Source organism: Eretmochelys imbricata, chromosome 14, assembly GCF_965152235.1.
Source record: "Eretmochelys imbricata isolate rEreImb1 chromosome 14, rEreImb1.hap1, whole genome shotgun sequence".
Taxonomy (NCBI): domain Eukaryota; kingdom Metazoa; phylum Chordata; order Testudines; family Cheloniidae; genus Eretmochelys; species Eretmochelys imbricata.
Window position 1 is genome coordinate 17,029,035 of NC_135585.1, and position 140,529 is coordinate 17,169,563.

The 140,529-nt window shown below is 45.5% G+C and overlaps 4 protein-coding genes across 10 annotated transcripts; 2 read left to right on the plus strand and 2 right to left on the minus strand.

Moving 5' to 3' along the window:
* Window positions 1-7,873: 7,873 nt before the first annotated feature.
* JMJD6 (jumonji domain containing 6, arginine demethylase and lysine hydroxylase) lies at window positions 7,874-27,415 on the minus strand. Of its 2 annotated transcripts, XR_013347860.1 has the most exons (8): window positions 27,026-27,415; window positions 24,535-24,923; window positions 22,348-22,634; window positions 20,942-21,077; window positions 19,448-19,586; window positions 12,193-12,320; window positions 9,411-10,397; window positions 7,874-8,662 (listed from the first exon to the last, which is right to left on the minus strand). XR_013347860.1 is itself a non-coding variant. In XM_077833090.1 (7 exons), exons 1-7 carry the CDS (start codon window positions 27,152-27,154, stop codon window positions 10,361-10,363), a joined length of 1,245 nt encoding a protein of 414 aa, XP_077689216.1. In that variant the 5' UTR covers window positions 27,155-27,415; the 3' UTR covers window positions 7,874-10,360. The 2 variants fall into 2 exon arrangements, 1 of the variants encoding a protein (XP_077689216.1); XM_077833090.1 differs by having other exon boundaries at window positions 7,874-10,397.
* Window positions 27,416-29,247: 1,832 nt separating this feature from the next.
* On the plus strand, window positions 29,248-35,012 carry METTL23 (methyltransferase 23, arginine). 2 transcript variants are annotated; one of them, XM_077832678.1, is made up of 5 exons: window positions 29,248-29,452; window positions 31,248-31,352; window positions 32,174-32,411; window positions 33,787-33,871; window positions 34,486-35,012. In XM_077832678.1, exons 1-5 carry the CDS (start codon window positions 29,342-29,344, stop codon window positions 34,652-34,654), a joined length of 708 nt encoding a protein of 235 aa, XP_077688804.1. In that variant the 5' UTR covers window positions 29,248-29,341; the 3' UTR covers window positions 34,655-35,012. The 2 variants fall into 2 exon arrangements, with proteins under 2 accessions (XP_077688804.1, XP_077688805.1); XM_077832679.1 differs by lacking the exon at window positions 29,248-29,452 and having other exon boundaries at window positions 31,252-31,335.
* Window positions 35,013-35,988: 976 nt separating this feature from the next.
* Window positions 35,989-39,551, minus strand: SRSF2 (serine and arginine rich splicing factor 2). 4 transcript variants are annotated; one of them, XR_013347830.1, is made up of 5 exons: window positions 38,869-39,551; window positions 38,147-38,457; window positions 37,737-37,840; window positions 36,945-37,056; window positions 35,989-36,423 (listed from the first exon to the last, which is right to left on the minus strand). XR_013347830.1 is itself a non-coding variant. In XM_077832680.1 (3 exons), exons 1-2 carry the CDS (start codon window positions 39,228-39,230, stop codon window positions 38,154-38,156), a joined length of 666 nt encoding a protein of 221 aa, XP_077688806.1. In that variant the 5' UTR covers window positions 39,231-39,549; the 3' UTR covers window positions 35,989-37,056; window positions 38,147-38,153. The 4 variants fall into 4 exon arrangements, 1 of the variants encoding a protein (XP_077688806.1); XR_013347828.1 differs by having other exon boundaries at window positions 35,989-37,056; XR_013347829.1 differs by lacking the exon at window positions 37,737-37,840 and having other exon boundaries at window positions 38,869-39,549.
* Window positions 39,552-46,778: 7,227 nt separating this feature from the next.
* MFSD11 (major facilitator superfamily domain containing 11) lies at window positions 46,779-77,041 on the plus strand. 2 transcript variants are annotated; one of them, XM_077832995.1, is made up of 14 exons: window positions 46,779-46,835; window positions 47,190-47,360; window positions 49,421-49,476; window positions 50,363-50,470; window positions 50,943-51,022; window positions 51,133-51,229; window positions 51,684-51,742; window positions 56,053-56,197; window positions 57,596-57,636; window positions 58,795-58,860; window positions 64,567-64,692; window positions 66,341-66,515; window positions 67,958-68,093; window positions 69,546-77,041. In XM_077832995.1, the coding sequence occupies exons 1-14, from the start codon at window positions 46,809-46,811 to the stop codon at window positions 69,708-69,710; spliced, it is 1,452 nt and encodes a 483-aa protein (XP_077689121.1). In that variant the 5' UTR covers window positions 46,779-46,808; the 3' UTR covers window positions 69,711-77,041. The 2 variants fall into 2 exon arrangements, with proteins under 2 accessions (XP_077689121.1, XP_077689123.1); XM_077832997.1 differs by lacking the exon at window positions 67,958-68,093.
* Window positions 77,042-140,529: the final 63,488 nt, after the last annotated feature.

Genomic DNA, 140,529 nt, shown 5'->3' on the forward strand with positions numbered 1-140,529 from the left:
CCCTTTGTTCAGTAATGGAAGGGCTGCTCTTGGGAAAGGTGGATCTGGAGGTAAGAGGAAGCCAGAGTTCCAGAGTGCCTCTTCTTCCTCCCCCCCTCCATGCTGGAATTGACAGGAAGCCCTTGCTTGTGGACTGGCCAGGCCGCCCTTTGCATGGATAAAAAGGACTAGCAAGGAAAATTAGATGTCTGTATTACTCCCATCTATCAGATGGGGTTAGTTATACTTAGGCTGTGGAATGGGTCTCCCAAAGGGAGTGATGGGACATTGCGTGGCAGATTTAAAAACTAGACTGGGCCAAATGCTTCATGAGGATCAATCCTGCATTGGACACAGCTTGGACTGGGTGATTTGTCAGGTCTTGAAGTCTCTGCCATCCAGCATTCCCTGCCTGTGGGAGGCTCAGTAAAGGTTTGCAAAGCACTTTGAAAATAGAAGGTGTTCTATGAGTGCTAATTACTGTTGCCACAGTGGAGCATCAGGGGAGCAGACACAGGAATCTGGCTCCCAATTCTGCCCCAGCAAACCTTCCGTGGTTGCATAGGTGAGTGGGCAGTTTATTGATTGACTAAAAAATAGCCCCCTCTCCTCAATCCAAATTAAATCCCAAGGAAGGGGGAAATGGACTGGAGCTGATTCTTGCTGCTCTGGGTAATCCTATCAAGCAGGAGCTCATTAGCCTATGGATAACTGTATTCTTAGTAACAAACAACCACAGCACTTAATCTTCTTCTCTGTGCAGCTTTAGGTTTCATGGGAGATCATCATAGCCCCACTACAGCTCAACCCAAACAATAATGAATGATTTACAGCTACTCGGTCAAACACATTTTTTGTTAACTCTCCCCTCCACTCTTGAGACTGGTAATGTTATGGGCATCAGAAATTTTGACTCATTAAATAGAGGTAATGGAAAAAGAATGTGGTATGCCATAGAAAGAATCCTCCGTCATCTCGGTTGTCCTTGTGTGCTATAGCTGGTGAAGGCTACCTCTTTCTCAAACTGTCTCCTGTTATAATGGCTCATTATTCCCCAGGTGGGCCTTGTCAGGCTGATAGCCTGGCTTCTCTCAGCTCCCTTTTTGGCACTGAATGGAATATTGATTATTAGGGCATGGCAAATTCCCCACTCTTCGGCTCTGGCTGATATTCCTAGGCACAGGTCATGCCTCAGTTAGCACCTTGCATCCCAGGATCTCACATCACTACAAATGAGCTGAGCTTCACAACCCCCAGGTGACCCAGGGACATTGTTCCTATTTTACAGAAGGGGAAACTGAGGCACAGAGCAGTTAAGCCCAAATTGTTCCATAGCAGCCTCTGATGTGAGAGCCTCAGTTTTCAGGTGCCTGACTGTAGACACCTGGAACCTGATTTTCAGAGATGTTGTGCACCCTTAACTCCAGCTAATGTCCGTGGGATCTGCAGGGACTCAACACCTCTGAAAAACCAGCCAGAGGTCTTGGAAGTTTGGCATCCAATGCTGGGATGTCTTTGAAAATGTCACCCAGTGAGTCAGCGGAAGAGCAGCAACAGAGCTCAGATCTCCTGAGTCCAGCCTCTGGCTCTAATCACTAGACCTTGCTCTCCCTCCACTCTTCAGATGCCCTTTGGTCTCCTGAATATAATTTTCCTCCACCTCCGAATAACAGTCTCCCACAATGGGCCCTGAATACACCATACACATTTACCCATTTGCTGAGGATAGCTGGTGGCCCTCCCCTCTTTTCTATTGTTCTCGAGGGGCAGGTGGATGCTGGCTCATTGTGCATCTTTTTTTGCACCTGCCAGGTAGACCTGCTCCCAGTCCAGCATGTATTGGGGAAGTCTGGGGGAGAGGGGAGCAGAGAGGCAGGCTGGGCAGTCTACCAAGCTCCATCATCTCCACCTCACATAAATTCTGCCCCTTAAACTCAAGGTGCTCTAGATCCCTGAAAAGCCAAGCTTATGTAAGCCAGCTGCTTCCTCCGCTGGCCTCCCTGAAGGTCTGGGCTCATAGGGACCTCCTTTCCTGGATCTCAAAGGAGGACAGCCATTGGGGGAGACCTTCCCGTGCCTTTGGAGACCAAGAAGAGGGGGGATTCCAAGCCAGCAGCAGGATTAATGCCCCTGGCTCTTGTCTGACTGCAGCAGACTAAGGGACAGGAGGCCACGAATTCACATAGCAGGAACACAGGCTGGAAACACTCAGCTTGCTGAACATGGCTGATCTTCACATTATCTGCCAAATTAGCTATTCAGGTTCCCTTCCCTGTTGATTGTTGCTCTGCTCTAGCTCTGCTCCTGCCCACGATGTAAAAAGACTCAGTAGGGCCCTTGCCAGGCTTGGCAGCATGGATTGCCAAGGGTGCAATACAGTTGGTCAATCAACCCTGTCTTACCCTCCACCGTGTGTGTGTCCATTCAATTTTTGGCCTCTCTGCTGCCATTGCCAGCGCCAAGGGGATCAGGTAGTGCTAACTGTGATGGTGTTTAATGCTCTGGGGACATACATCACCCAGCACTCCACTCACTAAGATTAAAAAGGGGGGTAAAATACTGTTTGTTAATGGGTACAGCCCTTTTTCAATCGGTAGGGCTAGCTTTTGAGAAAGCTGGTGTATTTGTGAGTCATCTTTGAAGAGCATGTTGCCCTCTACTGGGAAAAGGTTGGCTCTACATCAGACAGTCAACTGTCAACAGGGGTATGAAATAATCCATGGAAAAGGGCTAGCCTACACAGAAAGGCAGACAGTGGCTTTGTAAAAGCATAGTGATCATCAGACTAAGAGGAGCCGTCTCTGCCAACTATCTGTAGATGGATCCAATCAGAGGGGCTGAAAAAAGCTGGAGATTTTAACTAACAAAAAAGGAAGAGAAAAGCCAAAAGGAGATGATTTAACAAAGGGCATTTCCCCAGGGACAGAAAATCCAGTTGAGATACTTAAGAATGTGACCTGCTGCTAGTTTCCCAACTCTATATATTCAGTTAGTGGGCAGAGGAATTAGATCTACTTGTCCGCTCAGGAGCCTCTGGCACAGAAGGGACACACCCATTCACAGTAGAGCTAAAGCAACCTGGGAGAGTTTCATCTCACTCTAGCGAGACAAGATCCTGCTCTATTCAGGTATAATCCTGGCTCAATACATCAGCTGCGTTACTGCCCACATGGGATGAAAACTGTGCTAGCAACAACCCTACTAAGGGCTCTATATTCTCAAAACTGCCAGATTGGGGTGTTTTGGGTCATGCTTGAAAATCTTTCCTGCATGGATGGGAGCGCTATCCTGCTAGCCAAGGAAACTGCTAGCAAACGCCATGCTTCAACACCATTATTGTTAACAAGGCTGCCTGCAATAGTAGCATGCACAGGTCTGACAAGAGGTAAATTTATCTCATCAGTCCAACAGGGCTATGTTAGTTTCCTACCTTACAGATAACAGCGCATGAGGATTGATGTGGCCTCCTGGAAGCAGATGGACAGCTTCAGAGGAGGCCTTTGTAGTAATGACCTAGGTGTCAACCACAGCCCCTCCCCACCAGCAACCGCTCCTTTCCTCAGACAGAGGTTGAAAATAGTCTGGGTCCGGGATGATGTATGCAATGGCAGTGGACAGTTGTCCCCACCCCCAACTCTGAGTGAATATGCATGGCTGATGCGGAGAGGGTTCTAGCACTTGTTTTCTAATGAGGACAGATGGCAGCTCCAGTCACACACAGTTATAACAACATGATCTTCCAACATAGTAGTTTTGCTAGCACAGGGTCCTGAACTACAGTTATTTGCTGCACAATTTTAAATAAATTAATAGATTGATCCTGTCCCCAAAGGGAAGGCCAAACTGACTTATAATTGAGGGGCCCATCATGCTTTCTGTAACAAGCACTGAGAAGAATCTAGCCCCATCTATTGCCAAAGAAAAGGCCCTAGGTTGGGTCCACCCAGAGGTGCTTTTGAAATTCCCCTACTCTGTTCTTGCGCCAGAGCATCTCCATTGGCAATGGTGGGAGCACTAGTGCGGCTGCTGTTTTAACCACCCTATCATCTGTCTCTGCTCACAGCAGATTCTGTGCTGACTTCACCAACTCACTGTATAAACTTAGGCAAGACACTCAAGCCACCACTTCAAATGTCCACCAACTCTGGGTGCCTTCATTTTTGAGTAGTCAACCTGCACCCGATTCTCAGAGCTACTAAGCACCCATGGCTGCTATTGACATCAGCTGGAGTTATGAGAGTCCAGCTTCACTGAAAATCAGGCCCCAGGAGTCTCATGTTGGGTACCCCAAACTCACAAGGTCCATGGAAAACACTGGCCAGACGTGACTCAGTTTGCCCTTATCCAAAATCTACAAACCAGGTGCAGCTGTGCGATATGGTTGGTGCCTTGTAAAGCACTATGAGATCCCTGCATGGAAGGGCCTGTTGTGCACTATTTTTTTTTAACAACAGGGATTTGCCCAACCCAACCATGGCAGCCACATTGTATTTAGTGCTGGTTAGGTGGCCCTTGCTAAGCAGCTGTGTGGGAACACGCCATTCTAGCATACTGTTGTGAGGGTACTGCACATGCTGCATTCGAGATTCACTGTGAAACATCATTGTTTCTAACCCTCTTTCTGAGGTCCATGACATTCACTTTACATAAGACCCCCTAAGGAGGGGGCCATTTTTACTTTATTTGGCAAGTGTGCCTCTAATTGAGGCTAAGAGGGGAAAGATGGCAGAGCTAGGCAGGCCTTCAATGCTGTCACATAATTACAGCTTTACATTCTAACTGATGTAACCTCCTCCAGCAGCTCATTAGCAGCAATTAAACAGAGGATCAATGTGCCCATCCTCTATGCTAGAGGGAGGAGCCATGGTGCAATTGCAGTAAAAGAATCAAAGAAATCTGAGGAAGAATAGAGCAAGGCCGTAGCAGTCCCTCTAGGCTACAACAGCAGACAGCCTAAATTTGGGGAAATATGAAAGCATATATCATGGGAATTCTAGGGATGAAAAGCAGGAGGACAGCCATTGCAAAAATACTTCTGCAGCTCAGCATTAATCCATACTGCAGCCCTTAACAATGTTAGCATTTCGATGGCTCCATCTCCATCAAGATGTTAACTCTCCCAAAGGACATGTGTTGGGGGCTGGATTAGTTTAACAATGTGGCTGCTGTTGGTTCACTGTTTAGTTCCAGACAGTTTTCCAGCAGGCAAGGGAAGAGAGAGCAATTGTGCATCTCTTGCATTGCAAGAGCTCCACGGAGGGAAAAGTAATAGAAAGTTTGTTTTTCAAATCAATTCTCGGCAGGGAGAGGCGCAAACTTGAAAGGAATGAACCTAGGCTGAGGCATAAGTCAGTAACATTCTTGTCCGGCGTTGCCACAAATTCATTTCCCCTTCAGATCTTTTTCTTTCCACAATTTCTGGAATATTTTTAAAATAAGTTTCTTAGATTCCGCAGGGCTTTCTCTCCCTCCCTGCTGACACATGCTTCGTGTTAACTTGTCGACCCTAGGAATCTGGTTTCCTAAAAGGCCCGTAATAAAACTTACAACAAACCCTGTGATAAGTTCCAAATGTTCCAATACGTGCACACATGTATATAGGCAGGCTTAACGTATAGATGAGTCCCATCTAGTCTCTGCCAGTGACAACTAGAATAGTCCAGTGTCCTCCAGGAAGGCTAACTCATAAATTCACCAGAAGAAAAACCAAAGCACTTAACAAGAAGTGGAGAGGGGCAAATCACTGCACTGCACTTTGAATTTAACCCTTTCCTGGTGATCCTCTACACTGCATGTGTCAGCTCTATTGGCTTCAACGCAACCCCATCTACTCACAAGATCAAGTCCACTGCTGGCTTGTGACAAGAGAGCCATGCAGCAGGAAGCAAATTTCCAGCAATTCACTTATTTGTCCCCCTCCCTCCCACCGACTGCAGTCTGACAATGAATATTAGATATGGGGGTCCCTCTCCCGGCCACCATCATGTCCCTAGTAGCTTTCCATGGTGGCACAAGCTTCCAAAGTGTGTACTGGCCTCATCTGATACAAACATGCAGCACAGGGCTATGACTGAGACCATAGGTAGTAGCAGGGATACTGTGAGATAAACAATGAGACTGACACTTCCCCCCATGCTACAATGATGGAGGCTCCTCTTAACTACTACTGTAACTAATCTGTCTGCTGCTATAGCACGGCAGATGACAAAGGCACCTGCTACACATATGTAGTTTTTCCAGATCAGTAGATGAAAAATAGTAACTGACAAATAGAGTAATGCAAAATAATCATTTTATTTAAAATAAAAAGCAACACAATCATCATCCAGACAAAACAATTCAGAGCATCGCAGCTCTGCCCAGGAGGACGGATAAGAGAAGTTAGTGGCAATGATAGGGCTTGTAACTGTGGAATGAATCAGCAGGCTCCATTGCCCCCCTCCCAAGAAGAACACACAGCACTGTCTCTGGGAGTCCAGCTTGCACAGAGGTTTCACAGTGCCACCCAAAAGGAAAAGGGCCTCTAGATTAATCTTACCAGAGGCGGACATCTCTCTAGTAAGCAGCTGGGAGAAGAAGTTGGCATTAATCTGACCAGTCAGAGAAAGGAGGAAGGGAAGCCACTACTAGCTTCTATGAAGCCACAGGCTCCCCCTACCCTATGTGTATGGAGCAGGTATCTTCAAAGAAACATGCATCCTATGAACTGTAGTTATATTTCTGACAAGATTTCACCAGTCAGTCCCTTTAACCTGTAACAAGGGAAGAGGTGAACTTGGGATACAACTGATTCAGACCAGCTCCTAAAGAGGGCTAGAAAAGCAGTGCCCTATCTCAGAAGAGAGGACAGCAAAGCTGACATGCAGTAGCAAACCTGGGATCTTAATTCAGCAAGTTTAGGCACCAATACATTTTCGTCTCAGAGCTCAATGAAACCTACCCCTACATTTGGCACAGTTCACGTAGGGTGAATTGGTTTTGAATTGGGTACTTTTGAAGTTATCGCTGAGCAGGTGCCCAGAAGCATTGAACCTTTGTGACTGTAGCACTTGTTAGTGGGAGGACCTAGTGACAGTTTAGAAAGAAGTGTCTAGCCTGCTTAATAGGGGCTTAACCAGAGTCAGTCATTTGTAACATCTTTTGCAGAAGAATCAAAGTGTTTTACAACCATTAATTCAAAGTAGCCTCACAACGCCCCTGCAAGGTACGTATTATTGCCATTTTATAGCTAGGACACCAAACACATAAAGAGGTTAAGCTATTTGGCCAAAGTCACACAGCATGAAAGTGGTGGACCTAAGAACACAACCCAGCAGTCCTGAGTAAGGTTGGCTGGAAAACAAGAATTCTGTTTCACAAAAAATGCTGAGGTTCACATTCCAGCAGGCTAGTCAGTCCCTTTCGCTCTGCTGCTGAAGCTATTCCACTTTGTATAAATCATAAAATATTCAGCAGATTAGTGCCTGGTGCTATAGGCATGTGATTAGGGCACTTACCTGAGATGTAGCAGACCCAGGTTTAAGTCCCTATTATCAGGCATAGCAGGGATTTAAATCTGGGTCTCCTGCATCTCAGGTGAGTGCCTTGGCTATTCTGGGTCTGTCTCTCTGGTTTTGAGTAAAAATTCCACCCTAGACTTGAGGAAACTTCCCAACGAAGTTTTCATGAAACCCAGTATACCTCTATGCAAAGTCAACCTGTTCCAATGAAGAACATTCGAGCAGCTCTAGTTCAGAATCCCAGCCCTTGTACCAGACTGCCTGAACAGAGCCATTGCTTCTCAGGTGAGGCAAGGGATGGCTTTGTGGAAGTCATCTTACAGTTGCTGACACTACCTTTCCTATTGCTAGTTTCAAATGTTACCTTATAGACCATTCAATACGAGGAGACTGTGTCCATTTTAAATGACAGCTTTATTGTCACACCACTGATACGTTCATAGGCATGGAGAAGTGCTCTGCCCTCTGGAGCATCAGACTGCTATTGCTAGAAAAGGAGCAGCTTTCTTGGCAGTGGGAGGCAGGTTGGTTTCCCCACAACAGATTTCAAGTGCTCAGGCCCAGACTTCTTTCATACAGTAAAATAATAAGATGAGGCACAGCTGTAACCATGCTGATGAAGGCAACGGCTAGCCACCTCAGAGCCAGGCAATGGCCGAAACCACAGCCCTGAGAGCTTTATAATCCAGGTTAACCCTTGCCATTAGGAGGGGGATACTCTAATCCTGTAGCCACCGCAGCCCCCTATCTTGTTCTAGGTGATAGCAGCTGCAGCCTGCTCCATTTTATGAAGATAATGTGCAGCATGCAGGCTCTGGGCAAGCTGCCAATGTACCCCCTGAGCTAGGCAGACTACAGGCATCCTTGGCCAGGGAATCTGGATATTTTCACACAAAACCGTCTTTAGATCTAAGCAGCCTTAAGGAAGGGTCCCCCTGCAGGAAAGACTGCAGCAGTTTTGAAGAGAAGTCTGCGTATTTGTGTTCCATTGCCACAAATGCACCCCTTGGATTCCCTGCTTAGGGATGCACTGATGAACCACCTGCCTCACATCTCCAAACTCCCTCCCACTTCTCTGCTACATAAAAAAGTGACTGGCACAAAGGAGACTTGGAAACAAAGGTCTGTACTGCTGATGAACCAAAATAAGTAGGGCTCGCTTTTACAACAGACTGAGTCATATCCTGAGACGAGAGAGGGAACACAAATAGTAAAGGACAAGTTAAAAACCAACATTCAGGGGATCTACTTAATACACTGTATACAGAAAATTCACAGTTAAGGTTGCCAATCTGCATTTTAATTCAGCCACTAGTGCAGTGATTCCCAAACTTTTTACCTCATGCCCCCTTCAGCCACGGCTGGGCGGGCAGCCAGGACCCCGGATGTGGGGCCAGCAGCTGTGTCTGGGAGCGTATCCCCGGGCACAGGGCTGGCAGCCAGGAGATCCCCAGGCACAGACCAGGAGCAGAGCTGGGCAGCACTCCCTCCACACCCCCTGTGAGGGTTGGTCTGGGCCCCCACTGCACCCCCCCCAGAGGGCGTGCCCCATTACTGAAGACCTCTGCACTAATGCCTAGGCATTGCAGCTTATATGAGAGAGAGTGCACTGCCCCTCTGTTTTCAGTTCCCCCTCCCAAACAGCAAAACTGAAATGAGGGTGCAAAGAGAAACAGCCCAAGTAGCTGGCTCTTGGGTGCGGTGTTCTTTGTATCAGCGAAAGATGCTATTCCCCGCTCCCCCACAAGCACAGCCTCCCTCTGGCTGGGAGCAGGCTATAGGAAAGCTTTAACGCATGGGCCCTGGTAAATTAATATCAACCATCCTAGTAGATTGCTTGGGGATGAGAGTTTATCTTGGCACAATACCACTGCAGCTGTGTGAACCCAAGCATCACGTGTTATTTTAAAATGTTTAAGACAAAATACTCACCCCTCCTGTACTCTTTTACAGATTCCAGAGCAAGTGCTGCTCAGCTCCTAAACACATGATCTCAAAGAGACAGCTGCTTTCTGGGGCTGAATGAAGTCTGTAATTCAGTTATGTAGTTTTCCCCCTACACCTAAGGTTCATGGGTAACTGCTGATAGATGGTGACTTTCAGTGGCTTCTACTATCCAAGAAGCCACTCATCTCTTGTTCCCTCAAGTCCCAATACTACACCCAAGTGCCAGTTCATCTTTTTTATACTTAATATGGCAGGTACCAAGCAGAAGTACGTGTATGATCATTGCTGGTTAAGGTGTCACATCTTAGACTATTTGGATTTAGTCAGAGCGTACACAGATTAATATGACCACAAAAGATGCTTCTCACAGATAGCCATTTCTAGTCATTTGAAGTCACCTCGGTGTTCAGAGTACATAACAGAGTTAGTCTCCCTTCCAGCACTCTGGTACAATATACACTGGATGTTTGTGTAGAGCAAAGGTGCTGAGATCCTCTCCTAGTTTCAACATGTGCAGTACATGTAAATGTATGACAGCGTCAAAGCACGGTAGGTTTCTGGATGTAGCTGCTGGTTTTAAAACAGTTCTTTAAAAACAGGTATCAGACTGCTTTCCTTGCCAACTTCATGACCTGTAAGACACATGGCATGTCTTTGCCCAGAGCTGGGTTATTTTCTGATCATATAGTGCACTTTTTTGGGGGTACAGAAGGGCACTAAGCATTGCACAGTCATTTAGACTTGGGAATTCTCCCCAATAGTTAGCAAGGAGTCATCTTTAGTCAGCACATGATGGAAGATAGGAGTTTGGATCAAAGTAGCAGTGAAGACTTGAGAAGGATCATAAGAGTAGATAGGAGCTGAGGGGGTAGAACAAAGCTGGCTGCTAACGGAGCTTCGAGTGGCAGCTGCCTCTAGACGGTTCTTGTTATCTCTCAGGGGTGAGTGCGGCTTCCGCAAGATTCCCTAATCCTGTCAAAAAAAGTACAACTGCCTGTCATGACGATAATCTTTCCTCCAGTATCACAATGCAAGACAGCAGGATGCTGCCAAAGAAAAGGACAACATTTTTTTTTTTTTTAAATAAAGCTGCTGAGGTGCTTGACAAGGCTTAGAAACAATTCTGCTTATATTGATGGTATTCCTCAACACAACTGCAGCAGAAACCCCAGCCAGCACTACAATGTCATCTAAGGAGTTGGCAGAGGTAACAAGCAAATCATGAGCTGCAACACAGAAAGGCCTGGAAGAGACATCTGGGAAACAGAGAGGGGCTCTTGGACAAGGTGCTAACTTATTAGTCTTTTGTAATATATACCAAATATTAAAATGAATGTTTTCACTGCAGGAGGCTGAAAAAATGCAGAAAGGATGGAGCTCTGCAATATAGCTTGCATTTCTAAGAGATTAGGAAACCAGGATCTGTGTTCATTAGCTTCTGCTGCTCATTCTCAGCCTGAAGTCAGAACTGGCTGCTAGAACTGAAATGGACAGTATCATAAGAGGGGATTAGAACCTCAGATGGGAAATAAGATGCTTGTTCAGTTAACTCTAAACGTTTAAGGATAGTTTGGTGTTTTGACTCTATTCAAAGACTAGAGAAGTTGAGTGCTGTATCCCTTAAAGTTAGATAGCCATATATACACTAAATGAGCAGACAGGGGCCTACACGGGCACATTACACTTGCGTCTCGGAAGCGAGGCTCCTCCAGCTGGGTCAGTACTATGTGCATCTTTCTGCTAATTCATCACAGAGATTACAACCAAAAGACAGATTCAGAGCAACCCAAGGTCTGTGATGAATTAGAGGATGCATAAATGAACGTGAGGGGGTTGGCATAAGCAGCACTTTAGTGTGGTTAGCTTGTACCTTCTACCCAAGGGAATCAGCGACAACTGCTCAGAAGCAGGATGGTTTCTAAATCCAGCATTTTGCCACAGCTTCTTAGTAGTAAATATCTCCCAAATGCCTAACACTTTCCGATCCTCCTTACGTTAGAGTCCATGGATGGGAGAAAGGACCATGTCCCAATAAATTCACACCAAGTGAATTCTGTTGTCATTTATTTAAAGTGTCCCCCTCCACAAATCAGCTAAGATCTCAGTCTTGGGCACAGCTCCTTTTTTTTTCCCCCTTCTTTCTTTTTTTTAAAAGTGTTAAAGCAACAAGGCCTTAGAATGAAATTTATAATCTGTTAATCCTTACAAAAACAGAATAGTAGGCAGAACTGAAGTAGTCCAGGCAACAGTGAAGTAGGAAAAACTAAGTATGTAGTTGCTTGAAGCTTTTCAGTTTGGACAATCAGGTGATCAAGACTTGTTCTACGCTGGTTATTCCTCCCTTTATCAATTTACCACACAATTATGCTCCTCAGTGGCACAGAATCGGACATTCCACTTTCCCCACAAAATGCCCCGCTACTCCCAAGGCCACCCCCAGCAATTGGAGCATTCCTTCTATATTAAAAAAATGATTAGAAAAAAGTTATAAAAAACTGTTTATTAAATAATGTAAAATTTCTCCTTGGTACTTTCTTTTTTAAAGAGAAGATCTTAGGTTCCTGTTTGGAGCAGGCCAATGTAATTAGAATTGGGGAAGGAGGGAGAGGAGAGAGGATATCACCAGTGGCAAGCTGTTTCACAATCTAGATAGTCCCCTCATCCTCCCCCCATCCCATGCATGATGGAACAGCCTAACCTAACCCTACCATCTCTGCATTAAAATGTCTTTTGTTTGGAAAAAGAAAGAGCTGTCACATCTGGTCACCTGGAGGAGCTGCGCTCTTTGCTCACACAGTCATCTTGAGAGGTAGTGTCACCATTACCCATCATGCTGCAAGTCCTCCTCTTTTTCCGCCGATGCATCATCCCTTCGGTCTCAGAGCCAGAATCACACTAAATACAGAGAAAGACAAAATGACAGAACTAATCGATATAGGGAAATACAAACCTTCAGTTATTACTCAGAAGATCTGACAGCGAACCACACCTGTGCTAGTACAGTCACCAGAGAAGTTATCGTGCATATTCTTCCCTGAAACATCAAAATTCCTGTCCAAGAGAGCATGTTTAGAGTAAGGGACTAAGAACTAGGACTTCCAGATCTGTTCCTTGCCCTGCAACTCACTGCAATACACTTCAGGTAAGATTTTCAGGTATTCCAATCAGGCACCCAAAAGCCCCTGATTTTCAGACTGAGTGCTCAGAACTTTCTGAGACGTCAAGTCACTTAAGGTGTCTCAAGTTGGGCAACCAAAATCACTAGTCACGTTTGAAAAAAAAAATCTTGGCCCTAAATCTGTGGCCTTGTTCCCCATTTATAAAATAAGGATAGTTTTACTTGTTTGTTTAAGGCTAGATACATGTTTGTAAAGTCAATAAAGAACCTCAGGTGAAAGGTGCTGTGCAAGTACTAAACTAGTCAAATTTTCTCAAAGGCTGTAAAGGTTGGTGGGAACTCAAACTCACCCTCCCTCCCAGTAAGGATTTTTGGACGAGAATCTCTCATTCAGTTTCCTCTGAACACCTCACCTGAGAGAATTAGTTATGACATTTAATAAGAGTAAGTTAATAGATATAGCTACTGAGTGGCAAAAGAAGAAAGTTTGAAGGATGGGAGAGAAAATGAAAAGAATGTTTCCAGGTGTCAGAACGTGACACTGTCTGGCCAGAGAGAGGTGGCAGGGCCTACATGAGTCCCTATTCATGGGAGTGACAAGGTCTCAAAGAAGTTAGGAGTACATCTGTGCAACTTAAAAGCAAGGGAAGATGATCTGCAAGGAGCTGGATGCCAAAACAAATGGGAAGCCAGTGAAGCCACTGGAAGATGGTGAAAGCAGCAGCACAAAGTACATTAAGCATAAAAGCATAAAGAGTCTGTGGTCCCGAGAATCAGGAACATCTCATAGCCAAGTTTGTTTTGGCAAGAGGAGTGGACCACCCCTCACAGAAGACTAAAGCTTTCACCAAGATCCCCACTGGTCCAGTTCTTTGCTTTATACTTGCACACTATTAGCTTCCTCTGCAATTTCGGATTTAACTTTGGAGTCTAACATTTATTCAACAGTTATCTTCAAACCCACTTGAGAGTTGTGAGTCAGGGAGATGGTATGTACTTTTAGAAAAGAAACAGACATGACTCCTTCGACAACTGGTGTGATGCAGCAGGGAGGAGGGAGTGTTGACCTGGGAACGTGGCAGGGGATATCCACTGGGGATAGGAGACCTGAGATCCTGTAACCTGAGCCAGGAGGGGGAGGTAACACCTCTGCCCGGGAAACTGGACAAAGGCTGCAGGAGAGAGCCTGCTGGAGAGGGTTTGGTTTGGTTTGAGTTTGGTGGAACGCAGGGAACCCCAGAGCTGGGGTATATAAGCTCCCTGCCCCTCCAGAAGGACTTGACTGAGGAGTCCTGGTTGTACCCATGAGCTTTGTTTTAGCCTGTGTTCCTATTGTCAAACAAACCTTCCGCTTTACCCGCTGGCTGAGAGTCACGGTGAATCCCAGGAACAGGGGTGCAGGGCCCGGACTCCCCCACACTCCGTGACAACTGGTGGCAGAAGTGGGATGTACTGCACCCCGTGAATGGTGCTTCCTGCAGTAAGTGCCTGGGGAAGAGTAAAACGAAGGGGGATTGACGGGGACCAGGCGGGCTGAAGATTCAGAGAGGGACAGTTTCAGGGGGTGGTTAACCCCTGGGAGTGTGTGACCAGAGAGAAGGACTTTTGCAGTAACAGGGTCCCCTGGTGGATTGCAGCGAGCGGTCCCAGGGGTGGAGGAGTCTGCAGCTTGACCCTGGCAAAGAGGTGGTGACCTCAAGAAGGACTGGCACCCTACGAGTTCTTCCTGGAACCCGTGGAAAGCTGCACAGGCCTGCGAGTGGCCAGCAGGGAGATGTATGCTAAACGCCTTAAGAGTGACCTGGTGGAGCTGTGCAGGCAGAGAGGGCTGCACATTGGGAGGTCCACCAAGGAACAGCTGATTGCCCAGTTGGAGGAGAAGGATCACTTGGATGACTCGATCCTTGTCCCTGAGGGAAGCCGCCCGGTGGACGCAGCGTGGGCCCTGGGGCCTGACCCGGCTGGGAGGGGTCAGACTGCTGCCGAGGACCTCCCGAGACCCTTCCTACCTATGCCTAGGGGAGGGGTTATGGGAAGCTCAGTGAATACCGAGGGCACCCTGACCCCAGCAGCCAGCAGGGGATCCTCCCTGCGGAGCTCCTCATCCCTGGAGCAGAGGCGACTGGAATGGGAGAGGGAGATGAAAATGAGGGAGCTGGAGGATCATGAAAATCAGCGTCAGCAGGAGCGGGAGGAGAAGGAGAAACAGAGGCAGCATGAAGAGAAGCAGAGACAGCATGAGCTGGAGCTGGCCAGACTGAGGAGTAGTGGGGCCCCGGCTGAGGTGAATGAGGGGGGACCCAAGACTGCAAGGAGCTTTAATAAGTGCTTCCTGGCCCAGCGTAAGGAGGGGGAGGACATAGATAGCTTCCTGACGGCCTTTGAGAATGCCTGCTAGATGCACAGGGTTGACCCTGCAGACAGACTCCAGTTTTTCACCCCCTTACTGGACCCCAAATCCGTGGAGGTGTACAGCCAAATGAAAGGGGCAGATGCAGGGGACTACGAACTGTTCAAAAAGGCCCTGCTCCGTGAGTTTGGGCTGACCCCTGAGATTTACTGGAAAAGGTTCCGGAGTCAGTGTAAAATGCCTGAGGTCACATACCTACAACTGGTCAACCGAATGCAGGGATATGTCCCCAAGTGGACAGCTGGGGCCCAAGCTAAAGGGGACCTGCTTGACCTAACTGTACATATGAACAGTGCCCTTCCGACCTGAGGCTATGGGTTGGTGGACAAAAAGCTAGAGAACCCACAGCATGCAGGGCAGCTGGCCGACGAGTTTGTGAACAGTCGGTTGGGGGTAGCAGGGAGGAGTCCCAAAAGAACAGGCCCCCCACAATGTAGAGAGAGTCACCATGGGACCTCCCAGTGGGGAAATATGGAGAACCCCCTCCCAAGGGGAATGCATGGCGTCAGGACCATCCGACCTGCTCGAGGGGACCAACGTGACATGAGCTGCTATCACTGTGGCCAGAGAGGCCACATATGGACCCAGTGCTCCAGGCTCAGGGACAGACTGAGCAGACCCAACCTACACAGGATTAACTGGGTAGGGACCCAGCTGGACGAGGGGCAGATGGCCCAGGCAAGGCCAGCTTCCACCTGCTCAGGAGGGAAGAGTACCCCAGGCCAGCTCCTCCAGAGTGCTGGATGCTCTGGACTCAGGGTTCCCAGTTTACAGGGTGGGCGAGGGGCTGTCCCTCTGGAGAGAGGGCCTTGTTCCCCTGGAGGTGGATGGGAGGAAGGTCAATGGATACTGGCGATGGCCCGGCCTGAGGTGGTGGACCCAGATCGGGTGGTGCCCAATACCTACCTGACCCTGACAGGGGTGGGCGGGACCCCATTCAAGGTGCCCATGGCAAGGGTACACCTGAAATGCGGGGCCAAGGAGGGCCCCAAGGACGTGGCGGTGCACCACCATTTGCCCACTGAGGTTTTGATGGGGGGGGGGGGACCTAGAGGACTGGCCAAGCAACCCCCAGAATGCCCTGGTTGTGATCTGTAGTGAGAGCTGACCTTGGGGAGGGTACCACACCGGAGGCGCAGGACCCTACACTAGTGGGGAGGAAGCACAGAGGGGCATGGCTCAGAGAGGCTGTAGCCTCAGACCTGGCCAGCGAGAGGGAACCAGTCCCCATCCCTTCCCCAGCTGCCGAGTTCCAGGCCGAGGTGCAGAAAGATCCCTCCTTGCGGAAGCTCAGGGACCTGGCCGACCTCATTGTGGTATGGACCATGAGGAGAGGTTGCCAGGAGAGGTTCCTGTGGGAGAAGGGGTTCCTGTACTGAGAATGGGCTCCCCCAGGGGAAGTGGAGTCCTGTGGGATCAGAAGGCAGCTGGCGGTCCCCCAGAAGTATCGCCGCAAGCTACTGTACCTGGCCCATGACATCCCCCTCTCAGGGCACCAGGGAATCCGGTGCACCCGGCAGAGGTCGCTACAGAACTTTTACTGGCCTGGGGTCTTTACCACTGTCCGGCAGTATTGCCGATCCTGCGACCCGTCAGAGGGTGGGGAAGGCCTGGGACAAGGGGAAAGCGCCTTTGAGACCTTTGCCCATCATAGAGGAGCTTTTGGTGGCCATGGACACAGTGGAACCTCTCAGCAAGACGACCCGGTCGGGGAAGAAATACATTCTGGTGGTGGTAGATTTTGCCACTCGCTACCCCGAGGCAGTGCCCTTAGCTTCCATTGAAGCAGACACCGTGGCAGATGCGCTCCTGACCATTTTCAGCCGAGTGGGGTTCCCCAAGGAAGTCTTGACAGACCAAGGATCCAACTTCATGTCGGCCGTGCTCCGGTGCTTGTGGGAGAAATGTGGGGTCTGGCACAACTGGGCCTCAGCTTATCACTCCCAGTCCAATGGGCTGGTGGAGAGGTTCAATGGGACGCTAAAGATGCTGCTGAAAACCTTTATGAACCAGCACCCGCAGGATTGAGACAAGTACTTACCTCACCTGCTGTTCGCGTACAGGGAGGTACCCCAGGAGTCTACCGGATTTTTGCCTTTCAAACTGTTATATGGAAGGAGGGTAAGGGGCCCCCTGGACCTGATGAGAGACGAATGGGAGGAGAAGGCCACTCCCAATGGAGAGTCAGTGGTAGAGTATGTCCTGATCTTCCGAGAGAGACTTGCTGAACTCATGGGCCTGGCCAGAGAGAATCTGGCCAGAGCCCAGAAGCAGCAGCAGGTCTGGAATGACTGCATGGCGTGGGCCCGTGCCTACGCCACCGGGGATCAGGTGATGGTTCTCATCCCTGTGAGAAAGAATAAACTACAGGCCACCTGGGAAGGCCCTTTCAAGGTTATCAAGCAGCTAAATGAGGTAAACTATGTGGTGGAGCTGTCTAACCGGGTACACATATTATCCCAGGGGGAATGTGGTTTTGGCCATGTGTGGACATTGGGAGGAGCAGGGAGATGACCCGTTAGTAGATCTATTTCCTGGGACCAGAGCTGGTTCACCGCTGGAAACAATTCCTCTCTCGGATCAACTAACTCCTGCCCAGCAAGCTGAGATCAGGGGGGTTCTGCATCCGTACCGACAGCTGTTTTCCAACCAGCCTGGACACACTAATCTGACGGTCCACCAGGTGCAGACAGGATCGCACCCGCCGATAAGATGCTCCCCCTTCCGAGTCACAGGGAAAACTGCTCAGGACCTGGAAAGAGAGGTCAGGGACATGCTGGCTTTGGGGGTGATCCAGCCATCTGCCAGCCCTTGGGCCTCGCCAGTGGTGCTGGTCCCCAAAAAGGACAGGTTGATCTGGTTCTGTGTGGACTATCGGAAGCTCAATGCCATCACTGTATCTGATGCCTACCCCATGTCCAGGCCTGACGAGCTCCTAGACAAATTGGGAGGAGCTCGATACCTTACCACCATGGACCTTACAAAGGGATACTGGCAAGTGCCGCTGGATGCAGATGCCCGGCTGAAATCAGCCTTTATCACCCCTCTGGGGCTCTATGAGTTCCTGACCCTGCCTTTCGGCCTCAAGGGAGCGCCGGCCACCTCCCAGTGCCTGGTGGATCAGCTACTGAAGGGGATGGAAAGTTTTGCCGTGGCGTATATTGATGACATCTGTGTCTTTAGCCAGACCTGGGAGCACCATGTGTCCCAGGTTAGACAAGTGCTGGACAAACTCCAGGAGGCTGGGCTGATCATAAAAGATGAGAAGTGCAAGGTGGGGATGGCTGAAGTATCTTACCTGGGCCATCGGGTGGGTAGCGGCCACCTAATGCTGGAACCAGCTAAGGTGGAGGTGATCAGAGACTGGCCCGCTCCCCACACCAAAAAGCAGGTCCCAAGCCTTTATTGGGTTGGCAGGATACTATCGAAGGTTTGTGCCTTGCTTTAGTGCCATAGCCACCCCCATCACCGAGCTGTGCAAGAAGGGGAAGCCAGACAAGGTGGTGTGGACCGAGCAGTGCCAGGAGGCTTTCCGGGCGCTGAAGGAGGCTCTAGTCAGTGGCCCAGTTCTGGCAAACCCAGACTTTGACAAGCCCTTTATGGCGTTCACTGACACCTCAGACACGGGACTGGGGGCGGTGTTAATGCAGGAGGATGAAAAGGGGGAAGAGACACCCCATCGTGTACCTGAGCAAGAAGTTGCTACCCTGGGAGCAACACTACGCGGCCATTGAGAAGGAATGCCTGGACATGGTGTGGGCCTCAAGAAACTAGAGCCATATCTCTTTGGGCAACACTTCACCATGTACATCGACCACGCTCCCCTGACCTGGCTGCACCAGATGAAAGGATCCAACGCCAAACTCCTGAGGTGGAGCCTGCTCCTGCAGGATTATGACATGGACATGGTCCATGTGAAGGGAAGTGCCAACATGATAGCGGATGCGTTGTCATGGGGAGGGGGCCCTGAACTTCCCCAGGTCACTGGTCAGAGTGACCCCGCGCAGTTCAGTCTCGAAGAGGGGAGAGATGTGACGTAGCAGGAAGGATGGAGTGTTGACCTGGGAATGTGGCAGGAGAGTTTCACTGGGGATGGGAGACCTGAGAGCCTATAACCTGAGCCAGGAGGGGGAAGCAACACCTCTTCTCGGGAAACTGGACAAAGGCTGCAGGAGAGAGCGTGCGGGGGGGGGGGGGGGGGTTTGGTTTCAGTTTGGTGCTGGGTGGTGGAACGCAGGGAACCCCAGGGCTGGGGTCTAAGCTCCCTGCCCCCCAGAAGGACTTGACTGAGGGGTCCTGGTTGTACCCACGAGCTGTGTTTTAGACTGTGTTCCTATTGTCCAATAAACCTTCCACTTTACTGGCTGGCTGAGAGTCACGGTGAATCCCAGGAACAGGGGTGCAGGGCCCAGACTCCCCCACACTCCGTGGCAACTGGTTGAAAAGGGTAGCGTAGTCATAGGATAAGGGTCATTTGCAGTGGCAAATCCTTACCTCTGAATCAGAGTCTGAGGAGCTGGAGCTAGAGGAACTGGAGGAATCACTGGAACTATCAGAAGCAATACCTGTTGATTCTTGTAGATCAACTGAATCAGCCAACACTGCCAGCTCAGGATGCTCTTGTTTTAGGATCCTAAACACAACCATCATGATTTGCATTTAGAACACATAATGAGAAACAAAAGAATGTTTTAATTTACACTAGCATACTCCACAAAATCTGTCCATTGCCACATTAGTAAAAAAGCAACAGACAATGATTCGCTAGTAAGGTGCATCACCTAACATTGTGCAACTTCCTGCACTCTAGCTTTGATGGCTTTTTATATAGTTTCCATAGTTATTTTACCTCAATTTAATATTCTAACACAGAATATCAGAGTAGAGGACATTAACAAGGTTTTGATATCAATAAGGTCCTCCTGAAGGGAGGATAGAATTAGCAGTGGTAACGGAGTTGCTTTTTTAAAATTATTCTTAAAGTAGTTAGAAGTAAACTGTGCTTATATTCAGAGGTTACTGGGTGAGAAAAATACCTTGAATTTAAAGGTTTCCATAAGATGCTAGCTCGGGCCACTAGACAGCTCTAGAGATCAGTAAGACATATGAAGCCTTTCACTTCTAGATTAAATGGATAAACATGAGTCACCTCAACAGTGATCTAAAGTTGTTGCTACCTGATGGCTAGTTAGTAGAATCTCAGCTCCTCCCACTAGAGCAGCGTCCATGTCACAAGAACCACATCACAATTAGCCTCATTGGTGGTGGTCTCTGCAGAGCCAGAGAGTGAATGGAAAGGGAGAAGAAGATACTCTCACCATAGTAGTAATCTCTTCAGATCAGGGGAAAAGATGCATCCCTTCCAGGGGATAGCAGACTTCAATCTTCAAGGCAAACCACAGAACTCCCATCTCTACGCCCGCTAACGTAAATCCTTTCACCAGTACTACATTCCCCTTAAATGCTTAGGGCAGCAACTCCCAGTACATTGGATAACGTACCACCTTCTTAAAAAAACCGTGAAGTAACTGATGGAACATCAAACACATGCAGCACCCGTGGAACACGAACCACACTTTGGGAATCCCTGACTTAGGGCATTAGTTTACTAACCTACTGCCTCTACATTTTATCATGCTTGGCAAAGAATTTTCAGATTGCATCGTCTGAGTTTCATGCATATCACTTGAACGCATCAAGTCAGCTCCGTGAGAGGTGAAATCCAGATCAGATCCTTCCCCAAACAGCAAGGCTAAGCTACCAACTCATAGGGGAGGGAGCCAAGAAAAGTTGCTCTAAAAAGCAGGCCATAGTTTAGAAAACATGTCTTTAAAATGACACAATGTGTTTTTCCCCCAAGAAAGTCACATGTGAGTATGTACTGTTAGTGTTATTCCAGCTGCATGTCTCGCTTTGAAAGAAGTGTTTGGACTATCCCTTCAACTACCTGGAAATCAGAAATAGGAACAGAATTTACTGCACCGTTACCTGTACCACTTCCTTGATAATTTCGGCCTCCCTCTTACTGTCTTGTGCCATACCACAGGGAAGTTGGTACAGCTGGCAAAGTTCTGTGTGATGGCAATGGTTGTATCGAGATTGAGAACTACATGCCACCAGCCACCTACAAAATGCAATGCAAGAGCAACTTTTAAATACACTTTTTATATCGTTTACCTAAAGTACTGTAGATACATCTATCTAAGATACTTAATATGGCCCCTATCGCCACAGTATCTGAGCACCTCGCAGTCTTTAATACATTTTCCCTCAACACCCCAGTGCTGTTATTTTACAGATGGAAAACTGATGCACCAAGAGACTAAGTGGCTTACACATGATGTCTGTGGCAAAGCAGGGAACTGAACTTGATTCTCCCAAGTCCCAGGCAAGGGCCCTAACCACTGAAATATCCTTCCTCTGCAGCTAGAATCAACAATAGCTAATGGAGCCCATATTAAGAGGTGGGGTTGTATGTATATTAAGACCTTTCTGTGGTTATGAATTTGTGTGTATATTATAAAGTCATAACCACAGTTGTACACATCTCATGACAATCAAGTTCAGAACACTATAAGCCTCCATAAAAGGCTGTACTGACATACTTTTATAGTACAATAATACAGTATACAATCAGTTGGTTCAACCGCTCATTTTAGGGATTTAAACCTTCGGTTCTTCTTTTGAGTTTCTGAACCCTGATTGTCAAACCTTCATACTAGGGGGTCCCTTCACTCACACTCCAACATCTTCCCCATATGACGACCAAATACAGAAGACTGCCTGCAGGCTTTTTTCCTAGCTCTCTTATTCCAGAATTTCCCCCTCTACATAAGCCCCTATTGGAAAGCTGTAATCCTTTGACTCAGTGCAGTATTAATAGAAATGCTATGCCCTTTTAATAGAGACACTTTTAGAAGCTACGGCATAATCTTTCATTTGAAATTAAAGTTGTGGAAAAACTAAGATGGATGGGATCTGTCTGCATCTTTCCACAACTCTTTCCTCACACCTCACAAACCCTGTCATTTGTTACACTGTCAGTAACCCCAAGAAAACAGAGAATAAGGGAAAGTTATTTGTCTTCAAAGGCCTCTATTCTTTCATGCTTTGATTACTTCCTCACTGTATAGTTTAGTTCAGGATCACTTTCCCAAACACACTGCATGCTGTGTGTCTCATGTCCTGCTTGTTATGCCATCAGTCCCCTGTAACAGGGGAACATATTTCGCATTTATGTTTTGGATATTCAAAGAGCAACACAAAAATGGTTTGAAACAATGTACAGTTTTGGAAAATGGGGGACAAGTGTGTATACTTTTTCAACAAGGATACATATAAATATGTGTTCTCCCATACTACTACAAATTTCCATTGGAGACAGCCACACATACCTGGCACAAAGACGGTCTCGCCTGGTTTTTGCACAATTTCCAGAGGTTTGAATTCAGCGGGCCAGGTGGGGAGCTGCGTCCTAGGGTATATGATACTGAACCAAGTGATCGCCTCATCCTGCTGGTTCCCTCCTTCTTCCCGCGTCACTTTGATCAACTCTCTGGGAGTGCTGGTAGGGAAGAGGCACCAACGCTTATGTCCGTGGACTAAGGCATTCCAAGCACTGGTTCCCAGAGGGTCAATATGAATTCCTGTTCCTGACCGAGGTGGGCCCATTACAAACCATCTGCACATGGGGAAAAAAAACATCCAGGTGCATTACAAGAGATAATTACTTTCTTCTATGAACTTTCCTTTCCATTAAGCAAGCATGTTTCCCTTCCATTTCTACCACAGCCTGAAATTAACATGGCTCTCTATATATTTCTTTGTGCACCCGAAGCAGAGTTTGCAGCAAAGCATTGACTATAGGGATTGTTAGTTTAATACTGCAGCAAAAGGCGCATAACATTTTTTGCCTAGGACCTATACAAATAATGGCAATTGTTTTCTTAGTTTCTTGGAGGAAGGGTTTGTTTATATTACAATAAAAATAGTTTAGAAACCAGAAACTGTTTCTCAGTAGATTAGGATTATATCTATTTTAAGGGCATAAACCACCTGGTGTATAAAATGGTAATTGTGTTTTTCTAAGCTTTTTCTTGGTTGTGAGTAGCATCTATAGATGTATTGTTCTACAATTCTTGTTCCAATGAGGAATAAACAAAAACCATCTTCAGGTAAGGGATAAGAAGATGAAGTTAAAACAGCTCCCATCACCCACATACTGTTCACTTTTGACTTTCTATTCACTACTGCATCATTTACCTGGTCATTGTTAATTCCCCAATAGCCTCATTGGGAAGATATGCAAGTGTGCAAGTCATTTTTCTCTACTGCTTCGAAGGTTTAAAGTTACACCCATCCTTAGTGATCTCAATTGGTCTGGGACAGTATATGAAAATGTACATAAGAATGTTATCATACTAGATACTGATATCTTAAGTGTGGTTAATCATTACTAGATGTCCACAAGAGAAGGAAATAAATGCAGGTTTCTACTTCCTGTGTGGGCAGAAGAGAGATTATGAATTCAGCACTCAAACAAGGGAATTGTGAGGACTATTTCAATAAGATGCTTTGAGATCATCAATTATGACAAGCAAAAAGAAAAGGAGTACTTGCGGCACCTTAGAGACTAACAAATTTATTTGAGCATAAGCTTTCATGAGCTACAGCTCACCAGGTGACAGTGCTGGAAATGGCAAAAAGCCCCACACAAGAATTGTTCACATCTCTGAGCTACATAGTTGGATCGATGTTAACTTTGTACTGCAGGCCAGTCCAAATGTGTGTGGAGCATCTAAATCAGCTTTCAGAAAGACTTTGCTACTTTGAGACAATTACAGTTAATTGCTAGACAGTTAAGGTAAAAACTCTAGTGTAGAAGCCCATTGACTTTTCAGAGGCAGAGCTTATATGAAATATGGAGCTAACATGAACTAGCTAAGTCTAACTTAAACCTGACACCTTCCTAGGACTGGTCTACATTGGAAACTTACATCCCCAACCCTGAGACACAGTTATGCTGACCGAACCCCCTGGTGTAGACAGCATTAGATTGATGGAAGAATTCTTCCATCAACCTACCTACTGCCTCTCAGGGGAGGGTGGATTACCTCTGCAGACAGATACTGTCTACATTGAAGAGCTACAACAGCACTGCTGCTGTAGAGTTTTAGCCCTAGTCTAGACATGACCTAAAATACTGCTTGCTTTAGCAGGTCTGGGCTTAAGCACAACCAAAGTCTCATTGAAGACTAATAGTAAACTTGACCCCAGTAACATAATTTGAAAATTCAAAGGCACTTTATAGCCACACAACATGGCTCTGGGGTAGGTATTATTTTCATTTTACAGATGAGGAAACTGAGGCACACAGCAACTTGTCTAAAGTCACAAAGCAAGTCTGTACCAAGAGCTCTTAACAGAACTCAGGAGTCCTTATTCTGAGTTTTCTCCTCTCTGTTCTGTATTTGCATGATAATCTTGAGATATTTATAATCAAAGTAAATTTAGTTTGCTCATGAGCAACTGACAGAAGAAACTGGAATCCCCATCTCATCGCCACCCCATGGATACTGTACCTATAAGGTGGTCTGCGCTTCTCTCCTGCATATTGGAATAGATCATCAGTGAAGAACGTGGGCACTTTGTAGTCTTCCAGAAGTTTCCTACGCTTAGGGTGCTCTCCATAGCTGCTGTCGAAGATGTAAAGGGGGCTGTCATCACGTGTGTTCTCCATATACTCTATGTAATATTTCATCTTCATCTTCACAGAGTACCCATCATTGTCCTCACCACACTTGAACTTCTGGTTCCTGTACTTGCGTTTCAGGCGTTCTAGAGTCCACTTCTCTTGGGCAGACCAGCCCATCTGAGCATTCAACAGGACTACAGGCTTATAAGGCTTTTCATACCGCTCAACAAATTCTTCCACCGATAAGTGGAGTGCATCTGCCCTTTCCACATTATCCTGTAAAATCAGAGAACAGTTGGGAAAAAAGAACTGCAATGCACCACAAACTGTCTTCATCACCACAGGCCAAGTTTCTAAAGGTCGGTGCCTAAAATTATGTCTACACTATAGCTGTAGTACCATAGTGTAAACACTTCCTACAGTGACAGAACAGGTTTTTTCCATTGCTGTAGGTAGTCCAACACCCCAAGCAGCAGTAGCTAGGTTGATGGAAGCATTCTTCCATTGACCTAGTTGCATCTTCACAGAGGTTAAGTTGGCATAGCTACAGCACTCAGATGTGAATTCGTCACACCCCTGAGTGCTGTAACTATGTCAATCTAACTTGTAAATTTACCAGATGCAGCTTAGGTCTGGCCTACACTTACATGGGCAAATCTAGAGGATATGGAGACATTACACAGACTGCATGCCATTTTAGGCTTCGCCTGCACAATACTGCACTGTCAGCTCCCAACTATAATAAACATCTGTCCCTGCTCCTACACACATCACTATCACGAGATATATGAGCATATTTAAATTTTGCTTAATGCTCTTCACTGTAGAGGTGACGCAAGACGCGCTAGAGGTAAGGAAATCCACAGCCTGCAGCCTGGCAAACAGTTCCCCTTGCACAGCATTTTACTCCGCTATTTGTGATGTGAGAATTTATTTTTTCCTCCCCCTGATACCATGGGGAAGGGATTTAGAAGCTACCTTTGAATTCAGTAGGCATGCCTGCGTTAAGTAAAAATACACACCACCATAGAAAACAGGTTTTCCCAAGTCTCTTGTCAACAATCCTGTTTTTATTATTTTGTTTTTTATTATTCATCCTCTGATTTCCCCATCCTGTCTTCCTCAGACGTTTCTATGCATCTCCCAGACTCTCCTTTCAAGTCACCTAGTTAAATATTGTAGGAGCAACAATCATGCAGCACTAGGGCAGTTAACCAAATGACAATAGCGTTTTTCCATTTCCAAGCATTTTCCTTTCCTTTAAGCCCACATATTGCCCATTATCTACAGTTCCTGCCCCCTCCCCCCACTCATACTCCAGCATCAAAAACGTGCTTGACGAGCTTCTGGGAAGGGGAGAGCTCCACCCCTGAATTCTAGGAGTCACACTCACTGAAGAGCAGCAGGAGGCGCTCTCTCCCTCTCTCAAGTAAGGAGGCAGCTACTTCTTGTAAGAAGGCAACGCGATGCATACCAACCCTCTGCCATGATCTGGCCAGTCCACTGCTCTCCCACAGTTTGAACGATGCCCAATTTAGACTAAAGCTCTTTGGGCCAGGCACTGGCAATTTCTTAGCTGCCTGCAAAGTACCAGCTGTACCTCTAGCTGTGAATAATTTGCTGGCTTCACGGTACTAGACCACCAGTCCGACAGCACTGCACTGCTCTCCCAGTACAACCTCCTGCCTCCAGGTCAGTGGCTCTCAAACTTTTTTTTACCGGTGACCCCTTTCACATAGCAAGCCGCTGAGTGAGACCCCCCCCCCACCTTATATATTAAAAACACTTTTTTATATATTTAACACCATTATAAATGCTGGAGGCAAAGCGGGATTTGGGGTAGAGGCTGACAGCTCATGACCCTCCATGTAATAACCTCACAACCCCCTGAGGGGTCCCAACTCCCAGTTTGAGAACCCCTGCTCTAGGGAACCACAGAGCCACCTGTCCCCTCCCCCACTCCTCTTCATATGTGGGGCAGTTAAAGGGGACCGGGGGTGGGGGGGGAGGTCTCCCATCTTCCCCTTTGCGAGCTCCCACACACACCAAGCCCCTTGCTAGGTGCTTCTTCCTGGGGCATCTTGGGGGGGGGGGCGCTCCACCGTTCCTTTACCAGAGACCTAGGCTCTTAACCCCAAGATCCGAGTTTAGCCTGGAGATCCCATTGCCAAGGAATCAACATCCCCAGGCCAGGCTGCACCGTAAAGCCCCCCCCCCCCTTTTGGAGGAGCTCAGCTCTGGGACTGGGCGTCCGCCCCACCCCTTTGGAGCTCAGCTCTGGGACTGGGCGCCCCCTCCCGGCCGGCCCCCACGTCCACCTCCCCAGGCTCGGGTCTGGCAGGAGCCGACCCCCGGGCTCCCCCCAGCCCGGTCCGCACCGTGCAGGCCGCCGGGCTCAGCGGGAAGGTCTCGCAGTAGTTGTGCCGGGTCCAGTCCAGCGAGTCCTTCAGCTCGGGCCGGGCGCTGCGCTTCGCCTCCCGGATCCGCTTCTTGCTCTTGTGGTTCATGCTCGGCGACCCGGGGCCGGGGCCCGCCGCCTCCTCCGCTCCCGGACGGGCCCCGACAGCCGCCTCCTCCGCTCCAGGCCCCAGGACCCGCTGCTGCTGCCGCCGGCACCGCTAGGGAATCCCGGCCCCGTCGCCGGCTCCGTTCCTGGCCAGGGCCCAGGGCCGCCCGGGACTCCGCCAAACCTGCGGCCTGGAGGCTTCGAGAAATTTCACCCCTGCCGCTACCTCGACCTCAGCCAGACCGGAGCCCCGCCCACGAGCGCCGCGGCGCGATCCTATTGGTCATTGCCGTGTCTTCCGCCACGCGCCCCTGCCCATCCCCAGCAATGATTGGCCGTGCTGGACCCAGAGAGGTGGGGTCTTTGCCGCCATCTTGGGAAGGAAACGTCAGAGGTAGGGGAGGGGACAAGAAGGGAGGCAGCTAGGGCTGAGCAGGGTAGCTCCCTCCTTCACCCATCCTCCTTTCTTGTGCTTCTCTTCTCCGGGTTCCCCCACGCTCCACTTTCTCTGTGCTCTCCCTGATGTCCTTCCCTTCTTCTCTCCATCCTCCTCCACTTCCACTCACTCCCAGCCCCTTGACTTTTCAGACACTTAAATGTACAGAGCAGCACTCTCAATCCCTTCCCTCCGACTCCTAGGGGAGCTCAGGTGACTCAGCTTATCATGGGGCTCTGCAGGGTTAAAATGTGAGGGGGGGGTCTGTAGCCAGTGGAATCACCACAGTGACAGATTAGCTTTTACCTTTTGTAACAACTGTTCCTCTGAGTTTGTCTCTATTGTATTGTTTTCATTGGTTCAATGACACAACACAGTCAGAAACATTGTAAAGAAACCCAAACTTTTTCAACAAGCCATCATCCCCATAAGAACAATATTGATTTGTGCAAAGCTCCCAAACACTGGGTTTTTGGAAATTGAGACTTCTAAAAAAGATGGAATGATGGAAACCAGGGTTGATCTTGAGATCATGGGTTGCAGGAGGGAATTCCAGACAGAGTTCCCTTTAACATAAATTTCAAGAGATAGTTTTAAGTCCTACTAGATGGAAATTTAGGGCAAAATTGTACAGTGTTAAAACACTGCATTGGCAAAACTCCCACTGAAATCAGCATGAGTTTTAATGACAGCAAGAAAAGGCTTTCTGTCTTCCATATGATTCCACTAAGATCAGCAGTTTTCAATCTTTCCTATTTTGTGATCCCATGTTACAAGAGAAAAAATTTCCAGGTTCTCTCTCTCACCTACTCATGAAGAAAGGGAGGGTGGCCATGACCTTCAGCTTGAGCGACCATTTCTTAAACCTAATTTAAGGCTTGATCCTGCAGATTTGCTTATTGGAGTAAAAGACTTCTCACATGATTGTCACAGGATCAAACTCCTTAATTATTGTAACTTCCCACAAACTGAGACAGTAAACTCTTCAGGGCAGGTATTTGGCTAGAGAAGAGATCATCATACACTAATAGCTCATTCTACCGCTCTAGGGTGCCTAGAAAAAATCAGGACCACAATTATGCAATAATCTATGGGTCAAATCCTGCATTCCGTATGCCTGCAAATCTTCTATTGACTTCAAAGGGAGCAGGATCAAAACTCAGAAGGTTTAGTCTGGAGTGGGAGTACAGGATTTGGACTTCAAATGCCCACTGCCATTTAAATCTTTGCTGTTTTCCTAAGGGAACGCGGGGGTGGTGTGGGCCTGGATAATAGCCCAGAAATTTACTGTGCTTTATTCTCCTGCAAGGCACAGGGTGATCAGACCTCCGGATGTTATCGGGATCATCACCCAATATTAAGGGCTTTGTCTTATATGAGCAACTACACCCCCCTCCCCAAAAAAATCCCAATTCGTCATACTTGCTGTTGGTCACCCTAACTTCAGAGTCACGCTGCAGCAGCCGACTCAGAGCACGTGCGCCGCTGCTGGGGAGGAGCTAGGAGACTGTGGGAAGGGATTAAAAGAAGGAAGGGGCCGGCCCTTTGTGCCATTTTATCTTCCCGGGTCTCAGACCCCCCCCCTCAGCCAGCTAATGGTGGTTGGATCTTGACAAGACGCTGCCTTAAACGTTCCTGCCTGTGATTGGTCTGTTATGGTGTCAGTCAGAGGATGGGTGAAGTCAGCACAGGGGAAGAAAGAAGTGCGTGCGTTATTGTGGCAGCAGCCGCCTGGCGGGAGAAGTGGTTGCAATGTGCGAGGAGGGCCCGCGGTTCGATATCAAGGAGTACAGGTTTGCGGAAGAGCAGGACAAGCGAGAAAGAGAAGAGTCGAGGCCAGAGTTGGTGGTGCTGATTCCTGAGGTGCTGATACATTTACACCTGTAGCCCTTCAGTTCGTTGTGAAGCCTGATTTCCTGCCTCCCCTGATCGGGGGCACAGAGGCCAGGAGGAACGCTGAACCATGTGGGAATGGAAAAGAGGGGCAGGATTTTTTTTTTTTAGAACAACGGAAAGGCATAGATTTTGTATTCTTTCCCTGGATTTCTTTGTATCCCTTTGTGCTTATCCAGTCCAATAAATTCAGACTCACAATATGCTCCTGTATAGCAGAATGACGGGTTTCAGAGTAACAGCCGTGTTAGTCTGTAGTCTGTATTCGCAAAAAGAGAAGGAGTACTTGTGGCACCTTAGAGACTAACCAATTTATTTGAGCATAAGCTTTCGTGAGTATCCGATGAAGTGAGCTGTAGCTCACAAAAGCTTATGCTCAAATAAATTGGTTAGTCTCTAAGGTGCCACAAGTCCTCCTTTTCTTTTTGTATAGCAGAAATCACTGTATGCCCTTAGCATAAGGAGGCTCCAGCCTAGACTGGGGCCTCTGGGCATTACTAGAAAAAATAAAGTGGGGGATGGGGATGGGACATTCTAGGAAAGTTGAAAGTAAATTTTACAAATTGTTTGGCTCATAAGTGCAGGTGTAGTTCTAGCACAGAATTTACTATACTATTGTGCTGGATGCTTAAAGATGAAGTAGTAACTATGGAATCTATGGAATGTAATGATCAAATAGTGGTTTTATTTTTGAATTTCTACATTCATTAAATTTGTACAAATAGTTCACATCTGAGGTTTCTAACTATTGCACAATTTGAATTGGTTGAAAATACTTTTTAAAAAAATGTTATTTGTGAGAATGCATTAAGAAAACAAAAAACCTATTTAGTGCTCACTTTTTTAGAAGCCCTGCAAGTGACCTGCCTTTCTGACAATAAGTGCCTTAGGCCCTATCTCTACAACTCAGTCAAATTTAGCTGTTGCTGAAATGCACCATATAACCTGTTTGTTCTCACCTGTATAGACTCCTCAGGGCCATGTAATAATTAGGCTAAAACCATTATTCAATCCCAATCATTTGTAAATTCATTTCTTTCGACTGTGTAGACACAGAGGGCCTTCATTTTCTTTAAATTGTGAAGAACTGATATAGACATAATTGGGTCTAAAATGCACTGAATCACCAGATCTAGGCACAAATTGACTTTAAGAGGAGTTTTGCCTGAATAAAGACTACAGGAGAGATCTTTCACCACAGAAAAATGGGATGAAATCAAGAAAAAGTAATTCTAGGCTAAATTTCAGGAAAAAAAATGTAACAGATTCCCTTTGATCCTGAATTCCTTACTAATGTGTGCCTGCCTATGCTCTTTTGCTGCAACAGGACTACTTAACTGAGTGAAGATTCCAGAACCAGACCATTAGATTGTGGAATAATATCCCAAAGCAAGATGACAGAAGTGTCATTGCTTGATGTATTTCAAATTTGTACTGATAAAGCACAAGACTGCATACTTAAATCTTTACTGATCTAGAAAAGTTAACCAGCAGGAGTGTGAGGCAAGAGCCTTAGCTAATCAAGTGGGAAAGCTCTAGCCATATGCAAAATAGCTTACTTAGTTGTAGAGATGTGCAATTTGTTTGCAATTATATATGAGCAGAAAATAACAGGTCAATTGAAGTAGGGATAGCTCAGGATGAGGCTCAAAATGAGTCACTAAAGCAGGACTAGAGTAAAAATGCACGTATGTAATATTTTTCTGCCTCTTTCAAAGTGTTTTGTGGTGCTGCCAAAGATCATAGAAGGGTCTTATTGTTTCAGGTCCTGGATTCCCAATATGGCATGTATGTTTGGCCCTGTGCTGTGGTTCTTGCTCAGTACCTATGGTTTCACAGAAGAATGCTACCTGGCAAGAGAATTTTGGAGGTAAAAGTAGTCTTGAAAGATTTTTGATCATACAAACTTACCTTTAAAAAAATTAGTAGGCTCAGGGTTACTGTGTCTTAACTCTCAGTTTTAGTTTTGATTTCCTTTTTTATTTAGGTCAGCGGCAGGATGCTTTTTTCCTATTTCTGCTTCAGTATTATCATAATTCTAGATGATCCTCCTTAGTGATCTGCTTTTTGGTTTTTCTTATTTTCTGTTCTGCCCATATGTCTTAAAATGGTGTAATCTCTGATCCAATTTATGTAAAAATAATTACTGTGGTAACTTTTTTTGTGGCTGGAGATTCATGAAGCAGTTTGCAAGTTCTTTTGGTCAAACATTAGAAAAATTCCAAAATACTCAAAGGAGTGATAAAGTAAAACCAAAATTAAAGCAGAGATTTTTGCAGGCTGATTTATGGAAGCAGCAGTTATGAGCCATTGAAAGGGCTTCCTGTTAAATATAAGTTTTACTCATCTATGAACTTCAGGATTTAGCTTTGTGAATAACATGTTTCAGCAGGTAGGATTTCATCCAGTTCACTATATTTACAAGAACAGAAAGAGGTAAGATACATGACATTCTTAAATTTGTATCTGTGGTGTACCACTGCTGCTACAGATCAATTACAAATGTCTTATTCTTCTGAGGAGGGCAGTTCAGAGGTGAACATGTAGTTTTAAAGTTACCATGAATTCAACTAAAGAATGGCATAATTAAACAGCTTGAGACAAGATACAGAATATACTCCCCCATCCTTCAGTTATCCTTTGCATTAAATATAATTTATGAATGAGATTAAAGTCTTTTATTTTATTTAGATTGGAGCAGGCATGAGCCTACCTGGTATAGTAGCTGCTAAATGTGGGGCTGAAGTTATACTGTCAGATACTGAAGAGCTGCCTCAGTGCTTGAAGAACTGTGAGCGAAGCTGTCGGATAAATAACCTTCTAGGGGTACACATTCTAGGACTCACATGGGGCCAAATATCTCCCAATCTGCTCTCTCTGCCTGAAGTAGACATTATTCTAGCCTCTGATGTATTTTTTGAACCAGAAGGTTAGTGACTATTCATAAACAAATAAAAGGGTCTTAAATGTATAACAATAAGCTCTAGAAAGTTAAGTGACAGTAGTATTTAATTTAGTCATGGCAGTGTCACCAACTCCACATAGCAGGAAGTCACCAGCCAAACCCTGAAGTTGCTAGATGTAGCTGTTTTAAGTACTCAAAAATGTCACTAAACAAAATTTTGAGAGTAACAATTTATATATGTATGTATGTATGTGAGTATAGTCACAATAATTCACAAGTGGCTCAATAGTGTTAATAAAATCCATTCCATGCTCTTATTACACTCTGCACACCTGGAGCAACTGCCAACAGTATTCTGTCATCAGCAGGTATGTGCCCTCTGCTCTTTGGGAAGGGCACTCTGTACACTGCAGACCGGGCTGGCTAGGGTTAGTTAATTTCAGCTGAGCCTCCCTTTATTGACAGCTTGGATTTGAGCCACAGGTTAGTCCTCTTGGTATCCAGGTGAGCAGCCAGAACCAGGGGGAAGAGGGCATTCACCTGACCTTGGTGCTACCGTGAGCCAAGAAAATAGATTTAAAAACTAATCCACTAGCCAAACGCCTTTCCCCCATTTCTGGAAACAGCTGGGCAACTAACCCCAAGCCAGGGAAAGGAGTAAAGGGCAACTAAAAACAAGACAGCTCCACCTGTGATCCTGTAGTAAGGGCTTCATTCCTGGAGGCACAAGGCCCTGTCTCATCCCACCCCACCTTCCAAGCCCTGGAATAGGATTTCTTCTAAGGATATGCTCAACTGGACCATGACAGTGACTTGGTGTGCAACAGAATGTAGTAGGAAGAGTCTGAAAGGGATTTTAACACCACTGTTGAGCTACTTGTGAATGACTGACTATAGATGTTGGTGACTTTCTCTGAATGTCACTGTAATTCAGAGTGAAAGTTGCTAGATTTGACACTTATTTTCTTGCTAGGGAAACTAAAATGTCACTCAATCTAGCGACAAAGTTACTAAGTTGGTAACACTGGAGTTCTGAGGAAGCAAAAAATTGTGACAGCACCAAGAAAACACACCTTAATCAACTGCAAATTAATGCATGCTTGAAGTCACGTCTGGGTGCTTAATTGACTTTAATAGTTCTCGGGGAACAAAACTCCATGGTAAAAAAAAATCAAAATATTAAAGGGGATGAAAATTAAGTTAATAGCGAACTGAAAATTATCATTCCTAACTTTAAACTAACAAACAGTTGTTCTAAGGCTTACTCTAGAACTGTTCTCCAAACATAGCTCTCCTTAGACAATTGTAGCTTCCTGAAGGTATTCTAATTAGTGCAGTTAATCTGCCAACACATTTCAGCATGCACATAACCAGAAAATTGTTTAAAATCTATATGCAGATTTTGAAGATATTATAACTACAGTGTACTTCTTGATGAAGAGGAACCCAGATGCTCAGTTCTGGACTACGTATCAGGTCCGAAGGTAATCTCAGGAGAAATTGACTTGTTTGCATTTTGTTTTAAGGCTCTAAAGTCAACAAAATTAGTAATCCAAACTTGACACTCCTTTAAAAGTTACAGTAATACTAGATACTCCAGTCAGGTTCAGGGCTCTCCTGTTAGATTGTGTTCAGACAGGTTTCCCCCTAACTTTCACAAGTTTACAAAGCAACATTGAGGTACAGCCTGTTACATTAGTAGTTTGCAGTTATATAAACTACCTCAAAAAGAAAAGGAGTACTTGTGGCACCTCAATTCCCTTGCCTTCATACTGAACATTGACCTCCTCTAGGCATATCAACAGAAGTGATATTAGAGGCATTATCAATTCATAGATGGCAAGATTTGTTTTGCCAGTGATGCCGAAGTGCAATGTAACAGTAGTTATGTAGGAAAGGGCAGAGTTTTGACCCAAAAAAGGCCTTAAGCCATTTAACTGAATAAGAGAAACACATGGGTAGAAGGTTTTTGTATTTTAAGTTTGTCACTTCTGTAGTTACTGTACTTGTTCATGCACTATAGGTGAATGATAGAAAAAGCACTGAACTAGGATTGTACTTATATCAAAACAGTACATCTGCCATTTCTTCCCTTCAGTTCTAACTGGTCTATTGAAGCTTTGCTGTACAAATGGAAGCTGAAGAATGTTCGTGTTCCCTTATGGTCTTTTAATGCTGACAAGGAACAGTTGGCTAGCTCGCCTCTCCCAGGAAGACATACCATTGAAATGATGATCATCTCACTAGCAGGAGCAAGCTATACTTAAGTTTATTCCAGTTGCTGATTTAAGAAAGTATCTCAAAACTGACTGCACTCCACTTCAAGCAAGTTTTGGACAAACAGTATTTCTATCTGTTGAGTCAATAAATTTGGGGAAATTAACGCCACTTGATCAAGAAGCCAGAATACATTTCCTCCACAGACCCATGCTATTAAGTCATTTATCATACCCCTAATGGCTTTAGTGTAATTTTTGGGAAAGCAGGTATACTGATTACTACAGTAATTTTAACAATTATTTCATCTTATCTTACATTGTATGAATGATACATTGAAAGTGTTTGGTTGTGACTTTCTTCTAAAAAGTTGTTTGTACCTAGAGAATAAAATTAAGAGGATTTTTACATCTACTTTAATTGCATCACAGGAATATGAGAAAGACAAACTTATGAAATTCTAGCAAAACAGTCACATCTACATACTCTAGCTTACCATGCTGAATTTATAAATGGCCAAGTTGTGGTTTTCTTCAAAGTTTTAGTTAGGGACTTGACTATTACATGTTCAGCCTGAAAGTTATTTCTTACCTGTTTTCCAGTTTAAGATCTAAACATAGTGAAACAATTTAAGTTTAAGGATCTGAACAATGTTCATTTTATGCCATTGTCCTTTCTGTATTTAAGATGTAATTATATGAACAGTAAGATTTTCCTGGAACAAAGTTCTAGTTTAAGGGCTCACAATTTACTTTAGACATCTTAGTATTAGACACTAATTTTTAGTGCACATCTACACAAAATTAACTCCATTGTTGATGTTTATACTGGAAAAAGTGCGCCTTGTTTCTGTTTAAAGTGAATGCAATCTTGAAAGTGCTTAAAGTATAGACAAGCCCTCTGATATTCATATCTCTTAAGTCTGAAGATTAGGTAATCAAGATCTCTAAAGTGCATTAAACCAGTATTTTGATACAGATTTTTTTAATGTAGTGTTTGCAGGTTGAAATTACAACTCCAGTGGTGTCTAGCTCAAAAATATTATTACTTCTCACAATATTATCTACCTTCACTTTTAAGCTGGCACAAAGGCAAATCCAACAAGTACTGTTGTTCATTGCTTGTTCTTTTAACAAACAGGATGTCAAGCAACCAGCTCTGCCACTTGGCACCTTGCCTAAGCAATCAATATTTAAGGTTTGTATTGTTCAAAAAGAAATGTTTGTTACTAAGATGATATACTAAAATTAGTGTTGAAACAGCCACTCCCTATTGATACAAGTTAAAAGCAGTACACAGGAATAAGTTACTGAAGAGACCTTAAACATTCACAATATAATTGAGATTGTTACAGGCTAAAATAAATGCTGACTCAGACATTAGATTGAGAAAAGTTAACACCAAGAAAAATGTTTAATAGTAACTACAGGGACAGTGGTTATAGTACATAATGTCATAAGCAAAAGATACACCAATCAGTACTTACAAAGGAATGAAACATTTGCTCTTAACATTACATTTCTTATATGCAAGTTCATAAATGTAGTTGGTAAGATTTTACCATTCTGGAAAAAATAAGGTGTGTATATCATCAGCTAGATGTGCTCACTGTATGCTCCATTATTTTTATGCAAGGCCCGGGTGACTGGAAGTGCAGTTGTCAGGCATTTTAATTAACTGGACAGCCATTTGTTTCTGCACGACAAGGCATCGTTACACAGGAGCAATCAGGAGAAAACAGGAAACAGCCAAGCACTCTGCACTGCAACACGCCACCTTAACAGCTAACCAGCATTACTCAACTGCTACACAACTGCGCCTAGTGCACAAAAATACATAAGAGAAGAGATTAGAATTTAGTCTGATAAAACAATCCTTTCAAAATCAATTGTCACCTGAAAAGTTTTATACAAATTTGGAATAGACAATACTATTTAAATTCAAAGTAAATAGCATTTACAAGAAGTTTACATTTGCAGTTTTGAAGAATTTTATTTAAGGAATGAAGGCAAATTGAGACCACTTCCTTGACAGTCAGCTACTCAGCATGTAATGGCTGCATGTTTCCTCAACATGAAACTTGAGGCAACAAATTAAGTTACCATCAGTTTTGTTTTGTTTTTTTTTTTTAAAAAGTCAAACAAAAGTCAGTACTATATAAACAAAAATGAAAATTTACCTCAAATATCCAAGCCAATAATGAAATCGGTAGTCGTTCACTTCACTAAATTACAAGAAATTTGAATAACAGCAACAAAATGGCACATAAAATGTAAAGTCTGCCATTTGAGGCTCAACTTAAACAAGTAAAAAGTTAAAACAAAAATGTTACAAAATAACCTTTTCAACAGCTGGTTGCTTGCGCCTGGGGTCTCTCCAGTGGACTGAAGATGCATAGGATCTTTTCCCCCAGAGGTGTCCTTTATGTAGACTTCTCATTTATCTGATGCATCTAGGTTTGAAGAAAGTACAGTTCAGCCACATTTCCACTATACACCTTCCCAATTACGTGGAGGACTTCAAGTATGCTTCTGGTTGTGATTCAACTGGCCTTGCCTAATTTAATTAAGTTTTATTAAGGATTATGTATAGTGCTTCACATGCCCCCCTCACCCCCCATTTGTCACCACATTACCTCTAAGTCAAAGGCCAAATTTGAAATTCGAAGGTGATAGTGAAGAAGCGTTTAATAGTCACATTAGTTTAAACTTTGAGTTAGTGAAGAGCAAGCATCAGGCTGCAAATCATACACTTAACCTGAATTCAGCCCATATAAGAAACTAACATTTTTGTAATTCTTTATAAAGACTTAATTTTATTTTTCAACTGGCATTCAATACAGTATCACTAATTTTAACATACAATTATTTAACCTTACAGCTATCTTAGGCCCATTTCCATTTTAAAAACAGGACCAAACAGTTTGAGGGGTTAAAGACACACTATCCTTTCCCCACCCAGTATATCCTTAGTCTCTAAAGTTCATTTGAGGAAAAACTAGTTTCCATTTTTATTGGATTGCATTTGCCACTTCTATAAGAACTGTTTTTTTTACCTCCAGTCAGTACAATGACCACTGAACTGATTTTCCATTATAAAAGGATAGTGTATCTTTAACTTTTAAAGACAAACCTGCTCCAAAACACGCCCACAGAAACTGGTCCCTGGAGGATCAGCCAAATCAGTTAAAATCTGCAATACTGGCCAATATTCTTTTAGCAAACAGGAGACCGCAGCTTTAAAGGGGAAAATGCAGATGTTGGATAAAAAAACAGCAAGAAATAGTCATTTTCATTAATAGGATGCGTCTCATACAATATTTCATTAAAACCAAACCATTAATCTCTAAACATGAAAATATGTCCTTTGCAGAAATTTATTTCCCTAGCCAAATAACTGAAAAGTCTGCTCAAAAAGCTAACAGTGTGTCCCAATAGGATTCACTTGATTCAGGTTAATATGGTAAGAACTACCCCTATACACCCCACTTAAGTGTTATCAGGAAGTAACATGCAAATTGCATAGAGTTCCAACTACATTACCATTTTCCTAAGAGGATACAGCTCCTTCCTCTTCAGGAGATTTGGGGGGACTCTTAGACCTGGATCTGGATTTAGATTCCCTCTTTGAGACTGGTGGGGGGCTTCTAGATCTGGATCTAGACCTCGACCTGGATCGGGATCTGGAGACAGATGACGACTTGGATTTGGATCTCCTGGCAGACCTAGACTTAGAGGTGGAGCGAGATCGGGAGCGTGTGCGGGATCTGGACTTGGACCGACTGTAGCGGGATCGACTGCGGGACCTGGAACGGCTCCTGCTCCTGGATCGGCTACGGCGGCGTCTTCTGGGGCTAGAACGTTAAAAATCACTCGGTTAGACGCGAGAAAGGCGTGATGCGCTGGGCCGGGCAGGGTGGAAGTGGAACAGGTGTCCCCCCCACCCCCGCGGCGGTTACAAGACGCCATTATTCCGAGGAAGCGGGCTGGGGCTGAGCCTGCCATCCGCCCCCGGACGCTCCCCGCCGCCATGGACACCACGTGCTTCTGTAAGCCTGCGTTTTCGCGCCGATCCTGCCTCCCCAACCAGGAAACACCCTTCCCCCAGCGTGTCACGTAGGGGCCACTGGTTCCCCCAGGCTGCACCTCCGCTGCCCCCTGAACCCATAGCTCCCACCCTCAGCCCTGCACCTCCCAAGTCCTCTATGGCCCCGGGAGAGCAGCCCCTCCCCCCACCTAAGACTCCTGCCTTGCCGGTCTCTCACCTGCGGCTGCGACGTCCGTAGCCGCCACCTCCATATCGGCGCGGCGGCGGCCCCCGTCGGCTGTGATGTGAGTCAGGGGGCCTCCCGTACCGGGCCATCTGGACGCGGAGCTCCCGACCGTCCAGCACTGCGCCGTCCATGGCGTCCATCGCATCCTCGGCATCGCGCTTGTCGTGGAAGCGGACGAAGGCAAAGCCGCGGCTCTCCTTGGTGTAGCGGTCCCGGGGGATGTAGACGTCCCCCACCCGCCCGTACTTCTCGAAGACCCGCCTTAGCGTGTCTGGAGACGTGCGGTAGGTCAGGTTATCCACCTTGAGGGAAGTCATGCCCTCCACATCAGGCGGGGGGCGCCCGTAGCTCATGGCGGGCAGAGGCCCCCGAGGGGCGGCGGGACCGAGGAGAGAAACCTGGCGAAGAGATCAGCAGAGTCGGGACGCTCACGCTAGGGAACGGACACCGAAGCGGGCCCCGAACTTTAGGCCAGAAAGGTGGAAAGCTACAGGCCGTGTGATGAGTCCGTAGAGGCGACAAACGGGCACCCAGCCCACGAAGGCGGCCCGGTAGAGATACGGTCGAAAAGGGCGAAGGGCAAATGCAGTGCAACGGCCACCCGCCTCTTACCGCCGCTACTAGCAAATGAGCGAGGTGGAGCCCGCGCCCTCCTACTTAACGCCACAAAATGGCCGCTTCTGACCCGGAAGCGAAGGTGGTCCGAGCGCGCCACCGCCGGGCCCTCTCCGTAACCGACATTTTCAGTTCATTATTTTTCATCCCTTTGCGCGTTTTACAGAAGCGGCCGCGAAACATCCGCGGCGGGTACGCCTCTAAATAGATATTTCGGCTATCCGAGAAAGTGGCCGTTGGGGCGGCCGGGCCGTGACCCCGGAAGGGATTGACTGAGGCGGGGAAATTTTGAACGAAATGTGTCCCGAAAATCGAGACAAAGATCGAGGGTGAATGTTCGCCCATTTGAGACAGGAGAAAAAAAACCCCTAAACGTGAAATTTCTGGGAGGAGCCTGCCGTGGCGAAGCAGGGCGGAGCAGTTGAGGAAGGAAACGAGTCAAAATGGCGGACGATCAGCAGAAAGGGCTGGTGGGTGTGAGGGGGGAGGGAAGGTGTGAGCTAGGCTGTGTCATGTGTGAGTGACAGGGCCAGAAACACGGGCACTGGCGGGAGGGAGCTGTAACAACGTTAGATACAAGCTGGGCACATGACATTCACCAGTATCCTGGACTGATCAGTTACGAACCTCTCACTTCAGAGATACTGGGGAGGGCACTTTCCCCTCCCCCCCATGCACCGTGTAGGCCCCTGCTCACCCCCTCATGCAGGATGGGAACCATGTCGTATGCCCCTCACAGGCACACACACATGCTGCTGTTGTGCTGGTCAGTCCCCATTAAAGTCCCATTTCTCCCCCACCCCTACATCGCCACAATATGGGATCCATGCATGAAGCCCCCCCCACTCGCCCTGCCATGGTTCAGCAGATGCCCGTGAAGGTCCCTACATATACATAGACACTTCCTTTTCACCCTGCATTCACGCCCACCTAGATGCAAAAGGTGGCATTTTAACACCTCCCCCCCAAATCCATAGTGTGGGGGATACAACCTGAAGCCCTCAGCACATCCATGAACACCTCTGTTGTTGTAAGGCCAGCATGAAGCCCTATGTCAAGCTGCCATGTGCTGCAAGTGTAGTGTTAGGGCATTGTGTGAAACTCCTTCCTTTTCTCTCTCCCGCCAAACACACACTCCCTGCAATTATGCTGGGGTGTCCCAGGCAAGTGGCACCCCCTCCTCCTGCCAAAGTGTGGAGGCAGTTTGTGAAAGCAGTGCTCCCTCCCAAATACATCCTGTCACTTTGTTTGGGGTGCCACATGAAAGCGCCTCACATTTACACACATTTTTCATCCTGTGGTTGGGAATGCTGCACACAAGCTCCTCACACATATAAACATTGCCACGCTACTGGGGACATAGTGTCTAAAAGTGCCGCAAACATTCATGCACTTCCATAGTGCTGGGAGTGCCATGTGAACTCTCCAGGCATGTATATACCCTCTCCGGCCATGTGAAAGCTCCCCAAGGATACCTCATCATATTGCTTGGATTGCTGTGGAAAAGCCCTTATAAGTGATCTGTGACAGTATTGCTGCTGTTGTGTGAAAGCTTACATGCACATTGCCAAGATTTTGGGGTGCCATATGAAAGCTGCACAAGCACACGTATGCTGCCACGTTGCTGCTGGCGTCGTATAAAAACCTCCCTGACCCCAAGGCATGGGTATCACCTCTCAGTAGGTTCCACATCTCCACTCCAAGATGCTAGGACATCACATATACACTTCAGTGGCACAAAAGACTGCTAGCATTTTTTTTTCAGATTTCCCACTGCTGCACTGCCACAGTGTAGCTCCACTAGTGGGATTGTAGCAATAGTGGGAGTACTAGGGTAGACTGGGATTTGGAATTGTTACTTTTCTGTTGTCTACACCTGCTCAAATTGGTGCAGAGGAGATACAATCGGCAGGGACGGCTCTAGAGTTTTTGCTGTCCCAAGCAGTGAAAAAAACCGCCGCCGCAGATGGCAAAAGGGAGAAGCTGCCGCCGAATTGCCGCCGTGGCCAGCGGGACAGAGGGGCCGCCGCCGAATTGCCGCCGCTGTGGAAACACTGCCGCCCCAAGCACCTGCTTGGAACGCTGGTGCCTGGAGCCAGCCCTGACAATCGGCCTATCCATACTAGCACTGTGACCATACTCCACTAACGAGTGGTGCACCACTCCTTAATTTAAATTAATATTAATATTAATTTAAATTTCCTTAATTTAGATTACTCATGCAAGGTATTTCCTGCATGAGTAATCTAAATTAAGGAAATAATGTCTCACTTCTTGTTTTTATGTCTGTTTTATTGCTTCTTGTTATTTATTCGTTTCACATAGAACAGTGAGATTTAAAATTTCTCTTTGAATCACACCACAAAAATCCTTCATATCAGGAAAGATTTAAAAATCTGCTTTACAGTGAATCCCTCAAAATGGTAGAGGGAGTCTCCCTCCTATGTCTCTTAGCTCTGGTCTACACTACGAGTTTAGGTCGAATTTAGCAGCATTAGGTTAATTTAACCCTGCACCCGTCCACACAATGAAGCCTGTTTTGTTGACTTAAAGGGCTCTTAAAATTGATTTCTGTACTCCTCCCTGGCGAGGGGTTTAGTGCTAAAATCGACCTTGCTGGGTCGAATTTGGTGTAGTGTGGGTGCAATTTGACAGTACTGGCCTCCGGGAGCTATCCCAGAGTGCTCCATTGTGACTGCTCTGGACAGCACTTTCAACTCAGATGCACTGGCCAGGTAGACAGGAAAAGCCCCGGGAACTTTTGAATTTCATTTCCAGTTTGGCCAGCATAATGAGCTGATCAGCATAGGTGACCATGCAGAGCTCATCAGCACAGGTGACCATGGAGTCCCAGAATCACAAAAGAGCTCCAGAATGGGCTGAACAGGAGTACTGGATCTGATCACTGTATGGGGAGAAGAATCCGTCCAGGCAGAACTCCGTTCTAAAAGACAAAATGCCAGTATATTTGCCAAAATCTCCAAGGGCACGATGGACAGATGCTACAACAGGGACACAGCAGTGCCGCCTGAAAGCTATGGAGCTGAGGCAAGCCTACCAAAAAACAAAGGATGGAAATGGTCGCTCCGGGTCAAAGCCCCATACATGCACTTCTATGATGAGCTACATGCAATTCTAGGAGGGGCCCCTACCACTACCCCACCACTGTCCGTGGACACCTGCAAGGGGGGAGTCTCACGCAACAGGGATGAGGATTTTGTGGACAAGGAGGTTGAGGATAGCGCACAGCAAGCAAGCGGAGAATCCCTTCTCCCCGGCAGCCGGGAACTGTTCATCACCCTTGAGCCAATACCCTCCCAGCCCTGCCAAGGCGGGCTCCCGAACCATGAAGCCGGAGAAGGCACCTCTGGTGAGTGTACCTTTGTAAATATAATACAGGGTTTAAAAGCAAGCATGTTTAATGATTAATTTGCCCTAAAGACTTGGGAAGCATTTGCGGCCAGCATAGCTACTGGAAAAGTCTGTTAACGTGTCTGGGGATAGAGCGGAAATCCTCCAGGGACATCTCCATGAAGCTCTCCTGGAGGTACTCTAAAAGCCTTTGCCATGCGGTGGCAGGAGGCCCGTTCATGTTGAGCTGTTTGCGTTTGGCTAAGAGGGATCTTCCCTGATAGTAGCCACGCGGGGGCGGGACATGCGGGGGTGGTGGTGAAGCACATGTGCTATGTATTGTGAATCGCTTGATTCAGTGTAAAATAGTCTTCCCTTTGTTCTCTAAAATGTATCTTTTAAAATACTACTCTCCCTTTCTTTCCTCCCGCCGCTGCAAATGTTTCTACGCTCCCCCTATCATCTCCATCCCAGAGGCTAGCACAGATTAGAAGGCAAAAAAAAAAAATGCACTCGCGATGACATGTTCTCAGAGCTCATGCAGTCGTCCCGCACTGAAAGAGCTCAGCAGAATGCATGGAGGCAAACAATGGCGGAGTCCAGGAAAGCGTTAAATGAAAGCAATGAGAGGAGGGAGGAGCACGCTGAGAGGAGGCAGGATGCAATGCTGAGCCTAATGGGGGAGCAAACTGACATGCTCAGGCATCTGGTGGAGCTGCAGGAAAGATAGCAGGAGCACAAACGGCCGCTGCAGCCACTGTATAACCGCCTGCCCTCCTCCCCAAGTTCCATATCCTCCTCACCCAGACGCCCAAGAACGCGGGTGGGGAGGCTACAGGCACCCAGCCACTCCACCCCAGAGGACTGCCCAAGCAACAGAAGGCTGGTATTCAATAAGTTTTGAACTGTAGTGTGGCCTTGTCCTTCCCTCCTCCCCTCATCCCCACCCCACCCAGTGCTTCCCTCCTCACTCACTCCTCCCGGGCTACCTTGTGAGTTTTCCCCCTATTTGTGTGATGAATTAATAAAGAATGCATGATTTTGAAACAATAATGACTTTATTGCCTCTGAAAGCGGTGATCAGAGTGGGGAGGTCAGTTGGCTTACAGGGAAGTAGAGTCAACCAAGGGGGCGGGTTTTCATCAAGGAGAAACAAACAGAACTGTCATACCGTAGCCTGGCCAGTCAAGAAACTGGTTTCCAAAGCTTCTCTGTTGCGCAGGGCGCCCAGCTGTGCTCTTCTAATCACCCTGGTGTCTGGCTGTGCATAATCAGCCACCAGGTGATTTGCCTCAGCCTCCCACCTCGCCATAAACGTCTCCCCCTTACTCTCACAGATATTGTGGAGCACACAGCAAGCAGCAATAACAATGGGAATATTGGTTTTGCTGAGGTCTAACCTAGTCAGTAAACTGCGCCAGCGAGCTTTTAAGTGTCCAAATGCACATTCTACCACCATTCTGCACTTGCTCAGCCAATAGTTGAACTGCTCTTTACCACTGTCCAGGGTGCCTGTGTATGAAATGTCCCTTGTGAACCACCAGTGCTTGCAGCACCATTGAAAAGTACCCCTTGCGGTTTATGTACTGGCTGTCAAGGTGGTCTGGTCCCAAGATAGGGATATGCCTTCCGTCTGTCGCTCCACCACAGTTAGGGAACCCCATTGCAGCAAAGCCATCCACTATGACCTGCACTTTTCCCAGAGTCACTGCCCTTGATAGCAGCAGCTCAGTGATTGCATTGGCTACGTGGATCACAGCAGCCCGCACAGTAGATTTACCCCTTCCAAATTGATTCCCAACTGACCAGTAGCTGTCTGGCGTTGCAAGCTTCCAGAAGGCTATCTCCACTTGCTTCTCAACTGTGAGGGCTGCTCTCATCTTGGTATTCTTGCACTTCAGGGCAGGGGAAAGCAAGTCACAAAGTTCCATAAAAGTGCCCTCACGCATGCAAAAGTTTCGCAGCCACTGGGAATCGTCGCAGACCTGCAACACTATGAGGTCCCACCAGTCTGTGCTTGTTTCCCGAGCCCAGAATCGGCGTTCCATAGCAGGAACCTGCCCCATTACCACCATGATGTCCAAATTGTCAGGGCCCATGCTTTGAGAGAAGTCTGTGTCCATGTCCTCATCACTATCGTGATCGCGCTGTCGTCGCCTCCTCAACTGCTTTTGCAGGTTCTGCACATGCTGCAGGATAATGCACGAGGTGTTTACAATGCTCACAACAGCAGTGGTGAGCTGCGTGGGCTCCATGCTTGCCATGGTATGTCGTCTGCAGGGGAGCATGAGAGCGGAGTTGCAGCGGAAGCGGTGGATGATGACGGATGCCACAAGAATAGATATTTATACAGAATGACGAGAGGACCTGCGAGGTGGATTCATGGCACCAGGAGAGCAGGAGAACAGAGTTGCAGCAGAAGCGGTGGATGATGACGGCAGTTAGCAGTCCTACTGCACCGTCTGCTGACAGGAGTATGGTGTCTGCACGAAAAAGAAGCACGAAACGATTGTCTGTCGTTGCTTTCACAGAGGGAGGGGCAACTGACAACATCCAAAACCATCCACGACAATGTTTTTGCCCCATCAGGCATTGGGAGCTCCACCCCGAATTCCAATGGGCAGCGGAGACTGCGAGAACTGTGGGTTAGCTACCCACAGTGCAGCGCTTTGAAAGTTGACACTAGCGACAGTACTGTGGATGCACTCCGCCGACTTAATGCTCTTAGTGGGGACACACACAATCGACTGTATAAAATCGCTTCTTAAAAATCGACTTCTTTAAGTTCGACCTAATTTCGTAGTGTAGACATACCCTTAGAAATCTCCTGTTGTAAGTGTTCATAATGTAGAAATGGGGGGAAAGAGCTACTGTTCCCAAGTACATAACCAAGGCTTTGCTCCTGCAATGTGATCCATTCATGCATCCCCTTTGAGCCCTGGCTCTTACTCCAAGTCAATACTCATAAGAGTAGTGTTATTGACTAGCATAAGTAACAAGAAAGCTCTAGTTTCAAATAAATTGCTGTACAATTTTGCAAAATAATTGCAGAGAAATCTTTAAAATACTTAATAAGTAATACAGTGGTTTTGACTGTTGTTGGAATGGTAGGTTGTGGATAAGCCTTTCAGGACAGGAAGAAATGCTGGGTGAAGCCATTGGACTTCAATGAAGTCCATGGGAGTTTTGTCACTGACTTCAACTTGGCCAGTTTTACCCTATGTCTTTGTATGTGTTTGTGCAGCAGTTAGCACAATCCTGATTGGCACCTCTAGGTACTCTTGTAATACAAGTGCTAAATAATAATAGCAGGAAGTGGGGGTAGAGTTAACATGAGATGTCTGACTTTCTTTTTCTGCTTTACTCACTTTTTAAAATAGGAATCTTCTGATCTTGAGGATTACTTACTTTAATTTTTTTTTACAAAACTCAATACATAAATATATTAGCAATTAAACAGGTTTTTTGTTGGAAGGATTTCAGGGAAAAATATTGAATGATGGTAGAGGCAGCTATTTCATTTCCTTTTCAGAGTGAATGAGTGACACACAGAAACAGCGAGAGAGACTGTGCGTGTGTGTCAGTGACAATGAAATGTTTCCTTTCCTTTCTTTTCTGCTGTATTGTTGAAAGGACGTCCTGAGCTTTTCAGTCTTCATTTATGAATGCTCTTTGCGTGACTGAAAGCAGTAGGTGACAGTTTTCTTAAAAGACTTTCTGAAAGATTTGGTTTCTTGCCCAAAGTATTGTTGTCTAAAGGTTACAGAATATTATTTACAGTAACCACAAACATACTATTGTTATTTTAAGTAATATTTTAGATTTACTCTTTTTTTAAGTCGGAGAAATGCTGAAACTGCATTTCCCAGAGTGCATGAGGGTGTTCTAGCCTGATTAGTCAGCTGACCTGGATTGTGAAATATTCCTTATTTCCTGTTCAGCATTAATGGACATGGCTCGTGTGTATGAGTGTCCTTTCTTTCTTTTGTCAGGTGATTTAATGTCTTTTGACTAAAATCTTATTCAGAGCAATGGTGGCAAGGAAGTGAGCTGATTTACTAATTCAGCAGGTTGGAAACTACTTCTAGGGGGAAGGGATGTCATGAAGAAATAATATACTGCACTCTGCATATCTTCATATGAAAGGATCTAAATAATCTTCACAACGCCTATTAAACCGTTGACTTGGGTTTTTTTCAGTGTTATTGTTTTTTTAATTTTCTTTTCTTTACAGTGGAGACTAGACCTCTTGACTTGCCAGTGAATACAGTACTTCTTAACAATTAGTTTTAAATAACCTGTTTGTGAGGGGTTTTTTCCTTGTGGTTTTTTTTTTTTTTTTACAGAACTTAAAAGGGAGCTTTAAAAGGAAAATAGAACTTCTTCAGACTGAAGAGGACAACTTCCTAAGAAAAAACAAAATGTCTCCTAAATCGAAAAAGCTTTTTAACATAATTATTTTAGGAATTGCTTTTATGTTTATCTTTACTGCCTTTCAAACGTGTGGAAATGTTGCGGTAAGTGCAAATATCAAAACACTCCACATCCTCACCTTTCTTTCTGACACCCCAATTTTAAGGGTTATTTTGTTTAGGGATCTAAGATGCATGATAGCATTACATTTTATCTTTTTGTGTTTCTCTTGATTTAGTATTTGCACAGGTACTTAAGTAATCTGTTTCTTTAAGAGAGTATAGCAATGAAGTAATAATGGTATGGGTTAATACATGGTTGCTTAGAAAAAAATTAAGTTAATTAAACACATTCATCTTAATAATATCTGCTCTGGCAATTATCTGTCTAGCAATTGAATTAAACTGGATCTTGTCATGTTTCTGAGCTTTTTTATAATTTCGCTGTAAAACACATGACCACGATGCTATTTTTTGTAACTTTGTCACCTAATTTCTCCTGGTTAATTAATCTTCCTTAATCTCACATTTTCTCTGTGTAATGACAAACAGGAGATTGAAGGGGTATGAATACAGTATCTGGCAAGTGGTCATACTGTCACAATTGACAGAACTGCCAAGTCACTTTACATCTCACTAAATAATTTACTGCCAGTCTCTCTCTCCTTTACTGCAGGCAAATTGGACATAAAAATAATTCAATTTATCTTTAGAAGCAGACTGCCCTTTTATTACTTTTATTATTATAAACCTGTGTTTGCCATATTTAGAGACTCTCTTTTCTTATTTTCAGGAGGAATTCCCTGTTTGTAGGTGTATAAAGGTTGCTTTACCATGTTGTATGATTAATTTATGGTGGAGGAGACTGATCTTGTGGTTAAAGCACAGAACAGAGAGTTTGCAAATAGAGGTTCAATTTGTGATTGCTACAGACCATGTCCATGTCTCAGTTTCCATTTCTGTAAAAATGGGGCTCATACTGTTTTACATTAAAGAGGTGTTGGGAGGCCTAATTTGTTAATGTCTGTTAAATACTTTGAGATCTAAAGGCACTATAGAATCACAAAATACTAGTTATTGTTTCAAATGGACAGCTTCACCCCAAGCATCTTTGTGGGGTGAACTTTTATAAATAAAAGCTGTATACAGTTTTGTTGTAGCCATATTAGTCCCAGGATATTACATTAAAAGATGCACAGCATAGCCGCTCTTTGTTGGCAGGAGAGGGCTCTCCCACCGACAAAAAACTTCCACCCCCAACGAGCAGCGGCAGCTTTGTCAACAGGAGAGCTCTTCTGCCGATAAAGCACTGTTCACACCGGCCCTTTTTAGTCGGTAAACGTTTTGTCGTTCGGGGTGGTATTGTTTTTTTCACACCCCTGAACAACAAAAATTTTACCAACGAAAGTCCAGTGTAGACAAAGCCTTAGAGAGAGAGACAAGGTAAGTGAGGTAATATCTTTTATTGGACCAACTTCTGTTGATGAGAGAGAGCTTGTCCAATAAAAGATACTACCTCACCCATCTTGTCTCTCATAAATAAAAGTGTCTGCAAGAAATATCCATTGTCTGGCAGTGAATGAATCAGGACTTAGGTTCCATTGTTCAAATTGCAGTTGCCCCGGGACCAAACCAGCATACCAGAAAACCAGTTGACAGAGGGAGAGTGTAGGAAGGAAGGCCTAGATCCACAAAGGGGCTTAGTCTCAGATCCCTCTAAGGTATTTAGGTGCCCTAACTTCTCTTGAAATCAACAGAAGTTGGGAGCCTAAAACCTCTGAGGTTCAGGGCCTTAGGCTGTAATTAATAAATGTGGTTTTCAAAGGCTTGCGTACTGCTCATTTGAAAAGAGAAGGGAGTGTAGAGTAATTAGAAAAGGGGGATGGAAGTCAAAATTTTGATGTCCAGTCCTTGACTCTGCCACTAAATCTGAACAAGTTGCAGTTCAGTTTCCCTAACTGTACAATGGGTGTAATAGTTACTTCCTCACATAGGTTTTACAAGGTTTAACGGCCATTTCTAAACTACTTTTAGTTCCTTGGGTGTTGTTATTAACAATCAGTTCTAACTTTGCTCTCTTATGCTAATCTGTCTGTAGTTTTCAGATTTAAAAAAAACTATAAAATGTACTTTCTGTATTATTATTTATAATTTTCTCTACACAGCAAACTGTTATCACGAATTTAAACAACACAAATTTTCATGGCAGTGGCTATACCAGGTAAGTTACAGTGATATTTTTGTCCTTTTGTTACTTTAAGAGGCATAGCTAGTCCTAATGAAATCTTATAGGGACATGCTCTTACGTGATTGTATTGTTCTGCTGAACTCACACGTTAAAAACAAAATTATGTTATCATACTTAAACACAGCTTAATTTTGCATGTATATCTTTCTATTTAAATGAACCACTTTAATGTTTTGCACTTTTTCTGTGTAGGGAGAAACAATGCCATACTTTGCTTTTTATCTTGGGTCATGCAGTCTGTGGTGAAATTATTGAAAAGTAAAGCAGCTAACTAAGGCGTTGATCCTACAAACTTATCTGCATGTGTGGACCTTTGTACAGGGTCTGCCTGTGCAGATCAGCTTGCAGGAGAGATTTCAACAGTCACATGGAAGGGAACACTCTGAAAGATAGGAGGAAAATCAGGGTATCAGAGCTGTGGAAACCAGTAAGTGAGCTGTAGCTCACGAAAGCTTATGCTCAAATAAATTTTGTTAGTCTCTAAGGTGCCACAAGTACTCCTTTTCTTTTTGCAGTTTTTTAATGTTTATTATTTTGCCATAGCAACCAAAGTCCCTAATCATGATCAGGGGCCTGTTGTGCTGGGACTCTGCAATCATTTAGGAAGACTTGGTTGCTGCCCTGAAGAGTTTACAATCTAATTTAAGATAAGGTGCAACAAACAAGGGTAAATAACAATAGAAGGGAAAGAGAGGCTAAAATAATAAGATCATGCAGTTACATAGGCTAGCGATATGTTTGATGTAATAGTTTTGAATCATTTGAAAAATGTCCTTAAATAAATAAAATTTGCTACACTATCCAATACTCTTGAATTTCATTTGAAATGCTTATTTGTCTTTATTATTTATTTGTGTAGCATGGCCATTATTTATGGGGTGTTCTCTGCATCAAATCTTATTTCACCTTCAGTGGTTGCTGTAGTGGGACCTCAGTTATCCATGTTTGTTAGCGGTCTATTTTACAGGTAAGTAATTCATTTAAATCTGTAGTTTCTGTTTCTTATGTATTTCCTCCCTTTACTTCAAAAGGTACCATGTCATGCATGAAATTGTACTGGTTGGGAAGGCAGGGTTTGGCTTCTTGCAGTGATACTAGTGTTGCTCTTGAGTCACTTGGAATGTCACTTCAGAGCACTCCCTCCCCCAGAGACAGTGACCGTGTTATTTCCACAGCTTTGGCAGGCCTGGCTGACCTTGTAGTAAAGACCCAAGATCAGGCCTCAGTCTAATGACTGTATTAGAAAAATAGCATTAAATGTTTAGGGTAATAAAAAACTGTTTTGTTTCAAATCTTATTGACTTGGAGTCTTTTCAAAATGAGTTTAGGAATAAGTACTTGATTTGGAGGAAGCTAAGATACAAATCTGATTGTTAAAAAGCATAATCACATAACATTGCGCACATTCAGTTTGAATATAATACATTGTTATATTTTAGCATATACATTGCGGTTTTTATCCAGCCTTTCACATGGTCCTTCTACACTGCTTCTGTTTTCATTGGGATAGCAGCTGCTGGTAAGTATTGCACTTAGTGTGTATCTGCTTGTACTTCTTCACTACATTTGTCTCTCTCTCTCGAAACTATTTTTCCTCCTTTCTCAGCAACTTTTTTGCTTGAATTTCAGTACTTTGGACTGCACAGGGAAATTGCCTGACAATAAATTCAGATGAAAACACTATTGGGAGAAACAGTGGAATTTTCTGGGCACTTTTACAGTCCAGGTAACTTTCCTTTATTAAGTCTTTCCCTGTGGTTACATGCACCCTGTACTTGCTGTTGTTGTTCAATGAGAGAGCAAGGGAGACTTTTGTCTCCAATACTTCAGAGTGATGCTCCGCAGACTATGAAATGAAAGGAAAAGCTGGAGGTGACAATTGTTGCTGATACTGAGCAATGCTTAATGGTAAATAGGAGTTATATACTGCAGGTCTTTCCTCCTGATGAACTAAAGTTAATGTCATTTCTGATATCTTGGATCCCTTTGAAATGTAGAGCTGGCCTTATGAAGGTGAATCCTCAATTTTGTTTTACATTTCTATGGGGCTAGCAGTTTGACTTGGACAGTGTGAGGACAGGCACCCTCTCTCTCTTTAACATTTACACCATATTCTTTTATATATAATTTGTTACCATAATAAATACTATATTCCTGTGTTATCCCTTTTTTGTTTGCAGCTTGTTTTTTGGAAATCTTTATATATACTTTGCTTGGCGTGGGAAAATTCATATATCAGGTTTGTATTACTTGCTTTGTGTGTAGAATACTTTGATGTATCATAATGTATGAAAAAATGGATAAAACAATGAAGTAGGAAGCAGCCATAGCCTATGTCTACATTACGGCTGCTTCTACACTGTGCTGCTGTAAGGTCTCCTGTGTAGTCCCTCTATGCTGGCGGGAGAGAGCTCCCCCACTACCATAATTAAGCCACCCCCAACCCAAGTGGCGATAGCTGTGTTGGCGGGAGATGCACACTGGTGTTTTTGTCTGTGAAACTTTTGTCGGGGTGTTTTTTGCACATCCCGACTGACAAAAGTGCTAGTGTAGACATAGCCATAGTTGTGACAGCTAGAAACATAGGGAACAGCAGGTAAAATTTGTGTTTGTTTTCTGGGGAGTATTTTAGTTTTAGGCTTTGTCTACACTAGCAATTGAAAGACAAAACGTTTGTTGTTCAGAGGTGTTAAAAACACCCTCCCCCCCCCCGAAAGAAAAAAGTTTTGTCGACGACACATGCTGGTGTGAACAGCGCTTTGTAGTCAGGAGTGCTCTCCTGCCAACAACACTAATGCCGCTCATTGGGGCTGGAAGTTATTTGTTGGTGGGAGAGCGCTCTCCTGCCGACAAACAGTGGCTACACTGTGCACCTTTTAGCAGCACGACTGTTGCGCCATAGCCGTGTCGCAAAAAGCTGCGTAGTATAGACATAACCTTAGTATGTAAAGCCATGTAATACAAGAGCTGTGAATATCTCCAGTGTTCCTGGCTGCTGTTCCCTTTGCCTTCTTTCAGGACTTGTGTACAGAGGGAAATTGATCAGAATAGTTGTCACAGAGTCCCCGGGCAATGCTCTGGAACTGCTCCCTACGAAGCCAGTCAGGACTCTGGGGAAGTCTCCTTTCTGTGAGCAGACTGTCTGCAGGACACACAGCTCACACAGCTTCCATCTTCCTGGGTCTGACCTTGGAGCATTCAGCATCCTCTCTGCCCCTCCTTGCGCTTCCCACAGCGAGTCCGCCCAGGCAGGGTCCTGGGGAAGCCAGAGGGTCCTGCACCCCAACTCCGCAGTGAGACATAACTCTCAGCGAGCCAGTAAAACAGAGGTTTATTAGAAAACAGGAACATGGTCTAACACAGAGCTTGTAGGTGCAGAGAACAGGACCCCTCAGCTGGCTCCATTTTGGGGGGCAGTGAGCCAGACAACCACGTCTGCACTTCACTCCATGTCCCCAACCAGCCCCAACTGACTCTCTCCAGCCCCTCCTCCTCTGGGCTTTGTCCCTTTCCCAGGCCAGGAGGCCACCGGATTCCTTTGTTCTCCAACCCTTTAGCTCTCACCTTGCAGGGGGGAAGGGCCAGGCCATCTGTTGCCAGGAAACAGGGTGTTGGCCATTCTCTATGTCCAGACCCCTGCACACACCTGCCCTCTAGGGCTCTGCAACGATCATACACCCTTATCCCACCACCTAGATACTTAAGAACTGCATAGGGGAAACTGAGGCACCCGCACACTATTCAGAGGAAACATTAAGAACAGTCGCACTTCATCACAATAGTTTATTGCAGAATTCCATAATAGCTTCCCATGTGAAGACTCTTATTCTGAAATAAGAATGTCTACATGGGGAGCTGTTCTGGAATAGCTATTACACTTTAAATTCACATCCTGCCTTTTCCAAAATAATATCCTGGTGCAGACAAACCCTCAGTGTCCCTGTCTTGATACAGATAATCAAGGTTAATTTCCTGTTTGAATTATAATTAATATTGTGGCTGGAGCCTTCCAAATCTATCAGAGTAGAACTTGGAGCAAAGTGCACTCATATTCAGTGGAGAAAGTGACAGGTGGTCAAAGCTGTAGGGCTCCATACAGAACATCTGGGACCTGAGTTGCTCTGAAAAGGTGGAGGCAGGGATTGATATATATCGGTAGTGGTTGTCAACTCAGGGCTTGGCTACACTTGTGAGTTACAGCGCAATAAAGGAGCCCCAGGCGCACTAGGTCACTACCCGTCCACACTGGCAAGGCATGTAGAGCGCTCTGACTCCGCGGCTACAGCGCTGCTGGTACTCCACCTTGGGGAGTGGAATAACGTTTGCTGCGCCCCCGGTGGAGCGCTGCGGCACCAGTGTGAACGAGCTGTTGCATTACTGCGCTCTGTTGACCTCTGGAAACGTCCCATAATCCCCTTAATTCAAGTGGCCACTCTTGTCATTGTTTTGAACTCGCTGTAGGAATGCGGATATGCCCTTTCAAAGCTTGGTTTCTGACAGCTGGTTGCTTATCTGCTCCGGGACAAAGGAACCATTACTGAGGAATGCTGCTTGTTTTGAGTGAGTTAGAGAGAGGCGGGGCGGGGTGGGGGGGGAGGGAGGTCTGCTGCTGTCTGAATTTACAAGACAGCATGCTGACACGCTCTCAGCCCCCCAAAAATCCACTCTCTCTCCCTCCACATACACACAAAACACTCCCTGTCACACTCCATCCACTCCCTGCATTTGAAAAGCATGTTGCAGCCACTTGCACGCTGGGGTAACTATCACAATGCACTGCTCTTTGTGGCATAGCAAAAGCTGCTAATGTGGCCACGCCAGTGCGCTTCCAGCTGAGAGTGTAAACACTCGACAGCGTTTTCCCTGCTGCGGTCTCCAAAGGCTGGTTTAACTCCCAGCGCTCTTCAACTGCAAATGTAGCCATGCCCTAAGAAGCCAACTGATTTATATGGAAACTGTGACAAAGCTTGTGTTTTAATATAATCAGTCAGAAAACCCAGAAAAAAAACAGAATTGTAATATGAAATGGAGTTGATGATCCTGCTGTAAGGTGTATGTGAGGAGAAGGGTTTCCTATATTATGTACTAAAAAAGAACTCAGATATCTGATAGACCATTCGACTATTCACATCTTTAAAACATGAAACCTTTTCCCTGTAGGACATCCTTCCAAATAAATGGAGTTTTCAACCTCATTTGATAAACATTTTAGGAGGATGTTTCTGCTAAAGACAATTTGAAATGTTGACTTTTAAATGATCATTTCAAACTTCGCAGTTAGCACCCTCTTGTGCTGAAAAGGGCAGTTCTCAGCTCTGTTACTGTACTATTGATTCAGGCTCTTTGCAGACTGAGTAGCACAGCCTACATATAAAAATAAAAAATTCAAACATCCAAGAATTAAAGTGAAAGCTTAAATTCTGCCAAAAACATAAATCTGTGGAATCTGAAATTCTATGATTCCTGATTTATATTGCTCCTGCTAATCACCTCGGATTACAGCATTTAGCAGAACTCACACTGAAGTTTTCCTTTAACTTTAAGTGAATTAAAGTCCCTTGAAGCATGTTGAAATAATTTAGGAGTCTCCTTCCATTTCATTAGAAGGTGAATGTTCCTACATTTGAACATCAGTCCCTCCTTGCCACACTTTATTTCAGGTTCCCACAAGAGCTGTTTACACATGCACATAAAATACTATTTTTAAAACTACACACACACAGACACATTGTTATTGATTTGGAATCTTACACAGGTTTTTTTTAAAAATGTATTTTAAAAAAATTCTGTTCACCTTTAAGCCATTGGAGAAATAAGTATAAGTGCGTAGGCAGTATCTTTAGGGTTGAGAAGTGGGAGCCCAAAGGTTAGTTTGTCTCAGCACAACTCATGATTAGCTGCTTCTCAGCAATTTTTCTGCCTGATGAATAGGGGAAGCCTCTGCACAAAAGAGTTTACTGTGCCAAGCAAGTTGGTTAGTGTAGAGGGACTGGTGCATGGAACATCAGGTACCTTTCCTCCAGATGCTCACTGTTATCTTCTGTCAAATTGTGAGGTTTCATGAGCCTATAGCTTTTGAAATGTATAGCTCTACCAGTTTATAGTATCACATGATGTAACATTAGTTCCTGGGGCTGGAGAGGAAGGCAGTTTTTTCTAATCAGTGTAGGGAAGATGATGTAGCCTCTGCCCTGCAAGCAATAATGGATACTGTTATTGAACAGCCTCTGCACTTTCTCTTCCCTTTTATTTTCCCCCACTTAGCCACAGCCGAAAGTGGTGGTGATATTCTTTGATCAGCCAGTATTCCATTGGCATATCAGCAATGACAAAGGAACTTGCCAAACATGCGGGACACTTTGCCACACGGGTAGTAATTCAGACAACACCACTGAAATTAATATGTATTATATACACCTCTTTATAAACTGTACCTTGCTTTAGCATGGGAACTTCTTAGCTATCTGCACCATTATTTGTGGAGATAGTTTACTAGACTTGAATTGTTTTATGCAGACCTGTGTGTGACACCTTTTTGATTTTCCACAGAGAGCGATCGCAGGACTGTCTTCATTGCTCTAACTGTCTTCAGTCTCGTGGGCACATTTCTGTTCTTTCTGATTAGGAAATCAGAGGAGTCAAACACACTGGAGGAGGAAGTCTCCTCCACTGATGAAAGCACTGTAGACAACTCGTAAGTGCTTATGGCAATAACACATTACCATCCAGCCAGGCACGTGTGTACCTAGTGCATAATGGAAAACTCCTTATTTGCTTCTCCCTCTGAACCAAAAGCATCTAGAATTTGAATAAAGTATAGGAGAGTCCCTGGAGCTATTACCTAGTTGATGCAATCCTTACTTGTTCTCCTCATAGGCGGTACACTTGAGCATGGGATAGGGCATAACAAATAGTGTTTTTTCATTGGTGAGTAAGGGTCTTTGGGGAGACTTCATTTATCTCCCTCCTCTCACTATTAAGCGTATGTATGTTCTTTCATATTTTTCCTTGCCCTTATCTCCAAACAGTAACTATTGGTCTCCAACCATGGAAGTGATTTGGGGATAGAAGCAGAACAGAGGGGGGTTTATGAAGGTAAAAAAAGACCTGGGGTCAGATTGGGATGAGACTGTTTACTTCCCTTCTAAAAGCACATTCTCAATTTGTGTCTCTGCAATAATTCTGCAAGAGAGGGCTGACTTCCTTATTGAGCAGCACAGAAAGAACCTTCAGAGCCTCTTCGAGAATTATAGGAAGCTTGATTCACTCTTATCAGAATTTGTATCTGGTAGTCAAGTGCCTTTGTAGTTCTAAGAGCTTTGTAGGTTTCTAAACCCTTTTATCCACACCCCTTACCTTAAACAATTCTTCCATTGTCCTTTATTAGTTATTTGAAGCTAAGTGGTTTGTAATTTTGGTTTGCTGGTGGAGATAGGGCTTAGAATTCTTACTACTTTGTCTTTTTGGCAGGTGCTTTGTGTATGGGTCTGGATTTTCAAAAGCATCTGCTCAACAAGGCCTGTCGTATCAGTAGCAATGGAGGCTGATTATCTGGCCAACAGTTTTAAAGAAATATCATGCCACAGTGGTAGGCAAGGGTTGTTTGGAAAGATTTAATAACCTGTGGAGAGCTGTTCAGCTATCAGTTATTATTTAGCTGCAGATCACACATAAATGACCTAGGTATCATGCTGATGTGCACATTAGAAATGCATAGCTATAAGCACTAAAGTCTCTCTGAAACAGTATTTGCAGATACAGTTATTTTATTAGCCAGCTGTAGGATGATTAGAAAGACGAGAGCACATGTAGTGGAGAGAACAAGTCTGATACAGACAAAGCCCAGAGACATAGTGCTATAAAAGAGGATACTTTGTGAATGACATACACCCCCACTAAAGGTAGATATCTTTTTCAACTAGAGGATTATTTCACAAAAATGTTTTATTAAACATAGTGTGTTGAAATTGCTAATTATGGGCAGGAAAATGTACAGAAAACTAAAATATGAATTTGTCTATTTTCCATCATAATGGTAAAAGCATGGTTATCTCTGGTTCATCTTTCTGATCTTAAGAAAATATTTACACAGGTCTATCCAAAGCAAAGCGACGAGGGCAGTGGATGCATTTAGTAAGTATTATTGCACTTTAGAACCATTTCTCAAAAATATTACAACAGATCTATGAACTGTCAAATGATCCTATTTGTACACAACCATATATAAATAATTTTAAACAGAAATTTGGCTTTAATAATGCAGGGCAATAGACCTGCAGTCTCCCCTTCCTTAATCCTGAGACACTTAATCTTCTTTGTTTATCACTCAGCTAAACAACCCTCACAGTTCCCTCCTCTGTTCTTCATTCAGCCAATGTATCATGTAGCCCAGATCCTTCATATCCCAGATCAGTCCAGGATCTTTAGAGTCTTCAGTGGTGGTGCCTGCTTTAAAGTGATATGACACTGAGGCAAAGAGTAGGCTGCATTTGTGTTTTGAAGGCTCTAGGCACCTCCTGGTTCAAGGCTCAGTGGAAAGAGCAAAGATCTCATTCTGTGGAGATTAAAGAGGACTGATGAACAATTGTGCGAGTTGCTGAGTTGAGAGAGAAGCAAAGGATATTTGACAGTCTCAGGACAGAAGTGAAACAAGTCTAGGGAGGTGAAAAAGAGGGTTAACACTAGAAAGGGAGGACAGGATGTGAGAGGGAGAGATCATGGGGATGAGGGGAGGAAAAAAGGAAAAGCCACTCTATGAAAGTAAAAATGTTTCCCATTAAAGAAAGAGCAAGATGAAGTATAAGTTACCTTTTGTATGAATTTACATCAACATTTACAATAAAGTTCAACAATTTAAAAAAATAAAAATTCTTCATTCGGATACATGTGTGCAGCTCCCACTGGAGCTTGTAAGTAGTGGCACTTAACTGTTGATATCTGAAGGCAGAATTTGGCCCAAAAACATTTAGAAAAACTCAATTACTGTAAAATAAAAATATTCTGAATTGAGATTACAAGAGTACAGTACATAAAACCACTCAGCCTTTAGTCACTGGAAAATGTATTTGGTTGATTTCCCTCTCTACCCTGCCCCCCCACAATAAAACCCATTCAGATTGGTCTTTTAAGTTAAAGGCCCCCTTTGTAGCAGCCTTATTTAATCAAAGAGAGAAAAAATCAGTACATGATTTGCATCGCTTTAACATATTTGTGCCTTTGGTAAACAGCAAAAGAAAATAAATGCACCCTTAATGTCAGTGAATTTTATTCATTTATATTTTTTCTTTGCAGAGAGATCTATTAAACTGTACTTCACCAAAGAGATTTTGCTCCTTAGTGTTACAACAGCTTATACAGGTAATGAAACAGGCAAAAGGACACAATCATTTGCTAGTGCCAGGGCATTTTATGGGACACTAAATGAGTACCCCTCAATCAGGATCATATTCCTGTATCCCAGTATATATTACTTTAATGTATTGGAGTTTATTACCGTTTTGTAGTATTTTTGTACTCTGTTTCTGAAAAATGCTCTTCTATAGATTAATTTTTTTGTACCCAACCCTGCCAAAATTATGGGATTTAATAAGAGTTGTTAAACCCAGTTTAAGGTCAGCCAATTTATATCTTGGTTTGGGCATGGTTTATGAGTCTGCTTTATTACACAGTTTGTCCCTGTTCATACTGGCCAGATTGAATCATGTTAGAACACAATTAAACTGCAGTAAAGTCTAATAATGGTAATTAAACTCATTTTTGTAGATGAGGTCTTTAATATCAGCTCCATCAGACTTGCAATGAAGTGTAGGAGACTTTTGTAAGAGCCCTTGTCCTAAAACCATGTGTGCATTAGGAAAATGTTGCAAAGACTTCCTACATTGCAATCACTGATTTGACTCTGTAGTAGGGCAGCCCCCACGTGGAGTGCCCTCCTGAGGCAGGTCTCTACACAATAAAAACATAAGAATGGCCATACTGGGTCAGACCAAAGGACAAGGTCCATCTAGCCCAGTATCCTGTCTTCTGACAGTGGCCAATGCCAAGTGCCCCACAGGGAATGAACAGAGCAGGTAATCATCAAGTGATCCATCCCCTGTTGCCCATTCCCAGCTTCTGGCAAACAGAGGCTAGGGGCACCATGCCTGCCCATCAGCCATTGATGGACCTGTCCTCCATGAATTTATTTAATTTTTTGAACCCTGTTATAGTCTTGGCCTTCAGAATGTTCTCTGACAAAGAGTTCCACAGGTTAACTGTGCATTGTGTGAAGAAATACTTCCTTTTGTTTGTTTTAACCTGCTGCCTATTTCATTTGGTGACCCCTAGTTCTTGTGTTATGAGAAGGAGTGAATAACACTTCCTTATTTACTTTCTCTACACCAGTCATGGTTTTATAGACCTCTATCATATCCCCCCTTAGTTGTCTCTTTTCCAAGCTGAAAAGTCCCGGTCTTATTAATTTCTCCTCATACGGAAGCTGTTTCATACCCCTAGTCATTTTTGTTGTCCTTTTCTGAACCTTTTCCAATTCCAATATATCTTTTTTGAGATGGGACGAACATATCTGCACACAGTTTTCAAGATGTGGGCGTACCATGGATTTATATAGAGGCAATATGATATTTTCTGTCTTATTATCTATCCCTTTCTTAATGATTCTTAACATTCTGTTCACTTTTTTGACTGCCACTGAACATTGAGTGAGTGTTTTCAGAGAACTATCCATATGAAGCCAAGATCTCTCTCTTGACTGGTTACAGCTAATTTACACCCCATCATTTTATATGTATAGTTGGGGTTATGTTTTCCAATGCATTACTTTGCATTTATGAACATTGAATTTCATCTGCCATTTTGTTGCCAAGTCACACTGTTTTGTGAGACCCTTTGGTAGCTTTTCGCAGTCTGCTTTGGACTTAATTGTCCTGAGTAGTTTGATATCATCTGCAAATTTTGCCACCTCACTGTTTATGCCTTTTTCCAGATCATTTATGAATATGTTGAATAATACTGGTCCAAGTACAGATCCCTGGGAGACACCACTTTCTCCTTGCACCTGCCTCAGTTTCCTGTTTGTTTGCCCATGGCAGACTCTCAGGCTTGGTCTACACTGTAAAGTTATAGCTGCATGCCTGTGTCAGTCACAGGTGTGAAAAAACTACATCCCTTACTGACTTAGTTATGCTGACAAAATATAGTCACAGCTATGTCGATGGAAGAGGGCTTCCATTGACATAGCCAACTTTATTCAGGGAAGTGGTATTCCTATGCTGACAGGAAAACCCAAACTGTTGTTGAAGGCTGGATCTACACTACAGGGCTATGCTGGCATACCTATGCCAGTATAGTCTCCGTAGTGCAGATATACCTTTAGTGTTTGATACAAAACCTGCCTCTGGGCATAATTTGTTCATATATACCAGTGCAGTAATTCCCCTAAAGCCCTTGCAACAAAACTGTTCTTGACAACTCACAGTAAAAATACTAAGATACAACAGTTTTTCCAGTCCTCTCTTCAGGGACAGTGCCTCCAGATCACCCACCTGAGAGTCAATGTGGCACGGTGTTCCCATTTCCTTTTTGCTCTACTCTCCAGGCCGTCCATCTGAGTGCCCAGTCTCATGAACTTTACCACAGTCCTCAAGTCAGGTTGCCCACAAGAGAGCTCCTCACTATGTTCCACACCTCAGGACTCCCTGCCTAAGTCCTACCCATGCTGAGAGCCCAACCTCTTGCTTCGAGGCCCAGCTTCTTCTCACCAGGCTGGATAGGGGTCACTGGCCAAGCCTTCTGCTCATCAGAGGCTCCCAGTTAGGTCAGGTCTCACCAACAATTCTGTTCCAGCTCTCTGCAGAACTCAGCTCTCTCTACCAGGTCTCCTATAGCTCTATCCAAGCAACTTTTTGCTCACTCTCTCTCTTTATATACTTCTAGTCTCTGATTCTCCGAGCTTTGTCTCTCATGTTCTCAGACAGTTGAGCTTTCATCTGGTGATCACCTTCCTCTAGGGGCCAGGACAGGTGCCCTGTTTTAAGACCAGTTGGTGGTCAGCTGACTAGACACATGTCCACACCCCTGAGCAACGTAGATAAGTCAGCTTAATCCCTAGTTTAGAAAGTGCTGAGTTGATAGAAGAAATCAATGGGCGTTTTATCAGGTTTCAGAGTAGCAGCCATGTTAATCTGTATCTGCAAAAAGAACAGGAGTACTTATGGCACTTTAGAGACTAACAAATTTATTTGAGCATAAGCTTTCGTGGGCTACAGCCCACTTCATCGGATGCAATAGAATGGAACATATTAATTCAAGCAGTTTCTCATTGGAATTTTTTCTCTACACAAAAGCATAAATGGACACAAATCTGACATCAGGACTCATAACATTCGAAAACCGGTAGGAGAACACTTCAACCTCTCTGGCCACTCAGTAACAGACTTAAAGGTGGCAATTTTGCAACAGAAAAGCTTCAAAAACAGACTCCAATGAGAAACTGCTGAACTTGAATTAATATTCAAACTAGATACCATTAACTTGGGTTTGAATAGAGACTGGGAGTGGCTGGGTCATTACACATATTGAATTTATTTCCCCATGTTAAGTATCCTCACACCTTCTTATCAACTGTCTAAATGGGCCATCTTGATTATCACTACAAAAGTTTTTTTCTCCTGCTGATAATAGCTCATCTTAATTAATTAGCCTCTTACTCCACTTTTTCATGTTCTCTGTGTGTATATATATATTTTTTTACTATATGTTCCATTCTATGCATCCGATGAAGTGGGCTGTAGCCCACGAAAGCTTATGCTCAAATAAATTTGTTAGTCTCTAAGGTGCCACAAGTACTCCTGTTCTTAATGGGAGTTTTGTGTAATTCAAGCCGCATTGGGCTCTTAAAGTAACCATGTCAGAAACTTAGTCTAGCTTGAAATATGTTGCTGCCATCTGGTGGCTCAAATTCACTATTACCATCTGTATTGTAAAGTGATTTGGTACAATTCATTGTAAGAGCTCCAAAAGCAGATAATGATTCTGAATTGTTGTGGTCTGTTATTGAAACTGTTCAAAGTTTTGTGAGGCTTTACTGCTCACATGCCATGTAAAATCACCTACTATTACTAGATCTTTATATGGTGTACTATATTTTCTGCAGTAGCAAAGGCCAAAGAGGTTTACTTAAGAGTTCATTTTTGGCCTGGCTTTGTGTTGGTTTAAGCAAATCTCTTTGCACTGTTGTAAATATACTTGCTATGGAAGAGTTGACATTTATAAAATGGACTCTATATATTGAAAAGTCTTATTGCATGACTCATGGTTCTGTGGTCACCCTAGTTGGGACTCAGCCATGTTACCTTCCCTCATGTTAATGACAGTACCAGGGTAGAGAAGTACCAAGCAAAACATTGGTCTTATCTTAGAGTTTAGTTTTACTTTTATTAAGTTTTAGTTAATTATGAGTGTATTGAAAGTAGTAGTACATATTAGGAGCTTAACCTGGAATCTGTCATTTCCTTTATAAGTCTTTGGACAAGGGCTCTTTTTCACAAATGCCATCACTGGACCAAAAAAAAAAAGAAGAATTTTTTCCTGCATTGAAGTCAGGCTTTAAAGACTTGATTATTTGACTGTTTCCCTGAAATGATATTTATAATAATTCTGTGGCACTTTTCATCTGCAAGAATTCCCAAAACAGTTTGAAAACTGAAATACATATTGTCTATAGGGATCACATTGCTCATCACTAAAATAGACCTACCTCTGGGATGGAACACAGCAGCTGGTCAACATTCCGCAATAACAGTACATCACAGGTTAGGACAAGGCATGAAAAATACCACATCTTATTAGAATGTTAGGGGAAGTGTATTAATTAAACACAGCTATTTATTGAGCACCTTAGGTATTTTTTTTAGCTGTGAAATATATAAAGTTTATGAAACAAAGAACAAAATTTGTGTAGGAAAGTATTAACAATCCAAGGGCAGTTTGTCTAGTGGTTAGAGCATGAGACTAGTAGTCAGAAGCTCTGAGTTCTATTATTAACTCTACTTCTGACTGATATGTGGCCTTGAGTAAGTCACTTAGCATTTTTGGGCTAGTTTTTCCCTCTGTAAAATGGGGATAATAATGGTTACTTACTTCATGTTAGGGGTGTTATGAGGATTAGGGATTTTTTGTAAAGCACTTTGAAGATGAAGAGTATACGATAAATATTATGAATGGATATAATACACAAAATAAACAAAGTGGTATATGGTCACCACAACAGTGATGCTTCATGGTATAGGTGAATATTCGTGCAGAATTTAACAAGTCAGAAAAGAGTTGCCCAAGCCGAGATCTAGCCAGAAATGACCAATGTCTTTCTGTGTTGTAGTGACCTCAGAAACATAGCATTAGTGCAGCCCATGTTGCAGTACCTATTTTTGTGAAAGCCACTACAAGTCTTAAGGTTCTCACAGGGTTCCAAATTTTGTAATGTGCTTTTTTGAAGAGTATGTAAATGACTGAAGCAATGTTTTGGCTGCTGCTGGCAGCAGGCCTACTTAATATAATATTAAATGATCATTCTAGGTGTGTCACTGGGGCTATAGTTTTGACATCCCCATTGTATAATCTTATAACCAACTTCCAGTTATATATTGTTCCACAATATCTGAAAGTAGTGATACAGAATAGGTGTGTGGTTATATTGTCATACATTTATTAAGTGGTGGGAGGTCAAAGACCCATGGTAAAATCTTACTCCCATTGAAGTCAATGTAACTTTTTCCATTGACTTCAGTGGAGCCAGAATTTCACCCCAGGTGCAGATATGACACTAACTTCACATGTCATGGTGTGTGGGTTTTTCTAAAATAGTTTATGTATTCTGACTTATGAAAGTCATATAATTATATGTCTTGGAATACTCTTAAACTAATATGATTGCATCTACAATCTTCGTCTTTTAACCATGTATTTGTGAGAGACAATGGTTAGACAAAAGGAACTTTTGCATAATGGTGTCTGAAATAATGCATAATACTACAGCTGTCAACTTTTGTCTGCCTTTCCTTAAAGGTCTGGAATTAACATTCTTTTCTGGAGTATATGGAACCTGTATTGGTGCTGTGAATAGATTTGGCACTGAAGAGAAAAGTCTTATTGGACTCTCTGGTATTTTTATTGGCGTTGGAGAAATTTTAGGTGAGTCTAAAGAAATTAAAGTTTAAGTTTAAAAAATGAAGTTGTTGAGATTATTGAAAAGGTTGTTTCTACACAAATGTACAGTGCACTACACATGTCAGACTTGCAGCAAAAGTTGCATATGCAAGAAGTAAAGTACAACTAAGATCTGCTACAATACTTGGCGGGGTTAGACTAGATGACCGTTGCGGTCCCTTCTAACCCTATGATTCTGTGATTCATTATTGTGCTGCATCTTATGTAATCATTTACACTAGTACAAACTGAATGCAGAGAAGGATGTGGAATATTACCAGATAAGAGTCTTAGCATTTTCCACCCACTTTGCATTGGTATAAATGACTATGTAAGACGACAACAATAGTGAATCCAGTCTATAGTGTTAATAGGCAATTTTTAGCATTTGTACATCATGCTTTTATGGTTAGCTGCATCTGATTTACATTTTTGTATTGGCAAAAAGAAAAGGAGGACTTGTGGCACCTTAGAGACTAACAAATGTATTTGAGCATAAGCTTTCGTGGGCTACAGCATTCGATGAAGTGAGCTGTAGCTCACGAAAGCTTATGCTCAAATACATTTGTTAGTCTCTAAGGTGCCACAAGTACTCCTTTTCTTTTTGCAAATACAGACTAACACAGCTGCTACTCTGGAACCGATTTTTGTATTGCTAAGTCTAAACCTTCTTTTTTATAATAAAAAGCTAAGGTTGTATGCTTAGAGATGAAAGACTAAACATATATCAAAGGTAAACTTAGTACTCAATTAAAATGACTGAATACAAATCTCAGTTGACTAAATCAAAATCTCCTACCCTTTGCTTACACTAGAGCATTTTGGTGTAGCTAACACCATTGAAATCCCCCAACTTGTGAAACACCCTGAATCCACACAGGCATTCACAACATGGTTGTAATTGCACTTGCTCTGAATGAGGCTAAGCACAGTATCATCCACCACTATTACCCTCCAGCAAGGGTTCTCAAACTTCATTGCACTGCAACCCCCTTCCGATAACAAAAATTACTGCATGACCCCATGCAGGGGGACCAAAGCCAAAGCCCAAGGGTTTCAGCCCCAGGTCAGGGCGCTGTAACCTGAGCCCCACCACCCACAGCTAAGGTCTTGGGCTGTGGCCCTGGGCAGTAGAGCTCAGGCTCTGGCTCAGCAAGTCTAATGCCAACCCTGGCGACCCCATTAAAATGGTGTCACAACCCACATTGGGGTCCTGACTCACAGTTTGAGACCTGCTGTCCTTCACCATTGCAATCCCTCTGAAGATAGTAAGTACTGGCAGAGCAGCTGCAACAATACAATTAGCCCTTTCAGTACTGTTCCACAAAGCTCCTGCCCACCTTTCACTGATGGCTCTGACAGCCCAGAGAACTCACCTCTGTTACCTGTCAAGTTGCATCCCTCCCCCCGTGGAACCAAGGTACCACTTGGTTGATCTCAGCTCTGCCAGTCCCTCCTTCAGGGTCTATCATAGATAAATTTCTAATGTACATTTTCAACATGTGCTGCCATATCTGAAGTTTGGATTCTTTCTTTACACTGTACATATACGATTAAATGGAAACTTTTTAAACATGTTTCTTTCTTTTTGTCATTAATCCTAATAATTATGTATTCTTTTCCCCTCCTATAGGTGGAGGATTCTTTGGCTTAGTGAACAAAGATAATCGCTTTGGCAGGAACCCAGTTGTGATGCTTGGCATTGTGGTCCATTTTTTAGCCTTTTATTTAATTTTTTACAACATACCAAATGATGCCCCCATTGCTTCCTTCAAAGGAACAGATAATAGTGCTTATATGAATCCAAGGTACAAAGTGTTTTGTTTCTCTTGATCAGCGTAATTTGAAAGCATAGAAATGTAAGGCTGTGGTATGGGCCTTAAGAGGTCTTCTAGTCCATCCTCCTGCACTGAGGCAGGATTAAATATACCAGGACCATCCCTGACAGGTGTTAGTCTTCCCTGTTTTTAAAAACCTCCAGTGACAAGGATTACACAACCTCCCTTGGTAACCTGTTCCGAGGTTGACTATCCTTATACAGTAAAAAGAAAGTTTTTCCTGATACCTAATTTAAATCTTCCTTGCTGCAGATTAAGCAGATTACTTCTTGTCCTATCCTGGCTGGATGTGGAAAAGAGTTTATCGCTGTCCTCTTTTTAACAACCTTGGAGAGAAGCAGCTTGTTCTTCTGTTGGAAAGACAGCTTCAAGCTCTTTTCATTGACTAGTGATCAAGATCCTAGAGAACGTTTCCATCCACAGTTCTCCATTCTCAGTAGCTTCAGATGTTATAGCAATTCATACCAAAATGTAGGCGGTTAAATGGCAGGTCAGAATGGTGTCAGTTCATATTAAGTGCATTGTTTGTGAACATTATTACTGATGGTCTGAGAAATTACTTTAGTTATCGTAGATGCCAGTGATTTCTGTTATTCTAATATACCAGAGGGCACAACTATACCACACACTATGACAGCAATTTCTAAAGCCAATTGAATACTCATTGTCCAGGTCCACTCCATTAACTTGTGGCCAGATTCTGCCTGTCCATTACATGGGTGCTCAGTTTGGGGAGTGGGCATCAGAAGCTTTCTTGCCTTGTGCATGCATGACCCCCGTAAGGGCCAAGAAGAATTCTAATCTCTGTGGTCAGGATATTGCAGGGATCACTCTGTTTCTGTGCCCACATTGTTCTACCATCTTGCTTCCTCCACACACACATATGAAGGAGAATGAGTTGGAAGGCAGCAATCCCATGTTTAAATACAAGTAACTGCTAATTTGCCAACGTAAGAAATTGTGAACATATTAATGGACTTGTGTTAAGCATTATATCTGAAATTTTCTGCAATTTGAAAGGTGCTTTTTAAGCCTCCCATATTCATACAGTTTTCATGCTCTCCATATCTGGTGGCTGCAGGCATTAAGATCCAGATATGCTTGCCCATTAACAGAAGAGGAGTCCCAAAGTGAGGTAGTTGTTTTAGCAGCTCCAATTCAGTGTAGGATTGACTGGCTGTAGCACTGGCAGAAAATTTAGAATTTCAGAGTACAAAAATCCTGTAAGGAAATATATCTACCACCCACATCAGTAGTTTTCCATCAAAATTCAAACCTGAATTCAATTTTCTACTTTTATTTCCAAGACAAGTCTGACAAAACAGGTTCTTTATATTGAGAATCTCTATGAGTACTAGCACTAGCCAGTAGCTGAATATCCCTATTAAAGTTGGTTTCATTTTTCCCTGCAGCAAAGAGTTGGCAATTTTATGCAGCTTTCTGTTGGGACTAGGAGACAGCTGCTTTAACACCCAACTCCTCAGTATTTTGGGGTTCCTTTATTCAGAAGACAGTGCACCTGCCTTCGCTGTCTTCAAGTTTGTCCAGGTATTATATTGCGTCAAATAGCAAAGTCACTGTGTATGTGAAGATGTCTTTTGGGTATATGAATAATTAATATTCTACTGAAATAATGCAGATTTTTTTAGTGAGCTCAATAAATTTAATACTATCCTTCCCAGAAAGGATGGGAGCCTGTTCTGTCTTTTATGCAAAAATTGGTTCAAGTAGTAGCCCTTGGTTCAGGAGAACAATATAAAAGTGCTGTGTTAATGTATTGAGCAATCAGGCACTCTCAGGTTTTTGAGTGTGAGCTATCGATAATGGTGGGTTCTGCTTTAATGTCTAAAGGCATGTTCAGATATGCAGATTCTGATTTTTGGTTTAAATATTTATTTACTGGAAGAAGTCTTTGGAGATTGGGTAGTAGGTAACAGCAAATGTATTGGTTAAATGTTGGTTTCCAAGTTTTTTAAAGTTTGTACCACATGTCACTTAGAGTTACCAGTTGTGCCCAATACTTGGTGAGGGGAACCTGGGCATAAGAAGAATTGAAATGGTCATTTCACATGTCTTAAGCCATCACCCCGAAACTATTTATAATTATGTCAGTTGTGGACTAAATTAGAAGCCCTTCTCATAAATGATTGCTTTCTCTGATTCTGAATGGGTTGATAAATAGCAGACATGGAGCCCAGGTGGAAACCTTTGTGGTTTTGAGCTTTCCCAGATCCTGAATTGTGATGATCAGAAAACTGAGGTATGAAGAGGTGACAAGATTTGCCCAGGGTCACACAATAAATTGGAGCTGGGAACAGAGCCCAGGTGTTCTGACTCCCAGCCATGTGCCTACTCCACTAGATCACAGCTGCTGTGTTTGTAAGGACTTTATTATTTCCAGTGATTTCCCGATGCACCATTCTGTTTTGATAACATTATCCAAGATAATTAAGTATTTAACGTGATGATGGGTCAGCTTAATTATAAAAGTTCTTTAATCTAGCTGGGAGCTAATGAGTATTGTAAGTTGAATCCTTAACAAGGGTGGCGTGCATTTAAGAGCTACACTTGGTAGAAATTTGCAGTTATGTCATACATGCATGCCTCTGGTTCTGTAATAAAGTGCTGTAATACTGGGAAAAGATTATTCAGGTTATTGTTTTATATTCTGTACTCATTCCTTGGATGTGTTGTGCATGAGACACAGTGGTTTCAGTAACAGAGAATTGCATATAGGATACTATAAACACCCTTGTGTGCGGTGTTCAATTCATCCAGTGAACTTAAATGACAGAAGTTAAAACTGAATTTTCTGTGTATCAGACCAAAATAAATATAGTGAAGCCTTTTTACATTTAATATCTGATAAAGGAGTATATTTCTAAGAGAATTAAAGGCTAAATATCTTTCTGTATGCGTGTCAGTAATGATAATCTTTACATAGAACAGCTAGACTGCATACCTGAAGTGATAGCCTGTGTTTTGTGTTTTTTCTTTCAGTCCATCTGTGCTGCAATCGCATTTTTCTACAGCAACTACCTTCTTCTTCAGTGGCAGCTCCTGATCATGGCAGTGGTTGGGTTCTTTGGAACAATCTCCTTCTTTACTGTGGAGTGGGAAGCAGCAGCATTTGTCGCCCGTGGCTCTGACTACAGGAGCATTTGATTCAGGTGTTCCATCAGCCTGATGTGAGGAGATGCACAGAAACATATTTATTGAAATGACTTGAGAAGGTGAAAAGATCACATTAGAGAGGCCGGGATGAAGGAAGCCTCTGTTAAAGCCCTTTCAGTGTAACTGACAGGAACAGTCATAATGAAACATAGAAAAACAAAATGCCAAAATTAAAAGGCTTTCTTTCTTATTTTAATTGACATTGATGTGCAGAAATCACATATTAGAAAATGGAAGGAAAATGGGATCTGTGCATTGAACAATTTTATTCGGATACATCCCTTTGCTGAGTGCCTATTTCTCATAATTTCTATCTTTGTGATCAGGTACTATAGAAATTCTAGTTTCATTCCTCTCAAATAGTTTTATTTTTACTTAGATCCAAGCTCTGCAGACTCTTATCTCGTAAAAATTCCTTCTGTGTATGAGGATACAGTGTGCTGCAGAATGTCTACATATCCGAGAAGCCAATCTAACCCATGGACTTCTGTGGCAATAGAGGTGTTTTAAGGGGAACATTTTGTGATCCTGTGCCCCTCCATCCCTTGGTTCCTAAGTGTATAACATTGTTGATACCCTATTTTATAGCTTAAAATTTTATCTAGGATCAGTTTTTAAAAAAAGAGAGATCGTAAGTATTATGGGCTGATGTAAAGTATATTAGATAAATTTGGACAAGATTTTCTTTATTGAAGCTTATCAGAAGGCTAAGTAAAGTCCAAGATGATTAAGGGCCTGAACCCGAGAAGTGTGGAGCAACTGAATCCCCATTTATATCAACAGGTATTGTGAGTGCTCAGCACCTCTCAGGATCAGGCTATAGATTAGGTTGGCTGCCAGAATGTTCTCCAGGAAATGCTATACAAGGAGTCATAAAGACACGGCTCTCAGCCTGCAAACGTTGGGTTCACTGGCATTACTCATGGTTAAAGTTACTCAGGTGTACAAGTATTTACAAGATCAGGGCTTACATTAGTTAGATGTACATGTTAGTAACGGCATCTTGTGATGGGCACGCTTTCCCATTTACCACTTTAAAGCCTGGTTAGAGGGGAAAGAGGACTGTAAAAATTGTCTCTTGTTACTGTACATACAGTATCTGCTCCATGTACATCATCTAAGTAATATATGAATAGCTGATTGACAAACATATTTTATTACTCAATAGAACATAGGAAGAACATGCAATAATTTATTCTGCATCATCAAAAAAACCTGGCAGCTAAATTTTGGATGCAGAATTGTTATACTGTAATTGGTGATAATGTAGGCAGCAGATACAACACACCTAGATTTTGTTTACCTAGTTGAACTTCCAGTGCTGGCAATTAGGTTTTGACTAGTAAACAAATTGATCTGAAGCAATTGAGAATAGATCTGAACACCAAGGTGGAAACTTTTTAAAACACTTTATTAGAAACGTTCTTAGTTCAATTTTTAGTGAGGTACCATCCTTTGTTAGACTGCAAACCTTTTGATGAGCACAGTTGGTATGTTGACTTCTTGTATTTAAAGATGATTAAGAAAGAATTAAATGATGTTTCAGTTTCTCATACTATGTCATAACTACTTAGGTGAGCATGGAGGATAAATTTGGTATTGAATTAGGGGAACCCTGTGTCTTTCTGTAACTCCGTGCCCGTCTCATCACGTGAAATCCTCATGTGGCACAACTAGGGTGACTAGATGTCCCGATTTTTAGTTCTTTGTCCCACATCCTGACCGATGCACGGTCGGGACGCCATTTGTCCCGATGTTGTGGCTTTGGCCGCTCCGGCCACTTTTTTTTTTTTTTTTTTTTGCTTCCCCCATATGTCCCGATATTTTGTCCATTTCATCTGGTCACCCTAGGCACAACCAAGCCTGTGCATAGTAAAATGGCACTGTACACAAATTTAGGGGTATTGGCTTTGGGTTCACTCCAGGTTTCTGCTGTGAGGTCAGAAAGGTGTTAGTGAGAGAATTATTGAAACCCCAGATACTTAGCTGGGAAGAGGATAGGTGAGGGAAACTCAAGGAAACCTTATTGGTCAGCAGGAGTTTCACTGAATAAAGTGTAAAAGGGAGTGAGATGGAGAAGAAAATGAAAGGGGAGAAAGGGTTAATATAACAATTCTACGTTGTCAGTCAAACTAAAGGGGAAATTCAGGGCATGGAATCAAATTGAATCAATGTATATGATGTAGCTGGCTGCACATTAGTGCCTCCCATCAACTTCTTTTATTCAGTAATTTCAAATATAATGACAGGTTTCAAAGTAGCAGCTGTAGTAGTCTGTATTCGCAAAAAGAAAAGGAGTACTTGTGGCACCTTAGAGATTAACAAATTTGTTAGTCTCTAAGATGCCACAAGTACTCCTTTTCTTTTTTCAAATATAATATTTTTTATATACCATTCATGAGGGGGGAGAAGTAAAGACACTAGGAAATCCTTCAGTGATTAGGTATTTTCCTACTGCATTCTTTTTTTATATTTTCTTCAAAGTACCCAAAGGCATAAAGAACTTTAAGAGAGAAAAAAAAATCAAGCTTCATACTATTCTTGGAGTCTGTTCTCCACACACCAGTGAGAGAAGATTTTAATTGCTAAAAGATCACAAGGAGCATTCTGTTTGGTAATACATGGGTGAACAAATTGGTGCTTATGGTGATGAGTGCCTTGCAAATGCATTAAAAATAATACAATTTCATTTTAGAAGGTAATACTTACGATGAGATTGCTTTTAAAAATGGTGCTTTATTAATGGATGTCTGTGTGCAGTGTTGTTCATCTGGGATAACAGAAGTATGCAGAGTGCTTTAGTAAAATCTGTAGGGAAAGATTTTCACCTCTAAATTTTCACAATTTCAGCAAGTATTTTGGATCTGATTTTCAGAGGTGCTGAGTACCGACCTCTCACTGCTGACAATTAGAGTTGGGGGTTCTCAGCACCTGTGAACATCCAGAGCATTTGTCTTTTTCTAGTCTATCTGATTTGACTCAAAACCAGATAATGTAAGACACAAGGAAGGCTCAGAATTACTTATTAGGTTATTAAAGTGAACTAAGTTTTCTTTTTTGAGCCAAGTTTGATAAGAAATTTACAAAATTCTTCAAGCCACATTATGAATATCAAACATTTTAAAACTGCATACCCTATAAATATATGCACTACTGTTGTAGCCCTGTTGGTCCCATGATATTAGAGACACAAGGTAGGTGAAGTAATATCTTTTATTTATTTATTTATTTATTGGACCAACTTCTGTTGGTGAAAGAGACAAGCTTTCGAGATACACAGAGCCTGACCTGAGGAAGAGCTCTGTGTAGCTTGGAAGCTTGTCTCTCTCTTTATCATGTTTTAATTTGAATTTTTAAGAAAAGTAGAAAAAACCCTCAATTATCCAGGCAATCATGTAACTACATCTAAACTCGCAGACTTATTCCTGTGGAATGTCAGGACATGAAAAATACATTCAGCTGCACAGGATAAAGCACATTAGTCAGCTGTTTTGGATACGATGATCAGCAGTAAAAAGGTTAATAATGTTGACATCTAATTATGCTCCCATCTCTGTAAGCATTTCTAAAGCTCCTATCACCATATCTAAGCACTGGCAGTAAGGGCCAATTGAGATGAATGGGGTAAAGTCACATTTCTCTTGGCATTTGAATCACTGCCCACTGAATTCAGTTGTGGTCTTTCCATTTTTTTCAATGTGAATTTGATCAGGGCCAGGCTTTCTGTGAATTTGTTGTAGTCTGGTTTGCATGCTTCAAAATCACTAGTGCATTGGTTTATATTGGGAAAATTATCTCCAGAAGCAGAACTGTAGATAGAACTTGGTTAGCTGCAAAGACATATATTTGTTTGTTTGTTGTACCCTTTACTCTTAATGCTGTAATGGTTTCAACTTCCTGTGATGTTACTTTGTGAGTCCTCTAAACAAATGGCAAAATCCTTTAGGAAGAAAGAGGAAGTAAAAACTGATATTCCTGACTTTTGAATGCAACCCCCCGCCCCCTTGATTTTTTTTTAAAAAAATAGGCCTATATTCATCAGAAAAAGCATAAGGATATATGTACATTTCTCTTCATTTTGCAGTTCTCAAAAGTTTAGATTCTTATGAAAACAGCAAAATGTATGGAAAGATGTTTTGCAGTCTGGATGTCTATATTCCTTGTTCTTCACTAATTGATATGTTCTAATTTGTATTGTTTTAATTTTGAGTATAATCTACACTAGTAGGTAGGGATGAGAAGGGAAACTCTCATAGTGGTTTATTTTACAAAACCAGGGCCAAATGCTCAGCTGGTATAAATTGGCAAACCTCCAATTGACTTCAGTGAAGCTATACCAGTTTCTATCAGCTGAAGATTGGGACCCAAAAGTTGTAGTGATCCATGGCTACTACTCTGTTTGAATGTTGAACTATTCTCACAGAAATTACCCGATGAGTTTGTCTTCACTAGAAAATTAGGTCGTGTTTGAAGAGTTGTGTTAAGTAGCACAATGTTAAACACAACTTTGCAGTCAATATAGACAGGGACCATTTTGTTTAACATCATGCCAGATGGAGATGGGTATACCCAGCTCGAACCATAGCTTTAGCTGTGATCAGCTGTCAGAATGCTAATCTTGATTTTTCTCTCTACGATGAATGCAAAATCATGTTTAACATGACCTAATTTTCTAGCAAAGATGAGTCTTATAAGGCTGTGTCTATGCTGATTCTTCTGGAGTTCTTGCAGCTGTTCCAGTGCTAGCAATGGTGGAAGGAGTAGCAGAGACCAGCTTCCAGTGTATTTTTCAACAGGTCTTCTAACCTTTTGTAGGCGACATGGTGGTAAAATGTCAGCCCTAGTAGAATTTCAAAGAAAACACAGGTTTCAGAGTAGCAGCCATGTTAGTCTGTATCCGCAAAAAGAAAAGGAGTACTTGTGGCACCTTAGAGACTAACAAATTTATTTGATGCATCTGATGAAGTGAGCTGTAGCACACGAAAGCTTATGCTCAAATAAATTTGTTAGCCTCTAAGGTGCCACAAGTCCTCCTTTTCTTTTTTAGAGAAAACACAGTGTAAGGAACATTTAAGGGCTAGTCCACACTAGAAGTGCTAAAGTGGCCGGGCTGCAGTGTTGCAGCTGTAGTGCTTCAGCATGGACACTACCTGCACCAGTGGGAGAACCCCTTGCATTGGTGTAGGTAATCCACGTCCCCAACAAGCAGTAGCTAAGTCAGTGGAAGAATTCTTCTGTTAACCTAGCGCTGTGTACACTGGTGGCTAGCTTGGCTTAACTACATTGCTCAGGGGTGTGAAAAATCTACACCCCTGAGTGGCATAGCTGGGTCGACCTCTTTTTAGTGTAGAGCAGGTCTAAGATTTCTGTTTTACAAGACACTCCACAATGACACGTCACCTGTTTGGTTCAGTAGCTGAGACTCCCGTTTTTTTACAATTTCCATTAGCACACTCAACTAATGTCATTTTAGAAACTGTATAGCACTATGTAAAGTGCTAATGAGCAAGCAGTGAAAGAAATATGCTCAGAGCTATAGGAGTGCAATGGAAAGGACATTTGGAAGCAGAGAGAGTGTGTCAGAAAGAGCATGTGAGGGGAGAGGTGGTCAGGGTTCAATGAAAAGGATGTTTAGGGAATTAGTTGTTGGCATTAATTCAATTTCTGTTCTGCTAAATTATTATTTCAGTATTGACAAGCCCTCCTCCAAGCCATCTTTTCTGTTTTGTTTACATTTTGATGTCATGCAGAAGTCTTATTAAAATAGTTTTAAGCCTTTTTTACATTAAAAAATGGTGTCTTTGGTTATAATTGAGGTCACATTAACTGAAAGCGGAGCCATGTGATGACTGTTATAATGAAGACACTGATCGTATGCAAGTGTTTTGAGTAAAAACAGACTCCTTACTATATTTCTTTTGTGGTTACAGCCACACAAATAAAAGTGAATCATGGCCTGTATTTTTGCTAATTTGCTTATTAAGTTGTCGGAATTGTTGTTGTCACTGTTTTAAGCTGTGCACTCATGCCAGAGGCTTTGTGAAGTTAAGTCAAAATATGTGGGCTGATTGATCTCTGAAAGTCTTTGCATCAACTATATTGGCTTGCTTTAGAAAATGAATGTGTCCTGGAACACCAGCACTCCATCTCAGTCAGGAAGGATTTCACTTCGTGCTAGTCATCATGGCATAGAGAGTAGAATATTGAGATGTCTGTGGAAATACAGATCTGACTTCCACTCCCTGATCAGTTCTCTCATCTCACTCCATTTGCAAGCCCATTTTATGAAGACTAGACCCAATCAGTGAAAGGAAGATTTGGTTCCATCCAGTTTTATAGCATGGGATTTATCTACCACCCATAAACATACTTCTCAAGTTCTGATATTCCCTTCACAACTCCTTTCACATGTCCCTATGATATGCCCTTATAAAATCAATGTAGCTATAGCCTTGTTGGTCTCAGGATATTAGAGAGACAAAGTGGGTGAGGTAATATCTTTTCTTGGATCAACTTCTGTTGGTGAGAGAGACAAGCTTGAAAGCTTGTCTCTGTCACCAACTGAAGTTGATCCAAGAAAAGATATTACCTCACCCACCTTGTCTCTTGTAAAATCAGTCAGTTTAATGGGCTCCATCTTTGGAACCTATTTAAGAGTCAGATTAGACGCAAGTGAGGAGAGATTTTTGTTCAATCTGATAGCTAGTTGGCTAGAATGTACCATTTGGACCAAACACAGTTTTCTTCAGGTGATGAAGAACTGAAAGGTGATGGTTCTAGTAAACTAGAAAAGTAACAACTCGAGTAACAATTCCGTTGGCTGTCAGATGCCAAAACTGTGGATGATGAGTGAGGGCATATGGACAAAAATCTGAAAACTGCAGTGTGGGTAGGAAGCACCTGCACGCAGAAGGACCAGCACAGAGGAAGCTGCTCTGCTGCATTTTCCTCTGAGGATGCTGCATATCCCACATCCACAAAATTCAGTGTGTTCCTACTAGTGCGAGGATTGGATCCTTTCAATATTCTGATTTCTGAGGAGATAAGAACAGCCATACTAGGTCACACTAAAGTCCATCTAGCCTAGTGTTCTATCTTCTGACAGTGGCCAATGCCAAATGCTGTAGAAGGAATAAACAGTTGAGCCATTCCCTGTCATCCAGTCCCAGCTTCTGGTGTTTGGAGGTTTAGGGAAACCTGGGGCGCGTGCATGTGTTGTATTCATGACTATCTTGGCTAACAGCCACTAATGGACCTCTCTATCAACATACCTTATGTTTATTTAAAATCTGCTGCCTATTAAATTAATTGGGTGATCTGTAGTTCTTGTGTTATGTGAATTACATACACTACCCTATTCATTTTGTCTACATCATTCATGATTTTATAAGAACATAAGAAAGGCCAAACTGCATTAGATCAGTAGTCCATCTAGCCCAGTATCCTGTCTTCTGACAATGGCCAATGCCAGGTGCATCAGAGGGAATGAACAGAACAGGTAATCATCCAATGATCCATCCCCTGTTGCCCATTCACAGACATCTATCATATCCCGCCTTTATCATCTCATGTTGATCTGTGTGTCTGATAATTCTGTTCTTTACTATAATGTCAGCCAATTTGCCTGGTACTGAATTTGGGCTTACCAGAATCACCTGAGGAGCCCTTTTTAAAAAAATCAGCAGTAGATTAGTTACTCTCCAGTCATCTGGTAAGATGCTGGTTTAAGCAATGGGTTACATGCCACAGTTAGTAGTTCTGCTGGTTCATATTTAAGTTCCTTCCTTGAATCTCTGTATTCAAAACAGTTACTTTTTGTAAAGAATTGCAATTAACAAAATAGACTCAGATTTGTTTTCTTTCCAAAAAGCCATGTGTGTCTCAGGACATTTTGGAGTTTGCACTTCACATTTATGGCATGAGGGAAAAAATATAGAAAGAAGGTTTGTGACTCAAATGAAAAATTACTCATTCTGTCATATTAAAGGAAAATAGCCATTTGTTTAGGTCACTTATTGACATTAGCTCCAATTAAGCAAGCACAGCAAATGTAATGGTCTCTGCTTATTGTCAGGGCCATTCATCTTATGGTAATGGCTGCCCTACATGGGTTTGTTTCTAATATTAATCTTTTTAAAGAAAAAAATACATAAATAACCTGTTTTAAAGATCCTCAGTTATACATTATTTATTTCATGATTGCAGGAGAAGGAATGGGATATACAGCTCTGTTAACTGTTCCAGTGCTAAATGATTGTACCAGGGAAAGCTGAAATGTGTTTTCTCCCCCCACTGCAGGCGGGACATTCTCACAGGCAAGTCATTCAAATGTACATTCAATAGAAATGTGCTTCACTGGGACTTAAGTGTATTCTGGTAGCAGTGAATGAAGTTTCTAATCTGATTTTCCTCCTTTTTAATATAAGCAGCTATTTTAGAAGCAGATTTAATTGCCGGCTCTGGGCCTTATAGGGCTGTCTGCACTGTCACACGGGGACCTAGCTTTTGCTCTTTGGGCCCACGTATGGCTACTTCAGCCAACAGGGGCTGATTATCTTTGGAGTGGTAATTAGTTAGAGTGGGAGTTATTTATTCATGTCACAGTAGCATCAACAGGTCCCAATGGAGATTGCCACGGAAGAAGGATGGTTAGCGGATAGGGCTGTGGGAGATATAGGTTCCATTTCTGGCTCAGCTACAGACTTCCTTTGTGTTCTGCTGTGACCATTTGTTTGACTGGAGCTAGTTGCAAGGACTGTTTGGCCCTGAGGTTGTTTGTTTGAAAACTGTGAATTGGGAGTGCTTTCCTCCAGGTAGGCCTTGAGTGGTTGATTGGAGGGAAGGCTTTGATCTGGGCCAACTGCTTTTGAAGCTAGCAGCCTTATAAAAAAAGCAGCCAGTTGCAAATCAAGTGAGCAGAGGACAGACAAAAAGGTTTGCCTGGGAGTTTGCCTGCGGGGAGTTCCCCCAGAGTGCTTTTGCCGTTCAGGCTTCTGTGAGCAGTAAATATGATATCTGAAGAGGCTCTGAGAAGGAAGACATTATGGATAGTGGGCAATCAGCTGTTGTGACCTGCACAGGATGTGCCATGTTCCTCTTTCTCCCAGAGGATAGAAGCAACTTCGTCTGTATGGAGGGCAAGCTGGTCTCCATATTGGAAGAGAAGGTTAAAGGACTAGAGACCCAAGTAGCAACTCTGTTTCAGAGTTGATTCAGAGAAAATGAAGACTTTCTGGATAGAAGTCAGCATTTGGTACTGCAGGCACAGCATGCTGAAGAATCAGAGAGGGCAGTGCAGAACGGGGAAGAAAATTGGCAGCATGTGATCTCCAGAAGAAGAAAAGGGAGAAGCCATGTACCTCCAATGCAGATAGAGGTAAGAAACTGTTTTCAGGCTCTCTGCACAGGTATTATGGTGGAGAATGGTTTGGAAGAGTTATCTGAGGGAAGGAATCAGAAGGAGACCCCAACAACTGGAAGGTATGGGATACATTCTCCTAGGGATGGGGGTTCCACAACTACCACTCCCAAGAGGAGATGGGTGGTGGTGGTCGGAGACTCCTTCCTAAGTGGGACGGAATCATCCGTCTGCCGTCCAGACTGGGAGACTCAAGAAGCGTGCTGCTTGTCTGGAGCTAGAATTCAGGATGTGACGGAGTGTCTGCCAAGACTGATTAAGCCCTTGAACCGCTATCCCTTCCTACTTCTCCACATGGGCACCACTGATACTGGCAAGAATGACTTTGACCGGATCACGGCAGACTACATGGCTCTGGGAAGAAGGATAAAGGAGTTTGAGGTGCAAGTTGTGTTCTTGTCCATCCTCCCTGTTGAAGGAAAAGGCTCAGGTAGGGACCATCAAATTGTGGAGGTAAATGCATGGTTATGCAGGTGATGTCGGAGAGAGGGCTTTGGATTCTTTGACCAAGGATGTTGTTCCAGGAAGAAGGATTGCTAGGAAGAGATGGGATCCACCTAATGGAGAGGGAAGAGCCATCTTTGCAGGCAGGCTAGCTAACCTAGTGAGGAGGGCTTTAAACTAGGTTCACCGGGGAATGGTGACTTAAGCCCAGAGGTAAGTGGGGTACTGGGAGGATACAAGAAGGAGGTTGCAACAGGGGAGGTCTCCTGATTCATACTGAGAAAGTAGGGCAATCAGCTAGTTATCTTAGGTGCCCATACACGAACGCAAGAAGCCTGGGAAACAAGCAGGAACAATTGGATGTTCTGGCATAGCCAAGGAACTAGGATGTGATTGGAATAACAGAGACTTGGTGGGGTAACTCACATGACTGGAGCACTGTCATGGATGGGTATAAACTGTTCAGGAAGGACAGGAGGAGGAGGAAAGGTGGAGGAGTTGCACTGTATGTAAGAGAGCAGTATGATTGCTCAGAGCTTCGGTGTGAAACTGGAGAAAAGCCTGTTGAGAGTCTTCAGGTTAAGTTTAGAGGCAAGAGCAACAAGGGTGATGTCATGCTGGGTGTCTGCTACAGACCACCAGACCAGGAGGATGAGGTAGATGAGGCTTTCTTTGGACAACTAGCAGAAGTTTCTAGATCACAGGGCATGGTTCTCATGGGGGACTCCAATCACCCTGACATCTGCTGGGAGAGCAATACAGCAGGACACAGACAATCCAGGAAGTTTTTGGAGAGTGTTGGGAACAACTTCCTGGTGCATGTGCTGGAGGAAACAACTAGGGGCCATGCTCCTCTTGACCTGCTGCTCAAACAGGGAAGAATTGGTAGGGGAAGAAGAAGTGGGTGGCAACCTGGACAGCAGTGACCATGAAATGGTCAAGTTCAGGATCCTGATAAAAGGAAGAAAGGAGAGTAGCAGAATATGGACCCTGGAATTCAGAAAAGCAGATTTTGACTCCCTCAGGGAACTGATGGGCAGGATCCCTTGGGAGGCTAATATGAGGGGGAAAGGAGTCCAGGAGAGCTGGCTATATTTTAAAGAAGTCTTATTGAGGATACAGGAAGAAACCATCCCAATGTGCAGAAAGAATAGCAAATATGGCAGGTGACCAGCTTGGCTTAACAGAGAAATCTTCAGTGAGCTTAAAGCACAAAAAGGAAGCTTAAAGAAGTGGAAACTTGGACAGATAACTAGGGAGGAGTATAAAAATATTGCTCAAGCATGCAGGGGTGCAATAAGGAAAGCCAAAGCACAATTGGAGTTGCAGCTAGCAAGGGATGTGAAGGGTAACAAGAAGGGTTTCTACAGGGATGTTAGCAACAAGAAGAAGGTCAGAGAAAGCGTGGGACCCTTACTGAATGGGGAGGCAACCTAATGACAGATGTGGAAAATGCAGAAGTACTCAATGCTTTTTTTGCCTCAGTCTTCACAGACAAGGTCAGCTCCCAGACTGATGCACTGGGCAGTATGAGTGGCCTTCAGTGGTGAAAGAACAGGTTAAGGACTATTTAGAAAAGCTGGACATGCACAAGTCCATGGGGCCAGATCTAATGCATCCGAGGGTGCTGAGGGAGTTGGCTGTTATGATTGCAGAGCCATTGGCCATTATCTTTGAAAACTTGTGGCGATTGGGGGAGGTCCTGGATGATTGGAAAAAGGCAAATATAGTGCCCATCTTTAAAAAAGGGAAGAAGGAGAATCTGGGGAACTACAGTCCAATCAGCCTCACCTCAGTCCCTGGAAAAATGATAGAGCAGGTCCTCAAGGAATCCATTTTGAAGCACTTGGAGGAGAGGAAAGTGATCAGGAACAGTCAACATGGATTCACCAAGGGCAAGTCATGCCTGACCAACCTGATTGCCTTCTATGATGAGAGAACTAGCTCTGAGGATATGGGGAAGTGGTGGATGTGATATATCTTGACTTTAGCAAAGCTTTTGATACGGTCTCCCACCATATTCTTGCAGCAAGTTAAAAAAGTATGGATTGGATGAGTGGACTATAAGGTGGATAGAAAGCTGGCTAGATAGTCAGGCTCAATGGGTAGTAATCCATGGCTTGATGTCTAGTTGGCAGCTGGTATCAAGTGGAGTGCCCCAGGGGTCAGTCCTGGGCCAGTTTTTTTCAACAGCTTCATTAATGATCTGGATGATGGTATGGATTGCACCCTCAGCAAGTTCACAGATGACATTAAGCTATGGGGAAAGGTAGATATGCTGGAAGGTAGGGATAGGGTCCAGAGTGATCTAGACATGCACTTAGGAAGGAAGAATCCCATGCACTGCTGCAGGCTGGGACCAACTGGCTAAGTGGCAGTTCTGCAAAAAAGGACCTGGAAATTACAGTGGACGAGAAGCTGGATATGAGTCAACAGTGTGCCCTTGTTGCCAAAAAGTTCCAACGGCATATTGGGGTGCATTAGTAGGAGCATTGCCAGCAGATCGAGGGAAGTGATTATTCCCCTCTATTTGGCACTGATGAGGCCACATCTGGAGTATTGCGTCCAGTTTTGGGCCCCCCACTACAGAAAGGATGTGGACAAATTGGAGAGAGTCCAGCGGAGGGTAACGAAAATGATTAACTGCTGGGGCACATGACTTACCAGGAGAGGCTGAGAGAACTAGGCTTATTTAGTCCGCAGAAGAGAGGAGTGAGGGGGGATTTGATAGCAACCTTCAACTACCGGAAGATGGGTTCCAAAGAGGATGGAGCTAGGCTGTTCTCAGTGGTGGCAGATGATAGAACAAGGAGCAATGGTCTCAAGTTGCAGTGTGGGAGGTCTAGGATGGATATTAGGAAAAACTATTTCACTGGGAGGGTGGTGAAGCACTGGAATGGATTACCTAGGGAGGTGGTGGAATCTCCATCCTTAGAGCTTTTTAAGGTTTGACAAAGCCTTGGCTGGGATGATTTAGTTGGTGTTGGTCCTGCTTTGAGCAGGGGATTGGACTAGATGACCTCCTGAGGTCTCTTCCAACCCTAATCTTCTATGACTATGATCTGAGCCAAGTTGCTCAATGTACTTTGAGCTTCATTTTTACAGCTGGGGATAGTTCCCTGCCTCACAGAGGTCCTCTGAGGATACAATTCATTAATGATTGTGAGGTGCTCGTGCTATAGTGATGTTGGCCACATATGTACATAAACAGAATGGCATTACAGTAGCACCGAGAGACCCCAACTGAGATCAGGGCCCATTGTGGTAGGAACTTCGTGGGTCTGTTGTCTATTTAGACTGTCCAAGAGTGGGAGGGAAAAATAGGTGAATCCACACTAGGAAAAAAAAAAGATGGTAAAAAACACGCTTCTTTTCCCAGCGAAGACAAGGCCAGAACAGTGAAGTGACTTTAAGGTCACACAGTAAATCAGTGACAGAGCTGGGAACAGTCTGCTTGTCAGCTATGTCTGGCCCAAAGCATTTTAAACAATGTGTCTAAAAATCCCTTACTCTCTCAGTTGCTCAACTCTCACTCTTGTGCGATGCTTTCACTTCACTAAGTCTCCAGTCACCAAAGAGTCAGAGCAAACCAACCCAAAAAACACCCAGGGGAAGAAATATCAGGCTTTCTTCATATGTCACGGGCACATGCCCAATTTTCAATTTCCATCACAGGTCCCTTTTTGCCCCTTTAGTCAATTACAAAGAAATGAAGGGCTCCAAAGGGAATTTATGGGTGCCTTCCTGCCTGGAAGTTTGATGGCTGTGATGTGACAGTGCTCTGAATACATAGCATAGACGGAATCCTCCCATGTATGCAACGTGTTTCATCAGCGATGGACTGAATGCATTTGTCTTAATGGTGGAAGTTTGAGACCCCACCTAAGAATTGGGGGTTGAAGTTTCTGAAACTGTGGGCTGCAGCTTTGTTATTTCTTTAAAACACGTACATTCCCCACTCAACCAGGAATGAGTGATAGAGAAAAAAGCAGCAAGAGGATAGCAGTGGACTCTTAAAAATTTTCCCCCCCATGATAAAATTTCCCCATTATAAATTCAGGATCAGACAGACTGCTGCTTTTCACAGTATGCATTTTATAACAGCAGCAGCAAAAAGAAATGACAGAAACAAGTACTGTATCACAACGTCAGTAGGCCCAATTTAATATAGGCTGGGGACTACACATCAGTCTGCTCATGTTTAACTTTCAGGTGTCTGCCTCTGTGTGGGTGTCAGTGCCTCAAACTTGAAGCTTAACAAAATTGGTCTCTATTCCCCCCCAGTGAAACAGCAGTGAGTTGCAATTCCTCATCTGTAGTTGGAGCCAACAGCCTGTGAAGCTGACACTTGTCATTACCTTGTTAGATCACGTTGGACTTAGGACATCAGTCAGTATTAAATCCACCAATGGGAATGACAAATTATCCCATAGTTTAAAGTTTTAAAAGAATACTACAGGAGCGAAATCCTGGAAGTAAAACTGAAACATACAAGTGTTACCATTGGATTACAGTTTATATTATTGCAGAGTGAACACACTGAAGTTTAACAGCAATAGCACTAGTTAAACCCAGCAAAGCCTGTGAATAATAATAATCATACTTTATGAGAACCTAATTCTGGAAGGTACTGAGCATTTGTTGTACAGTGCTGAGAGCGCTCCCTATTCTCATTAACATCAGTGGCAGCTGAGGGCACTCAGTCCCACTCACAAGGCACTCAGCACTCTGCAGGATTAGTCCTTAACTCCTCCCTTAAGGCTCCTTGCTCGTATCACTGTGATTTGATTTTAGATCTATGACCCTGAGGGGGCTGCAGGCTGAGTTTCATTTCATACAAAGAAAAATCAGATTTAAAAGATTACAAGACAATAAAATGCTTTTAAGAGTCGGCAGTGAACAAATAAGCCTCCATCATAGGTATTGGGAGGACATGATGGCTTCAACTGGTGCAATATAGAAGCCTGAGGTTCCAAATGTGCTACCCAGATAACTCACCCAAGTGGTGTGGAATTCTCAGACACTTCATATAACACCACTCATTAGTGAAGCTGCCTGTCAAACTTTGCTAGAGAGGGCAATTACTATAGCTAGCACTGCAGTGTGTAAAGAGTGCTTTTTTCCAGCAGTCTAGCCAGACAAGCACCTTTCACACACACTCCTATTTTGATGCCTCACATCCCTCCTAGCCAGTAGACTCCTGCTCTTAAATTTGGGGGGGGGGGGCGCGCGGGCAGGGAATTACAGCATGTCAGTGATAGGCAGCAGAGCTGCTCTGAATCGACCCACTGAGCAACTCAAGGGATTTAGGCAAGGAGGCTTCACATGTCTGCAAAAGCTTCCTGATATATTCTTAAAAACATAAGAAAAGTCAGACCAATGGGCCGACTAGCCCAGTATCTGGTCTCCAAGCAGCCGGGAGTGTATAGAATAGGGGAACTCTGGAGAAATCCATGCCTGTCTTTCCTCCTGGCTTCTAGGAGTCAGAGGTTTTTAGGGTCAGCCTGAGCATGAGGTTGCACCCCATTCTTGCCTAAAGGGATAGTGCCTAAACTGTCGCCTCTTCCTTGATATAATCTAGGCTGATACATTGTCTTAGTTGTTACATAGTCTTGATTCTAAATAGAAGTTTCATTTTAATCAGCTGCTACATTGTTCCGAGACATTTAACCACAGGATCATACATACCATCTTTTCCTGGGATGCATAAAAAAAGATGTGTGCTTCTCCTTGCTGACTCTGAGGCAGCGTTTTACCACAGCCCCCTACATTGTGTACACCCCTGGTGCCATCATGAATGGTGCACAGGCACCAAACAGGGAGACAGCCTGGCTTCTGCTGCACAGAAGTCCGTGGGGCTCAGGAAGGTGCAGGAATCTGCCAAGCTAGAATACTTTACGACAGGGGTTCTGAAACTTCGTTGTACTGTGACCCTCTTCTGTCAACAAAAACTACTACATGACCCCAAGAGGGGGGACCAAAGCCTAAGCCCACCGCCCAGGGTGGGGGGGGTCGGACAAAGCTGAATCCCAAGGGCTTCGGCCCCAGGCAGGGGGCCTATAACCTGAAACCCTCAGGTTTTGGCCCTGGGCAATGAGGTTTGGGCTTCAGCCTCAGCCCCAGCAAGGCTAACGCCAGCCCTGGTGACCCCATTAAAACAGGGCCGCAACCCACTTTGGGGTCCCGACCCACAGTTTGAGAACTGCTGCCTTATGAGATCTGTGCCTAAAAGGTTAGTCTGTGCTGTGGGTATAGAACAGAAGGGTGGGGCGGGGGAAGAACAGAACTGGCAATCAGACTCCTGGGGCTTGCTGCCTGGGAATCCAATCAGATGGCTTTGCAGGGAACACCAGTTTTTCTTGAACTATCCCTGTTGCAAGGATCTCATCTGTTAGCCACTGCCCCCTGGAAAAACATTTACAAATAGGCAAGTCCATCTACTGAGTGGTTTTAGTTTTCCCTCTTTTTAATTCCCCACTTATGGAACAGTGCAAAAGGGAAATTTGAAAAACGCACACGTAGTTGCAAAGAAAATTCCATTTTACCTGAGTCTCTCTGAACTGATACAGTCCTGCATCTGGCCAGCTTTGTGACAACCCAGGATGATGTGCTCAGGGGAGGCTTAAGTGAACCCAAAACCAGCCCAGTCATTTTTGTGGAACACCGTTTTTCTTTAAAAGCTTATTTTGACAGTCCTTCTGTGCTGCCTGAGCCGAAGCCTGGTTAGCTGGGGCTTCATCTCCTATGTCAGTGGTTCTCTCAGTGTTTAGGTTTTATTTGTAGGTGACCCTTAAACTTCTAGCTTGCTCTATCCCATTCTTTTCCAAGTCTCTACTACTTGACCTAAAGGACTATAGGCCTGGTCCAACGCTCATTGAAGGTAATGGCATGACTCCACCTGACTTTGGATCATGCCTTAAGGTCCCTAACTGGTAGCTGCAGCAAACTCATTAGCCTCTTCTGTGGATCAGCCGCTAGGACTGTTGAAAGACCACCACCACCAGTCAGCAGGGTGAAATAGATTCTGATGCTTGGGCTGATGAATGAATAGCTATGGTAGTTTTGCAAAGCTGCTCTCATGGGTCAAACCCAAATCTTTCATCTGTGCTCTAAAGAAGTCTGTGTTCTGATCCAAACTTTCAGGCTTTTCCCATCTCCAATTCTGGCTTCACTTCAGGATCAAAGGGAAAGACAAACTTGGATTCACGAGGGCGCAAAGTCTTTGGTTCAGCACTACTAGCTGGGACAAACAGCAAATATGATGAAAAAGTATCATGGCAGTAAAGGAAAATGGATTTAAATTCATCAAAGATATGAGTGCTCCCCACCTGTTACATAAGCCCCTCTTGCAACATCCATAGTGCAGTACTGGAATGAGGCCATCTCCAATTCCGTGGCCAGAGCACTCCCTTGAAGAGAGTAGAGCAGCTGTCTCTGAATCTGAGATTTCTGGATGCAGGCGGCTGCAAGCATTCTGTGCTCAATAGACCAGAACAGCTCAGGGCTCACTCCAGTCTGGCAGGTAAATGCGTGTTAAACATGCTTATTTAAAATCCATATGGAATGTACAATGCCTAGCACAACTGGGGCCTCTGGGTGCTAGTGGCACACAAATATAATAAAGCAGAAGATTATTTTTCCTATTGAAACAGGTCAGTTACTAAATTCTAATGCACTGTATTAAAATAAAGAGATGGCAGGTGGAAACAATTTGGCATAATGCAAAGATAGGACCTGATTCTCCAAAGAGCTGTGTGTGTGTATGGCCTACTGTGCCTGCCTGAAGCCCCTTTTCTTCAGCAGGCCTCTGTGTGGGTACAAGGGTTTCTCTGCAGGGAGCTTGTTGCAGGACAGGGGCTGTATGCAGTAAAAAATGATTGTTACCTTTTAAACTCATGAGATGTGCTGGGGTGGGTTTTTCCTCTCCTCTTCGTCTTAATTTGAAATGAGTGGAGGATAACAGTGTACCATGAAAGATTAAACGCCGTTTCAAAAATTGACAAGGTTGGAGCATTATGGGATTAGCTAGAATAGTGTCAAAATAGAAAGAAGCTGGAATAGCCAGATAAATTACAACCAACTAAAAGTATGGTGTGGTGGCCAGGAATGCAATATTCTCCTGCAAGCCGCTGACTATTTTTAGAAACATAAAGAGTAAGAGGGATAATTTCCTGGTGAATGACTGAAGTGCCTGATGAACATGTTTTCCTCTATTGGAATTAAAGGGTTAATATAGCTCTAACAGCTTATTGTGCTTTCTACAAAGCACTGTGCACAGGCATTTGCTGACTCATCTTCAGAATACCCTTCTGAGGTAGGGAAATATGACCCCATTTTACAGACTGGGACAATCTGGGAGAGAAGGTGAAGTGACTTTCCCAAGATCGCTAGCACAATGAGGATTAGAACTCACAACTACTTGCCGCCTAACCCCGTGCTCAGGCTTCTGGATCATGATGCTTCACAATAATAGTGTTCTGTATGCAGATAGCACTTTCTATCCAGGGCACTGAAAGCACAGTGAAGTCTTATTACTTCCCCTTGTGGCACTAGGTCAGTGTTATTGCATCCACTGTAGAAGGTGGTAAACTGAGGCAGAAGGCAAGGGTTCAAGCCTGTACCAAGTGCCCTGTCTACTTGTGTATCTATGCCATTCTAATCACTGTGGTAGCTGAATGGTTCAGTAGGTCACTGTGTGGTTTGCAGATCGCTGCAGGGTAGCGATGGGTAATTTTTGGTGGATATTAGGGTTATCACTGCAGATGGGGGTGGAGATAGGGTATGGAGAGAGAGGTTTTGCATTTGGTTCTGAATGAACCAAGATCTCTTCAGGGAGGGGGTTCCACACTGGGAGATGGGGGACCAAGAAAAAAAGTTGCCAACTCCATGGAAGCTATTAGAGGGGCTGGTATCTTGGGAATGCAGACTGGACAAATACCCTGAACTGGGTCCCCAAGTCTAAAGCACAGCTTGGAGTTAAGACTTTTGGCCTAGCAGCCCTGACAGAACCCCTTGAACGTGGAGTTTGCAAGGGCGCTGGAACAATTTGTATAGTGAGGGTGCTGAGAGCCATTGAACCAAACTGAAAACCCTCTATGTGATGGAAGCTGCTTCAAGCCAGGGGTGCAGCAGCACTCCTAGTTCCAGCACCTGTGGGGGTTTGTTTGCAGAGTTTGTTCATAGGGTAGTTGCCTTTGTGTATTTTAAACTGAAGATAGCTCAATGTTTTAGAAAGCTGACTGCTGAATAGTGTCTCGGGGTTAATTTAACTGAATAAAATCTAACAGGTACATTTTGCGCTTGCTGTTCCTATTCATTTGGAGTTCTGGGCACGCAGCACCGTGTCTCAAGGTAAACTGATGCCTCCAAAATTACTTTTGAAAATGTTTCAGAGTAACAGCCGTGATACTCTGTATTTGTAAAAAGAAAAGGAGTACTTGTGGCACCTTAGAGACTAACCAATTTATTTGAGCATAAGCTTCCGATGAAGTGAGCTGTAGCTCACGGAAGCTTATGCTCAAATAAATTGGTTAGTCTAAGGTGCCACAAATACTCCTTTTCTTTTGAAAATGTTGGCTCCCACCGTTGGCTGCTTTACCTGGATTGGCCTATAGAGGGTGCTGTTCACTCACTGGAGTGTCTGTCCTCCCATTCCAGAATACAAGGTCTCGCGTGTCATTTCTAGCTGCTCTTTGTATTAAACTATGCCATGAAAGTGCCCTTTCAACTATCTCACTCCCACTGCCAACAGCACACTTTCAATTAAATCCAACTCAGGTCAGCTCTGACAAGAAGGCTCCCTTGTAACTCAGGGAGGTTATCAACCAGCATATTCCTGAAATGCAACTGAAAAAAAAAAAATCTTTTGCTGGAACCCAACCATGTTCTATTTGATATTTTTTTCCTCCTTGGCAACTTTATTTGCCGAGGCATTGGTGTGGAGCTTAGGTTACACTTGGTTTAGTAAGCCAGTTTTTCAGTGCACCAAGAGGTATGGTTGCCAAGCCTCCAGGATTGTCCTGGAGTCTCCGGGAATTTAAAATTAATCTGTAATTAGAGATTGTGTCATGGGAGGAAACCTCCAGGAATACATCCAAACAAAATGGGCTACCCTACCAAGAGGTGGTAAGAAGTACAGAATGTTAGTTATTAGCTGCTGCCTGCACAGAACTTAGAAAACAACCAACCATATATCCAGAGTTATCATAATTAATGACAACAAAAACGTTGGAAGGGATATTAAACCTTGTGCTCCAGGGTTTAAACCCAGCCTCTAACTCTGAGACCACAGTGGAACCTATAATGGAGGGCAGATTGTCCCACATGTGCCTATGAAGTTTCTTGCCCCTTCCTCTCAGACATCTGGATCTGGCCACTGCCTGAGACAGCATATTGGTCTTGATGGACCTTGGCTCTGATCCAGCCTGGCAATTTGTATGTTCCCAGATACTTATATAGGTTGTTAGTAATGATGATTGTTACTAGTTAAGTATAGTTAGTGTGTGTGATGCTGTACAATGGAGAGATGACGATAAGGCCCACGGCTGAAGCTGCAAGTTTGATTTGTATATTTGGGGTCCCACTAACAAACTCTGCAGAGAATACAGACAAATTGGACAGTATGGTTATTTATTTGTTTTGATTGTGTGTATAGTCAGCTACAGCCATTAACAGCATCTGGGGAATCTGACCTACTGCCTCCCAGTGGCTTTTCCCACAGTGCAAATGCCTAAGACTCCAGTGCCTTTTTCCACTCCTTTAAGCCCCTGCAATCAGTGAAAAGGCTCCCATTGATTTCTGCGGGCTTTGGATCATACCCTAAAGCAGCATTGCTGTTTGTTGCATCTGTGCTAGGGGGCACTCATTATTGAGCTGGTGCTCAGGGGGATAAGCACCCACCACTCCCACTGACTCAGTCCATGGGAGTTTCAAGTGCTCAGCAACTCTACAAACCACATCAGACACCCCTGCACCAAGGTAACAGGGGAAATCTCTGCATTGGTTCCCATCTGTGCCCACTGAAGTCAATGGAAAGTCTTCATTTAGTGGCCTTTGGAATGGGCCTTTAATACCAAGGAGAGGCAGAGTGGACTAGTGCATAGCACATAGGAGACCTGAATTCTGTTCCTCACTCTGCCACTAGTTTGCTGGGTGATCTTGAGCAGGTCACGTCTTTGTGCCTCAGTTTCCCTATCTGTAAAAGGCATATGATGATACAGACCTTCTTTGTAAAGTGCTTTGAGGTCTACTGATGAAAAGTGCTGTCTCAGAGTATAGGACTCAGGAAGAGAGGTGGCTTTTGCCATATCTAATCACTCTGCTGCAATTGGAATTAATGTCCCAGAATGCAACATGCTCCTGGAACAGCTGTGCTTCTCATCCTCTAAATTATCCTGATACCACTGACCAATTCAAGTTCTGTTCCAGCTGCTCTGTGAGTGGCAGTCTATAAGGAGGGATTAGCCGAGACTGGCACAGTCCTGTTCTCCCTAGCTTGGTATTTCTTTGTGGCAGCCCTCACTGACTGAGGTTAATACTCTGTAGGGTTGATAAAGCTGCTGGGTTACATTAGCCTCCCCTCTTACGTAGTACAGAGATAATTGCAGCCATTTGAATTAACGAGCCTGTCCTGCCAGGCTCCAGGGTGAAGCCTCAACATAGGAGATTGGCAAGGCTAAGTGGTGTTTAAGTTTGGATCCCAGTTTTAATAGCAAAACTTGTCGCTCAGGGTGACTTGTGAATTCTGTGCCAAATGCCCCCTTCTTCTGGGATTTGAAAGCAGAAGCAAGGACACACATCCAGAATACGAACAGATGACATGCTACGCTGCTGCCCAGAGGGCGAGCCCTGGGCATTGCCAAGACACCAGTGATGAATGGAGGGGAGCTTGCTAAGGATTGTTGAGCTGCCTCAGAATGAGAGGAGTGGTATGTTAGGGAGGCAGGCTGTTTCAACACCTTCCCCACACAGGAGAGATACAGACACAAGACCAGTGATTACAGCTACCTGAGACAGATGGGTCATTGAGACCACGCTGGGGAGAAGCCATTTTGAGACATTGTCACAGACAGGAGGTTTGGAGTTGACGGGAGAGAATGTCTTTCTGTGCTGTTCCCCTCACTTTAGAGGAAAGCCCATTTAATATAGTTTGTAGCAAAGGCTAAATATGTGAGTAGGCTGCTTTCCTACAACGTAAAACCACTTTCTCTGATATTTTGTTCCAAGTGCTTAATGAATGTACTTTCTCAAGAAAGTGGATAGTCAATCTCACTGGTCACAGGCTCCCAAAGGGCAGGAAAGGCAAATGCCCCAAACGCCATTGGATCTGCAGGATGGCAGGTAGCAGGTACATGGTGGCAGCACCATCAGGCCTTGGTCTGAGATTCCACCCCAGACAGGTAAGGAGAAGAGGCTCAAAACCTACTATGGGTGCACTCAGAGAAAGCAGAAAAGGGGCAGAGACGCTACTAGCCCTGTAACCATGACATCCCAATGGGAAGCTGAGTGGCAGCCCAAGGACCAGCAACCTAAGGAGTAAATAGGCTGTGACAAAAGGATTTCAGAGTCCTTCAGGGCTCAAACTCATTCAGATTCGTGTTTAGCCCCACCTTCTAAGGCCCGGTCTATACACAGATTTTGTACTGATATAACTGTGCTAGGTAAGGGTGTGATTTTCTAACCAACAGAGTTATTTCAGTACAACCCCTAGCATGGACAGTTATACTGTTAGAGAGGTGCCTTATGCCAGTACAGCTTATTCCTCTTCCCATACAGAAGTCATTATTTTTCTTTATTGGCATTTTTAGTCTGCAAAAGACAGTGGGAATTGCAGCTGTCATAAATATAAAGGGAAGGGTAAACCCCTTTGAAATCCCTCCTGGCCAGGGGAAAGCTCCTCTCACCTGTAAAGGGTTAAGAAGCTAAAGGTAACCTCGCTGGCACCTGACCAAAATGACCAATGAGGGGACAAGATACTTTCAAAAGCTGGGAGGAGGGAGAGAAACAAAGGGTCTGTGTCTGTCTGTATGCTGCTTTTGCCAGGGACAGAACAGGAATGGAGTCTTAGAACTTTTAGTAAGTAATCTAGCTAGGTATGTGTTAGATTATGATTTCTTTAAATGGCTGAGAAAAGACTTGTGCTGAATAGAATAACTATTTCTGTCTGTGTATCTTTTTTGTAACTTAAGGTTTTGCCTAGAGGGGTTCTCTATGTTTTTTAATCTAATTACCCTGTAAGATATCTACCATCCTGATTTTACAGGGGGGATTTCTTTATTTCTATTTACTTCTATTTTCTATTAAAAGTTTTCTTGTAAAAAACTGAATGCTTTTTCATTGTTCTCAGATCCAAGGGTTTGGGTCTGTGGTCACCTATGCAAATTGGTGAGGCTTTTTATCCAACATTTCCCAGGAAAGGGGGGGTGCAAGTGTTGGGAGGATTGTTCATTGTTCTTAAGATCCAAGGGTCTGGGTCTGTAGTCACCTAGGTAAATTGGTGAGGCTTTTTACCAAACCTTGTCCAGGAAGTGGGGTGCAGGGTTTTGGGAAGTATTTTGGGGGGAAAGACGCGTCCAAACAGCTCTTCCCCAGTAACCAGTATTAGTTTGGTGGTGGTAGCGGCCATTCCAAGGACCACGGGTGGAATACTTTGTACCTTGGGGAAGTTTTGACCTAAGCTGGTAAAGATAAGCTTAGGAGGTTTTTCATGCAGGTCCCCACATCTGTACCCTAGAGTTCAGAGTGGGGGAGGAACCTTGACAGCAGCCTATGACATAGATGGTTTGCAATGTCTCACGTGACTGACTAGTCCAATCCAAGATTTGCATGACCTTTGGCAGTTATTGCAAATGTATGTATCTTGGTTGGGAGCTGCTTGCTATACCAATAGCTTTTATACCACTATAACAGCTTTCACACTAGGGGTGGTGTACCACCCCAACTGTACCGGTATAGTTAAAGCAGTACCACATGCGCATACAGACAAGCTCCAAGAAAGGATCAAACACCACATCCTTGCAGGCAAAACTCACCCTAACACAGTGTCTCTCTCTACTGGCCCATCTAAGGAAGAGAATACCAGTTAGCTCAAGCAATAGATCTATAGATTTTTAAGGCCAGCAGGGATCAGTAGAGGCTTACACTTTCAGTGTTGAACATCCTGGGTTCAAACCCCACTGACAAGCCACGTGGATGGTAGCTTTATACAGACACTCTTGAGCAGCCACCTTGCCTTCTTCTCTATACTACACAGCCCCAAGCATATGGAGGACACAATAAATGACAAGATGGCCAATGTTAGTATTGTGGGTCCTGCACTTTTCTTGGCAGGGAGGCTAAGATACCACCCCTTGCCCCTGCTCTTAGGCCACCAAGGTCTCCACTAGTGGCCCAGGAAGGTGGTAGAGGAGGGAAGCAGGGGAGAGGTTTGGGTTTGCTCTCACTCTGAGCCCCAGCCCCTCTCAACTCCTGCAGGTTCTTACCCTCTTCCCCCTAGGGTATGGTACCTTCAATCCTTAGACACTGGGGAGGGAGTCTCCCTCACTTCAGTTCTCTGATCTTTGATGTCTTGCAGCACACCTCCAAGCTCCAGTCCTCTTTCCTCCCTGACTGCCTGAAGCAGGGGGGTTTTATTAGGTTCCTGACAGGGCCTTAATTGACTGCAGGTGCTCTAATTAACCTGTAGCCACCCTTCCTAGTCTACAGGGAACCATGCCTTAATTAGCCTTGGGCTTATATATTTCCCCTCTAGCACTCTACTACTGCTCCCTGGTCCTCCTGTATCACACAAGTAATAAAGAAGTATTTCATCACACACACCCCCCTACCCACCCAGCCTCTGGAACTGTTTGCCAGAAGATGTTGTGAAGGCCAAAAGTATAACTGGGTTTGGAAAAGAATTAGAAAAGCTCGTGGAGGACAGGTCCATCAATGACTATTGCTAACAGGGTCAGTGATGCAACCCCTTGCTCTGGGTGTCTCTAAACCTCTGACTATCAGATGCTGGGACTAGGTGACAAGGGACAGATCGCTCAGTAATTACCCTGCTTTGTTCATTCCCTCTGAAGCATCTGGCACTGGTCCCTGTTGGAAGACAGGATACTGGGCTAGGTGGACAATTGGTCTGACCCAGTATGGCCGTTCTTATATCCTAGTTAATTGTTCTTCTTCCCAAATGCTCATTGGCACCAAGTGTTTTTTGCTTTGTTTTGTTTTTTGTGGGTGGGAGCATTAGGGGCTTATGACAGAGATATTAGAACACCCATCTGTGGAGATAGGAGAACAGGGCAATCGCTTGTGGTAATGGGAAGATGGCAGTTTATTGGCCAGCGAACCTGAGAATTCACCCCCATCTCCAAGAGGAATTAGAGTCCAAGGATCTGTGGCCACAGAGCCCAAGAATCCCTGACAGGTCACAGGAGCTGAGAATCTACATCCCCAACAGGCCACAGGAACTGAGACTCCACAGGCTGGGGGTCACAAGAGTCCCCTTTTCCTTGCCAGGCCTCAGAACCCCCATCTCCCTTACCCAAGACCCCAAAATCCATGCCTTTCCCACAGAGAATCCACAGAACAGCCCCCATTCCATTGTACCAAATGGAAACCTGATGCTGGAAATGAAGGGGAGATTGAAACGTTGGTGTTTGAAATGGAGGCAGGACAGACACAATTGGTTTGGCCTGTGAATTGATGTGCAACAGCAAATTTTTTACCTGCATGTATGGTATAAGCTGCTTCCCTAATGGGCACAGATGTCCATTCCTGAGCAGCCAGGCCCGCTTTTTAATATTTCTAAATACAGTTAGAAGCTGGATACATTTTAATTCTGATCTTTAGATTATAAAGTGTAAAAATCACATCCCCAATGAGCAAGCAATGTGCCCAGTAGGCACCTAGTGTGGACGCAGTTATAAGGATCTGGGTTTCAGACAATTAGGGCCAGTAGGTTATATAACAAGTACCAAGGCTGACATATAATGGGCATGGTGTAAGTGCCTGGGGACAGACGAGATTAAATATCAGACATGTGGGACCAGACACAGCCCTGGTGTGAGCTGGTGGCACTCTGTTATGGAGTCAGTGGAATGGCATTCACTGATCCCTTTGCTGATGGGAACTCCATTGCTGCCATATTTCAGTCTGAGCCACTGTTGGCTCCTGTGGGGCACCAAGAGAAGGGACCAGATACTTTCACACTGTCTTTGCAACCAGATGTTTTCAGGCACAGAGGTAAGGGAACACCACATGTTACAGAATGATTTTTTTTCACCCCAATAGCATTCTGATCAAAATCGAGTCTTGGGCGTCTCCCCAAGTGTGCTCTTGCCAAGGTCCCTCCCCAGCCTGAGCTTTCATGCAGCTGGGGAAGGGAAGGTGCCAAGAAATAAAACACACTCCTCTGTGTGCTTGAGATGTATGTGGTAGGCCTTACAGTCTTTTTCCATCCCTCCCTGCATGCTGGCAGTGAGGAGAGTATCACTGTGGACTGCTTTCTGCCTGCCTTTTTGTTCCAAGGCTAGCAGTGAGTTTGTGTGATTGGACAGTCCGCCTCAGGGGGCCTGATCACTAGAGTCCAAAGTTCTGGCAAACAGCGGGAAAGACCCCCTCCCCCTCACATTGTCTAGCTTTGGCCTGTCAGCTCCTAAAATGCCTACCATCGCCTGACATAGACAATTCTGCCCCACTCCGCCAGCCCCACTGCATCCACCCTTCAAATGCAGACACTGGCATGCAGCAGCAAATGCGGGCTGGGCCCCGGTGGAGAGTTTCTAGCAGGTTGAGAGACTCAGCTGTTCTCCCCCAGCATGGAGAGTCACTGGGTGGGATTTGTGCTGTTCTCCAAGTCAGGAGCTGCTGTAACGCACCTGGGCACGGACAGCGCCAATTGCATTACCGACCTGGGAAATGCTCCCTGGAGTGAAAATGAGAGGACCTAGAGATGCCCCTTTCTCCTTCTAATCTGATTGGTGATGGCACAGGCCCCATTGCCCCCTACCTTAGCTGAGCTCCCTGAGCTAGGCACCTGGCTAGAGAGCTGAGCTCCCCTCTTTTGCTGCAGGCTGGAACTGTATTTGTGTTTATTAGTTTCATTAGTGCCCATGGGGACAGGGGCTAAGCCGTCTCCAAGCCCCCCCAGCCTTCTCCCCAGACCCATGCAGGGACTCCGGGACTCTCCAAAGATATGTCCGTGTCTAGTCCTTTCGTTCCTCATTCTCTCTCATTGTTTCCGACAATGGTGGCCACTCTCTGTCTCCAGTGCTAATAAGAAGCCTTTCCCACAAGCCATTGCTGTTTATTAACAGGAGATACCCTGGTGCAGCCAGACAGCTTGTCTAGGCTGGATTCCTGCCCAAGGCTGCTCATATCATATGACTTAACAGCTCACTTTGAAATGCCATGACAGGCATAAAGCTATCTGCTTCTCATAGTAGCTTAGCTCTGCAAGCTGCTAAATGCAATGCCCTGGATGTACATGGCAGATTGGAATTCTCCAGATGGTGCTAAAATTCCCATCACAGAAGCGCTATCTGATGATCTCAAAGCACTGTACAAGCACTGATGGGGGGTGGGGGAGCACGATCTAGTGGATAGAACATTGACCTGCAACTCAAGAGACCAGGTTCTATTCCCAGCTGACACTGGCCTACTGGGCAAGTCACTTCACTGCTCCATGTCTCAATTTCCCTATTTATATAATAGGAATAATGATACTTACCTCCTTGTCCTTTGTAAAGTGATTTAAGATCTATAGATAAAAAGTTTTGTATAAAAGAGTTACTTATTATTAAATGAAACTTCACAATTCCCCTAGGAGGTAGGTACAGTAGAACCTCAGAGTTATGAATACCTCGGGAATAGAGGTTCGTAACTCAGAATTATTCATAAGTGAACAAAACGTTATGGTTGTTCTTTCAAAAGTTTACAACTGACTATTGACGTAATACAACTTTGAAACTTTACTATGCTGAAGAAAAATGCTGCTTTTAACCATCTTCATTTAAATGAAGCAAGCACAGAAACAATTTCCCTACCTGGTCAATTTTTTTTTTTTAATTTTCCCCTTATTTTTTAGTGGTTTATGTTTAACACAGTACTGTACAATAATTGCTTTTTTGGGGGTCTCAGCTGCCTGATTGTGTACTTCCAGTTCCAGATGAGGTTTGTGGTTGACTGGTCCGTTCGTAACTCTGGTGTTCGTAATTCTGAGGTTTTACTGTACAACTATCCCTGTTCTACAGGTTGGGAAATAGAGGCAGAAGGATTTTGTCCCTTGATGAAAGACAGAGAGAGGTTAAGTTTCAGAGTAACAGCCGTGTTAGTCTGTATTCGCAAAAAGAAAAGGAGTACTTGTGGCACCTTAGAGACTAACCAATTTATTTGAGAAGTGAGCTGTAGCTCACGAAAGCTCATGCTCAAATAAATTGGTTAGTCTCTAAGGTGCCACAAGTACTCCTTTTCTTTTAGAGAGAGATTAAATGACTTGCTCAGAGTCACAAAGTGAGGGAGTGATAGAGATAAGAACAGAGCTCAGAACTCCTGATTTGTAGTCTCCTGCTTTAACCAGTAGGAAACACCTTCCCCCACTTCCCACCCTCCAACCCCTCTCCTCCCTCCAGACAGAAAATAGCTGAATTTTCAAATGCTTTGGGACCTGAGTCCCAGGCTCCATAGGCGGGGAGTTATTTGAGGTGGGGAAATTAGTTTTGAAATGAACAGAATATCCCAAGCAATGAGAGGTCTGTCATGGTGTTCTGAGGAAGGATCTCATGCAGAGACAGCAGCCCTGGCCCAACAGAATGTCCTAGACCCAGAGTGTAGTTTCCCATTGAGATCGTTAACCTCTTTGAGCCAAGTTCACAATAAGCAAGAGCGACTCTAATGACATCTTTGACATTGCACCTGTATGCAGCAGCAGTAATTCAGCCCTTCAGGTTTAAAGTGAAGACCCCCTGTTGGGATGTGGGAAAGAGACATTTTAAGAGGGGCAGAGGAAGGAGTTTTTCAGGAGTTTGTCACTTTTTCCTACCAACAATTAACATTTTGATGAATGTTTTTGCCAAAAGTTTTGAAATTCAATTTTTCCCCCAACCAGCTCCAGAGAATATACAGTGGGGAGAAAACTCTTTGAGAACAAAGCTGCATGGTGGTGTGTGATGGCATCAGAATCACCTTCATTGGGACTATAACCTCGTTGTTCAGTATAATGTGTGGCTCTTTTGATCCGGAGAAATCAAAGCGCTTCACAAAGGAGGGAAGCATCTTTATCATCTCCATCTTGCAAATGATGCATAGAGCAGTGACATGGTTTTCCAGAAGCCACCCAGCAGCAGAACAACGAACAAAACCCAGGTCTCCTCACTTCCCAGACAATGCTCTAATCCATTAGCCACTCTGCCTCTCCAAGTTCAAGTGATCCACGGGGGCTTTAGGGAGATCATGAATATTATGATGATGTGGCCCTTATAAGTATCTGGATAGATCATGAGTGCAAAGCTCAAAGCAAAGCCCGGGCTGGTACAAAGCCAAAGCAGATAGGAACTGAAGAAAACATTTGCCAGTGAAGTAAAACAGCCCCATCAAGCTACATGGATGAAGAGGCACAAAGCAATCGGAACACCAGTTTGCCCCCACACTTGGTGCATCATCAAACATTCATTCAGCACTCATCATCAAACATTCATTCACTCTAGCACCGCGGAACTCTGCTATTGCTTTTAATAAATATTATGTTAATCAGAGCTGGTTCCTCCTGGGACTGTATATATTTATACAGCACAGGCACCAGACTTGAGGGCCTGAGAGAGTCTTACAAATTACTTATTTAGTTAGTTAAATTATAAGATCTTTGGGGAAGCATTTCCTGAGTGCTCAGGACAATGAAGTGCCTGGCTGAGGCTTCTAGGTGTTACTGAAATAAAAGGAATTATAAAAATATTTTAGCCCCATACCGTATTGAGGCAGAAGATGGACATACACTTCAACTGGTAATAACTCAGGAAGGATTTCAGTTTCTATGCAGAACTAAAGTCTCCAGATGTGCTGTTTCATCAGATGAAGAGAAAGAGGAATTTGTAGATCATCAAAGAAAACCCAAAGTCACTATGGGAGCCTATAGGTGATGGAAATTGCTGGCTAGTCAGAGATGTTATAACCCACATTGGGGGGGACCTGTGTTTTTGTTAGGTCTGCACCTTGAGAGGCGCAGCACAGAATCTGGCCCGAAATCCCTGCCCAATGTTTCCAAGGACAAGCACCTGGCCCACCAGCTGCACAGCCCTTTGAGGCAGCTGCACCATTTTGTTTGTGCCAAAAGCCTTTGGAAGGTTTGAGAGAGACACAAATACAAACAGGGCAGTTTAGTTCCCTAGCGGCAAAAAACAGCATTGCTGAGCGGTGCCTGTAAAAACTCCATCTGGACTCAAAAGTTCATTGCACATTTATCATCCTAGCTTTCCTATCTCACTCCTCCCCCTCCTCTGCTTCTTTCCTCCCTCACCCATCACTTTCTCTCTCTCCTCCCCACCCCTCTTCTGGCTCCTCCTTTTTTGTAATGCTTAGTAAATAGCTAAGGGACACTGCTACCTTTTAAAACCAGGGCTGAAATAAAAAGCAGCAAAGCTAGCACTTTCAGGGTGATTGAGTGGCACAAGAGATACAGGTCTGGTGGTCTGAGCCTGGAACTCTCAAGTGCTTATCCTGACTCCCTCTCTAGCCTTAAGTGAGTCACTGTATCCCTCTCTGCCTCAGTTTCCCCATCTGCAAGATGGGGATATTGCTAAAATCCTCATGGTGCACTTATTGCTGCTTTGGAGAAAAGTATTAATTATAATTAATATGTAGTTGCAGCTGTCTGTGACTCTTGTTCTGGTTTAGCTTTCACCTTTATGGGGAGCTGCTCAAGTCTGACATGGGTTACCCACAGCATGCTAGCAGGGTAGCATTTAGGACTCTGGAGGGACTATAACTGGGATATTCTGGCTGTAAACAGATGTGCTGAGAACTCTACTACCAAGTTTAACTCTTAAGGAACTGTCTGCTCCCCGGATGTAAGGTTATTAAGAACTGATGGTTTCCCCAGGGTTTGTGGGAGCCTCTAGGGGGTGCTGTACCAAGTAGGCAGCTGGGAAGAAGGCTTAAAGCAATGTATATGCTTCTTATTGTGAAAGATCTGGAGAGATTTGGGGTGTCATATGTCAGGAGGGATTTGACCATGGTGATTTACCCCTGTTCATGCATTAGTGCTCCTGCTGGAGCAGGAAAATAAGGGAGACTCTGAAGTCTGAGTTTTCTTTCTCCTCCCAGCTTCCTCTGGGCTGAAAGGGCTGATCTGTGCGTGTCTCATCTCATGGTTGCTGTTTTTGTGACCGCTCTCTGGAGACGTCGAGCTGTGCTTAGGTCCTAGGATAGGTCATCTGGCACAAAGCCCCTGGAGTTAGAGAGAGCACTGCTGCAGACAGTGAGCAACATTTTCAAATTCAGAGGGCTAAAGCTCTGCCCCTAAAGAACACTGGGCTGATTTCCCAGGGGGCAGAGCGCCTGGCAGCTCCCTGCTGATTTCAGGGGGAGCCAAGGGTGCTCAGCACCTCAGAAAGGCCAGCAGCTGTTATTTAGGGGTCACAGTTTCCAAAGCGCCTCAGTGACTTATGCACCCAAGTTCCATTTTCAAAAGTGACTTTGGGCCAGACTGTTTAAAGGTATTTAGGCATCTAACTCCCATGGGATTTATGTACCTAAATGTGTTTTAGAAATCTTGCCTTTAGGCACTAGAAGTCAATGTCTCCTTAGAAGTACATAGGACTTTGGCTCCTCCCTGCCTAACTTTAGGCACCTACGTTTGAAAATGCTGTCAAATACTCTTGGCGGGGCACAACGGGAAGGGAGAAGGCAGGGGGCACAGCCCCCCAACACACACACACCCACACCCACCCTGTCTGGCTCTGAGTGGAGACCCTGCAGCTGCAGCCTCCCCTCCCAGACATGCCTGAGACAACAGTGCAGAGCAGCCCTGTGACTGGGGACCCGCCACCTGTACAGAAGGTAGCAGGCTGGAGTCCCTGCCAGAATCCTGGCGCTGTGGGCTGGGCTGGGAGGCCTCAGCACTTCCCCAAGTCTCCTGCCCTGGGCAGGGCAGCAGCAAGGAGTGGGGTAGCAATCCAGATCCTGGGGTTTCCATGGGGAGTGGGGTGCTAGGGCCTATAGTACCACATGGTGCCTGCCTCTGCACTCTCCAGGCTGTGCCCTGCCCTGGCACTGGCGGCCTGGGCTCAGCAAGTCCCAGCACTTTCCTTCCCTGGCTGCAGACATATAAGCCGGTCCATGGCTGGGTCCGCCCTCAGCAAGCCATGCACCAAGCCGAGCCATGCCTGCGGGGCATCCAGGGACAGGTGCCCTGCTGGGGAGGAGACTTCTCCCTGGGTCCCCTCCTAGGAAAATTCTGGTTGCGCCTCTGACTCTTGGCAAAGTTCTCTAGGACATTGAGCAATTCAGGCAGGGGACTGGCTGGTAAGAAAACCACATGATTGATAATTTCCCCCTAGATTCTGCCCATCCTCAGTAGGGAGGGAGCAGTTACTGTGACGAATGTCCCTTAAACGGTGCCCAAGAATGTGGGGTTCTGGCTCTATTCACATGGGCAATTCCGACCCCTGCCCCACCCCAATCCTAAGCGTGCATCAGGAGAAAGGGACTTTTGCAGAAGTCGTGCCCATTGAGTTAATCTTAATAAATGTAATCTAACACCTCACTGCAGAGCCCCTCAGGAAATCGGCTAACCAGGAGAAAGCTGAGATCAAAGATAAGCCTCTTAATCCATTATCAGCAAATGCAATCAGATTCCCCATCTGCTATCAAAGGCCCGACAAGCCAGCCACACTTAAGAGTCGGTAATAAGCTAGCGGTATGCACAAGAGCCTCATTTCCTCCTCACTGTCTCCATCTCCCCCTTGAATGAGGACACGTGCTGTCTTGGGTTATTGGCCTTGCTGAGAAGTCTGCGTCTCCCCTTTGAAGGTGCCAGTGGATCTGGTGGGCTGAGAAACATGTACACAAAACTCGGATGATAAACAAGCACCGGGTGGTTTATGTGCCCACATAGAATGGAGTGCCGTACACTCTAGCACACAGAGGGGTGAGTAAGAGGCACCCTTGGCCAGGAGTAGCTTTGTGTGCCATCTGCAGAAGGAGGCGGCAGATGTAGACTGCTTACATTCCATTTTATTTATAACAGTTCTGCCGCTGCTGGATGGGAAGAGCAGGATTTTATTAGCTGATTTATGAACCGGTTCTGAACACAGCATCCTTCCACTTTAATCCTTAAAGTCCAGGGGCTTTGCACATACAAAAGCAGAGATTTGCAGCTCATGCTGGCCCTGCAGTCACTGTGCATCCTAATTGATTGCATTACTGTGCCAATGGGGCCACCAATTAGGCTAGAGGGCCCCTTGTGTTAGGTGCTGTTCATGGATGTAGTAAGGGACAGAGCTGGCTCTGAAGAGTTTACAATCCGAGTAGACAAGGGTTTAAGAATGTGCCTGCTGGATTTTTCAGGAGGCCACGTTCATTAGCTGACTCGGCTGAGGGCAAGGAGCTGGGTCTGGGTTCAGCTGTGGGGCCCTGGCAGTAGGGGAGGTCTAAGAAATGTGCCTTACACTTGGAATGGAGCTAGTGTGACTTGGGCTGGCCCTTCGTTCCGGGTGGAGTTCATGCCACAGTCTCAGACTATCCCCCAGGAAAGTTCTGACTGCTGCACAGTTGAACTTTACCCTTCTTCTAGAAAGTTCCTTTGAGCCCGAGTGAAGGTGTTGACCATGATCTTCATCCCAGAGCTTTAGCCGATATTCTAAGTATTGTGAGCCCAGGCCATTGAGTGCCTTGAAGATAAAGACTGAGACCCTGATTTGATGGTCTATGGAAGGCCAGTGTATAAAGGGGAGATGCAAAATTTGGATTTAAATTCAAATTTAAATTTAAACTGGAATTTTGCCACACTTTGGAGGGGTTGGGATCCGGGTGGCACATCTGCTGTCTCAAGCAAGATGCTGCTGCTGCCTGGCAGCACTGCATTTTATCCATTCAACAGGTTAGATTTTCAATAGAGCTCAGCAACCAGCAGCTGCAAATGAGAACAGAAACTGCGAACGTGCGGAGCGCTTGTGAAAACCTGGCCATTTCACTGAGATGCCGAAAATCAAGCGAGGTCTTTGGGAAGTCTGGTCCCACCTGCGGGTTTTGAGAACTTGTAAGCCTCGTTGTACACATGCCCTGGGCTACTAGTGCAGGGAAAGCCTGATAGCAGCCAAGCTTAACAGTGGGGAGATGCATAATGCACGGTGTGCTGATCACCACTGCGAGGTGAGATCGCACCAGAGGCAGCTGAGTTTGTCCACCGAGGGAGGAGAAATGAATTCAACAGGATGACCCCCCCCACACACGCACACCCCACTCTTCCCCAGTGTTTGTGGGATCTGGCCCTAAGTGTTCAGTAAAGATTTCAGGAGGGATGGAGTCCATAAGGACCTTATGTCACATCAGAGCTCTCAGTCGCCTTGTGGGGTGACATGAGGTGGAGCAGGAGGACACATTTGTGTGTACAGAACTGGAATGATCGATTTTGTTCACTGTTAACAAAAGAGCAGGTTCTACAATGCTGCAGGTTTAGGTATGTGTGTGCAATGGAGCTAGGCTGATCTACACCAGCTGAGCAGCTGGGCCCCGTGTTTTTAACTATTTTATACTCCGTAGCAATGGACATTTGTAGGTTGACTTATTTTTCATAGTAAGTTCTGTTGCAGAATAATAGGCTAGTGTTGTAGGGCCAGACTGATTTCAATAGAGATACCTTGATTTACAACCTCTGAGGAGCTGGCCCCCGTCTATTGGAAATAGATCCTTGAATAGGAAATGGGGCTGCTCAGTCTCCTGCTGATTTCTTATTTTGATCTCTGCATGTATTTGTGCCCATTTCAGTGGTAAGAGTGAAGGCAGGGCAGATGGGGGAGTTGGGATAGGCAGAGAGGGGGTGATGCAGCCTCTCCTGTGGGAGGTGGTGAGCCGGGCCTACGTTCCTTTCAAACAAAATCAAGGAGTCGGAATGGAAGCCATGGAGTCTGAAGTCCTTCCTCTCGCTTCAGAACAGTCACCTCAGCAAGCCACCCCAGCTCCATGCCTCCGACCTAACCAGGAGGGCCCATTTTGCGGGGAGGGAGCGTTCCCTCTCCATGGCCCACTTAATCTTTGCCCTCTTTGATGAGCTGGCCAGCCAGTGCCCATGAGTGCCACGTGCGACAGTGGCTTCGGTGGGCAGGTTTTCTCTGCTGGCCCTTTCACTCCAGCGCTGCAGTCCCAGTCTGAGTTCCAAGGGAAATCAGGACAGGCCTGGTACATTTGGCAGGTAGTTATGGAACCAACCTGGGTTTAATTCCTGTTGGCTCCCTATCCCAGCCTAACTCTGAAATGGTTCATTCACAGATCTGCTCCTGACTGGCTGGCTGACTTTGGGCAAATCAGCTAACTGCAATACACTTCCAGTTTCTCCTTTCTAGGGGTATGTCTTCTGGGCAATTCAGGTGATCGGCACCCGGGCTGGAGCACTCTGGCTAGCTGAGCCCAAGCAGGGTGTAGTCAGTCTGTAACAGAAATCACCACTGAGCCTAAGTGGACAAGAGGGGGCTGAATGGCAATGACTGAGTTAACACAAGTGAAAGAAAAAAACGACAAAAACACCCCCCCCACATCTCTCCCCCCCCCCAACAATAAAGGGTGGGTATAAAATGGTTTAATTTAGTAACTCATTTCCTATCAAATTATTTCTTAAAAAACTGGCATTTGCCTGAACTACCTCTATTTTTACAGAATAAAGTGGCTGTGTAAATTAGTAAACGTTTGGCATGCTTGTAAATATGGTTTTTAATTACATTAAAAGGCTCTGTCAAGGTGGTTTTTATAATTTTTAATAGGATATGTTTCCCCCCTGCCCCGCCCCACAGTTGGATGCAACCCTTTTGGTTTGATGGTTGGCTCAACAGGAGCCAGCGTCCTGGAGAAAGGAAAAAGCTCATTTATAAGTTTGAAGTCTGCTCCCCATTCCCATATGTTTTTCTCTTCATTGCTGCAGTTCTCTCTGGTTGCTTGGGCTCCAGCTCAGCAAAGCACTTAAGCGTATGCTTGAATCCCATTGAATTCACCGTGGTTGGAGTTCTGGCCTCAGATTTAGGAGACGTGGTTTAAATTTCCTGATCTTCCACAGACTTCCTGTGTGATCTTGGTAAAGTCATTTAGTTTCTCTGACCACCGCAGTGTAATACTGGGTACTAGAAGATGTGGGCAGATTTTTTTCAGCAAATAGTAAATTTGCTGAAAAATGCATTTTGGGGGAGCTGGAAAAAAACATCCTGAAAAACAAAAATTTGGGAAATGTCAAAATGTTTTGATTTGACACATCATTTAGAAAATAGCGCTCTGATTCGACGTGAACAGACTGCTTTTGATTTTCGTTTTGTCAAGAGAAACCCCCAAAATTTCAGTTTCAGTTTAAAATTTTTTATTTTAGTTCAGCTACCACACCAAAGGGTCAATCATTTGCTCAGCTCTAGCTGCTACTGCACCCCTCCCTCCCCGGGGTGAGGAGTATAAATGTTAAAGAGCGTAAGGTGCTCAGATACTCCAGTGATGGGGGCCAGAGACATACCTTAGACAAATAAACTTCTTACATGCTTAAAGTTAAACACATGTGTAAGTGCTTGGCTGAATCTGGGGCTTTGTGCAGGTCTAATATGTATGCAAATGCCCACTGACCTGTCTCGTACAGGGAGTAACCTTAAACATTACAAAAAATTTCTGGGAAATTTCCCTAGTTTTTTGGGGGGTTGGAGTGGGGTGTTTTTTCTACTTTGGCCCTGTCTACACCTCTGACTTGATTCTGCTTTTCAGGAGTGCCACTGAAATCAATGGAATCAAACCACTAGCCAACCTCGTGTGAAGTGTGGCTAGGGCACTAGCCTGAGTTAGGCTCCTGGGGTCAATTCCTAGCTCTGCCTCTGATCTTCTGGGTGACCTTGGTCAAGTCCCCACCTCTGATGCTCCTCCCACATTTAGGGTTGCCATCTCCGAGACGCAGAAAAAACAGAGTCTAGCCACGCCCCCACAGCCTGAACTTCCTTTCCCCTCTCAGGCACCTCCCCCACCCAGGCCTCAAAATCCCTGGCCCATGAGCCTCTACACTCATCCCATCCAAAGAACCTCAGCCCAAGAGGGAGCCCCAGTACCATCCTCTCCCAGGAGCTCCTGCCTCCCCCGCCATAGTCTTCTCTCCTTTCCCCTCCCTGTTGGCGAGCCTCAGGTTCATCCATCTTGCTTTTTGATCCCTGGCACTGAGAGGAGTAGGAGCCTGAGCTGCCACTGTTTCGTCATGTTGAAGGCCTAGCACACAGAGCAGGACCTGGGTACTGGGCCAGCAGCGCTCCCAGCCATGTGACCGGCGCACCATAGTTAGAAGATGGCTGTGCGTCTGCTGGCGCCACCATGCGTGTGTGCCGCTTACAGGTGGGAAAACAGCCCTCCACCCCAACAACAAAAAAACACCCCCAACACACTGCAACCAGCAAAGCAGTAGAAAAGCCAGCCCTGCAGCAACCCTACACCCATTGCCCGGACCACAGGGAAAGCGGATTGCAAAGGCAGAAATAAGTATCTTTATGGATCGATAATTAGATGGCAGTGAAAATGACAAAGCCTGGATCCTCTCAATGGGTGCGTGGGCAAATACAGCAAATATCTGAGCACGCCTCTCTTCCATGCCATGCTTTCTTGCCTCAGTAGAACCAGATCAGTGTGTGTCACATTAGACAGTATCTGTGACAGGGCTGCTTAGCAGTGGGTGCTGCTAACCAAGGGTGCTGGAACCATTTTTATAGTGGGAGTGCTGAGAGCCATTGAACCAAAAGGTAAACCTTGTGTAATGGAAGCCACTTCAAGCCAGGGGGTACGGTAGCTCCCCCAGCATCCCTAGTTCCAGCACCTATGCTGCTAACCCACAGAAGCATCTTTTTTGTGGGAGAGAACCTCCAGCAAGCTGCACAGGAATAAACCACCTTTCAGCACCTGGCAGCAGTAAGCAGGAAGAACAGACGTGTCCTTAACACCAAAAATCAGAGCTGGCCAGAACTCAGCATTTCCATTCAGTGAGAAAGCCCGACAGTTTGAAATTTCCTTTTGTCCCACATGGGAACGAAAAGTCAAAACTCCCCCCCAAATTCTTTAGGAAATATCAAAACAACTTTCCTCTGTTTTAACTTGATTGTTTTGATGATCATATTGTAAAGGGCAAAATGAAGCACTTCAACTGTATTAAAATGAAACATTTTGATAATCTTTTGCCCAAAATGTTGACAAAATTGATACATTCCTGCGAAACATTTTGGTTTAGTTGACTCAGCATTTGCTGACAGAAAACTGTTCTGTTAGAAAATTTTCAACCAGGCCTACAAACTATGTACTATGAAGTAAATGCTGCGGAGAGCAAGAGACCTGCAGTGCCAGGCTCAGTCCCAGAGCAGGCCCTTTCTGACTGGACAGAGCTGGATTTTAAGGGCTACATCCCACATCCTGAGAGCTGATGAGCATCTGTGGGAGTTGCCTGTGTGCCCAGCACATCTCTGGATTGCAGCTCTAAATGAAGGGCCCCCTCTTGGGGTAACAATGCCAGCAAACAGCTGGGGACTTGTCTGGGAACAGGGAGAAGGGAGGCTGACCCCAGCGCCCCCTGGAGGCGGCATTCACAGGTGTAAATTAACAATGGCCATGACAGAAACTCTGTCCCTGCTGTGCTGTTAGAGGGGCAGTTGTACAGTGGCAGCTGGAACGTCGCGATAAGGAGAGGCCAGAATGACGGTGGAGGCATCGTTTTCTGCCATCCAGAAGGACAACAGTGCCACAAAACAGAACTGGCCTACACTACACATGTGTTTAGTCTGAGCCCTGCACCGCCCACGGTCACTTGTGAAGCGTCGTGTGCAAATTATTTACTCATAAACTACACGCAGTAACATCCGACAGTTATAAACCACAAGCTACAAGAGCTGGTAACCATATAAACCCCGTGCTAGATTACCCCACGTCAGTCTGTCTGATCTAGCTGCTAATCTGTGGTTTCTCTTTAATGGTGACCGTTACAAGAGGGCTCTGTAAAAAGAGAGGTCGGTTACCCTGTATGTGAATAGTCACCAGGTAAAGTGCCAGTAGATGGCACTCAAGAACACGGTCCTGGGATTGGTTTTGTTGTTATGGTGCAATGCAAATGACTTCTTGTGTGCAGCTCCTTACATCAGCTATTAATCCCCACCAACAGAATACTCCAAAGACTATCAACTTCCTACTATGGCTGCGTCTACATTACCAGCAAGGGGTGGGATTCCCCTGCTCACGCTAGCAGGATGCAGCGGCGGCAGCACGAGGAGTGGTGGCGGCAGAGGCCTGGCTGTGGGTATGTGCTCAGCATGGCCCCGCTGAGCCTCTGCTGTACCTCGCCGTGCTACTATGGCTACTCTGCTGTTTATACTCACGCCAGCTCAAGTAGAGCTCAGCGCAAGCAGAGAATCAAACCCCTAGCTCGTAGTGTAGACGGAGCCTATCAGAATGCTACAAGTGTGCTCCACGCACCAGGCAGGCACTCTGTGTGGCTCGGTCTCTCTCTCTGGTCGTTAGAGTATGTAGTAGTTTGTGAGTGGACGTGGTCCTTCAGCTCAAGCAAAGGTGGCCCACGCTTTGAGGTCCCAGGTTCAGTGCCCATGCGTGACCCATCTGGGGACGTTACACAATAATAAACTACGAGTGAAATCTGGATCCTATTTAAATCAATGACAAAGCTTCCACTGATTTCAGTGGGGTGAGGATTCCGCCCCATGTCATTATAAATCCCCGATGATATAGCAAGCTGTACTCTATACAAACCACACACTATAATTAATAACCCATACCCTTATAAACCAGAGGCTATAATGATCCATCTCCTTAGAAGCCGCAGCTTCTGTAATAACCCTATCATAGATGCCGTGGTGACCCATCTCCATATAAACAACTTGAGGTGACTTTTCTCTGGATAAACAAAATGCTATAACTCATCACTGGGTAGACAACATGCTCATTAAACATGGCTACAAGCCATTTCCTGATCAATGCCATGCTACAGTAACGCTGTTCGGTTAACACCTACTGATGGGAGGATGTTATCTACTACTCCCCTCCTCTTTGTAGGCAAAGCTCGGCACATGTGCAGATGGTTTGTAAATGATAGATGAGGGCTGGGCACAGTGTCCATGTACAGCAGCACTACTGGCCTTTGTCCTCCTAGCTGGCAGCATCTCAGGAGCTCAGGTTTCTGGCCTTCCTTCTGAGGAAGGCTCTGTAATTGAAATGTCTGAAACATGCTGCAGGCAGAGATGGCCTGGCTCAGTTGAATTTTCCCTGGCATTCTTTAAACAAACAAAACAGCGTAACATGGTGAGGGAGGGGGCGTCAGAGTCTGTCAGAGAGAAAACTTGAGGGAGTCAGGTCCCTCCAGCCTTGTCTGTGCTACTGCATAGCTGCACGGTGCAGTTGGGCTTTGCTGCCCTTAGCGTAGACACGTGGCACTGGTGTAAATTGTGACTGCGTTGATTTACCCTGGTGAAATTACCCTGGTCATTAGCAGAGGGACAAACTGGAGGGACTGGGACGAAGATGGGTTCAGCTTACAAGCACTTTTCGGTTGTGATACTCTCTTCCAACTCGGTTACAACCAACACAGCTGAGCTGTGCCCGTGCCCCAGTTTTTCCGCACACCGCAGCCACGTCGCCACTGTGTGTGTCGATTCATCCCTGCCTCACTGTATTTGTATCAGTGCATTCTGGGAGAAGCTGGGCCGCTGGCCTGCAATGCTTCAGTAGGGGATGGAGTGCTCGGAGGACACGCACACAAGAGCGATACCTCCAAGCAGATGGGACAATGTGCCCTGAAACGTCCCACTGCACAGACAACTGTGAGGAAGGAGAGCTCACACAGGCAGGTACATAGGCCTGGGAGTCCTCTTTGAAAAAGTCTTTCCACCATAAGTGACACTCACAGTTTCAACACCCCTTTTATCACCAAACTCCCACCTCCCCAAAAAGCCCACCCCAGAGGTTTGACCCCGAGAAGGAAGGAGAGCCACAGACTCCAGGAAGTCTACCAGAGGCTTCACTACTCCTATGCATTTTATGTGGAAGGCGTTCAGATACTACTGTGATGGGCTTCAGTGTAAAACTCTAAGATAAGTAGATGCCATCCACACTGCAAAAAAGCCAGGCTATGATCTGCTTCAAGGCAACCACCATTTGCCAGCCTAGGCCCGGACCTCAACTCAGCAAAGTGCTTAAGCATGTACTAAACATTAAGCACAACTTTGGGCTGACTGGCAACACGTGTTTCAAGCAGAGTTGGTTGAAACCTTGAATTTCCATTTCACAGTATGTTTTGGAATTTGTTTTTGGTCCAAATCAGAACAAATCTAAACATTGGCAAAACGTCCCACAAAACAAATTTAAAAAAAAAAAATCCATTCTGAAAATTTTGTTTCCGAACAATTTCATTTCAAAATAAAATTTGTTTCAACTTTTTAACTTTTGTGGGAAATTTCATCAGAATAGATATGATTTCAGGAAAGAAACTGGCTTAGACAAAAACAGCATTTTCCAATGGAAAACGGTTTAAAAAAAAAAAACCTCTCTGACCAGTTCTAGCTTCAAATTAAGCATATGCTCCAGTGTTTTGCTGAACAGGGATGGACTGAAGCCCACACTGAAAGTTGATGATTTGCCAAACGGGGGTCATGGTTAGGTGGCACAGTTCCTAGCAGGGTATTTATTAGCTATGTGCAGACACAATCACATTTAGCGCCAATCTTGCCACTAACTGGTTACCAATTTGGCTAACCCCTTCCTTAGAAGTTTTTAAGGTCATGCTTGACAAAGCCCTGGCTGGGATGATTTAGTTGGGATTGGTCCTGCTCTGGGCAGGGGGTTGGACTAGATGGCCTCCAGAGGTCCCTTCCAACTCTGTTATTCTATGATTCTATGATTTTAAAGGTTGTAGTGTGGACAGGGCCGTATTGGGTACATTCAAAGCCTCTTTCCTTGCATCAGTGCAGGAGGGTCTTCCCACCCCATCTCTTCAGAACATAGTGGTGGCAACAGAGGCAGAGCTAGAGGGGGCAGTTTCCTGAAAGATATTGCAGGGTACAGGTCGGAAGATCATGTTGTGTCTCTGAGAAACCCTTTCACCCCTGCTGTCTCCCGCACATCCTGTGTTGAGAAAGCCACTGCTCATTTCAGACACAAGCCCACCTGCCCCCTCATTTAGCTTTTATCAAGGGAAATTAATTGTCAGGACTGTTGAACGAGGAAGTGGAGATCAAAGGCAAATCTGCCCAGGATAGAAAAATGTTCCTCTCCGCTCTTTAATGTCGTGTCCCTTATTGGATGTCCTTCTCACACATTTTAAAGGGCACCCTCACACATTTATTTTTTGGCAGGTTGAGTCCTTTGCATCAAGAGGAAAAGCCTTCATGAATGTTAATGGTACTACTAACATGCAGTAGCTGGGGTGGCAGCAGGATGCCCTTGTGACAAATCCCCCTGCACTATCCTAACATAAAAATATTGCTGCATTTCATCAGCCTTTATTATCCCACGAGGAACAGAATAGGGAGTGACATTTTTACTTCACAGTCTTCAGCATGGTTCACTGTTTTCATGTCACCCTGGTAGCTTCCAAGGAGGGTGCTCACTGCCCTAAGCCATCAGACGATAGGGGACTATCTTCCCACTGCCTTTGGGACATTCAATCCCTCCTTCCTCCTCCATGCCGTCTTCCACAGCTTGCTCTTCGGATTCGCCTCCTGTCTTACTGGCTACCATCACCATGTCCTTTAGTGGCTTCTCTTTTAGCCTCTCCCACCTTTCCTGGCCTCTGTTCTCAGCTCCCTTCTTTTCTCCCTGTATGCTGTCCCTAGGCAAAGTCTTTTGATCCTCTGGCTTCACCTCTCACCTCTGTCTTGCCTCAGGTCATCACCCTGCGTCTGCTTAAATCCTGTCCCAGATTCACTGGTCATGAAAGGGACTACTAGCATATTGCAAGGGCGTCTGAGAAGTTTGGATTTGGAATGGAGAGTTCCTATGGTCAGGAGATATTTGTTCACATCCAGCTCTTTGGTTTGGGCCCATTTCTAGTCCCTACAGTAAACCCTTGCCCTGAGGATCCACCATGTAAGAAAAAAGAAAAGGAGTACTTGTGGCACCTTAGAGACGAACAAATTTTGTTGAGCATATATTTGCTCAAATAAATTTGTTCGTCTCTAAGGTGTCACAAGTACTCCTTTTCTTTTTGCGGATACAGACTAACACGGCTGCTACTCTGAAACATGTAAGAAAAGTAATTTTCACTGCTGGTGCAATTCATTGCCTGGCACATCAAGGCTGGGAGCACTTCCTGGTCTCTGTCTGCCTGCTGAGGGATATCAAGCGGGAAGATGAACACGGAGGGACTCAGAACTCATCTTCACATGTCTTCTAAAGGGAAATAACAACCCCCCCCCTTGCCAGTTACTGCAGCTCCGTTTCCAAGGAGACAGAGGCTCATGCTTATAGCACACAGTAGGTGAGCATCCTTCCCAATCGCACATGAAAGGGCAATGCCAGCGCTAAAAGCATTGAAGATTGCACATTTCAACATCAAAAAAGACGCTCCAAGAGCCCCCCTCCCCTGTGTGTTCCTCCCCTGGAGTGAGAAAGTCACCGTAGCCCAGCCCCCTCAGGCTTCCTGGAAGCTGCCATACTCCTCAGTCCTAGAACCACAGGAAAGCGGAGAAAACCAAGGAGGGGGCCTGTGCAGCCTCCAAGCCGGGAGCGAACGCAGCACTCATGGCCTCGCTCTATGGCTGTCTTTGCAGTCAGGCCGGATCAAAGCTGCAGACTTCAGCCGGCACAGCTACATCTGTCCAGGGCATGGGGAGGTGTGAGCCCCGAGGGCGTAGCTGCGCTGGCTGCTGGAACAGCTTGTTTTACTTGTGCGGCACTCTCCTGGGACAGAGCGCAGCTTTGCTGGAAGAGCGGCGCCCGCACTGGGAGTGCTGCTGGAATAGCAGACTGGTATCCCCATACTGGCAAAGTGCTTCTAGCGTGGACATGGCCTAAGACAAATGGCCTCCTGTCTGAAGGCAGCTAAGAAATGGGCAGTAGACACGGTTGCCCCTGTGCCTCCATGCTGCATCTGGGTGACCCATGGGGAAGGGTCTAGGTAGTTCTGGATTTAGTGCTTAGAGCAAGACACTGAGGGCCTGACTCTCAGTGACACCAAAGTCCCCTGATGCTGCTCTAGCCCCTTTAAAATATCCCCTATATAGGGAGGCTCCCCATCCAGGGATAACTAGCATAAGGGCTCCCAGCCAGCCCTGCTCCCAGCCCCTGGCATAGGGGCCATGTTGGGGGTCTCCTGGAAGCAGAGTATAAGTTAGAGGCACCCTGAAGAGGCTGGACAGGGCCCAGAACAGCCCCGGGAGACAGGGAGCACTCTTTGCTCCCACCTCAGCACAGGAGTAACTGAGAATCACACCCTGGAAGTCAGGGTTCCTGAGCTCTGCCACTGACTTTCAGCATGACCATGGGCAAGTCAAGTCACCATTCAGTGCCTCGGTTTCCCCATATGCAAAATGGGGATAAGAGTACTCGTCTAACTCACAGGAGATGTGAGGCTTAGCTAGACAGTGTCTTCTAAGTACGCTGAGATCAGTGGATAGAAGGTGCTTTTAGAGGGCTATTTATTATCATTATTCAGCAGCGTGCATGTGTGTTCTAGCAGCGAAGCGGGGGCACTGTTCTCCAGTGGGAAAATGTGTGTGTGGTGGGAGAACTGACGCTCACTTTGATTCCCACTGATCAGCATCTTATGGGGCCATGCACATGTGCTCAGCCTCCTTGCATGAGAGGCGCTGGCCTCCTGGCTGTTTGCACATAGCTCTAGGTCATTTCTCCCATTCTGATGAAAGCAAGTTCCTAGGGCCGGGTGACCAGAGCAGATAGTAACTGAACTTATGTGCTCTTTGGATGGGAGCCTGGTGCTACAGCCCTGCGCTATGCGCCACATGCTACAGACACACTGGAACCTGTGTCTTTACGGGGGAAAATGAGGCAGGCAGTGAAAGAGCTGGAGCATGTGGCTGAACCCTCCCAATTTAGCGGGTGTCTGGCATAGGTGCTGGAACTAGGGTTGCTGCCACACCCGCTGGCTTGAAGTAGTAATAACAACCCAAATACAGGGTTCCTGCCTTCAGCATCCCCACTGTAAAAATGGTTCCAGCACCACTGGTGGGTGGGACCTGTCACGACTCCCCTCAGCCCCAGAAGGGCCTGTGCACACACCACACCTGTGACTGGATTTTCAAAGGGCCTAACTGAATGTGCTCTTTGAGCCCAATGTCCTTGAATCCCACTCATACCTAAGAGCATCCCAGGCAGCTCACGGTTTTATTCATAGGCATCTCCAGCTGTTTCTCATGCTAGAGACTAAGGGTATGTCCACACTACGGAATAAGGTCGAATTTATAGAAGTCGATTTTTTAGAAATCGGTTTTATATATTCGCGTGTGTGTGTCCCCACAGAAAATGCTCTAAGTGCATTAAGTGCAGTAACTCGGCGGAGTGCTTCCACAGTACCGAGGCTAGAGTCGACTTCCGGAGCGTTGCACTGTGGGTAGCTATCCCACAGTTCCCACAGTCTCTGCTGCCCATTGGAATTCTGGGTTGAGATCCCAATGCCTGATGGGGCTAAAACATTGTCGCGGGTGGTTCTGGGTACATATCGTCAGGCCCCCATTCCCTCCCTCCCAAAAGCAGCAGCAGACAATTGTTTCGTACCTTTTTTCTTGAGTTACCTGTGCAGACGCCATACCACGGCAAGCATGGAGCCCGCTCAGGTAACCGTCACCGTATGTCTCCTGGGTGCTGGCAGATGCGGTACGGCATTGCTACACAGTAGCAGCAAACCATTGCCTTCTGGCAGTGCAATATGCTGGTAGCCGTCATTGTCATGTCCGAGGTGCTCCTGGCCATGTCGGCCAGGAGCGCCTGGGCAGACATGGGCGCAGGGACTAAATTTGGAGTGACTTGACCAGGTCATTCTCTTTAGTCCTGCAGTCAGTCCTATTGAACCATCTTACGGTGAGCAGGCAGGCGATACGGATTGTTAGCAGTCGTACTGTACCATCTTCTGCTGGGCAGGCAAGAGATGAGGATGGCTAGCAGTCATATTGCACCATCTTCTGCCGAGCAGCCATGAGATGTGGATGGCATGCAGTCCTTCTGCACCGTCTGCTGCCAGCCAAAGATGGAAAAGATAGATGGAGTGGATCAAAACAAGAAATAGTCCAGATTTGTTTTGTACTCATTTGCTTACCCCTCCCCCCGTCTAGGGGACTCATTCCTCTAGGTCATGCTGCAGTCACTCACAGAGAAGGTGCAGCAAGGTAAATCTAGCCATGTATCAATCAGAGGCCAGACTAACCTCCTTGTTCCAATAAGAACAATAACTTAGGTGCACCATTTCTTATTGGAACCCTCCGTGAAGTCCTGTCTGAAATACTCCTTGATGTAAAGCGACCCCCTTTGTTGATTTTAGCTCCCTGAAGCCAACCCTGTAAGCCATGTCGTCAGTTGCCCCTCCCTCCGTCAGAGCAATGGCAGACAATCGTTCCGCGCCTTTTTTCTGTGCGGACGCCATACCAAGGCAAGCATGGAGGCCGCTCAGCTCACTTTGGCAATTAAGAGCACATTAAACACCACACGCATTATCCAGCAGTATATGCAGCACCAGAACCTGGCAGAGCGATACCGGGCGAGGAGGCGACGTCAGCACGGTCACGTGAGTGATCAGAACATGGACACAGATTTCTCTGAAAGCATGGGCCCTGCCAATGCATTCATCATGGTGCTAATGGGGCAGGTTCATGCTGTGGAACGCCGATTCTGGGCTCGGGAAACAAGCACAGACTGGTGGGACCGCATAGTGTTGCAGGTCTGGGACGATTCCCAGTGGCTGCGAAACTTTCGCATGCGTAAGGGCACTTTCATGGAACTTTGTGACTTGCTTTCCCCTGCCCTGAAGCGCATGAATACCAAGATGAGAGCAGCCCGCACAGTTGAGAAGCGAGCAGCGATAGCCCTGTGGAAGCTTGCAACGCCAGACAGCTACCGGTCAGTTGGGAATCAATTTGGAGTGGGCAAATCTACTGTGGGGGCTGCTGTGATGCAAGTAGCCCACGCAATCAAAGATCTGCTGATATCAAGGGCAGTGACCCTGGGAAATGTGTACGTCATCGTGGATGGCTTTACTGCAATGGGATTCCCTAACTGTGGTGGGGCCATAGACGGAACCCATATCCCTATCTTGGCACCGGAGCACCAAGCCGCCGAGTACGTAAACCACAAGGGGTACTTTTCAATAGTGCTGCAAGCCCTGGTCGATCACAAGGGACGTTTCAGCAACATCAACGTGGGATGGCCGGGAAAGGTACATGACGCTCGCATCTTCAGGAACTCTGGTCTGTTTCAAAAGCTGCAGGAAGGGACTTTATTCCCAGACCAGAAAATAACTGTTGGGGATGTTGAAATGCCTATATGTATCCTTGGGGACCCAGCCTACCCCTTAATGCCATGGCTCATGAAGCTGTACACAGGCAGCCTGGACAGTAGTCAGGAGCTGTTCAACTACAGGCTGAGCAAGTGCAGAATGGTGGTAGAATGTGCATTTGGACATTTAAAGGTGCGTTGGCGCAGTTTACTGACTCGCTTAGACCTCAGCGAAACCAATATTCCCACTGTTATTACTGCTTGCTGTGTGCTCCACAATATCTGTGAGAGTAAGGGGGAGACGTTTATGGTGGGGTGGGAGATTGAGGCAAATCGCCTGGCTGCTGGTTATGCGCAGCCAGACACCAGGGTGGTTAGAAGAGCACAGTAGGGCGCGGTACGCATCAGAGAAGCTTTGAAAACAAGTTTCATGACTGGCCAGGCTACGGTGTGAAAGTTCTCTTTGTTTCTCCTTGATGAAACCCCCCGCCCCTTGGTTCACTCTACTTCCCTGCAAGCTAACCACCCTCCCCTCCTCCCTTTAATCATTGCTTGCAGAGGCAATAAAGTCATTGTTGCTTCACATTCATGCATTCTTTATTCATTCATCACACAAATAGGGGGATGACTACCAAGGTAGCCCAGGAGGGGTGGTGGAGGAGGGAAGGAAAATGCCACACAGCACTTTAAAAGTTTACAACTTTAAAATTTATTGAATGCCAGCCTTCTTTTTTTTGGGCAATCCTCTGTGGTGGAGTGGCTGGTTGGCCAGTGGCCCCCCCACCGCGTTCTTGGGCGGCTGGGTGTGGAGGCTATGGAACTTGGGGAGGAGGGCGTTTGGTTAAACAGCGGCTGTAGTGGCAGTCTGTGCTCCAGCTGCCTTTGCTGCAGCTCAACCATACACTGGAGCATACTGGTTTGGTCCACCAGCAGCCTCAGCACTGAATCCTGCCTCCTCTCATCATGCTGCCGCCACATTTGAGCTTCAGTCCTGTCTTCAGCCCGCCACTTACTCTCTTCAGCCCGCCATCTCTCCTCCCGGTCATTTTGTGCTTTCCTGCACTCTGACATTATTTGCCTCCACGCATTTGTCTGTGCTCTGTCAGCGTGGGAGGACAGCATGAGCTCAGAGAACATTTCATCTCGAGTGCGTTTTTTTTTCTTTCTAATCTTCACTAGCCTCTGGGAAGGAGAAGATCCTGTGATCATTGAAACACATGCAGCTGGTGGAGAAAAAAAAAGGGACAGCGGTATTTAAAAAGACACATTTTATAAAACAGTGGCTACAGTCTTTCAGGGTAAACCTTGCTGTTAACATTACATACATAGCACATGTGCTTTTGTTACAAGGTCACATTTTGCCTCCCCCCACTGCGTGGCTACCCCCTCAACCCTCCCCCCTCCCCGTGGCTAACAGCAGGGAACATTTCTGTTCAGCCACAGGCAAACAGCTCAGCAGGAATGGGCTCCTCTGAATGTCCCCTGAAGAAAAGCACCCTATTTCAACCAGGAGACCACGAATGATATCTCACTCTCCTGAGGATAACACAGAGAGATAAAGAACGGATGTTGTTTGAACGCCAGCAAACATACACTGCAATGCTTTGTTGTACAATTATTCCCGAGTACGTGTTACTGGCCTGGAGTGGTAAAGTGTCCTACCATGAAGGATGCAATAAGGTTGCCCTCCCCAGAAACCTTTTGCAAAGGCTTTGGGAGTACATCCAGGAGAGCCGCGAATGCCAGGGCAAATTAATCCTTTCACATGCTTGCTTTTAAACGATGTATGGTATTTTAAAAGGTACACTCACCGGAGGTCCCTTCTCCGCCTGCCGGGTCCAGGAGGCAGCCTTGGGTGGGTTCGGGGGGTACTGGCTCCAGGTCCAGGGTGAGAAACAGTTCCTGGCTGTCGGGAAAACTGGTTTCTCCGCTTGCTTGCTGTGAGCTAGCTACAACCTCATCATCATCATCTTCTTCGTCCCCAAAACCGTGTTGCCTCCATCTCCATTGAAGGAGTCAAACAACACGGCTGGGGTAGTGGTGAATGAACCCCCTAAAATGGCATGCAGCTCATCATAGAAGCGGCATGTTTGGGGCTCTGACCCGGAGCGGCCGTTCACCCCTCTGGTTTTCTGGTAGGCTTGCCTCAGCTCCTTAAGTTTCACGCGGCACTGCTTCGGATCCCTGTTATGGCCTCTGTCCTTCATGCCCTGGGAGATTTTGACAAGGTTTTGGCATTTCGAAAACTGGAACAGAGTTCTGATAGCACGGATTCCTCTCCCCATACAGTGATCAAATCCCGTACCTCCCGTTCGGTCCATGCTGGAGCTCTTTTGCGATTCTGGGACTCCATCATGGTCACCTCTGCTGATGAGCTCTGCATGGTCACCTGCAGCTTGCCACGCTGGCCAAACAGGAAATGAGATTCAAAAGGTCATGGTTCTTTTCCTGTCTACCTGGCCAGTGCATCTGAGTTGAGAGTGCTGTCCAGAGCGGTCACAATGGAGCACTCTGGGATAGCTCCCGGAGGCCAATACCATCGAATTGTGTCCACAGTACCCCAAATTCGACCCGGCAAGGCCGATTTAAGCGCTAATCCACTTGTCAGGGGTGGAGTACGGAAATCGATTTTAAGACCCCTTTAAGTCGAACTAAAGGGCTTCATCGTGTGGATGGGTGCAGGTTTACATCGATTTAACGCTGCTAAATTCGACCTAAAGTCCTAGTGTAGACCAGAGCTAAGAAGGGTAAATGTCCAGAGCCAGCCTCAGCATCTAACATGACTTTCTCCTCTGGGATCAGCAGGCCCTGTTCACACCCAGATAGGCTGAACTGCCCCTTGGGCCCTGGACCTGGCCACGTAGCATTCTCCCCACCACCCTGCCTCTCAACAGCCCCACCCATCAAATCCACCCAGCCATGATCCCCATCCTTCTCCAGTAGCTGCTCGCCAGAGGGACTGATGGTTGGCTCTGAGAGCCATTTCCGATGCTGCCCCTGCCCAGCAGAGCAGACAGCCACCCCAGAGAAGCTGCGAGCACCTGCCCCCTTAGCTGGTGAGAGCTGGCACTGAGAGCTGACTCCTCATGTTCCCATGGGATCTCCAGCAGCCTGTGAGTGACAGCAACAGCCCCTTCTCATTACAACTTCTCTTGTCCATTATACCCTTGGCTCTTCAGTGCTCTGTAATTAAGCACAGCCTCTGCCTTCCATCCAGGAGTGTCAGCCCAGGAGCATCTGCTTCCTCTACTGGCATCTCCCTCGTGCCTGGGCGAGGGCTACAAGTGCTTGCTCATTCTGGGGCAGCTGGGAAACATTCCGAGTGACGATAGTCACTTTGATTTCCTTTCTGCCCCTCAGCACCTTGTCTTAGGCAGCAAATGGGGGAAACTCTCGCATGGAGGGCTAGGGTGACCAGATGTCCCAATTTTGTAGGGACAGTCCCGATTTTTGGGTCTTTTTCTTATCTAGGCTCTTATAACCCCCTGCCCCGTCCCGATTTTTCACATTTGCTGTCTGGTCACCCTAGGGAGGGCAGGCCTAACCGGGAGATATCCCAGGGGCAGACAATTTCTTGGAGGGTTAGCTTTAGTTCCCTCTTCCCTTGCAGTGCCAGGTTTTTTGAAAATATAATTCTAGTGTTGAAAATAAATAATTTCATTCTGAGCAGGGATGTGACGAGTTTTCTATTGGGATTATTTGTTACGATTAATAGGAACACGAAATCTTAATGTTTCCATGGCCCTTTTCATCCATAGATCACACAGCGCTTTTAACAAGATGGTGAAGTGTCATCATCGTTATCTTTACAGACAGGAAAACCGAGGCAGAGAGACGTTAAGGTGGCCGCTGAAGGTCACAATGTCAGTCAGTCGTACTGTATCCTGCTTAGTTCACAGAATGCTGTTTTCCCCCTCCCCTCCACGCACCGCCCCCCCCTCCCCCCCCCCACCAATGAACAAAAATCCAAGTCATCCTGGCTAACAAGAGAACATTAAGGGATGGATTTTGATACCTTTGCTTGTGTTGAATAGTACCATACTGCACGTGTAGTTCCAGTTTTCTTCAATGGCACCACTTGTGGACCAAGTCACTAGTCAATGAGAGCACAAGGATCACAAGGTGGCTCCAAATGTACAAGTAAAATGGAAAGACACATGCCTGGAAAATATCCAGGTTAATTGTTTCCCCTTGACGTCATTGCAATCTACAATCTCTGATTTAGCTAAATTCGTATATTCCTTCCTGCCTCTCAAGCAATTAAAAAAAAAAAAAAAAAAAAAGCACGCCCCTGGCACTTTCCTTTGCTGTGGTCAGATTTTCACCTTTAGGTATTTGTGGTTCAAACTGTGACATTCTTCCCTCTGAGGTCCGCAGTGCTCCCATGTGCCAGCATGGGGCTAAGTGCCCGCCACTTGGATGAGTTATAAAACCAATGTCCTGACCACAAAAGATCCAGTGACAGCACTTTGTGTAAAAGCCAGGGCATGGATGATAGCACCAGGACCCGGGGTAATTAAACACTGCCTATCTCCACCCTCCCCACCCACTGTGGTTTCAACTGCACCTCAGAGGATGCCTTGGGAGCTTCTGTCCTTCACTGTCCTCTGCTTTGATTGAGTAGCAATTCCTTTGCCTATGTAAAGCTCTCTTGGATCTTGAGGGATGCAAGGTGCTGCACAAACATGAGCTCCGCCAGTGCACAGATTTACCCGGCGATTGGATAGTATCCTTTCTCTCTCTTTTCTGACGCCTGCATAGCTGCACTTTGAAGACTGGAGGAAGGTGTTTTATGGGGGAAGTGCCACAAAGAGGCAGGGGTCAGCCACACAGGGTCATTAGAAGGAGCAGTGCATGTGTGTTTTTCTGCAGGACGTAGTGTGATACCAGAGCATTGGCCCAGCGGCGCAGGGAACACTGTGCAGAACAATAAGGATTGGTTCACACCTGGCTTTTCAAGCTTGATTTAACAACCTGAGTGGTGCCTCTTTGCATCTGGCTTGCCCACTGGATGGCCGTGTTAGAAGTCCCAGCCATCACCAGGCAGATGGAAAGGGAGGAAAGCAGGGAAGTTAGAGTGCATGGCCACAGCCAATACTCAGCCCCTTGGTGTCCTTCACCAGAGCGAAACGCCGTTCCCAGCGTGGTGCCTTTGAGCCCACGAGCTTCTGGCCTCTTTGGCCTGCCAGAGACTCTCGCTCCATTACCACTTCATGGAGCTGCCTGAGGTATGCCTGGACATCAGTGACTCTCAGCTGAAGTATACGTCATGGTCAGGCCTACTCGTCTCTTCCCCTCCCTCCCCACTAGACAAGTATGCGTCATGGTCAGGCCTACTAGTCTCTTCCCCTCCCTCCCCACTAGGGCCGGATTCTCCCTGGCTGTGCAAAGCAAAGGCTGCTGGGCTCCAGGTGGGGAGCGACTGCAGCGAGGGCCGGCTGCGTTCCCACCAACACACTTCCCCGGGGACAGCTGTTATTTCCATGGAAGCCCTCTCTGCTGATGGAGGCTGCAGAGAAAACGTGCCCTCCCTGACACAGCCTGCCCTCTAGTGGACAGGGCCACACAGAGGATTTGGGGCTCAGGGTAAAATCTGAAATGGAGCCCCCTCCCCTTACAAAAAAATTATCATTGAGGAGAAGCTGGAGCAGGGGGGATTGGAGAGCGAGCCCACGCTGTGCTCACCCCACAGCGGCAGCCCAGCTAGGCCTAGTTCCTGGCTCTGGGCATTGCGACCTGGCATCGGGGTCACAGCACTACTCAGGTTTGGCCCAGCAACGGAGGGGCTGCCAGGCCAAACGAGGGCCACCAGGGCAAACCTGTTTGGCACTGTGATCCTGTGTGGCATAGGGCTTGGAGACCAGATAGAGTAGCCACCTGGCCAGTTTTTGTACTGACTTGCCAGTTGTTGGCGGAAAGATTTAATGGGCTGTTCCCCCCCCCCGGTCACTTATCCCAATGTTGCCTCTAAGTTGTGTGTGTGCAGGGCGCCTTGTAACTACCGTGCATGTCACATGGCTGGGAATGCAGCCAGCACCCAGGTCCTGCTCAGCATGCTAGGCTCTTGACCTGCAGCAGCATTGCTTGGTGCCGGAGACAGTGGAACCAGATAGACCCGAGGGAAGGGTAAGGAGCTGGGGAGGGAAACTCCTGGGAGGGGACAGTGATGAGGCTCCCCAAGGGCTGGGGCCGGGGGGGGGGGTGGCCAACTGCCAGTTTTTCTGTATCTTAGAGGTGCAATTCTAAAACCAGAAGCCAAGATTGTTGGGTGTTTTTCCTAAACTCAGCTGCTGATTCCCTCTGTGACCCTAGGCAGGTGGCTGACTCACTCTGTGCTTCAGTTTACACAATTGTAAAATAGTCTGAGGTGCTGGTCCAGGAGTCAGGAACAAGCAAGTTCTAATCCTGGCTCTGACACAGGTTCCCTCTGTGGCCTTTGACAAGTCACTTAAGGGCCTCAGGCCCAGAGGACAAGGATTCTGCAGATCCAAATGTCTGTGAAATAGGAGAATGCATGGAATCCACAGAGATCAGGAGAGGGTGAACCCAGGCAGACAGCTGCTCTCCAGGGAACTGTTGCCCCATGGGACTAACCTAATCCTCATTAAACTACTCAGTTTCCCCCTCTGTGGTCTGAACCCCCTTTGTGTAGGTTCTCGGGGCTGTGGATGGTTGTGGGGATGGGCTGAGGGGCTCTGGAGAGAGTCAGGAAGGAATCCTCCCTGGGGATCCCCCAAGGCCGGCACCCCTTACTGATCTTACTGAGATCCCGAGGGGTTCGTTTTTGAGGCAACACTTTTACTGAACAACAAATCTACCTGTCCCAGCCATGCAGGAAAGTGCACCTCCTTTGACATGGACCCTAAGAGAGTTACAGCCAGTGCCCAGGTCTCAGATACCTAGCTGCAGATCCCCTCCTGAGCTTTGTACCACTTCATCATAAGGAATCTTTCCAGGAGGTGGTTTATGATCACAAGTGGTCAGGGCCTTGGCTTTATGGTTCATCCATAAAACATGAATGTATGCTAAAACCTGCATGAATTATTCAGGATAACCAGCATGTGGTTTACATTTCCCTAGCAATTACCCATGGTCTCCTAGGGCTTCATTCACTCACCCGCTGGATATGAATGACAGGAAAAGAGGGTCCCAAGAATCCTGTTTGGTCTGGCCCTTCCTCTCACCTTGGATTGCAGATCTCTCTCCCTCTGCTGTGATGGGCTACTCCACGGTCCCATTGCTAATTAAAGCTGCTTATTGATGTACTGCTGTTTGTATAAGTGTAGCTGATTAAGGCAAAAATGCCATGGAGCCTAAGCGAATCACACCTCGGTGTGCCCCAGTGCAGCAGAATGTGGATTGAACTCATGTGCGGATCCACAGCAATGAGCTTCAGCACACTCGAAGAAAAGATTTCAACAGGGGAAAAAAACAGCAGGACAACTGTGTCCTGTCAATCAGCAACGTCTATGCAGGCGAGCTCAGATGGCACCAGTCTTGTCATTCCTGTGATTCGTTACATGGGCAAGCCGTGCATACTAAGTCTACTGGGATTAAGGTTCCCTCTGTAATGCAGTCTGTAACTGGGTCAACCATCTCCAGAGCATTTCCTCATGGCTAGGGTGGCTCTGCAATACCCTGCCTCAGTTTCCCTTCTTCCAGGCACCTCCATAAACTTCACACACAGGCTTTTCTCCATTCAAACATCCCTCCTTAAGTTCTGGGTTTATTAATACCAAAGTCCCCAAACAAAGTCTACAAAATCCAACTTCGTTCCCTGTTTTTAGCTGGCCACTCCCAGCCATTCCTAGCTGGAGTGTTCTTTCAGGCCCAAACTCTTCTTCCACTCGTGGGACTCCTGCAATAGCCTCCTGCAGCTTTTCTACAGTCTCCGCTAGCGCCTCTTCCTCCTGTTCCCTGCTCCTCTCTGGCCCTTTGCAGAGGCCACCTTCCCTCGATCAGCTCCATCACAAGTGCAGGTGGGCTTGACCAGTTCCCTCTTACAGGGCCCAATTCACCTGTGACACAGTCTTAGGGCCTGGTCCTCTGTTGCCAAGCCCCTTGGGTGGTCATTTACATCAGTGAAAGTTGGGTGCATATATATAACCCCTCTACCAGGCATTGTTGGCAACAAAAAAGGGCCAGGTTCAATTATCTAGGGCTCCCTCCTGAAAATTTATACAACACCAGCTGAGCCCCCAGCCAGAAACCAGAGAAAACTAAATTACCTCCCCTGAGCATCTTAGATAGGTCATACTTCCCCACTCTGATGCACTGAGTCCAAGGGTCTCAAACAAAGAGAACTTTATGTGGGGAGGGGGGCATGGAATCAACACAGGAAAGTCAGCAATTAATAAATCAACACTTTCTGTTAGGTAAGACCCTCCCACCTGGGAGTCTTAGCAATAGCTTAACCCTCAGTCTTGCTCTCATGGCTGTGAATGGCTGAGACAATATGTTTTAGTGCTAGCCACTCCCCACTGCTGCATCTCTGCTGCTCCCCACTCACAGTTTGTTGTCTAGTGTTGGCAGAGTCCAAAATCCAGGCAGGTCCCTCTGCAGCCCCAAAGGGAAGAACTGCCTGGGTTGTTCTAGGGGAATCTATCACCTATCCCAGCTGAAGTAATTACAGCTTGGATAGGGAGGCCTCCCCAGGGTCAATCAGCAAGGATAGCATGCTTTGTAGTTTCAGCACAAGTTACCTAAGTAGCACTACCCACCTCAGTAATGTCCTTATCACCACTAAAATACTCCTAATAAAGAATAACATCTCCTTTCTACCACTTCCTTTTTAGGCTGTCCAGGCTCCCTTACACAACCATGCCAGACTAAACTGCTGGTCAGGGTGACTCCTCACTCCAGAAATGCTTGATACAGTTCACTAGTCCCTTAGTTTTCCAACAAGGATAATAAAGTTTCATCGCCTCCAAACTTAAAACTTAACTGAACTTATACCAAAATGTCCCAAACTGTCACATAACAGAAATGCAAATGAGGCTTGGCCCACTCAGTCCATTCCCCTTGCTTGCCAGCAGAGGCCAGCAGAGAGCTCCCTCTCCTATGGAGTCCCTGTCCATCTGGAGTCCTCAAACAGCTCTGGGCTTTTCTTCTTTCTTTTTACCAACAGGTGTCAATACTCTCTACTCTCTAGGGACTTCAGGCCACAGGGCTTATGTATAGGTGTTGGGCCACTGAGGATCAGTCCTTTAATACTGAATACTGATTGATGCGGGGAGGGATAGCTCAGTGGTTTGAGCATTGGCCTGATAAACCCAGGGTTGTGAGTTCAATCCTTGAGGGGGCCATTTAGGGATCTGGGGCAAAAGTTGGGGATTGGCCCTGCTTTGAGCAGGGGGTTGGGCTAGATGACCTCCTGAGGTCCCTTCGAACCCTGAGATCCTATGTTTCCCCCATCACCCTGAATCCTTGGGTCAGTCAATTTTCCCCTTCACTTCTTAGTCCTCTCCCACCCTTGAGACCCAGTGTGACGGTTCCTCTCCCCAACAGGCAGGGCTTGGATCATTCCCTCCAGACATTTTGCTCACGGATATGGTCTGTTTGGCTGGTAGCTTTTATACCTCTGTTTCTAGTGTGCTGCACCTTTAAACTGCTAAGGACTGTGCTGTCAGCAGCTGTGTTGTGTGGTTTCCTGGAGACTGGTGCTCTCTGAGGGAGACTATACTTTTGTTCTCTGGAAACAGCATCGTCCGGTACAGGCCCCTCTTGCAGCTATCTGCCTCTGTAGGCAGAGGGGAGGAAAGCCCAGTGGACCCGGGTGGGGGAGTTTCTGTGTCATGGTTCCCAATTCTCACCACGCGGTGGGTTCTCTCTAGGGTTCTGCATCTGGACAGGGGGCAGGACAAGCCTGGGGGTAGGGTGGCAGCTATCCTTCATGGTATCATGCAGGCCAACCTGCCCGAGATAATGCTGAGTCAGCATTACATTAGGTGGTTTCCCTCTGTGGTGTGGAACTGCCCCATATACTGGGGGCAGTGTCCTCAGATGAACCCCTAGTAGCATCACTTCATGGTTGTGATGCCCTAGGGACTCTGGTGCCATGCAGAGGGGTGGTGGGTCTGTTCCAATGGCTCTTGTCTGTAACAGCTCTGCTAAGATCTGTGCAGATCTTGTGAACTCTGTGGGTTTTGGTGGCTGAACCCCTGGCTGTTCTGTGCATGGGAGGGAAGTGCTGGGGGGGACGCTTGAACCCCTGGCTGTTCTGTGCATGGGAGGGAAGTGCTGGGGGGGACGCTGTACCCTCACACCCTGAACAAATGAGCTAATGGAAACTCCTGGAGGAGGACCTCACGGGGGTTCCTGTCTCTTATGTGAGGCTGTTCCCAAGCTGGAAACAATCTACCCCAGATAGATGGCCAAGGGCTGATCTCTGTACTCCCACTGGACAACATCTTACTCCGCTAGAAATACCATTGACATGGGAGTACAGGGATCAGAATCTGGCCTTTAGTAAATTGCCAACATTCACTCTCCTTTCTAAAGCACCGACTGGCTGTTTTCAAACCCCTGATATTTCATTGTATACTTATTTTGGAGAATAAAGAGAATAGGGATTGAATTTTGGGTACACTTAGTCAGCAGTTCTCAGCCTGTGGGTTGGGACCCCAAAGTGGGTGGTGACCCTGTTTTAATGGGGTCACCAGGGCTGGTGTTAGACTTGCTGGGGGCCAGGGCCAAAGCCAAAGCCCGAGTCCCACCTCCCAGGGCCTAAGCTGAAGCCTGAGGGCTTCAGCCCTGGGTGGTGGGGCTCAGATTACAGGCCCCCTGCCTGGGGCTGAAGCCCTTGGGCTTGGGCTTTGCTCCCCCCACCTGGGGTGATGGAGGTTGGGTAGGCTCTGGCTTCAGTCCCCCATCCTGGAGTCATGTAGTAATTTTTGTTGTCAGAAGGGGGTTGCGGTGCAGTGAAGTTTGAGAACTGCTGAGAATCTAGCTCATTGTTAAGACAACTAACGTGTATTAAATGCTGTCTGATCAATGATTTACTTGCCTTCCAGAGGCAAGGAGAAACCCATCATCTGTTATTAATGAAGAAGGTGTTTTCTGGATGCCAGAACACATGAATAATGCTGCCTGGGAATCCCACTTTGATTTGCATGATACAGAAACATCCCTCCCTTGCTCTGTGTGATTAACGTAGAACCTTGATCCTGCAAGGTGTGAAGTGCTCTCAGCTCTCATCAACATGGACCTGAGTGAGAATCAGCTACTGCTGTCAGTTTCTCTGGAGTAAACTGGGAGTAATTCCTTTGAGGCTAAAGGCTGTATTATCTGTTCTGCCACTCCTGTGCTAAGCAAATCTCCTTGGGCAGAGTCTGGGAGCAGGGATAGCTGGGGGAATCTGCACTACCAGGGGGGCCAGAGGAGGGTCCCAGAGTTGAGATGTTTCAGAGTAGCAGCTGTGTTAGTCTGTATCGGCAAAAAGAACAGGAGGACTTGCAGCACCTTAGAGACTAACAAATTTATTTGAGTATAAGCTTTCGTGAGCTACAGCTCATTTCATCGGATGCATTCAGAGTTGAGATGGAGGACTGGAGAGCTCAGTACAAATGGATCTGGCTTCCGGCACATCTTGTGCATTTTGGTGGCAGAACCGCTGCCCATTCCAGGCGAGTAAACCCTCTTCCTTCAATAGATCACAAGGAAACTCTACAGGGGGAATCCTCAGTTCTCCCAGAGCACTGTGTCATGGATCTCAAGGAAGGATGGGTTCGTGGGTAGGGCAGTAACCTAGCATTTGGAACATCCAGGTTCAGTTTCCTACTATGCCACAGACAGTATGTGTTCTTGGGCAAGTCACTTAGCTTCTCTGTGCCTTAGTTCCCCATCAGTAAAACGGGGATTGTTATGAGCAGGGTGAAATCTTATTATGGGAGTCAGGGTAGCAGTTGTGTTAGTCTGTATCTGGAAAAAGAACAGGAGTACTTGTGGCACCTTAGAGACTAACAAATGCTCAAATAAATTTGTCAGTCTCTAAGGTGCCACAAGTCCTCCTGTTCTTATTATGGGAGTTAGGCTGATATGCGTGAACTCACCCTGCACTTAACATAACTGTAAGCAATAAGCCCCAGCTAAGACAAAAGGAGACTGGGAACCTGCCCAGGAGCTATTGCTGTGTATTGTTTTGAATCAGGATGGTTGGTGTGAAGGCAAAACAAAAAGAAACCGAGAAGAGACAGCAAAAAGGAGCTCCTAAAAGCATGGTGGTTAACCCTCGAAGAAATCTGAGGAGAGATTTTTGGGCCACGGGTGCTGACTGAAAAAGTGCACTTGGTGCTGTGAGCAAAAGAAACTGTATCCTGCTATTTGATTCCTTCTGCGCTCAGAGGCACAGGGCTTTGTAAATAATCAGAGAAATACCTGACTACAACCACTTTCTGCTCCTAACTGGAACACCCACAAGGTGACTAACTGCCAAAAGTATAATAGCACTGCCCTCCCCCACAGGGATGTTGTAAGAATAAATACGTTAAAGATTGTGAGATGATCAGCTATGACACTAATGGGGATCATATAAGTAACTAAGATATTGCCATGGAATATGCAATCTGGGCTCAGGTCTCCTGACTCCCAGGTCCCTGCTCTAGCCAGACCATGCATCCTTACAAGAGCCATCAGTACCTAGCTTGAGTTTAGAGACAAGCTTTGCCCCTCATATACTGCATGCATTTCCTTACTTAAAGCAGCTTAACAGATTGCATTCTCTACCCCAGCTGAAATGAAAGTAGTAGTCTAATAATGGCAATGCACAATCTGCCGAATGCAAACTCTCTGTTAAAAGAAAAGGAGGACTTGTGGCACCTTAGAGACTAACCAATTTATTTGAGCATGAGCTTTCGTGAGCTACAGCTGTAGCTCACGAAAGCTCATGCTCAAATAAATTGGTTAGTCTCTAAGGTGCCACAAGTACTCCTTTTCTTTTTGCGAATACAGACTAACACGGCTGTTACTCTGAAAACTCTCTGTTGCTTCCCCAGACCTTTGCCAAACAGGAAAGTGCATTGTCTCTCAGCATGAGCGGTCTCTAAAGTGTTATATTCTGAGTTTAAAACAAAGAGGGCAGCGCATTCTTAATGGAGCATTTTTCTCCCTCTTATAGTCAGGTTTTATTAATTCTTCATAGCAATGAAGTCTCTATTAATAACAGCTCCAGGATCTGGCTGCTAAGCTCAGTAATGAGATTCTCTGTACCTGCTGTTTCCGGGCTGAAATGATTATGCATGGAGGACTAAATTCTACATGGATTAATTAAAATGAAAAACAAAACAAAAAAAGTTCTTTTGAATTATTTACCAGTTTCTAGGAGAGAAAACAATAACTGCAGACGTCTTATTGCAGGTTTTTGAAGAACCCTCCCAACTCTATGCATGAGGGACTTAAGGGAAGATAGTCTGGTTATTTACTTAATCTTTGTGCAGAGCTGGTGCTATTTGACTTGTTCTTCAGTTTGCTAATTCTCTTCTTCTCCTCTAGATGGCGTATTGTCATGCCCAGATGGACCCCTGCCAGGCAATGCCTACTCTGTTTTTCAGTGCCCTGTACAAAGCTGGGAGTGAGGCAGATAAGAAAGCAACAGAAGAGAAGGGAAGTGATCCAGATTGAACAGTAATAGAAGTGCCACGCTTGCCATCCTTTTCAGACACCAACAGGCTGGTGCTTGACAGTTTTCTCCCCCTGAATGCAGCCCTAGGTTTTGGAAAGTCCATGTGAATTCAGATGTGCAGGGCTTCAAGATGGCTTTCGTAACCTGCATCTCTGAGTGGGTATCAAAGAAGGGATGGCCACTCTGTCAGTCATAGCAGCATCTACTCAAGCTTACTCAGGGTAGTTAAGTCCAAAGCTGACTACAAAGAGTTTCAAGGGGGTCTCAGTAAACTGGGTGACTGGGAAACAAAATGGCAAGTGAAATGCAATGTTGATAAGTGCAAAGAAATGCACACTGAAAAAAATAATTCCAAGTATACACACAAAATGATGGGGCCTAAATTAGCTGTTACCACTCAAGAAAGAAATCTTGGAGTCATCATGGACAGTTCTCTGAAAACATCTGCTCAGTGTGTGGCGGCCGTCAAAAACTCTAACAGAAAGTTGGGAACTATTAGGAAAGGGAAAGAGAATAAAACAGAAAGTATCATAATGCTACTATATAAATCCATGAAACACCCACACCGATTCTAATATATCTCTGTTTAGATGGGGCAGTTCTGGTTGCCCCGTCTAAACAGAGATATATTAGAATTGGAAAAGGTGCAGTGAAGGGCAACAAAAATGATTAGGTCATGGAACAGCTTCTGTATGAGGAGACATTAAAAAGACTGGCACTGTTCAGAGAAGAAAAGAGATGGGAGATATGATAGAGATCTATACAATCATGTTGGTATGGAAAACCACCTGGCCCTTGGATTTGTGTATTAGGAACTTTCATTCTCAGTCGCCCTTGAGGCTCTTTTGGACTGACACTACCCTCACTTGTTAGCCTCGTGGTAACCTGGCTGTGTCCCACATAAAGGTCACCTCGTTTCACTTTCCCTCTTGTCAGCGAGGCACAGCAGGGAATGCTGAGCCAGGAATCTGAAGCGGTAGGAAATACTGTCTGTGAGAGAGTAAAAACATCCTCCCAGGCTGTCTGAACTCTCTTCCTTGGAGATTTTTTCCTGTCTCTCTTGATTTGGGGATCAGGGCCCCAAAACATTGACTGTGGCAGGTTGAAAGAAAGTAGGAAAGGCTGTGTTGTGGCATAGTGCTAACTGTCCGCACTGCCTGTATCTAAGAGGAAGTAAAGGAGCAGGGAGTAAGTAGGCTTCAGAGAAACATGGAGGCAGATAGAGTCTCTCTGAGTGAGAAACTAAATCCAGTGTCATCCGTTATCTTCTGGATGTAATTTCACTGGAACCTGAGACTACACTAGCAACAACAGCAATCTCCCTCCCCCATTACTGAGAAGACGTCAGATTTTGTCCCGGACTCCGCCTGATTGCTTAGAGAGAAATGTGACGTACGTTTGCAGAAGCGTTAGACCTGCTGCACTGGCCATATACCAATCTGGGAAAGGACATTTCCCTATGCCATCAGTCGGCTCTGACATTCTTCATTCCCTCTCCCAGCACCTCCTGCTATATTCTTGGTGGAGCAGAATGCCCATTGCATTCCATCCCAGAATTGCCTGCAATTCAGTGGTGATTGAGAGGCTCTAATCTATGCAATTTGTAAAGCACTATAGGATTCTCCAGGTGAAAGACACTTCATAAGCATCAGGTATCATTATTATTTATTCCTTAATGATGCCTTTGCAAAATATCATTGGATGACTGGTTCAGCAGTGTTTTAGTGAATCACTCCCTGCTTTTACCAGTGTTTAGTAAATTGCTCCTTCTCTAATGGCCTGAGTCTGTTCCCACTGAACTGAAGTCCATGGGAGTTCTGTGACTGACTTCACAGGGAACAGGCTTTGGTGTAAATGGAGTTTTCTGATCCTTTGCCTATCTCTTACAGAGTGGTTAGTGAATCCCTCTCTCACTCCTACAACAGTTTTACTGACATTATCTTGTTTTAAAAAAAAATCTAAATTGCAAAAAAGAAACAGAAAAATCCCATTTAATAATCTTCAGGATGATCAATATTCATTTGTCTTCATAGTCAAATTGTGAAACCTGTAGAGAAGGAGCAAGTGGAGCCAGCTTGCCAGAGATGGGAAGTTAATCTTGAAAGCCAATAAAGATTTAGGGCAGTATAATTACTTTAAGATTTGATGCATTAGACTTTTCAGATTTTCAATTCTGAACCCAGTGTTTAGATCCTTGCACGGATGTGGAGAGGATTCAAACTTGGAAGCAATGCCAGGGCCCTCTGCCAACATTTTTGAAGAATAAGGGGGATGATGAAATGAGCAATGCCGCTGCATCCGAATAATGCCAGACCACGGGGAAATTTATGTCCGGATCCCAATCCAAACGTTGCGATCGGCTCATCTCTCTGTATCTTTAGATACCATAGTGAAGGAGGGCATTGAGGTAACATAGGTAGGTAGCTTATTATGATGTTTATTTGTAGTGCAGTAGTGAGGCGCTGTGCAAACACGTAGTGAGAGGCAGTTGCTGCCCTGCAGAGCTTTTAATCTAAATAGACGAGGGAGACAGAGTAGGAAGGAAAACAGGCACAGAGAGGTGAAGTATACATAGGTAAGTAGATTAGACAGGTAAGTGGATATTAGGTAGGTGGATTAAACAAGTAGATAGATATTAGACAGGGAGAGAGATAGAGGTAGATAGGTAAAGTATAATGGGCCAAATCAAACTCCTGATCCAAACACCCCTGATGCTTGCGGCACTTCAGATTCACATCAGTGCAACTCAAGCCCACCTCTGGATGAGATAAAGTCCAAAGGACATCACGGTTGTCTCCACTGCCCATCCCCCAGCTGACCACATGGTGGGAGCACAGCAAGGAGCTGACGGAGGAGCTCAGTACAAAGTGTTCCTGAGGCCGCTCCCTTCAATTGCTTTGCGGAAGAGAAGGGCCTACAACCGCTTCCCTGCCTTTGTCACAAAGGATACATTTCCCACCTGTGCCCTGCCTGCTTCTCCGCAGAATGCAAAGGGTCACAGGGACTCAGGCAATGCATGCTTGTCGGCTCAGTGCACCAGGAGCTTCCCTTTGCTTACAGGGGAACAAGAAGGATTTCAATCCCTCTGCCGTGCTTCTATGCAGCTATCCACTCTGGCCTTGTGTGTATAAAAAGATCTTCTGTACTTTCCACAGTATGCATCCGATGAAGTGAGCTGTAGCTCACGAAAGCTTATGCTCAAATAAATTGGTTAGTCTCTAAGGTGCCACAAGTACTCCTTTTCTTTTTGCGAATACAGACTAACACGGCTGTTACTCTGAAACCTGCTGGAGTTTGGTTAAATAGCAGGTGAAAGTTAAACAGCTCCCAGCAAAAGGCAGTATAGTACAGTGGTCAAAGCACTGGATTGGGACCCAGGCCTTCCTGATTTCTAATCCCAGCCCTCGCACTAATCAACTGTCTTAACCTGGGCAAGGCACCTAGGGCTTGATTTTTAAAAGGTGCCGATTACCAATGAAGCCCCATTGAAATTGGTATCTGTGAAAAGCAGGTCTCACTTTTCAGCCCATCCTTAACCAAACATCCATTTTTGCAGGTGCAAATAGCGATGGATTAAAATTTAGGCCACTTCTCATTAAAAATAGAATTTTTCTCGCAAATTTTTCTCCCCAAAAGCCCTCCACTTCCCCTTGTGCCACCAGCCTACCCAACACACACCCTGGGAGATAAAGGTGATGCAGTGCTTCACGACATCTCTTCCCAGAAAAGCTGGCTGCAGTCACGAGCTAACGTAACGTTGATATGTTCCACTTTCACAGACTCTTCCAATAAGGCTCTCAGAGAGCTTGGCAAAGATGTATCCAGATGTGTGGCAGGAAAGTCATATCTCCATTAAACAGACCAAGAAACGGAGACATAGAGGCGGGCAGTGACTTCCTCATATTCACAAAGGGAGTGTGTGACAAAGCCAGTAATCCAGGCTAGTTAAACCCTAGGGCAATGTGCCAGGTAGACCAACCTGGCGACATAGGCCCAGCTCCCCAAAAGGCATTGAGGCATCTAACTGCCATTTGATTTCAATACCTTTGAGAATCTAGCTCATAAAGACTAACCCATGGATTTCCGAATGTTCCTCCTTTCAGGGCAAACCTGCTCAGGCCCCCATCCTGCCGCCATCCATTTCAACAGCTCCCTGGAATTGGGAGAGGCCCATTCCCAATGTTTTTGGCACATTCCTGAGATTTCCTTTGATAAATATGCTCTTGCTAGATTCTTTAATCCATCTGGCACTCAGCCTCACTGAACCCTACTCCAGCTGCAGGTGTCTAACAAGAAATGACATCCACCCCACATTATCCTCATTTTATAGCTGAGTAAACTGAGGCATGGAAGGGTTATGTGATTTGCCCAAAACCTGTAGTAAATCAGGCCCCCTCCCTGCCCCTGCTCCTGGGGTACATTCCCTTCCATATAACTAATAAAGCAGCTGTCACAAAGGCAGGATTATTCTTTTCCTTAGCTACATGCTGTTTTATGTTATTGCACCACAAGAAGGGGAGATTGGCGTCAGTACCCTTCAGCCTAATTAAGCTGCTGGAGGTCTGGCCAGCTTCAGAAGAGTGCATTCACTGCTGACATGCCCCCTCGTGGCTGGGCATGACATAGCAAGCTCTCACCCCATCTGGCATGCCCTGCCCACAGCTGGTCTGGCCCTGCTATGGTTTTTCCTCCCATAACTCAGCCCTTCAGCCAGTCACATTTAATTCCACCTCTTCTGGGGTAGCAGAGCCCCTCAAATACAGTCCTAGGCCCTTACTGCAGGTCTTCAGCCCTCACTCTATGCCCGCTGCTCCTTGCACCCTCTTAGCTCAGGATTTTGAATGTGCTTACCCCCTTATGTCTGGAGCAGAGCCTTCCTACCACCTTCTCTAGTGGCTGGTAGGGGAGCCCAGGTCCTCCTGCTCCTCTGGCTTCCACCCCAGGGATCTTGTAGTGAACAGGCAAGGTCTGTCTATCCAACCTGCCCCTGCTGCCTCCACAGGCTTCTTCGCAGGCCTTCTCCCTACAACCTCTCTAGGTTCACCCTCTTCTCAGGGCTCTTCAATAAAGCTCAAACCAAAACCACCAAAATTTAAAACCAACTTTCTGCCCTCCTCAGACTCAATCTTTCATTCCCCAGTTAAATATCTCCCAGGAAGCTCTTTTGTCAGGGTTTCCCGCCACAGTCTGCTCCAACCCAGTGGCCACTCTGTGTCTCTCCTGACTGCCTCCCAGACTTCCCTATTCAGGAGAAGATTCCAGGGCCAAGTCCTTCTACTGTCCAACCCCAGAGAGTGACCACAAAACTCCTGCCTGGACCCACTTGTGATGGTGCCCCGCATAAGGCTTTATGGAAATATGCTTATGAATATATATGACATAACTGGAATATGTTCTATGCTACATATGCCATGTAACATATCTATGTAAAGGTTATGATCTACTGCATCTATTAATCCTATTTGTATGCATGTATCACTTTTGTATTTGAAGTTATGAATATTGGCCGTGTACTGGCTTGATTTCCAAATAACCTTAGTAGAGCATTTGGTCAGTTCTTGGAGAAAGGAATTGGCAAAGTTAAGTGCCCAGTCAAGAAGCACTTAAGGAACAATGCATCTTGGAATTCTCCAATCCACATAAGAAGTCTTCCTGGAGACATTCAAGATACCATGTGGGCAATGGCTGCTGCCTGTAAAAACTGTGAGTCATGCAGGGACATGTGACTTGCCCACGTGACTCCAGAACTCCATCTTGGAGCTGGACTTTGCATAGGAGAGAAGAGGGGGTCTCCACCCACAAGAGAAAGTCTATTTAAGCCTGTGGGAGACTCCTCTATTTTGTCTTCAGCTGGCTAAGGAGATAGCCTCTCTACCCCCAAGGATACCTGAAAGAAAGTGGAACGAAAGACAGTAACTACAGTGGGTGTGAGTGATTGCTGGACCTGGACTAGAAGGAGATTAGTCTGTAAAAGGAAGCTTACTGGAACTGGTGAGGTTTTGTCTGTATTCAGTTGGATTAGACATAGACTTGCGGGTTTTATTTTATTTTGCTTGGTAATTCACTTTGTTCTGTCTGTCACTACTTGGAACCACTTAAATCCTATTTTCTGTATTTAATAAAATCACTTTTTACTGATTAATTAACCCAGAGTATGTATTAATACTTGAGGGTGGTGGGGGGGAAGCAGCTGTGCATATCTCTCTATCAGTGTTATAGAGGGCGAACAATTTATGAGTTTACTCTGTATAAGCTTTATACAGGGTAAAACAGATTTATTTAGGGTTTGGACCCCATTGGGAGTTGGGCATCTGAGTGTCAAAGACAGGAACACTTCTGTAAGCTGCTTTCAGTTAAGCCTACAGCTGTTAGGGGATGTCGTTCAGACCTGGGTCTGGGTTTGCAGCAGGCTAGCGGGTCTGGCTCAAACCAGGCAGGGCACTGAAGTCCTAAGTTGACAGGGCAGGAAAGCAGGAGCGTAAGTAGTCTTGGCACATCAGGTGGCAGCTCCCAGGGGACTTCTGTGATCCAACTCATCACACCACTTTCTAATCTGTGCTTTCTGTCTTAAACTAACCACCCAGCTGGTCTTCATGATCCCATAAACCTGTGCCATGCCCTAGGTACAGCCAGTATGTTAACTGGTGTCTGTGACCAACACGAACCCTTTCAGAGCCGGTGTGGGGTGCCCACCCCCTGACAGTGAGCATACCCAGAGCTGCCCGTTGATGGCTGTTCAGTGTGGCCTATCAAAGGCATATTCATCCCACAAGGGTGATGAAAGTTTTATACTCCTTTATAGCTGGTTTGCCCTTTAAAACCTGCAATAGTTTATGCCTTTCCCTCTCACAAATCTAATCACCAGAAAGAAAAGCCTATATGTTTTATTAAAGCTGGAGTACAAATGCTATGATTTCTCAATCAACAGGCACCCAAGTATACTGCCACACTCATTCTTCACGCTGTAATTTGCATTTATCTCCATAATGGAGGGGATACACGTTGGTATAAAATACACTGTTTACTGATTCTATCCCTCCCGGCCTCTGCAGCGGATGCCTGCAAGTGCCAAATGTATGCATTATTCATCTCGCAGTATCTTTGATGTAACACTTTCCTCCAGTGTCTCATTAACAAAAGGTTCATTGTGGAACTGGGTTGCTCAGAAGACTGGCAATAGGATATGAAGCCCCTCACCATTAGGCAACCGATCTGCATTCAGAGCAGGTTGGGAGTTACTGAAAGATATTCCCCTCTGATGGTTTTTGGGTGACCCTGTGTGAAATGAGTTTTGGGGTGGGCTCAGCCCAGTTTTCATTGGGCTGATGTCCAAAACGACCACCGCAGAGACAGAATGGGCTGGTGGATGGTGAATCTGGAGACTCAGTTCAATTTCCAGCTCTGTAACTTTGGTATAGCCTCTTCAGCTCTCTGTGTTAATTCCCCTCCCACCCTTTGTCTATGTAGATTACCAGCTCCTCACGGCAGGGTGTGTTTCCCACTCTGTGTTTGTTCAATGCCTCGTGCAATGGGGCTCTTTAGGCCCAACTCTAATACAAATAATTCATCATACTAATTGCGACCCCTTCGTTAGCAATTTCTGTAGAGATCAAGGATTGCATGGACCATCAGGACAAATTAGAGACTGGCCACAGCTGGGGACGGGACAACGGACGGGTGAACCAGTGCTATGAGGAGGTACAGAGAATCCTCTTTCTTAGATGCCTGGCTGGTGGGTCTTGCTCAGGGACACACGGATTACCAGATCTGGGGTCAGGAAGGAAATTCACCCTAGGTCAGACCGGTGTTTTTTTCACCGTCCTCTGCAGCGTGGGGTCTGATTTGCCTCCTGGGATCATCTGGGCATATCTCCCCATATCAGTTCCCTGCCACTGGAGGGGCCTCAGGCACTGGCAGCCCTTCAGTCTCTCCTGTTCTCTGCCTGTGGCACACACTAGTTTAGTCTCCTGAGGATTGAATTGCTTTAGTCTAACCAAAGCCATTGGGGTCATTATAGAGGCAGCTTGGTCCAAGTGAATGGCCTGTGAAATACAGGTGCTGAGACTAGATCAGGGGTTTTCAACCTTTTTCTTTCTGAGGCTCCCCAAACATGCTATAAAAACTCCATGGCCCACCTGTGCCACAATAACTGGTTTTCTACATATAAAAGCCAGGGCTGGTGTTAATGGGTAGGAAGCAGGGCAACTGCCCAGGGCCCCATGCCACAGAGGGCACCGTGAAGCTGAGTTGCTCAGGCTTCTGCTTCAGCCCCAGGTGGCAGGGCTCAGGGCCCCAGGCTTCAACCCCATGCAGTGGGACTTTGGCTTTCTGCCCTGAGCCCCCAGCAGGTCTAACACTGGTCCTGCTTGGCGGACCCCCTGAAACCTGCTCAGGGGCCCCCTGGTTCAGAACCACTGGACTCGATAATCTAATGGTCTCTTCTGGTCTTGAATTCTATGAAACCCCCTGACCTACCAGAGGTAGTACATAGGGGCCAGGATTGGGGCACCATGATGCAGGGAGAGAAGCTTGTGTCATTGCTGCCCTTTGCTGTACCTGTTCTGTATGCAAATAGGAAATGTCAGATGCTAGGGATGTTAAAGGGGTGGTTTTCACCGGCACTAAAATTCAGTTTAAAAAAAAAAAAAGCCCTACATTAGAGAGGTTCATTTTTTTTCTCTGAAAAGTCATAAAAAACCCATTTGGTGAGAACATGAATTTTTACTCCCAACCCAGAGTGAGCACTCATACTGAACGGCGTGCTCTAATGAAGTGCGTACCATCTAACTGCACAGGAACCAGGCAAGGAGTTTGCATACTTTGTTATTGATCCCTGTAGTGAGCTGGTGTGGCTCCCTGCCGCCCTGGAGAGGGATGGGCCCTTCTGGACACTGGATGACCAATACATACTGGTCCTATACAGCCCGGACTTTGACCGTGAGTTCATCCTCCACACGGATGGGAGGAGGCTAGGGGCCATCCTGTCCCAAGAAGTTGATGGAGATGACCACCCGGTCCTATACCTTAGCCGAAAATTATTCCCCCGTGAGAAGAACTATGCCGTAATTGAGAAAGAAATAGTTGCCGTGAAGTGGGTCTGCGATGCCCTATGGTACTACCTCCTTGGGGCCCCATTTAAACTAGTCACGGGCCATGCTCCCCTCCAATGGTTAACGAGAATGAAAAATAACAACACTAGATTACTGCGCTGGTATCTGGCTTTACAGCCCTACGCTTTCACCATCCAGCCTTGGGCTGGCAAGGACCATGCGAATGCGGACTTCCTGTCCCGCCTAGGAGGGATGGAAGAGCCTGGCCCTGACAAACGGGAGCCAGACTTCGGGGGGGGGGGGGTTTGGACGAGCCCTTCCGGACACCGGAGTGGGCGGAGCTAGGGAGCTCTGAACCCACCCTCAGAGGGTCAGGCGGCGCCCCGGAAGTATAAAGGCTGGACCTCAGAACTCACTAGGGAGACAGCCGCCAGGGAGGCCAGACGCCTCCGACCTGCTCTGCGCCCGCTATCCCGAGGAGTTGCCGGGCCTGCCTTTCGCCACCTACCCCGAGGAACCCATGGTGCTGGACCCCCCCGGAGGACGCCTCCGTGACCCAGGTACCACCTGAGGGCGAGTCTGGAAGTAGCCCCGGGGGCAGCCGACCCTAGTCTGGCTGCAGCTGTGCCAGAGCCCACGTCAGTGTGTTGC

Excerpts from the sequence above, each read along its gene's own strand:
- JMJD6 (XM_077833090.1), bottom strand. The coding sequence starts at position 27,154 with ATGAACCACAAGAGCAAGAAGCGGATCCGGGAGGCGAAGCGCAGCGCC. Across the intron at positions 22,635-24,534 it reads AAGCGCAGACCACCTTATAG|ATGGTTTGTAATGGGCCCAC; the intron begins GTACAGTATCCA and ends CCCCATGTGCAG. Across the intron at positions 21,078-22,347 it reads CGAGACCGTCTTTGTGCCAG|GTGGCTGGTGGCATGTAGTT; the intron begins GTATGTGTGGCT and ends TGCATTTTGTAG.
- METTL23 (XM_077832678.1), top strand. The coding sequence starts at position 29,342 with ATGTGCGAGGAGGGCCCGCGGTTCGATATCAAGGAGTACAGGTTTGCG. Across the intron at positions 32,412-33,786 it reads TGTATTTTTTGAACCAGAAG|ATTTTGAAGATATTATAACT; the intron begins GTTAGTGACTAT and ends ATCTATATGCAG. Across the intron at positions 33,872-34,485 it reads ACTACGTATCAGGTCCGAAG|TTCTAACTGGTCTATTGAAG; the intron begins GTAATCTCAGGA and ends TCTTCCCTTCAG.
- SRSF2 (XM_077832680.1), bottom strand. The coding sequence starts at position 39,230 with ATGAGCTACGGGCGCCCCCCGCCTGATGTGGAGGGCATGACTTCCCTC. Across the intron at positions 38,458-38,868 it reads TACGGACGTCGCAGCCGCAG|CCCCAGAAGACGCCGCCGTA; the intron begins GTGAGAGACCGG and ends TTAACGTTCTAG.
- MFSD11 (XM_077832995.1), top strand. The coding sequence starts at position 46,809 with ATGAGTGTCCTTTCTTTCTTTTGTCAG. Across the intron at positions 64,693-66,340 it reads TGGCGTTGGAGAAATTTTAG|GTGGAGGATTCTTTGGCTTA; the intron begins GTGAGTCTAAAG and ends CCCCTCCTATAG. Across the intron at positions 68,094-69,545 it reads CTGTCTTCAAGTTTGTCCAG|TCCATCTGTGCTGCAATCGC; the intron begins GTATTATATTGC and ends TTTTTCTTTCAG.